Source organism: Pinus tabuliformis, chromosome 9 (genome assembly GCF_031772625.1).
Source record: "Pinus tabuliformis cultivar Carrire ecotype Pingquan chromosome 9, CPIR1, whole genome shotgun sequence".
Classification (NCBI taxonomy): Eukaryota; Viridiplantae; Streptophyta; class Pinopsida; order Pinales; family Pinaceae; genus Pinus; species Pinus tabuliformis.
Window position 1 is genome coordinate 477,272,462 of NC_142307.1, and position 144,179 is coordinate 477,416,640.

Below are 144,179 nucleotides of genomic sequence, written 5' to 3' on the forward strand. Positions count from 1 at the left end.
TACCAACTCGGGTGTGCTCATCCTGTAAGGTTCTTTTGATGTCGGAGCTGGCACTGGTACCAACTCAATAGAAAAGTCTACCTCCCAGTGAGGTGGTAACTCTATAGTGTCCTCAGGAAATACATCCTGAAACTGTTGCAAAACTAAGTACCTGCTTAACACATTGTCATCCTCAACCTCCTTACCCTTGTCACTAGAAATGTGTACTTAAAACATCACACAACCTTTTCTGCAGCTACACTTAGCTTGCATAGCGGTAACCATCCTCATTGATGTAGGCTTCTTCTTCCCCTGCAAGGTCCTCTTTTCCCCACTATCATCTACCCACTTAATAGCCTTGTCGATGAAATCCACTTTGGTTTTGTGAAGGTATAACCAATCCATACACAAAAACATACTATATGATCCTGATGGCAATACATTCAAATGTGTGGTTGTAGGCATACCATTAACTCAAATGCACAAGCTCTTACCCAATGGTAAAATTGCTTCTTTGTACCTTTAGCCAGTTGTACCAGCCAATATTCAACATGCACTTCTTTTCTCAAACCACACTTATCCACCAAGTTAGGATTAATATAACTATAGTTAGATATAGGATCAATCAAAATAGAAACAACTTGATCACAAAGCTTACTGTCCATCTCAATGATCAATGCCTGATGATTCGCCTTCCTGTTGTCCATAACTACATAGATCTGTGGAATGCTATGACCAACATCACAAAATGTATGCACCTCATTAGCATTGTAGATCTGGGGTCTACCACCACTCTGATATTGCGGACAATCCCTCTTACGATGATCCTTACCACATATCCAACACTGCAATGGTTCCATACCACCGCCTCTAGCCTGCTACTCTCCATGTCCATTCTCAGCTGTATTTAATCTCTTGTAAGGAAATGCATTTTCTTTCTCACTTGCATCTTGAGGTCTTTCTCTCTTTGGTGGCCATTTTCCTTTAGCTTTGTCATTTCTATTCAAGTCATGTTTAGGCTCAACTTTGCACTTCGACTACTCATAATAATGCTTCAACTTTCAGATGGCCTCCTCCAACGATCTAGGCTCATTGAATTCAATCCGGTCTTTGTATGCAATTATAATTCCACTAACGAATATTTGAACCTTGGCCTTCTCCTCCCTGAAGTAAGGCACATGTCTCAACAACTCCAAAAATCCACTAGTATACTCCTCATATATCATAGAACCCATCCACAACTCATAAAACGCCTTAGCCATGTCATCATAGCACCTCTCAAACAAGTACTTCTTCTTGAAGAGTCTTTCAAACTTATGCCAAGTCAAATATTCCTCATGTATACCTTTGACATTCTTCATGTCTTCCCACCAAATATATGCTTTACTTTTGAGACTGAAAGTGGCTATCTTTGCTTTCATGTTTTCTCAATAATCATGCAATCAAAATAATTTGTTCATACCAATCAGCCATGCCTCTGCATCTTGTGATTTCTTCATTTCTCCATTAAAGGTAGGTGGATTTGATTTCTTAAACTCATCCAGAAATTATCCCCTATCACTCCTCCTATAAAGATGATGATGATGACGATCACGATGCCTGTCAGAATTAGAACTAGAATAATACCTATGTTTGTCACCTCTCTTATCTGAAGTGTCGAACATCCTGCCATCTCTGATCATGTTAGATCTATCCAACCTGTGTCTAGTAGGAGACCTACTCCCATATGCCCCATTAGTTTTGTCCTCATGTCCATGGCTAATCCAAAGTGATCCCTGTCACTGCAAATCTGACAAACTCTGAAGTAGTATCACTTTCACCTCTGCTTGTTTCTCTTGTGTCTGCATGATTTTGTCATTTTCTATTTTGCAAATCCTTGTTTATTCCTTCAGGCTTCTCAATGTGTCTGCCAAGTCAGAAGAGTGCCCCACACCATGTTGCTCATCTAATGCATAGGGAGATTCTATGTAGTCTACCACCTTGCTAGCCATATGATCTCTTTCTTGCAAGGCATACTATGTAACCTAAACCAAATCACCATAAATCAACGTACCTTAGCATAATTCGGGCAAGATACCTCGTCTGCAAGATCATCAAATCAGTGTGATACATGTATAACATAATCATAATAACATATAGAAATCTATCAAATAAGTGCATCAATGCATAAACATCATTCTAGCTAGGGTCCAGTTATCATTGCAAGGCCATATGACCTCTTGCATGACAATAACTATTACTCCATTGTACACATTAGCACATGCAACTATCAACATGCATAACCAAAGCCTAATCAACTACACATACACATAAACACATGTAGTCGAGCATAATAAATCAATTCTTGTAATCAACCTACAAAATTGATACCTGTAATCATATAACTAGTCATATACTCCTAACGATGCATTCCATAAAATCAACATCAAGTTCCTCATGATAACCTTACTACAAACATGATCAATATGATGCAATGCAACAAGAACATAGAATACAAGTGTAAGAGACACACAAACAACTGACATGCATTCATGGCCAACACATTCACCCATATATGTAGTATCAGATATGAGCCAAAGAGAGTGCAACCACACTTTGATACCAATTTGTAACACCCCCTCCTCCCAGGTCCACCCAAGCAACCACGAGTTGGGATAAACACCCAAAGAGAGAGGTCACTATGAGGGATTCAACTTCCTTGGTGACCTTAAGGAAATGGAACCGATGGAAAATATCAAACAAACTAGTCCACATCAACAACAACACTCTCTAGAGATATTTCAGCCACTTAGAAATCCTGTCGTTGAGTCCCACTGATGATTTAATCCTTTTAACCCCTAGTCACTCTCATGTTGTAGGCAAGACAACATCCAGAAGCCAAAGTCACTCTTGCATGCCTATGTGCTAGCGACCCAAAGATTTGAGCCACTTTTCTTTGCATGCCTATGTGCTTGCATCCCTGGACTCTTTTCAACAGACTTGTGCTAGCGACCCCAATATTTGAGCCACTTTTCTAGCCCATAATCCTGACCTCTACCCATAACTTGTTACAACCTCCAAAATCAATCAAAGACACGATGAAAACATAACCAAATAAAAAATCAACCTCAGGACTAAGCTTGAGCATCCCCAATTGGGACTGACATTATGGAAATTACTTGGCATCATTGCAACCTACAAGTATAGGATACAAGACATAACATAAATGACTGAAAGAACTTGTGAAACATAACCAAAAGGATCACCACCTTCTCCATTGAACTGTTATAGAATTAATTAGGTCTTACATCCATCCATTTAACAATTACAAGTAAATACATGAAATAACCATGACACGAACCAATTATTTAACCATGCTTATAACCAACATTAAACCATGTAAATATCAGAGATATGAAAACCATTTAATCCATATATAAACAAGTGAAAAAGTAAGAGAATTTGGCTTTTATTAATCATAGGCAAATCTGACTAGGTTCAGTACTTCCATGTACCACCTAGTTGTTGGCATGGCTAAACCAAATCTCTCTTTCAGCCAATCACCCCTGTGCCATATTCCAAGCATCAATGCTAGATCTCATAGAACAACCAATCCAAGAACAACCAAGGGAATCCAGAGGCTAAACCACCTCCACCCTCATCAAACCGTGATCACACCAAAACCGGTGCTCCGATCACAATCGAAATGAACTTGGAATTCTATCTAGAATCCATCACTATCCTTGAGGAATTTTTTGTATCCTTATGTCTCAGGCTTTACCGCAATCCAAACCCGGATCACTAGGCCCTAAATCAAGACCATTCTATCAGGCTTTACCACAATCCAAACACAGACCACTAGGCCCTAAACTAAGACTTCTACCTTAGCCTTTACCGTGTATCCCGCCAAAACTGGTCAATGGATTCCTAGGCCTTTGGGAATGAAACTTGAGGCCACCTCCACCCTGGATTCTAAAATCCATCCAGCGAACCAAAGTTCAAAAATAGAAATAAACATCCCAACACCATGGCATCCATAAAAAGGCAAGGCTAGGCTGAAAGCCACTGTCACAACCCAACAAAACCATGCCACCGACAACAAGATAACCATACACCAACATGGAAATCCATGCATGTCCAAACCAGCTAGGAAATCACACATGAAAAAAGGTTACTTGCAAGTATTCTTGTTGAATCTTCCTAGTCCTGCTCTTCTTCCTTGATCCTTTCTTTCCTTCCTTCCCTTGCTTGTTTTTCCTTCCTTGATCCAAAGCTAGAGTGTTCCAAGAAAACTCCAAGTGAACAAGAGTGAGAGATAAAGAAAGAGAATAATGAGAGAGCTCCCAACTTGAACTGAAAAAAGATTAGCAAAATCTTGTCGACTGATCCTCATAAGCCTTTTTATTAATGAGGCCTATAATTTCTTCATTTTTCATTATTTTCCTTCAATTTCCTCCTCACATGAAACCCATGACCTTTCACCCTAATTTTCTTCTAATTTCCTTTATTTGCATAAATAAATGTGCCAAAAATGCCTTTTTGCCTTTTAATTCCTTAGCCTTATCCTTTTCCAATTTCCCCTAAGAAAACACACATTCAGTGATGCCCACTAGGATGTCTTTATGCAACATCCAGCTTGGAATATGTGTCCCTTAATCATGTTCTTATTTTTCCTTTATTAACTTTTATTACATGAACTTTTCACGAGGGCTGTTATAGTTGCACTTATGAGAATTGATGCACTTTCATGATAAAGGTTCAAAATCGAAATCATTGTCCTTTAAAGGTGTATTTAGTTACCTTGGGAGTTCAAAGGCTTGTTTAAATATCCAAAATACTAGAGAGGCATTCTTTGTTTCATCAAAATCTTGTTAGATATGGCTTGAAATTTGTTGTGCAAAGTTTGTAGGGGAGGCACTGTGCTCAAAGACACTCACTACGTTTCTTCAAGACAAAGGGTTATCGCCACTTCAAGGTTCTAATTATTCATTTTATTGGATTTTGTGTCTTGCTTGTAGTCCAATTTGTCCTTAACAATTGAAGAAAACATTCAGATGACCTTGCAAGCTTCAAAATCTTAGCTCGTTGCACTTTCTTTGTTGTGTCTGAATTCACACGGTTGTTGCGTTTTATCTTTCGGATTGTGTAAAAGGTTTAAACTTTGCTTGCCACCTATATCCTAGAGTCTGACAATTCCTTATAAATGGTGTGCAATTTCACAAGCCTTGTTTATCCTTCCTTAGAGTATCAAGAAGCCTTTTTCTTCATGCGTTGTGCTTTCTTGCTATGCTAATGCTGCAAACGTATTTTTTCCATATCTCTTAAACTATATGCCCATGTTCCATGAAATTTTAAAGGAGATGCATGAGGATGAGATGAATAAACTCACTTTATTTTAGGTCAAAATGCTTCACGGTTTTCGAGAATTGAGCCACCGTCATATACAACCATTTTTGGATTTTCTCGAAATTCATGAGTCAAATTTAGCTCAAATTTTGTGGAGAAGAATTATAATGATATTAACTTGCTGAAAAATAATTATCTCAATCTGATTCACCGTTTAGGATATGTTTGAAAAATATCAGTTGTTGCGCTTTTACTGTAGGTGGAGTTTTTGAAAGATGGAAGGCTTGCAGAAGGAAAAGAGGTTTCTCAAAGGTAAGTTTATGATGTCCAGGTTATTTCCCACATGCATCAGTCATTGAGTAGTTCAGAAAGTGATCGTAGCTATATAAACCATCAACTCGTTGGGCATCTGTTGTTGCGTTTCTGCTAAAGGAGGAAGTAACACAGCGTCAGCGCTGCGCTTCACACAATCAACTCTTTGACTCTTAAATTCTTGTCTAAAATTGATGTAATTAATTTTTGTGGTCATAATTAATGTTTTGAGGCATATAAGAACTTTAAAAATTGATTTGGGCATTCTATTTAATATAAATTTGTTTGAAAATTCCTTAGTCAAAACAATTCCTAGTTTTTAGAGAAGTAGTTCTATATTCATTGCAGTAGGCAGAAACATAATTCCTTTTAGGGAATTCAGTTCCTAGATGTGGGAATTGATTTTTTTGTCTATTTATGATGTAAATTTGATGAAGAAATGGGTTAGTGAAGGTTTAGAAGAAGAGACATTGTGTATTACAATTTTTTGATATATTTTTCCAGTGAATGAAAAAACAAATCTCTGGTTTTACAAGGATTCGTGTGTCAGGTACTAATGGTGATGTGCTTCTTTGTATTGAAAGTTTTCTCTTTCTTATTATCATGCTGTAAATGTATATATTCCTATTTATCCAAGCAAGGATTTATCTCAGAATACACTATCAAAGTGCTCTGTTATAGTTCATTAAACAATCAATGTTTTTCCTCTTTAATGACATTTAAAATTCATCCTTCCAGTTAGATGCCTTATATGTGATTTTTCATCATTCTTCTTCTCACCCTTCTACAACGAATTTAAATGAAAACACCAGAAGGACTGCCTACCTTTCCCTTGTAGAAATATCCCTCATCTCTTCATCTTATCACTAGAAAATCATCAACTCAACATGACTCCATTCTCAATGGATCTTTCTTATCCCCTACCAGCAAACTTTTGAAACCTATATGCCTTTAAGCACCATACCAAGCCCAAGATTTAAGTGACAATATTTGAACAGAGAGAGACCTCTCTGAAGCTGGAGGGGATATATTCCAGCTTCTAAGTGATTTTTGGTTACCTTTGGATTCCTCTCCACAACCTAGAGGAATTATGAAGTGTTAACATAGTGGTGTCGTTGTCAGGAAGCGAATGGTTCCATCTTCCTTGGGAAAGAATCCTAAAGATCAGATTTGAATTCCGATGGGGAACAAAAGCCAAACACATGAAGGTTGTACCATTCACCTGACGACTCCAATTAAGTTTCAACTTGATCCAAAGACTCCACTTGAATTAGGATTCAGAAATCAAGGTTTTACTAGAAACTCTACTGGCTCAAGATGAGTTCTATATCTGCAATGTATGCTACTTTAAATCGTACACATATTCCAGGTTTTCCAAATTTCATGCCTCATGTATATTGGAAAACTTATTTTCCAAAATTTAGAGATTAGAAAGGAGATGTTGCTACTCTTCATTTGGTCAAATTTCACATGCATGTACGTAGACTTAAGGTTGAATTTCATGAGGATTGTTTGATGAAGATGTTTATAGAAAACTTAGAAGAAGATGCATGATATTGGTATGAAGGATTACCAACTGCTAGTATATATTCCTTAAATAATTTCCACACAATATTCTTTGAACATTTTAAGGAATCCTATCCATCATTATTGTTGGTTCAAGACTGTTGTCAACATGTTGAAAGTTTCATTCAACATATGGAAAATGTTTATGGGAATGATGAGTTTATGGACGATGATATTATAGAGGCCTTTCATGAGAATCCTTTTCAACATGAGGAGGAAATAGTAGAGGACAGTTGCCATGATATTCAGGTGGATTTCCAAAAGGAAATAGTTTCTCCAAGGGATGAAAATGAAGTAGATCAACATCCTGATGAAGACAATCATGACTCATTTACTAAGTTCAATAATAATGTACATTAGGTTTGTTCTCTTGTGCTTGGTGAACATATTCAATCGTTTTCTGTTGTGTGTGGAGCATGATTATTCAGAAGTCTTTGTTTCAGTCGGATGTATACGCCAGGAAGTTTTGTACACCCCTCCATGCGGGGGGGTGCAGGGGGGGCTTGTCTCCCCCGCGGGGGTCCGGGGGGGGCCATCCCCCTCGGATGGGGGGTCCGGGGGCTACCGGTCCCCCAGCAGGGGCTCGGGGTCAGCGCCCCCGAAGCCAAAAATAAATGTAAAATTGCCTTGTAAAAGTATAGTAATTTCTAGTCAATCTGGGTCGTTCATTAGGCGGATGATCTGACGGTAGAACTTATGTTTGTTTAGGGTTTTTTGCCCTAGAAGGCAACCCCTCTCTTTGTATGAGGGTATTGTATTTGAGGCTGTTCGGGGTGGACGTAGCCCAAACTGGGTGAACCACGTATATCTGTGTCTCTCTTGTTTTGTGCATTCTCTGTGTTTATATTTCTGCAATATTTTATGTGTTCCATTGCTCCGTAATATATAATTTTCTAACATTTTCAAATGACCAAGAAAGAGAGGAGGATAGTAGATCAGTTTGTTCTTCATGCCATTCTTTTTCTTAGTTTTTGTCTCATGAAGAAACTTATGAAAATCAGATCTATGAAATTTCATGCATAAAAAATTTAGGCAGTGAAATCATTCATGGTGATAGCTACCTAGAGTTTCAAGAAAATAATGAAGAAGAGAAGGTTGTTTTAAACCCCTTGGATGGTGTAGAATCTATTCATGATTTTACATCTCTTGAATTGACATATCCAAAAAAAATTAGAAGCCAAGATGACACTCTTGTTAATATACATGAAGGGTCATTTGTAGACATTTTTATTATTCAAGATGTGGTTGCCTCAATTGAATATTTGCAAGAACACACAAACCTTGTCTCTAATCTGGATGATAGGAGAGATGAAAAATTGGATCCTTTCTTATTCAAGGATGGTCTTAAGACTGTTGAGTCAGAAACAAAGTAGCTAGTAGTAAATCATGAGGAACAATCCTTACTCGATGATCAACAAACATATAAGTATTCCCTTCATGACTTCTATGACCCTTTTGGCAGGTTGTTGCAGTCATTAGAAAAAAAGAGGATTGTTCTATTTATAGGTCATAAAGAGGTTTTTAGTGGGAAGTTTGAGTTTCCATTTTTTGAGTCTTTCTTTATGCCTCGTGAAGCTGAATGCAAGCTTTAGTCAAGTAGCCATCTTCTTGATTGGCTACACTGGAAGGGTCATTTCACATGATTGCATAGTTATCTTTATTTGATTAGAGTAGGAAATGGTGTGAAATAATCTATCATGTACAGTTTTGGTCAGTTAGATTGCAGAGCACAGTTTACAGGTGAAGTTTTCATCAGAATTTGAAGCATGGGGAGAAGGCCCTAGGATTTTGATGAGCTACTGCCAATTTTCAGAGTGTCATAAGTCATGAGTCAGGTCAAGAATAAATAAAGCCCAATGGTCAGGCACATGGTCTACAGTGTTCTTGGCACCTCACAAGGAGGATGCCATCTCCGTTGGAGCCAATGTTAGTGTCCTATACTATAGTAGTCAAAAACAAGTTTAGACTTTCAAAATTTTTTTAGCAAATGCGTAAATGTTTTTCTATAATATCTTGGAGATCAAGCTCTTGGTCTTCGTAAAGAATGAAATATTTCATTATTGATGTAATTATGTTAGAGTGTATGAGTGATGATGCCAAGATAGTTATGGATTCCCAAAAGATTGAGTCAAGTAAGTCTAGGGTCTGTCTCATACAAGATCATGAGTAATGTCATAATGAGTCTCGTCTTCTCGTCATTGGAAAAAATTAGTGTGGCCAGGATAGTCAGTTATGTTTTCCAATCACATTATGCCATGACATCATCACCAACACAACATTTACGAGATGCACTACGCTTCTAGCAATTGCTGTGATTTAATGATAAAGGTTCAAAATCGCAATCATTGTCCTTGAAAGGAGAATTTCTCCACCTTAGGAGTTAAAAGGATTGTTTAAACATCCAAATAACCAGAGATCCATTCTTTGTTCCATCGAAATTTTGTTAGACATCGCTTGAAATTCATTGTGCAAAGTCTGTAGGGGAGGCACTGTGCTCAGGGATAGTCATTGTGTTTCTTTAAGACAAAGGGTTATCACCACTTCCAGGTTCTAATTATTCATTTTATTGGAAGTTGTTTCTTCCATGTATTCCAATTTGTCCTTACAAGTTGAAGAAAACATTCAGATGACCTTGCAAGCTTCAAATTCTTAGCTTGCTGCGCTTTCTTTGTTGCGCTTGCACTTTCACACAGTCATTGTGTTTTCTCTTTTGGCTTGTGTAAAATGTTTATACTTTGCTTGGCACCTATATCCTAGAGTCTGAAAATTCCTTATAAATGATCTAGAGTTTCACAAGCCTTGTTGTTGCTGCATTAGAGTATCAAGAAGCCTTTTCCCTCATGCGTTGTGCTAATGCTGCAAACATATTTTCACCATATCTCTTAAACTATTTACCTACTTGTCATGAAATTTGTACAGGATATGCATGGGGATGAGATGAATAAGATAACTTAATTTTAAGTAAAAATTCTTCACGGTTTTCAAGAAATGAGACACCGTCATCTACAAACATTTTTGGATTTTCACAAAATCCTTGAGTCATATTTAGGTCAAATTTTTTGTGGGGAAGAATTATAATGATATTAAACCGCTGAAAAAAAATCAATTCAATTTGATTCACCGTTTAGGAGATATTCGAAAAATATCAGTTGTTTCACTTTTATTATAGGTGGAATTTTCGAAAGATGAAAGGTTTGCAAAAGGAAAAGAGGTTCCTCAAAGGGAATTTGATGATTTCCAGGTTATTTCTAATGAGCCTCATAAATTGGTAATTATATGGGCTCATTTTACCTCCAAACTTAGTCAAATCAACCATTCTCTTAGCTTGTTGTATGATTTTCTAATTATATTTATGCTTATAGAGTGAGTTGAGTTAGTTATGATGCCATGTGGTCTAATGTGTGTTTAATGCAGATTGTTGATGAATTTTGTGGTCAAAGTCAAGGATCCAGTGGACAAATGGCAGAACTCGAAGTGGAAAAAGGAGAGGACTTATAGGAGGGAGTCCCCCTCATTTATTACTCCTCACTTCGAATTCTCCTTCATTTAGCTTGGAGCACAAGCAGCCAAGTCATGTATTAGCAGGCAACCAAGCAAGTGGAAGATAACTGATGACTATCTCGAGTTTTGGGAGCCAAGCCTCCCTGATTTTAAGGAATCTGTTGGCAACTTCATTTGTATAAGTAGAGAGGCCTAGGGCCTCACTAGGGTCGAATTTTTGTTGGAGTTTTGCTGTACTTTTGCTTATGTAAACTCTGCTCAACTTCGAGCTTATTATTTTGATAGTTTCATGTAATCTTATTATTATTTTGGAAATAATGATGGAACCTTTTTTGAGTTAGCACTGAGTTACCTCAGAGCACTGAAGCTCTTGGGTTAGGGCCCAATCCAAGCAGCCAAGCTCCTCTTTACTTGTATTTGTATGTTTTATTTCAGCTGTAGATTGGATTGCTGTTAGATGTATTTCTTTCATGGTTAAGAATAGGTTGCTTTTGACGATTCAGTAGTTTGCTTCCATTTGTGCTTTCTATAGCAAGTTAAGCAGTGGTAAAGAAAATATTTAAAAGGCTAGCAACAGTGCCTTGGCCTCTCTTCCTCCCTTTGGGACCATGATTTGAGGCAAAGACCCTCTTGCTGCCCTAAAAACACAGATTTTCCTCATTCATAGGACTTCTAGCGTTTACAGGTTTCTAGTTGGTTAATAGTTTAGTTTTCTTTGCTTCAGAACTTCTCCATCATATTCACTTCTTTATTTACCATAGTCTTCTTCCATGCTTTCCTTTCTTGCAAAAATTATCAACATTTCCTTTCATAGATCACAATTTAGATTAGTTTCATGCAAAAATCTGTTTTTCTAGATGCAATTATTGCATCGCTTGCTTCATCTCATTGGTTGATTTTCACTTGTCTATGCAGCGTATATATTCCCACAACAGATCATCTTATCAGCCATCCCATCCTCCTTTTGATCCATGCCCTACAGGTCGCCCAAGTCTCCCCTCAATTCTGCCTTAGTTTCCTGCATTTTCCATAGAATTCCTTCCTCTCTCCTTGAGAAAATCCAATCATCTTTCTCTCTCATAATGATTCTTGGTAGACCCTAGGTGCCTTAACACTTAATTCCAACCTTCATCCACCTTTTCCACCCACTCTCACACCTTCAAAACAGCCAAAACTGTTCTCGGCCTCCTCCTGTAGGTCTCCTGTAGAACGTTGTTTTTCCTCCTGTAGATTTCCTGTGTCCTCCTGTAGATTTTCCTGTAGGGTTTCTTTTGAAGGAAAAATGTGGGAAAAGCCTCCAGAATGCCACCTGAGACCTCCTAGAACCCAACCACATCATCCTACATCCTCTCAAGCCCCAAAACTGCCTTTCAACACTGCCTATTCACTGCCACATTCACAAACAATAAATCACATACATGTCAAATTCACATAAAAATACATAAAAATCCAAAAAAGATGATTTTTTCTCATTTACTTCCAGAAATAGCTTAGTTAGATGTTGTTTACTTCTTTGAATAGATAGATGGAATTCTTTTCATGGTTTTCATAGTGCTTTCTGCAAAAGTAGGATTAGTTGGTTAAGTAGGATTTACTTGGTTTTCTTTACATTTCAGTCTTTCTCCTTTTTGCAATTAGAATAGCATCTATCTTTCTTTCCTTTCATCACATTTAGAGCTTCTTCTAAAATCCATAGAAGTTGGCTTGAGCTCCTAGTGATCTTGCACCAGCTGACCAAGTGATAACCTACAGTAATAACTAGTACTTGTGCATATAGCACCGTCGCTTCCAAGTTTGTTACGAACTACTGGGTTGATAAGAGTAAAGAAGGCTGCCCAGGAGTTGTAGCATTATTGCTACAATATTGGTGCTCACCATTCTTTTTGGCGCCGTTTCCAGGGAAACATCAAAGTATTCTGTGATTACTGCTTTCTTCTATTTTCTATTGCAACATTCTGCTAATAGTTTCTTTCAGCAAAAGTATACTAGTCTTTTCTTTTCCTTCAAGTTCTGCATTTCCTTGCTTTCCTTTTCAATTCTGCAAATTTCATTTCAGCAAGAGTAGAATAGTTATTTCCTTTCCTTTCAAGTTCTGCATTTCCTTGCTTTCCTTTTCAATTCTGCAAATTTCATTTAAGCAAGTTCATTTCGGTTAGTTGCAATTTGTTTTGTTCAATCAATTTTAGTTTTGCAGGTACTATCAGTGTGGGAAAAAAGAAACAAAAAGCAACCAAAAATATTTCCTTTCATGCTTCGTAGGAATAGAGATAAGTCAGGAAATTTTTTTCCCAACACCCCCACTACTTCACATAACCAACCTTCTCTCTTCTTCGGTGGCTGCGATAAAGAAGAACCCTTAGGCGAACAACCTGACATATTTGAAGAACCTATAGGGGAAGAAGAAGAAGAAAACATTCCTTTGGAGCCAATGGTTGAACACAGAAATGCTAGGGGGGATGGAGAAAGAATAGAGGGTAACTTTCCCATTCGAGAGACCAATGGGGACACCAAAATGAAGCATATAAGCCCTTCTACCCTACCTCATTTCCATGGTCTAACTACAGAAGATCCTGACACCTTTTTGTTTGAGTTTTCTATTATCTATCAAACTTATGACTATGCAGAAGATGAGCAAAAGTTGAAACTGTTCCCTTCTACTATCAAGGATGCAGCTTGCGCTGGTTTTTGGGATTACCTAGCAATAACATCACAACTTGGGCTCAGATGCAGCAAGCCTTTAAAAACAAGTATTGAGACTATTGTAGGTCAAAAGATACTAAAGAAGAAATATTTCTAATGACCATAGGAAGTGATGAGTCCTTGGAGGACTATGAAGAGAGGTTCCAACTCAGTTACAAAAGGGCCAGGTGCACACTCGACCCTGAGTCTCTGAAGCTGGTCCTGCTCAGGGGAATTCGGGAAGACCTTTTAGACACCCTCCATCTACTAGTCGGGGGAGACATCTACCAACTATCCTATGAGGAAATAAAGATTGTTTTTAGAAACCATTCTAGAGAAGCCAGAAAGAAAGGTAGGGGGAGTCAACCCATAGCTAGTACCTCTTCCTCTAGCTCATCCATTAAAGGAGAAATTGGAAACATGCTGGAAGACTTCAAGAGTGAGATGCTACAGACCCTTGCCATGCAAATGGATACCTTACATATCAAAAGGAAACAAGAGGAAGCAGAGAGGGCTTTGGCCTCTTTTTGTCCTAGATGCACTAGGAGGCATCCTCGGAATGAATGCCCATTGAACTCTATAGAAGTTTTTTCAGTCTGTGAAGAAAATCATTCTACGAAAAAGTGTCCCTCCTTACCCGGACTTAAAGCCATATATCAGGGGGCTGAGGGAGTCACTGAACAACTCTATTACATAAACCAAAGGAGGCCGCATGGACCTAGACCATATCAACAGGGGATGCAAAGGACATCTCAAGCATACTACAACCCCAACCAAGTCACTTCCATACCTTCTTGGGGACCCCTTGCTCATCCTTCTTGGTCCACACCTCCTCCTTGGTCCTTCACATCTCCATATCATGCCCAACCAACCACCCATTCATTTCAATCTTATGCTCCGCTACAGCCTCAGTGGAATGCATCTCATTAGGGGTGGAGGCCCCAATACAACTCTCCTCTCGCTCTTTTGCCTCCACCACCTGTCCAACCACAACCATTACCTCCTGCTCCACCAAAACAACCCCAGATGTCTGTCCAGCCAAATCCAAACCCGAACAACAGACAGGCTCAGCAAGTATATAGTGGGGAACCATCATGCCCGACTTATGCTATGGATATTCAGGAAATTAACTTGCGATCTAGGAAAGTTCTCCCAGATAGCCAGCCTCCACCCAAGGAAGTTGAGGAAGATAGAGAGGAAAGTGAACCTAAAGAAATTCCACCCTTTCCTGAGAGACTATCCGCAACAGTCCAGCCTACCCCAGAAGAAACTGAACTCCTGGGAGAATTGAAACATTTATGTGTGAAGATACCACTTCTCCAAGCCATAAAAGATGTGCCTATCTATAATAGGTTGATCAAAGAGAAGTGCTTTAAGCAAGGCACAAGAGAGATGCCCCAATCATCAATGTCATAGGACAACTGTCCGACCTGATGTTAGGGAAAGTAATCTGTCCAAAATATTTGGACCCTGGAAGCCCAGTAGTTGATGTCCACATCAATGGCACCATGATCCCACACCTTAATTGATCCGGGAGCTACCATTAATGTGATGACAAAGGACACAATGCTCAAACTCAACCTCCAGGGCTCCTTGAGGAAGACCACAATCGTGCTATAGGTTGCAGACTGCTCCACCGTGACCCCTGAGGGGATTACGGAAGATGTGATGGTCTCCATTGATTCTTGGGAGTACCCTACTGATTTCTTAGTTCTCCAGTGAAAGGCAAAGCTCACTGGGTATCCTCTCATTTTGGGAAGACCCTATTTGGCTACCGCCGATGCCTACATCAGTTGTCGAGCTCGGAACATGAACATAAAGAATGAGCATATGTCCAAGCAGTTAATATTGTATCTTCCTGCCCAACCCTTGCTAGAACATGATTTACCTCTCTAGTTAGAGGAGGAAGATGAGGATGAAGTCTATTCTACACCACTTTGTGCATTAGGAATCACCATGGGGAGAAAACAACAAGATGAGGATGATATGATTGAAAATTTGATTCAGAATCCACCTCCCAGTGTATCACCATTAGAGGACATAGTAAGAGAAACCGAAAGAAACCCCTCAACTGATCTTTGTGCAGCTGACTCCACCTCTCTCCATGTTAAGAATATAGAGTTCAGCCCAGAAAGAACCTTGAAAATTAATCCATCCCTATCCACTTCCTAGGATAAGGAACTGTGTAGCTTGTTGAGAAAACACGTAGATGCCTTCCCCTGGAGTTATAAGGAGATGAAGTGAGTGCACCCTTCAGTATGTACTCATTATATATACATCAAGAAGGATTGCAAGCCAGTCAGGCAGCCTCAAAGGAAGATGAATCCAACACTTAAAGATATTGTTAAGGAAGAACTACATAAATTTCTTGATGCAGGATTCATCTATCCCATCTCTAACAATGAATGGGTCTCTCCTTTGGTGCTAGTACCAAAGAAAAATGGTAAATAGAGAATCTATGTCGACTATCAGGAATTGAACAAAGCCACTAAAAAGGACCATTTTCCTTTACCTTTCATAGGTCAAGTGTTAGACGGTTTGGCAGGGAAAAAGTTTTTCTCTTTCCTATATGGGTTTATCGGGTACAATCAGATTCAGATTAGCCCGAAAGACCAAGACAAGACCACTTTCACTTGCCCTTGGGGTACCTTTGCATACCGGGTCCTTCCTTTTGGTTTGTGTAATGCTCCCGCCACTTTCCAAAGAGCGGTATTGAGTATATTCTCTGAATTAGTTCATGATGCAGTAGAGATATACATGCATGACTTTACTCCTTATGGCTCTGACTTTCAGTAAGCCTTATCTAATCTAGGAAAAGTTCTCGACAAATGTATTGAGATGAAATTATCCCTCAGTTTAGAAAAATGTGAGTTTTTGATGACATAAGGGACCATGCTATGTCATGCAATATCTCAATAAGGACTGTAGGTGGACCCAAACAAAATTGCCATTATCCAAAGTGTCCCACCTCCTCAAAAGGTGAGAGATGTCAGAAGTTTCCTAGGCTTAGTAGGGTATTACCCGAGATTCATTAAAGAGTTCAGCAAGCTATTCTCTCCTTTGTTTGGCCTTTTAGGTAAAGATGTCGAGTTTATATGGTCAGAAAACTATCAAGAAGCCCTAAATACCTTGAAAAGCAAGCTCGTGACTGCCCCAATTCTGAGAGGCCCAAACTGGGCCCTACCTTTCCACATTCACACAGATGCCCTGAACAAAGAAATAGGAGCAGCCTTGGGAAAAACTGATGAAAAGTTACCTTATACCATATACTTTATAAGCAAAAACTTGTCAAAGGTAGAGTTAAACTATACGGTGGCTGAGAAGGAGCTCTTAGTTATCGTGCATTCTTTAAACAAATTCAGACATTATATCATAGGCTATCAAACTTTTGTGCACACTGATCATGCTGCAATTAGATATTTAATGAACAAGCCGGATGTGAATGCTCACATTATTAGATGGTTGCTTTTACTGCAATAGTTTGATTTGACTATTGTTGATAAGCCTGGGAAAGAAAATGTTGTTGCTAACTTTTTGTCTAGAGTAAATTTGCCTGCAGGTGAAGAAGGAATGGTGGATAATCAAATGCCAGATGAACACCTATTTGTTATCTCAGTACTCTCTCCATGGTTTGTTGATATAGCAAACTACTTGGTTTCAACACAATTTCCACCACATCTGTCCTCAAAAGAGAAGAGAAAGATAGTGAGGAAAAGCGCACCTTTCACTTGGATTGGGGGTAATCTCTTCAAACTTGGCCCAGAAAAGATCTTGAGAAGATGTGTCAAGGAGGAGGACGTCTTTGACATCCTCCTAACCTGTCATGATGGGCCTTGTGGAGGTCATTTTTCCGCAAAAAGAATCACCTTCAAGATACTGCAAGTAGGCTACTACTGGCCCACTCTTCATCAGGATGTGAGGAGATATACCAGCCAGTGTGATCATTGCAGAGGATGGGGAAACCTACTCCAAAGCATGAGATGCCCATGCAACCTCAAGTGACCTTTGAGCCATTCGAGAAGTGGGGCATGGACTTTGTGGGTCCTATTAGCCCTCCTTTAAAGAAGAAGCAATACATCATTATGTGCACTGATTATCTGACAAAGTGGGCAACAAAAAAAGCAATCAAAGTAGTGAAAGAGGAAAAAATAGCTGAAATTTTTAGAGAGAACTTATTCTACAAGTTTGGGTATCCAAGAGAATTGGTCACAGATCAGGGTAGTCAGTTTACTTCCAATATGATTGAAGACCTGCTCACACATCATAGAATCAAGCACAGGACTTCAACCCCTTACCATCCACAAGCCAATGGGAAGGTGGAAGTCACTAATAGAGCATTGGAAGGGATCCTGACAAAGGTAGTGAGCAGCAGCAAAAAACACTGGGTGGATAGATTAGTTGAGACCACTTGGGCCTACAATACAACATGGAAGACCACTACAGGGTTCACACCCTATGAGTTGGTCTATGGGAAGAAGGCTTTGCTGTAAATAGAATTTGAATTCAATACCTGAGGATGGCAGCTCAGCTGGACCTAGACCTCAGCCATGCACAAAAAGAAAGATTACTACATCTCAATGGATTGGATGAACACAGAATGTAGGCCCTTCTCCATACAGAAGTAGTTCAGATTCAGAGAAAGATATGGCATGATAAAAACATCAAGGAGAAGCAATTCTAAGAGGTATATTGGGCACTACTCTATGATTCAAGATACAAAGATTTCAAGGGCAAGCTAAGGACAAAATGGCTCAGACCCTACACTGGAGAAATGCAATGACAATGGTTCAGTTCTGATCAGAACTATTGATGAGGAAGCCATGCCCATGCTTGTTAATGGACATCAGTTGAAAGTCTACAAGAAACCCCTATCCAAGCGAGAGTTCATTGAAACTTTGAATAAAACAGTGATGGTAGTGGAGCATATCTTGGCCTCCACTTCGTCCACTCATTGAAGAAAAAGAAAAAATAAAAAAATAAGGACCCAAGTGAAAACCTCCATGAGGCGCTTGAGTCCCATCATTGGGTTGAAAACCTCTTCTGAGGCAGCCCAGTGATGTCAAAAAAGAAAAGAGAAAAATAATATCCCGAGGTGAAAACCTCCCTTGGAGGCGCCCAGGGCAAGTAATTAGGGTGAAAACCTCCCCGAGGTGCCCTAGTTGTTTTCAAAAAAAAAAGAGGAAAAGAAAAATGATTTTCCAATTGCATTATAGGTTTGCGGAGCACTACATGAAGCAGCAGAAGGTTCCAAGGGAGCCCTAAAACCAATACCATCACCTATCCTACTTTCCCACATCTTTCTCCATCATTCTTGGCATTCTTTTGACCTCACTGTGCTTCTTTTTCAAAAACTGTGTTTTCTACAGGAGGCTCTGTGTTTTCTATACGAGGCTCCTATAGGAATTACAGAGAGCCAAAAATGGATATAAAAGGTGGTTTGAGGGATAGGGAAGCTTCATAAAAGATCTATAAATCCTCATGCAGTCTTCAAACCCCCTTTCCATCATCTCCAAACCTACATCACATCCCAAGCATCATTCTTCTTCCTGCCCCAGAAAAACTCAGAAAAACAAGTTTTTTAGGAAAAAGAAAAAAAAAAACAAAAATAAGAAAGGAAACAACACCATCCACTTCACCTGAAGCCTACCTATTACCTCTCTATCTCTATCTACATCTTTGGCTTCATCCTCACAGCTCCAAGCACATAAAGAAGCTGAAGTTTCAAAGGGAGAAGCAGTTATAGGAGCTCCTGTAGGAATTCCTGTAGCAGTTGATCCCATTAAAATCCAGCATCAGCAACAAGGGGGTGAAAATATGAAGGTTGAAGAAGACACCTGAAAATAAAATCCAGCCAGAGAGGAACCTGCACAAAGCACAACCACACATCAGCAAGCAGATAGCATGCATCAAAATAAACAAAGGCATGCAATAGAGAAAAAGAGCCACAACCTTCACAGTAAATACATTCGGATCTCAGGTAAGTAACTAACCCGCTCCTCTGTTTGCATTTGTGTAATTAGAAAGCATGCAACAACAACAAGATGGTTGAGGTTGAATGAGGGAAAGGTGGCCAGTTAAATTGGCCACCTTTAGCTAGTTGACTCCACTCATCCGAAGATGTCACCCACACATGCGCACAATCAACTTAGAAAATATGTCAAGGACAAGTAGTGAAGGAAGTGTGAACTCTGATGCAATCATGAGGGATGATTACGAGGAAAGGGACATGATGACAAGGTAGGTGGGGAACAACAGTCCGAATATGGCCAACGTACACTTGGCCATCTCACCCTCCATCACCGGAAATATCCATAAACATCAATAAGTACTCCTCCCTGAGCACTCTCACCAACTTTCCATTCATTCTCTCCTAAAAACTCCGCTCTTGCAATCTCCTCGTGCCCCCACAGCGTCATAACCATCATTCTCTGTTGATCTCTTCCATATTCCTGCTCTCAGCGTTGTCTACAGGAGCACTTACATGTTCTACAGGAGAACCTACAGGAATTCTACAGGAGGGACAACAATGTTCTACAGGAGGGCCAGTGAGTGGTTTTGAAGGGAGAAAACATGGGTTTCAGCACAATTCTCGGGCTGAGGAGGTAGGTTCTATGCATACCCCCATTGAATATCAAAATATGCAAGCAGTGGTTAAATTTTGAAGAGGAAATAAAGCCTTTAGGTGGAGGAAATACATAACAGAATTTCTACTTATTTCTTGAAAAAACACAGTCTCTCTGTTTCTCTATTTTTCTTTAAAAATTGTTGTCTCCTTCTCCTCATTTGGTTTCCCAAAGAAGCATAAACAAAATGACAGGAGGTTTTATGAGGAAGGAGCCCACCAACTCCTCCAGGCTCCATGCACATCCCCAAGTAGTGGACATATTCACAAGAGCAAATTGGATGAACTTTTTTGAGAAATTCCGAGGGTTTGGTGAGGAAATTGCTCAAGAATTTTCCCACTCTTGGGTCCCTCACACTAGAACACATGCCATTGTCACCTTTAGAGGCCTTTCCATGGAGGTAACCCCTGAATTTATCAGTAGGGTCACTACCCTTCCTCTTGGATTGCCTTGGAGCAAGGATGAGAAGCCAATTTGCCAAGCTGCTAAGAAAAAATTCTTCCAAAACAATGAAACCCCTGTAGAAGATAAAAATGGCATAAGAAGGGCTAGCATAGCATATCCTTGGGATGAGGTTAGCTACCATATAATCAAGTATATTTCCTGTGAGGGGAGGTACATCATTGTCTATGGTTACCACTTTAGAATCCTTCATGACTTAAGGTATGGCATGGACATTCCAGCCCCTCAGAAGCTCAACATCCCCTACTTCCTTCTGCAGTCCCTTATTGACTCTAGTACTAAAGTAAAAGCAGGAAATCTAGAGCAGCCAGCTCACCATGGGTTAATCAAAATTTTAGTGGAAGAATCCCTCCATACATTTACACTCCCTATAGCATGGGAAATCTTCAAAAACATGACAGCTGAAGATGACATAAAGACCCCGACCTATGATATCAGTCCTACTGGCAGTGACGAGGAAAAGCAGCAAGGGGGAGAAGGTGAAGCAACTAGTGAGTTAGAAGAGCAAGAAGGGAAGAAGGAAGAAACCAAGATAGAGGAGGAAAAAGCTGAAGAAACAGAGCAAACAGAGATAGAAAAGGAGGCAGAAAAGATAGAAGTGTCCCTTGAGACTCTAGAAAGAGAGGCAACAATTGCCCTCATTGCCCTCAACACACCAATTAAGCCAAAACATAAGAGGAAGAGGCAGACCTCAATGTATTTCAAGGCTAGGAAGAGCACAAGAATCAAATCAGGGAAACCCCAGCCTTCTTCAAAAGTGCCAATTATTATTGAAGATTCACCCTCTACCCAAGGAAAAGAATCCCCTTCCAAGGCACCTATCACATATGAAAGGGGAACTCCTAGATCCCCCACATGGAAAGAAAAGGTAGAACTACAGGACCAAAAAATAGTCCTACAGGAGGCACAAACAGTTCTACAAGAGACCTTGTCAAAACTACAGGAGACCCAAGAGCTTGAGAAAAGGGTAGAAGGACAGCCACAGCGAAAGGAGGAAGAAACAGAGCTACAAGAACCTGACCCCTAGCAAAGTCTTGGCTCCTACTACAGTCTTCTTGAGGGGGGAAGAATAATTCCATAAAAATTTGCAATCCCTCTATTCTTTGAATTAGAGAAGGAAAGGATAAGGGACCATAGATGGATGCAATAGCCAAATCCAAAGGGGTTGAGGATATTGGCCATATGGAGAACAAACTCAGAGAAATGGGCAGAGAGTTAAGTGCTTCCAGACACGAAGAAGAAATCACAAGGAGCCACCTTGAAATTGAAAATAAATTGCTAAGAAGACAGCTACAAGAGAAAGAGACCCAATTGGCATGCATGGCCAGCTGGTCCATGGAGGCATTGCAATGTAGGCAACCAGAAAAATCCTATGCCCTGTATCTCAAGGACCAATGGTTGCAATTTCAAATAAATACTTTAGCACAAAGAGGCACCATGCCTTTCCAAGATTACATGCAGTTTATGGACCTATGTGACCAAAGCACATTAGAGGATAAGGCAAAGATGGCAGAATTCTACCTGCATAACATGGCCCTCACAGACATGAATGTGTGGGACCCCAATGCTAGGCTAGGGGACCTGCAACTAATGGCCATGGCCTCATGGATGAACCATGAAGAGTTAAGGGTAGCTGAAATAAGAAGGTTGATGATAAAGGAGCAGAATGAGCCATTAGTGATTAGAGCTGAGCCGTCAAACCCCATGGCACTCATCAGCACACATAACCTACTTTCCCATAATCCTCAGATTGCCCCTAGATTTATAAGTGATCAAGCACAAGCCATTGCACATTTTGAGGATATGGAAAGGTTACTTGGGGATGACTGTTAGAAAAATTATATATTACGGAGCAATGTAACACATAAAATATTGCAGAAATATAAACACAGAAAACGCACAAAACAAGAGAGACACAGATATACGTGGTTCACCCGGTTTGGGCTACGTCCACCCCGAACAGCCAGTCCTTCCTTTTTATTATCCAGCAAAATGAAGAGACACAACCTACAGCAAATCCGCTGTAATATCCTCTGTTTTCTCTCACAGTCTCTCCTCTCTGTTTCTCACTCACAGAATACACATCTATCACACATCCTCAAATACAATACCCTCATACAAAGAGAGGGGGTTGCCTTCTAGGGAAAAAAACCCTAAACTAAACATAAGTTCTACCGTCAGATCATCCGCCTAATGAACGGCCCAGATTGACTAGAAATTACTATACTTTTACAAGGCAATTTTACAGATGTTTTTTAGCTTCGGGGGCGCTGCCCCCGAAACCCCCCACCAGGGGGGGGCTCCCAAAGGTCGCAGCCGCCCCCCCTGGACCCCCCCTGCAGTGAACATTTTACGGGCGGCGTTGCCACCCCCATTTCGAGCTGGGGTCCTATGTGGCGATACCTTTGAATATAGAAGATAATCAGGCTCCACACCCAACAATGACTATGTACATGCATGTATGAGGAGATGGAATACCTTACCACACAGTCTGCAGATCAGGAAATATCATTACCCACTGAGGATGAGGGAGGCATTAAGGAGAGTGCCCATGTATAAGCTCTCCAAGCAGAGGTTGAAGGTCAATTGGATTGGCCTCAAATTGAGTCCCCCACTGCTGCTAGGCATGCTGGAAAGAAGAAGAGAAGAAGAAGAACATGAACAGTGGGAAGAAATAGAAAAGAAGGTAGGATTCTATGACAAGGAAGAGGAGACCACATCAGAAGCATGGGATTCTAGGGAGGCCACCAGGGCCATAAAAGATGAGGAGATGGACTAGGTTGCTCAGAGGATGAGCAACACTTTCAGTAGGGGGTGATGATGAGCCTCATAAATGGGTAATTATATGGGCTCATTTTACCTCCAAACCTAGTCAAATCAACCATTCTCTTAGCTTATTGTATGATTTTCTAATTATATTTATGCTTATAGAGTGAGTTGAGTTAGTTATGATGCCATGTGGTCTAATGTGTGTTTAATGCAGATTATTGATGAATTTTGTGGTCAAATTCAAGGATTCAGTGGACAAATGGCAGCAATAACTCGAAGTGGACAAAGTAGAGGACTTATAGGAGGGAGTCCCCGTCATTTATTACTCCTCACTTTGAATTCTCCTTCATTCAGTTCAGAGCACAAGCAGCCAAGTCATGTATTAGCAAGCAACCAAGCAAGTGGAGGATAACTGATGACTATCTCGAGTTTTGGGAGCCAAGCCTCCCTCATTTTAAGGAAGTTATTGGCAGCTTCATTTGTATAAGTAGAGAGGCCTAGGGCCTCACTAGGGTCAGATTTTTGTTGGAGTTTTGCTATACTTTTGCTTATGTAAACTCTGCTTAACTTCGAGCTTATTATTTTGACAGTTTCATGTAATCTTGTTATTATTTTGGAAATAAAGATGGAATCCTTTTTGAGTTAGCACTAAGTTACCTCAGAGGGCTGAAGCTCTTAGGTTAGGGCCCAATCCAAGCAGCCAAGCTCCTCTTTACTTTTATTTGTATGTTTTATTTCAGTTGTAGATTAGATTGCTGTTAGATGAATTTCTTTCATGGTTAAGAATAGGTTGCTTTTGATGATTCAATAAGTTTGCTTCCATTTGTGCTTTCTATAGCAGGTAGAAAAAGATTTAAAAGGCTAGAAAAAGTGCCTTGGCCTCTCTTCCTCCCTTTGGGACCATGATTTGAGGCAAAGACCCTCTTGCTGCCCCAAAAACACAGATTTTCCTCATTCATAGGACTTCTAGTGTTTACAACTTTCTAGTTGGTTAATAGTTTAGTTTGCTTTGCTTAAGAACTTCTCCATCATATTCACTTCTTTATTTACCATAGTCTTCTTCCATGCTTTCCTTTCTTGTAGCAATTATCAACATTTCCTTTCATATATCACAGTTTAGATTAGTTTGATGCAAAACTCTGTTTTTCTAGATGCACTTATTTCATCGCTTGCTTCATCTCATTGGTTGACTATCAGTTGTCTATGCAGAAGATAGCTTCCCACAGAAAATCAGGTTATCAGCCATCCCATCCTCCATCTGATCCATGCCCTACAGGTTGCCCAAGTCTCCCCTCAATTCTGCCTTAGTTTCCTGCATTTTCCATAGAATTCCTTCCTCTCTCCTTGAGAAAATCCAATCATATTTCTCTCTCCTAGTGATTCTTGGTAGACCCTAGGTGCCCTAACACTTTATTCCAACCTTCGTCCACCTTTTCCACCCACTCTCACACCTTCAAAACAGCCAAAACTGTTCTCGGCCTCCTCCTGTAGGCCTCCTGTAGACCATTGTTTTTCCTCTTGTAGATTTCTTGTGTCCTCTTGTAGATTTTCCTATAGGCTTTCTTTTCAAGGCTGAGTGTGGGAAAAGCCTCCAGAAGGCCACCTGAGACCTCCTAGGACCCAACCACACCATCCTACATCCTCTCAAGCCCCAAAACCGCCTTTCAACACCGCCTATTCACTGCCACATTCACAAACAATAAATCACATACATGTCAAATTCACATAAAAATACATAAAAATCCAAAAAGATGATTTTTTCTCATTTACTTCCAAAAATAGCTTAGTTAGATGTTGTTTACTTCTTTGAATAGATATATGGCATTCTTTTCATGGTTTTCATAGTGCTTTCTACAAAAGTAGGATTAGTTGGTTAAGTAGGATTTACTTGGTTTGCTTTACATTTCAGTCTTTCTCCTTTCTGCAATTAGAATAGCATCTATCTTTCTTTCATTTCATCACATTTAGAGCTTCTTTTGGAATCCATAGAAGTTGGCTTGAGCTCCTAGTGATCTTGCGCCCCCTGACCAAGTGACAACCTGCAGTAAGAACTAGTACTTGTGCATATAACATCGTCGCTTCCAAGTTTGTTACGAACTACTAGGTTGATAAGAGTAAAGAAGGCAGCCTAGGAGTTGCAGCATTATTGCTGCAATATTGGTGCTCACCAATTTCCCGCATTCATCAATCATTGAGCAATTCAGAAAGTGATTGGAGCTATATAAACCATCAACTCAATGCACTTCCATTGCTGCATTTCTGCTACAATTGGAAGTAGGACAGCGTCGATGCTGCACTTCCACACAGTCAACCCTTTGACTCTAAAATTCGTGTCTAAACTTTATGTAATTAATTTTTATGGTCATAATTAATTTTTTGAGGCGTCTACGAACTTTGAAACTAGATTTGGGCATTGTATTTTATGTACATTTTTTTGAAAAAACCTTAGTCAAAACAGTTCATAGTTTTTAGCTAAGTAGTTCTATATTCGCAGCAGTAGGCAGAAACATAATTTATTTTAGGGAATTCAGTTCCTAGAGGCGGGAAATTTTTATTTTTGGTCTATTTATCATGTAATTTTGATGAAGTAAGGGGTTGGTGAAAGTTTAGAAGAAGAGACACTATGTATTGCACTTTTCTATTATATTTTTCCAGTGAATGAAAAAATACAGGTATGATTTTATAAGGATTCTTTTGTCAACTATCAATGGTGACGTGCTTCTTTGTATTGTGATTTTTCTCTTTTTTACTATCATAATCTAAATGTATGTCTTCCTATTTAGCCAAGGAAGGATTTATCTCAGAATAAGTTGTCAAAGTGCTCTATTATAGTTCGGTAAACAATCAATGTTTTTCCTCTTTAATGAAATTTAAAATTCATCCTTCCAGTTCGATGCTTTATATGTCATTTTTCATCAGTGTTCTATAGCAAATTTAAACAAAAACACCAGAATAACTACCTACCTTTCACCTATAGAAAGATCCCTCATATCTTCATCTTCTCACTGGAAAATCATCAACTTAACATGACTCCATGCCCAATGGATCTTTCTTCTCCTGATCTAGGTCCGGGTGTGACAAAGGACCCTTCCAAGACCTTTTACTTTCGTGATGTGTTAAATTGCATTTTTAAAAGAACATAAAAAAATACATATGCATGTTGTAAAGAAGAGGAACATGACAATCATCAACACATGAAAACATAAGTTGTTGATAATGGAGTTCATCCATGAGGGACTATGTCTCCAGGCCCCACTATCAAGATGGTGTAGGCCATTGCATTAAGTGCTATCAATAGTGATGATGTACGTAAAAGGTGATGTCACTATCATACAAGAAAAATGCTCTCATGCAGGAGTGGCTCCAAGAGATGTTCCGCTATAGGAACTCTCAGTCAAAAAGGACTCCTATTAGTATGACATAAGCTCATGCATGATGATAATGAGCATCCCACCAATATGGCATAAAAGGGATCTCAATGCAAACATACATGGCGACACATGAGTATCCCATCAACATAATGACAAAGGGATCTCAAACATAACATGCAAATCATGACAACAAGTACATCCCACAAATGATTTCACGTCACATCAAGCAGGAATTATGAGACAAGTAAGAAACAGGATCCCACATCAAACATCAAACAGGGATCTGTGCAACACAATGCATATAACAAAAAAAGTACATGAACACACTGCATATACCTCACATCCAGGGGCCATCTGAAGAAGAGGATGTCAAACTTCTGAAGCTGGCCGTAATATCAACCTCGCGACATCGAGTCTCATGGAATGGCTGCTCACACATGAATGCTCACACCTGCACTCCACTTTGAAATGTGGCCAAAAAATAGAATGAGCAAATGGAAAATCTGAATACACCATCAGATTTGTGGCGTTGAATAGTGAAAAATCGACTGTCAAATTTCTGAATTTTGAGAAAGTGAAAATCTGGGGCTTAAGAAATCTTTTAGATTCCCCCTAGATTCCTCAAAGATTCCCTTGTCTGGGTCCTTAATACATATTAAAACAACTCAGAAACATATTGCAGTAAACATAGATACGAAACTATGACAAAAATATAGGCGGTCTCACATTTTCATTCCATTAAAATAATTGAATATAGTGTTACAAATAAATAGATGAGAGATAGTGTTCTCAAGATAGTGCGTGCTATCTTAGACACTTTTGGTTGAGATAATTTCTCACCAGACACACATCAATATAGGAGTTACCTAAACTAACTCCTATCTTAGAGGAACAACCCAAGAGTTAGGCACAAATTCCTAACTTGGAATATTTAATTTATTTATTTATTTTTGGATTTATTATTGTTTTATGAGAGAGGCTAACATTCCCCCCTTCAATGATAAATCCAAAATAAGAACAAGGAACCATCTTCCAAGTTCTCATGTTGATCCTCAAAAATATTTCCTGAAAAAACTGCCAAATTTGGATGCTAAAGAAACTGCAATATGAAGAGACTGAGTCAGCTGCATGACTGATTCATCTCAGAAGGACACTTGACAACTCCATCATGTGCCAAGCCGCAAAAGGATCCAACTGTCCTTTGCTTGAAAACAACATCCGGTGTCCACTGACACAATTTGATGAACGCCCACTGGCGTATTTGCTGATGATGATCGCCCATTGGCTGAAGATGTCGAAAAACAACTCAATGTTGCTTTTGCTATGATGAAAGTTGCTCACTATTTATTTCGATGTCGATCGCCCACTTGTGAATTTGTTGATGCTCACTGCTGATGACAAATGCCCACTGGCTGATGAAGATGCCCACTGGCTGCTTCGCTGATGTTGTCGAGACTTTCAGTCTGACAACCACTTGTCAATTTCATTGACATTTTCCCCCCTTTGTCAGCGGAAAGGAGAGAGAATCTTCTCCAAAATATATCTGAACTCCCCCCATTCAGGTGTAGGAGAGTTTCACTATTTTACTCCCTCGTTCAACTGCATGAGAGTACCATCATCGGTTCACTGCTGGCTGCACTATGTGTGATTGTAGTCGGTTGTAGAACTGAGATAATCTTTTGACTGTGGATGACCATTCCCAAGGATCGATCCATTCATAATGTATCTTCAATCTGGCTGATTTTTGTTGAGTGCGACATTTTTATAAGGAATGATTGGGCTTGCCACAATGGCAACAAGGATGGAGATCAAAACACTGATCTTCCATATGACTGGTTCTTTGACAATGAGAACATTTCGATTGGACATCAACTTCAGGTTGCGTGCAATTCTGTTTGTCTGCAATTTTCTCAGAGCTTGTTGAGGTGTGTTGTGCAAGAAATCCTGCACTCACAAACTTAATTGGCTTGGAATAATCTGGGATATGTAAGTTGGTGTCATCAGTGACATATTCTAAGCCTCGTCGATTCTTGTTATTTTGAATTTCTTCCCAGGGCTTGATGATGGGTTTGGAAGAAATGTTAACTGGAACAACTTCGACACTTGAAGCTGTTGGGATGAATGACTTATCATCTGGATGGTTCAAAGACTTGAAAGTATCACTCTTTTCTTGTAATTCATTCCTTTGAAGTTGCGACTCGAGTTGAAGAAACTCAATGGTTTCATGTGTTTGTTGTAGATGCCATGAAAGATCAACAAGAGTTTCTTTGCTGATGTGCATCATGTCTTCATCACTAGAGATGATCAAACCGTGAAGAATGTTTAACCACTGAATATGTTGCGCCATCTGAACTTGCTCACTTAAAGTCAGGCTCTCTTGTCGTAGATGTCGTGCTTTAAACTGTTTCACTTGATTTTGTTACTTGAATGACAGGCTCGCTTGCTATGGGACTTGAATGGCACGCTCGCTTGATTTGTTGCTTATTGCACTTGCTGGGAACACTTGCTAGAGTTGTAGAACTTTATTACTTAGACTCTGGAATTCACGCTCGCTTGATGACGATCGCATTTGTGTGAACGCTCACTTGCTTTACTTGATGACTTCACGCTCACTTGAATGAATAGCCATGCTCGCTTGATTTCGATCTCAACTTGCTTGATTGGTGTTAGAATTGAACTTGTTTGGTTGCTTTGATGAACTTCACTCTGGCTCGTTTGAAGGCTTGAACTTTGTACTGTCTTAACGCAAATTGTTTGAATGAGTACTCACGCTCGCTTGCAAGAGATGTGAACTTGTTGCTTGTTTGCTTTAGAGTTAAAATTCGTGCATTCACTTGATTCTGCTTAAAGGAAGGGTGTCGAACACTGTCGAAAATGCACCCAAAAAACGCTCAATGATTTAATGACTCACTACAATGAATTCAATTTGACTCAATTCAAGACTTGGGTGTCGGTTTCAACCGAGAATGCACCCCGACAATTCAATGTAATTTGAGTTTGATTACAAGTTCAATAATGTTGATGTAGACTGTGCGCTGAAACGTTGAAGTTTAGAAATTCATTAACTTGATTGTAGTGATGTAGACTTTGCTTTGAAATGCCGGAGTTTGCAGGTTCATGAACTTGATTGTATTTGAGTGAATTTGTTTGTTGAGGTAGAATGCTGATGTTGAAAACTTTGATTATTTTTTGTAGTGTTGATCTTGCAGCTATGTGTTGTGCTTGCTTTATGTATGCGATGAAATTATTGATGTGTCACAACTAGACACAGATCAAAAAGCAAAAACATGAATCCATAAAACACATGCGCCATCAAGCACACATAGTGTACCTTAGATCCCCTTATTCAATTTCGGGCGGATCTAGGACACATCAACACTAAAAAAATGATATCTTTATTAATCACTGAGTACATCTGAAGCAATGATAATGCCAAGCTGACAACCCTTTGAAACAACTCGCCTTCAAAATCTGAATGGATAGTGACACGATCCCTCTCAAAGTAAAACAATACTTTGAATTACAACAACTTTCCCTTATCACTCCAAATACAAAATAATACACTTATATCTCCACAAAATATTCTTCAAATTTACAAAATGTAATGCACCTTATCACTCCAAATACAAATAGAAACACTCCTTATTTCTTCAATTTCAAAGAGCGAAATACCAACCTTTCAACTCACAATCTCACCACTTTCATGCATATAAAAATGCATCTCCAATTTCATGTCAAGTAAATCCACTCTCACTCATTTACCTTTCTTCCATTAAAAAACAATTTTATGGATTTTATAAAATCACTTTATGAAAAAGTGAGTTTACGTTTCAAATGCGAATATAAAAATTATAAAGCACGACTCATGGTATGCTTATGCATGTAAATGATTGAGAGGTCAATTATGCACTCTAAAAATAATTCGTTTACCTTTTTAGAAAGGAGCATTAAGCATATGTAGGTTTTTTACAACATCCAGCTTTATCTTCATCACAGCGGATTTCTTCAGGCAGGTTCAACCATACAGCTCATAGTGCTACTCCCCCACTCACACCAAATGGAACTTTTCCATTGATCATGTGTTGAACGCTAGCTCCTCCACGAGTCTGACTCCTTTCTTGGTCATAGCCTTTGACTCACGGATTAAAATACAGCAGCAATGAGTGAGCAGTAATGACTGAGCAATATTAACTATCCAACAATTCTCAGGATCTAACACGTTATCCTTTGATTACATATTTACCATGCTTCCGCTGCGCTGGAGATAGCTTCATAATGGCGCTTTCTAACTATTCTTTCACCACATACTTCGATGTGACCTACAACTGTAGCTAATCGTTGGCCCAACTCGTTTTATACCAATGACATACAACAAACTAGATCTGAGAGCATCTATTGTTGACAGTCTCCAAACTTTTCACGCAGAGAGCTTCTCTGCTTACAAATATAACAGATATGCTTGCAGGGAACAATTTGTTATGTGATTTATTCAGTGTATTGAAGGCTTCTTCTCTGTATTTGCAATCTAACTTGTCCTTCGGGGATTACCAACAACTTCAGAGAATACAAAACAACTTTCCCAAAAGAAAATGACGGAGGCTTCAGAGACTAATCTGCCTTTTCTTAGAAATAAGGGCGTCTGCAAACAGTTCAGAGAATCTAAAACATACTTCCCCGGATAAAAAAGAATCGACACAGGCTTTAGAAAGCAACCATCAGTTCTTGTCAAAGGTGAAATCAGCTGATCAGACATCTCCAAATGAACATGGCAGTGTCTCAGGTTTCCAATGATGGTGGTTTCACACAGGTTTTACTAGAAACAAATCCCAACAAATGGAGGTCCAATGAAGAAATTGCCATTGCCTCGGCTGTTTTAGATGCTATAAAAATTGGGCAAAATTTTTGCACGCACCGTGACAATGAGAGAAAACGGCTCCAGGCAAGTCAATCCATGGAGTGCAATGGTATTCGGAATACTTACAGTGATCCAGAAATCAGAAATGCAAAACTCAAGGGCAGGTGAAAATGGTCCTCTGGCTCACGCCGGTTTCTGTTGGATCTGGCTTTCGTCTGTTCCACAAGCATCACAACACTTACGCTACACCATCACAACACTGCGTCATATCCATCGGTGCACCAATCGAATCACCATGCCAGTGCTCGATTTCTTCAATTCAGCTCAGATCTACAAGAAAGTAGCATCCGGGAAAAATAACAGTAGCTAATGTAATCCCATCTGATTAAAATTTGATGTAGTACTTTCCTCCTCAGTATATATACTGATTTCGTCCACACGCATGACAAGGATGCCTGCCTTCTTTCATGTGCTCAGCCCTGGGAGCATTGACCGGTGGATCCATTTCACAAGTATATCTTCACATGTATTTACCCGCAATGAATCAATTTTAGGATTCTTATGCTTCTTGGACAACGCACCTATGTCTCGTAGGTTCAAAAAACTGTTTTATTTCTGACCGCTGATGCTCGAGATTTCAATTCCCAAGCAACTTGGGACATAAAAAGAATTCACAGTTATTTCCACAACAGGCTACCGCTCTGATACCACATAATACATATTAAAACAACTCAGAAACATATTGCAGTAAACATAGATACGAAACTATGACAAAAATATAGGCGGTCTCACATTTTCATTCCATTAAAATAATTGAATATAGTGTTACAAATAAATAGATGAGAGATAGTGTTCTCAAGATAGTGCGTGCTATCTTAGACACTTTTGGTTGAGATAATTTCTCACCAAACACACACCAATATAGGAGTTACCTAAACTAACTCCTATCTTAGAGGAACAACCCAAGAGTTAGGCACAAATTCCTAACTTGGAATATTTAATTTATTTATTTATTTTTGGATTTATTATTGTTTTATGAGAGAGGCTAACAGTCCTCTGCAAATCGGCTGCTCAGATTAGGAAACTAACAGTGCCATCGGGTTCATGTCGCTGAGAGGTGTAAGATTGACATAAAATTTGTCCAATTTGGACATTGCAAAACTTTCACCCTCCTGGGAATTTCGCTCAATTAAAAATTCTGCCTCGCTTTCCATGTGCTCTTCTCTGCTCCTCCATGCTGTGGGTGCACTAAAAAATGAGGTTTATATTAAATTTCTGGGCAAATTTACCAATAATATGGTTTGATGTATTGGTCAATATCAGAATCAGTTGAGGAGGGTCGTTGTTTGGTGGTTCATTCATGGGGCTGCCCGATGGCGGGTTCAATCCCCGCTGGTCTCCTCATTAACGTATGTTATATGGAGGGGTGTCGGGTGGTGGGGGTGGTGACCCACCACCTCCGTTATATATATATATATATATATAACCATATGAATTTGAAAATTCTCGAACATTCACCGAAGGAGTCAATTTAACGAGGCGAAAATTTTGCCCAGAATCCGGCCACATTTGGCCAGATTCCATCCGCTAGAAAAACTTCAAATTGTGTCTCCATTAAGCTTGCCCAGTCAACAAAAGTCAACCAAAACTTTCACTGCTTATATCTTCCTCATCCAGACTTGGATTGACGAACCATTTGCACCACCACGATCACGACGACGGATCTTTAACATGAACTTGGTTCAAGCATAATCCAAACACTTTGATTTTTGACCCTTCCTGAGTCCTCCTGGACTTTTGCATGTGTTTGGAGCTATTAGCTCTACTACATAATCCAACATTTGAGGATCAAATGCAGTCCCAATCGGGTTGTTCGCACATAGAAGGATGCCCAAAAATGGATACAAAGTGCCCCAAAAACCTTCAAAATCCTCTTAAGGCCTTCACCGATCAAAACTATCGCAAGAGGAAAGCCCTTGGGAAGGCGGAAATACTCTATCGGGAGGCGAAAATACCCAAAAAACCATGTAAAAATCAAATTACAAGCTTAAGGATCCACATTGATCTCAGCCGTTGGATCTGGCCAATCAACGGTCCAGATCCCGTCGGCATATCGCAGGTCGGGGGAGGCAGTGGCAGCGACAAAGGATACCTTGCCGATGAGCGATCGTCGATATCGCATCGGCGTATCGTATTAGCACTTTTAAAGAAGTGGGATTGGAGATCAGCGATTAAGCGAGGACTGTTGATCGCGTGCACGGATCAATGGCTCGCGCTGCGTCGGCTTTTCGCTATCGGCAAAACCAAAGGAGCGGGCTTTACCATGTGTTATGTTCTGATCCGATGGGCCGGACCCGACAGCCATACAGCACTCCATTGCATAATATTTCAAATCTGCGCCCTTGGCGTTTTTAATGTTTTTTGTGTATTTTCTTTGTATAAAGAAAATACAAAGGAAGCCTTGGCGGGTGCCTATTGTGATGAAGCCCGGACCCGATGGGTTTCCAAAGTTAAATGGTATAATATTTCAGGTCCGCCGGAGCCATTGTTTTATGATTTTGTAGCAATTTTTCATGTATTCTCAAGTATAAAGAAACAAAGGATCAGCCAACTTAAGGTATGCATTGCAGCCCAAATGACGGACCCGATAAATGATTAAGCCATGAATGAACCTTTTGAAGTCCAAGTGAAGCATTAATGGGTGGGAATGAGCAGTTTGACAATATTTCACTGTTTAATAAGCAAAACAGTCATGATGGAGCCATTTTAAATGTTCGGCGACAACATTTAATCAACAGTATGGCCGAGGAGGAAGCAGGACACCGTTTATCAATGCAGAGCATTCAATGGTTATGGTTACTCTGGTATTTCACGCCACCCGCTCAAAGGAGGACTGCAGAGCAACAGAGGGGTCAAATCCATTTACAACACAGCCAAAGTTGTATCAGCAACCCCATTTCTGAATATGAATATGTTTGGTGGCCATTTATGGGCTCTTCATTTCTAGCTAATACAAGCTTCTTTTGTTGTTTATTGCTCACTTTCCACTTCTCTTTCTTGTTTCAGGCTGTGCCTGTTTGCATTTGTTCTATTGCTGTGAATGTTTAGCATCAGAGGGGCTGTCATCCCACCTCTGTGTTAGGATTTAGCATGTATCATAGAACATGTGTGCAAGTTTATGTTTTTTAATGCATAGAGAGTTGTCATCCCGTCTGTGCATTAGAAACTAGATTTACAGACCTCTTAACTGGTTGCAGCCAGCCATCACAAGGTCCTGTGCATCTGCTGGTGTCGTCAGTCTTCTCAATTATCACCTTATCCTCAAACTGTGAGTAATAGGTGGTTAAAAGCCTTGTAGCCTGGGGGTGTTCACCCATGTCTGGGGTCAATCATAGTAGAAGTGGTTATCTGGCTTGAATATGCAGCATTTGTTCCATTCATCCACCATTTATCCAACTATATTTGGTTGAATTTGTAATGTTCCCGAGCATCACCAATATGAAACCTAGGTGATTTTCTTGGGGTGATAAAATTAAATGGCGTCGTTGCCGGTGAGAAGAGAATCGAAGCTCAGCTTCCCTGGGAGACGACACAGCTTCAAGCTTTGATGACATACAAGGTTTGAGCACAGATTTTGGTTGTAATCATATGTCTGGCGACTCCACTGGAGGAAGGCCATCCTTTGGCGACTCCACATTGAAGTTCTGGTCTAGTTCGTGAAGCATGCTCGGAGAAATATTCAGAAATCACTAGCTGGCCAGTGCCTGATCCTGAGAGGATTGATAAGCAGAAGAAACTTTGCAGAATGGAGCATCAGGATCAGGTAAACCTTAAAAATTCCATGTATCCCTGTTAGTGATTGTCACCTTCAGAGATTCATGCAACTCCTTGTTATTCATTTCCCTTTTGGAATTCACTTCACAGAAAGAAGCTCCATGATGTCCGTTATATTCCTCTGTTTCTGCCATTCCATTCATTGATTCATTCTACTAGGTCCACCAGTATCTTTTTATCTTACCTCAGTCATGGCAAGCCAACAAGCTCTTACAAAGATAGAAAGAATAGTTGCTGCTAGGTATGGGCCCTTAGTTTTGCCTACCCCTTTGAATGCCATTCCTGTAGGAGATTATATGGAATATATGCCTAAGTTTACTGGTGCAGAAGGAGTATCAGCTGAAGAGCACCTCAAATCTTTCTATTGTTACGCTGATAACCTAGATATCAATGAAGAGGATGTCTGGATGAGGGTTTTTGTCCAAAGCCTAGATGGGGAAGCTAGAAAATGGCTTAGAGATTTACCCCCTAGGTCCATTGTAGACATTGATGCTTTAGATGATGTATTTTTAAAGCACTGGGGAAATAATAAAGATCTGTTCTTCTATCATGATGAACTTGGCAACTTGCAGAGAGAAGATGGTGAGCTGCTGTTTGATTTCAATATCAGATTCAATCATTTGTACAATAGAATGCCAGCAGAAATAAAACCCACCCCTACTTCTGCCATGATTACTTATTCTAATGCCTTCGATTCTAGTTTCTGCCTACTATTAAGAGAATGAAGATATACTTCTTTGGCTGATATGCAAGCTGCAGCCTTTGAAGTAGAAGCAAATATTATGGCTGCAGAAAGACTTGAAGGTGATGATGAATGCAGAAGTCAGGGAGGTTAATCCTCATCATCCTTAAAGCCTGAGATTGATAAATTAGCTAGGATGATCGAGCTGTTGACCTCTGAAGTTTCTAAATTAAAGGTTGAGCAGTGTTTTGAAGAAGCAGGAGCTCATTGTTCCAGTTCTTTTCCAACTCCAGATCCATGTAGACGAACACATGAGCATGTGCAAATTTTGCAGAGAAACAGAGTTACAAATGAAGATGAAGGGGTAAGGCCCCTTTTATAGGATAGAGTTATGAAAGAAGATTTGTTTGAAGAGGAGGAGGTCCATGTTTTAGAAGGTGTCCCCTTCTTAACCCGAGCTGCTTATGAAGAAGCACTATCCAGAGGCATTGCCTGTCAGTTTGTTGTACCTGCAGTACAACAAGCTTATCAGCAGAAGCAGTCAGCAACAGGTCTCATCCTCAATGAATCTAAGCCCTAAGCCAGCTTAAATTCCCATGATTATGCAGATCTGCCAATTTTACAGCCGACTTTGGTCCCCAGCCCAATAATCAAGAAGGGAGAAGAATGTCCCCCATCATCTTTTGTTTCCTTGTCTGCTCAAAAGGAAAGCCCTCATTGTTGCCCCTTGAACACTGAGGCAGAACATAATTCAGTGCTCAAGGCTGAGACTGATCACCTCAGTTTTGATGTTTTAATACATGCTCAGCGGGTCCCCACACAAATTGAAAGGGCAGCTTGCCAGATGACAGAGGAAGAAAATGCGCAGTCATGGGACTCCTCCTTGGATGAGGATTATTCTAAAGAAGATGTTGGAGCAGGTGATGTCTGTGTGTCCTCCACGTAAGAGTACATTGGTTTTCCATTCATTTTAATGTTTCCGGCCACAGATAGCACAAATAAGTACACAACAACCATTGTTTTCCAGCAGGTTTACAGAGGCTCCAGTAAAGAACATCCAAGGAGGAGCACACATAGAAAGGGAATGAAGTTCAAGCCTCCTCTATTCGATGAGCTCAAATGCCCCAAACATTTTAAGGTGGAGGATCAAATAAATCTAGTCCTGCTAATCTATGATGAACCGGGCTGAGAGCAAGAGAAACAGTTTTGATTGCCTTGCTAATGGGCAATTTTTGAAGTTTATGTTTTCTAGCTTTAATGTTTGTAATTAGTTTCTTTTACAGTTTCTTGTTGTATGCTTAGTTGACTCCATGCCCAATGGACACTAGGCAAGTGTTTTTATAGCTGTTTTTGTATGAAGGCATTGGTCTGCAGGTTCTTAAGACCTCACAGGGAGGATCTCATCCCCAGAAGGAGCCAGTGTTAGCTCTGCTACATAATCCAACATTTGAGGATCAAATGCAGTCCCAATCGGGTTGTTTGTGTTGAGATTGCAACAAGATGATGGAGCTTAGTGAAAAGAGTCGCCTTCACTAAGTGGGCCCGCAGGCTATTTTTGGCGCAAGTCTATTTTTAGACTATGTCTATTTTTAGACATATGGATCATGTCTATGTTTATGGATGATTGATCAAGTTGGGAAAATAGATGGACTTCTATTTTTGATGAAAGTGTGAGTGATCACAGTGTGAGTGATCACAGTGTGAGTGATCAAGTCTATTTTTAGACTGGCTGTCAAAAATAGAAAAGTCAAATATTATTATCTCACAATAATATTTGGACTATAAACTTAATCTTATTCTCTTGGAGCACTTCAGTTTGAGCTACGGAAGTGGCACATGCAGCTGTCAGAAGGAAATTCGTTTTTCTTATGAGTCAGTTGAGTTGTTGCATGCATGACTTCAGTTAGAACTCAAGTGAGTTGAGTTTAGTGGACTGGAGGTACAGTTGATGGAGTTGTGTTCAGTTTAACTTAGTTAAACTGGTTGTAGTTAGTCTAACTGCAGATAGACTAATGATGAGTTGTTAAACTAATTATTAACTCATAATACAACTAAAGAATACATCAGTTAACTCAGTTGCATGTCAGTGCATGTTCAGTTCAACAGGGACAGGTGGTAGAGAATCAGATTGCTATCAGTTGTGACTATAGTTGTGCACCAGATCTTGCACAATCAAAGGATTGAGTATGCCAATGAGTTTGCTCACGTATTTGGCCCGCATTTTAGCCTTTGCTCACGTCCACAAAGAGTGAGTGACTATTTTGCAGGTGAAAATCGAGTTTGGGAAGCAATTCTCATCAGTTCTTGAGCAGGTATTGAGCAGTGGAGGCAGGCAAGCAGTGGAAGAGATTTGGAGATCAGATCTGAGCTGTATTGTGTGTAACAGAGGTGGAGATACTTGTGAGAAGTATTATGTTGTGTAATGTTACATGACTCAATCATTAATATACAGATAGTGTGGGGTTTTTAGCGAGATGATTTCCCCGTGATACATACTGTGTTAATGTGTGAATGCTCTTGATGTTTTATTGTTATTGATGCTGCTATATTCTTGATCAACGTAGAGGAGCTTATGTATTGTGTATGTTTTCCGCATTAGTACATGATCAGGATAATCTCCATTGAATATGTGTTAAATTATTCAAAATTTCTACAGTTTGCGCATAGAAGGATGCCCAAAAATGGATACAAAGTGCCCCAAAAGCCTTCAAAATCCTCTTAAGGCCTTCACCGATCAAAACTATCGCAAGAGGAAAGCCCTTGGGAAGGCAGAAATACTCTATCGGGAGGCGAAAATACCCCAAAAACCATGTATAAATCAAATTACAGGCTTAAGGATCCGCATTGATCTCAGCCGTTGGATCTAGCCGATCAACGGTCCAGATCCCGTCGGCATATCGCAGGTCGTGGGAGGCAGTGGCAGCGACAAAGGAGACCTTGCCGATGAGCGATCGCCAATATCGCATTGGCGTATCGTATTGGCACTTTTAAAGAAGTGGCATTGGAGATCAGCGATTAAGCGAGGACCGTTGATCGCGTGCACGGATCAATGGCTCGCGCTGCATCGGCTTTTCGCTATCGGCAAAACCAAAGGGGCGGGCTTTACCATGTGTTATGTTCCGATCCGATGGGCCGGACCCGACAGCCATACAGCACTCCATTGCATAATATTTCAAATCCGCGCCCTTCGCGTTTTTAATGTTTTTTGTGTATTTTCTTTGTATAAAGAAAATATAAAGGAAGCCTTGGCGGGTGCCTATTGCGATGAAGCCCGGACCCGATGGGTTTCCAAAGTAAAATGGTATAATATTTCAGGTCCGCCGGAGCCATTGTTTTATGATTTTGTAGCAATTTTTCGTGTATTCTCAAGTATAGAAACAAAGGATCGGCCAGCTTAAGGTATGCATTGCAGCCCAAATGACGGACCCGATAAATGATTAAGCCATGAATGAACCTTTTGAAGTCCAAGTGAAGCATTAATGGGCGGGAATGAGCAGTTTGACAGTATTTCACTGTTTAATAAGCAAAACAATCATGATGGAGCCATTTTAAATGTTCGACGACGGCATTTAATCAACAGTATGGCCGAGGAGGAAGCAGGACACCGTTTATCAATGCAGAGCATTCAATGGTTATGGTTACTCTAGTATTTCACGCCACCCGCTCAAAGGAGGACTGCAGAGCAACAGAGGGGTCAAATCCATTTACAACACAGCCAGAGTTGTATCAGCAGCCCCATTTCTAAATATGAATATGGTTGGTGGCCATTTATGGGCTCCTCCACGCATGGTTTGATAGAGATGTTTTGTATTGTAACACTATATATACTCAGAACTCAGATGTAATGGATTGATGAGTGTTAGATGAAGAGAACCCTGTTGTAAGGTTCAACTTCTGGAGACTGTAACTACTTTGTAACCTGCAGTGTCTGGTCTTCATTTCCAGCTAATACAAGCTTCTTTTGTTGTTTATTGCTCACTTTCCACTTCTCTTTCTTGTTCCAGACTATGCCTGTTTGCATTTTTTCTATTGCTGTGAATGTTTAGCATCAGAAGGGCTGTCATCCCACCTCTGTGTTAGGATTTAGCATGTATCATAGAACATGTGTGCAGGTTTCTGTTGTTTAATGCATAGAGAGATGCCATCCTATCTGTGCATTAGAAACTAGATTTACAGACCTCTTAACTGGTTGCAGCCAGCCATCACAGGGTCCTGTGCATCTGATGGTGTCGCCAGTCTTCTCCATTATCACCTTATCCTCAAACTATGAGTAATAGGTGGTTAAAAGCCTTGTAGCCTGGGGGTGTTCACCCATGTCTGGGGTCAATCATAGTAGAAGCGGTTATCTGGCTTGAATATGCAGCATTTGTTCCATTCATCCACCATTTATCCAACTATATTTGGTTGAATTTGTAATGTTCCCGAGCATCACCGATATGCAACCTAGGTGAGTTTCTTGGGGTGATAACAGGAGCCACCTGGATCATCTCCCCTCCCAACAAAATTTTAAAACCTATATCCCTCTGAGCACCATACCTAGCCTAAGATTAAGTAACAATATTTGGACAGAGAGAACCCTCTTTGAAGCTGCAAGAGCTAGATTCCAGCTTCTAAGTGGTTTTTGGTTACCTTTGGATTCCTCTCCTCAGCCTGAAGAAATTACGAAGTACTAACACTTTCTTCCTTGTGAATTTATCTAAGGCGAGCATGCCTCATCTGTCCTCTTGCCTAGCTCCATTAAATTATGTGATCACTCCAATTTAAAGCACACCTGCTAGTTATTCATGACTATCATAAAATAAGTCAAGCTTCCTTCAAATCCCAAGCAACCTTGTTCCTCAAACTCTGGAAGTTGTTTCCCAATTCTTAGGCATTTTTAATTATAATCAAAGCATATTTAATGTCTACAACAAAGGAGAATTAGCCCGGGCTTCTCACATACTTACATAGATTTAGCATTTCAATACACAAGCCCGATGCTACTAAGGACACACACAGATTTGATCTCTTTTGCTCTCTTCTCTCACCTCTCTTGGCTTAAAAGAAATATCGAAATATAAAATGGAGGTTGTAACTTATAGCCCACTTATATCCCTACATCTATCTTTTTTCTAGAAGCCAATGCCACTCCACTAAATATAATATTTACACCTGTCACATATGGACACCTCAACATAACCTTCCAATAAACACAAATTTTCTTAGGTAAATCTCACGATTTACAGTAATTAAAAAAATGAAATTGTTCATGCGGGTAGAATAAAAATGTTTTGTTAGGATGCTTCTTCATTAATTATCAACAAACATGGTCAAACATAGATAAGCATAGTAAAACATCGTCATCCATCTCATCCATAGTCAAGCACAATCAACATGTTCATATATGTTTAACATGGTGAACCATAACCAAACATGATCAAATAAACAATAGTTTAACATACTCAACCATAACCAACCATGGTTAACCATAGGTGACCATGGTCAATCATGTCCAATAACATGTTAACATAGTCAACCATGGTCCACCTTGTTCAGCCATAGACAACCATGATCAACTAAAGGCAACCATAATAAAACATGATCAACCATACCATCCATTATAAATCATAATCAACATAGCTACCCTTGGTCAACCATAGTCAACATTGATCAACCATACTAAATATCATAGATATTTCATTATTAATTATATTGATATTTTAATTCACAAATATATTGATCTTTGCTACACAATTCGATGGTAAACTACCATAATTTCATAAATAAAAATTGACATAATTTCATAAATATAAGTGATTGTTATATGCTATGAATACTACTAATTTTTAGATAAAAAATAGTGTTGATAAAAATACATAAATTGCTTTTACATATATAGTTGAATTAATATTTATATATCATAATATTCTTTTATATTTTTATTTAAATTGAAATAATGAAATAAAATCCTAATAAACCTTAAATTTCAATTTATACAAATCCTAACTTTCATATTTCTCAGATGTGAAGCCTAAATTTTATCAAATAAAGTTTAGCCAAGTAAAAAAAAAGAAGGACCACTGCTTAAAACACTCTCCAATAGTGTTAAATCTAAACCCAGACTAACACATAAAACCCAAACACAAAATGGAAGCTTGTGTATCTCAATACTTTGTGAGAGGTGATACGATAATTATATGCTGAAATACTCACAAATCAATCAGAAGCATGTGTCCACTAATCGATAAGGGTAAAGTATTTAAAATTGAACCATGTGTTTGCTAATTATATGCTCAAATACTCATAAATCAATTAGAAGCTTGCCCACTATATGTTCAATGTTTTCAAATTTTCTTCTAATGACAGGCTGGGAAAAGAAATTGGGGGTCGGCCTCCAAGGCGGCCATGAAAGGAGGTAGTACGCTGATCTCGAGATCGACGCTTCCTCCTCCTTCCCTGGCGGGATATACAAATACTTTCCCATCGAACTTGTTGGCATGACCACCCTTTACCCGCACCAGCGTTCCCCATCCGAAGTCGTTGTCGTACACTGGAAATCTCGTAGAACTGCCAATGAGCACACTGTTATGGGGGATTGTTTTATCCAGTTTTATCACAGTGGGGTGCTCGTTAAATTTTTGCAGCTCTGCCCTGATGCTGCCATCGGTGTGCGATGATATGATGCGGTGCAGCAACGACGCCGTGCGATGATATGATGCGTATTTTGTTTATGGGAAGCGCCGATGCGATGAGACCCCGACTCGAAAAAGTTTGCGAATGAAAATATATATTATTTCAAATCCGGTTAAAGCTATTGTTACAGGATTTTTGCGATATTTTAATGTATTAAAAAAATACAAAGGGGAACTATGGAACGAGCATCCACGACATACGATAAGCGATCTCAGGCGGACCTGATAGGAGAATAGGGCGCATTTATGAATGTTTGAAGTCCGAAACACTGTGTTGTGGCGGATTTTCCCGAGTTTGAAGGCATTTCTTTGTGTAAACAGATAATAGCTATTTCAGGGATTTCAACGGCCAGGTGGACTCTTCCGTTGCAGAATAGGTGGCCTCCTCCCCTAAGAGCGTTAGCAATGATTATTTAACCCCCAGAAGGGGGATTTGAGCGGACAGACGCTGGGAGCCAGAAAGCCCAAGAAGAGGAAATGAACAGACAGTGCAGATTGGCTTTAAAGCCACAGAAGACAGAAGAAAGGGCAGACAGTGCTGAGACAGAGCAAAGATAGAGACAAAGAATGATAGAGAGAGTCTGTGTACCCAGGGGGCTTGAGGGGTTCAAGCAAAAATCTTACTGTTGTATCTATTGTGTGTTGAGACTCAAATTGAGCTCATACTGTTGTAAAACTCTACTTCTGAAGGCATAATAGAGAGGCCACCACCGAAGGTTGGACCAGGAGATGTAGCCCAGGAGTTTTGGGTGAACTCCAGATTAAATTTGTTGTGTCTATGTGTGTTGTCTATTATGTTTCTTTTACTGCTTCATTGTCTATGTATTTCACAATCTTATCAATCCATTGCACAAAGTAATATAGGCATATCCATGCACATGAGTCTGTAATATCTTAATAATTGTTTTAGATCTCATTTTCAGATCACCTGTTTAGCCAAGGAAGGATTTATCTCAGAATACGTTGTCAAAGTGCTCTGTTATAGTTCGCTAAACAATCAATGTTTTTCCTCTTTAATGAAATTTAAAATTCATCCTTCTAGTTAGATGCTTTATATGTTATTTTTCATTAGCGTTCTACAACAAATTTAAACAAAAACACCATAAGAATTACCTACCTTTCCCCTATAGAAAGATCTCTCATCTCTTCATCTTCTCACTGGAAAATCATCAACTTAACATGACTCCATGCCCAATGGATTTTTCTTCTCCCCTCCCAACATACTTTAAAACCCATATCCCTCTGAGCACCATACCTAGCCTAAGATTAAATAACAAGATTTGGACAGAGAGAACCCTCTCTGAAGCTAGAAGGGCTAGATTCCAACTTCTAAGTGGTTTCTGGTTACCTTTGGATTCCTCTCCTCACCCTGGAGGAATTACGAAGTACTAACACTTTTTTCCTTGTGAATTTATCTAAGGCAAACATGCCTTGTCTGTCCTCTTGCCTAGCTCCTTTAACTTATGTGATTAGTCCAATTTAAAGCACACCTGCTAGTTATTCATGACTATCATAAAATAAGTAAAGCTTCCTTCAAATCCCAAGCAACCTTGTTCCTCAATCTCTGGAATATGTGTCTCAATTCTCGGGCATTTTTAATTATAATCAAAACATATTTAATATTTACAATGAAGGAGAATTAGCCTGGGCTTCTCATATACTTACATAGATTTAGCATTTCAATACACAAACCCGATACTACTAAGGACACACACAAATTTTATCTCTTTTGCTCTCCTCTCACTTCTCTTGGCTTAAAAGAACTCTCCAAATATAAAATGAAGGTTGTAACTAATAGCCCACTTATATCCCTACATCTATCTTTTTTCTAGAAGCCAATGCCACTCCACTAAATATAATATTTACCCCTGTCACATATGGACACCTCAACATAACCTTCGAATAAACACAAATTCTCTTAGGTAAACCTCACGATTTACAGTAATTAAAAAAAGGAAATTGTTCATGCGGGTAGAATAAAAATGTTTTGTTAGGATGCTCCTGCATCAATTATCAACAAACATGGTCAAACATAGATAAGCATAGTAAAACATCGTCATCCATCTCATCCATCGTCAAGCCAATCGACATGGTTATATATGTTTAACATGGTGAACCATAACCAAACATGATCAAATAAACAATAGTTTAACATACTCAATCATAACCAACCATGGTTAACAATAGGTGACCATGGTCAATCATAATCAAATATGGTCAACCAAAGTCAATCATGTCCAATAATAGGTTAACATAGTCAACCATGGTCCACCTTGTTCAGCCATAGACAACCAGGATCAATTAAAGACAACCATAATAAATCTATGATGATTTTTCTGTCTGGACAAAAACAACCATAATAAAACATGATCAACCATGCCATCCATTATAAAACGTAGTAAATCCGAAGGGCAGAGCTTGTTATGCTGGAGCTGCGATGGGCGACTCGCGAGATGGGATTATTGTTGATTTTTGGTCCAAGCGGACTACTCTGTTGCTAGGAGGGATTTCAGGTTCGAGAAACATGGCGAAAAGCTTGGAAGCTTGTAATGAAGGGGGAAGGCTGGTTGAAATCGCGAGACCGTTACGCTCTATATATATCCCACGGGAAGGGCAAGGTGCTGGCAAAGATGAACACTAAATTACCCAATCGATTATCACCTTAAAATATCCAAATACAGATATCTTTTATTTCCAGCCATTTGACCCAATAGAAAATGCCCCAATATACTACTAGGTTTCGAGCTGAGGCCCTGGCAGAGTATGACAATTGAAGCTCCTAGTTGATGGTCAGCCCGCCTGTGGGGACGCATCTTGTGCACAATCGGCGACTGCCGGGGGTCGCTCCAGTGCAACGGCAACAACGCAGAGCCCCCTGCGACACTGGCGGAATTCACATTGGGCGAAGGCGTAGCGGACTTCTATTGTAGACAGCTTCAATCTCCCGTGATTTGAGTCGTTTTAGTTTCTATGTTAACAAAATATTTGAGATGTCTTGTGATTTGAGTGAGTTTTGGTTGTGTCAACAAAATAGTAAAATATTAGTAAAATATTTATCATTACTTTTATAATGTATATATTTTTTTAGTATTATTAATTTTATGATGTATGTTTTATTAGCGTTTTTATATTAATTAAATGTAGATGATATATGTGAATAATATTAATTAAATGTAGTTGATATATGCAAATAAGTTTGTTTGTTTGTTTTTGTTTTTGTTTTTGTTTTTTTTTTTTAATTAATGATATTGATTTATATTATGGTAGAAATAGATTTACAAAATGTCAATAAGCAAATGGATTGCTAGATGTCAAAGATTAATAATGATTTTGTAACCATATTTATATTTAATTAATAAGCATATAAAAACTTAATACTTACAATATAACAAGGTTCTTAATCATGGATATTCATCTCCATTTACCATGGATATTATCAACTTGTAAATAGGCTTTGTTACAATACCATGGCTTATCAATACCGCATGCCAAAAAATCATAACTTATTTCACAATCAAAGTATTTTATAAATAATTTATTTTAACTTTATTTTTTAAACAATTTTCCATTAAATCATAAAGGAAAAGGGTTATACTTTTGAGATATGTCTCAACCCTCTACCCTCACTACTACTAAAAATATCTAGTGGATATTCCATAGAAATTATCAAGGTTTTAGTAAAATTAAAAATGAAAATACTTATATATATAGAGCTATGAAATTTATATATACTAGTTTAGATCCATGTTAACTCCAGATCTACCAAGTACCCAAATGGAGTGAAAAGAAATTTAATCCCTCTCGGTGCTTGGTAGATTTGGAGTTAAGACTTCTCCAACGTTAGCCTTGTAGACAACTTCAATCTCCCGTTGATTGTGGCCACAAAGGGCAACACAGTCCCCTGCACCACTATGGGATGTGTCATTGATCTCAAACAGAGCTACCCCAAGGAACTCCAAGTGCACAACAATGTGGCGTGCAAGAGCGCCTATGAGGCTTTTGGTACCCCAGATTACTGCTTCGTCGGGGCCTTCGGAAATCTGAAAACCTGCAAACCCTGCTCCTATTCACAGTTATTCAAGGCTGCCTTTTCCAAGTCCTACACCTACGCTTACGACGACGACACTGACACCTTCATTATTTCCGACTACATCATCACTTTCTGTCCCACCCTCACCAGGGAACCCAAACCCCTTCCCATATTTTTATTATTATATTCCCCTTCACATTTAATGATTATTGAGTTTCCATTAATCTTGGTTGTTAAATATGAACAACATGACATTTGATTCTTGAGTTTCCATTAAATATGGACATGTTCAGCCAGAAGAAATCCAACTACTCCCCTATGCCCATGTTGAACGACAGCAGTAGTGACAGAGTATGGGGCGTATAATATTATTCATTTTGCAAGGGTATAATATTATTCATAGGGTTTATAAATTAATCCTAGGGTTTAATATAAATCCCTTGCATTTATAATCCTGGTCAACCATGATCCAACTTCACATTATGACAAAGATTGTCTCAATACGAAAATGAACCATGTTCAACCCTCTCAACCATCATCATTAATTGTTAACCATCATCTAACGTCTCATTGTGAGAAAGATTCTCTCAATATGAAAATCAACCATGGTCCACCATGTTCAATCATGGTCAACCATGCTCCAATGTGACATTGTGACAAAGATTGTCTCAATATGAAAATGATTCATGGTCAACCATGGTCAATCATAATCAATATGAAAATCAACCATGGTCAATGATGGTCAACCATTGTCCAACATCACATTGTGACAAACATTGTCTCAATATGAAAATCAACCATGGTCAATCATTGTCAAGCATGGTCAATCATTTTCAACCATGGTCAACCATGGTCCAATGTCACATTGTGACAAATATTGTCTCAATATCAAAATAAACCATGGTCAACCATGGTCAGTCATGGTCAATGAACCTCAATAACCATGGTCACATTGTAACAAAGATTGTTTGTTGGTCCTATTGGAAAGAGTAACTATGTTCGGTCTTAAATAATGTACTTGAGTCATTATGTAATGTACTTGTCAAAATAATAAAGAAACTAATTATTATTATTATTATTATTATTGTGACTTATTAAAACATGGGTTTCATGCTTGGGTCACCATGTTTTAGGTCAAATTCCCCGTTGAGGACTTCTAGGACTTATTATGGGTCTTTAGAATTATTGTACATTTAAAGAGACCCTTCTTGGGCTTTTGAATCATGTACAAATGTTTATATTAAGTTAAATATGAATTATGGAACCTCCACACCATGTTGGCCTAAGAGGATTAAGTTGGCCTAAGGACCCATTCTACCCCATAAGAAGCCTATAAAAGGAAGGACTACGAATTCATTTGGAGCATCACTTCTCATTCTCTCTCTTTTGGACAGAAGTGCAAAGTAGGAAGCTGGGAAAGTTTGTTGCTGGGAAGTCGAAGTGAATGCGAGTTTGGGGGAGTCTAAGAAGTCAAGGAAAAAAAAATTTGGTGGTGGTATCTCTCTATTTTGTGCTCTAGATTGGGAGAACGAAGTTTCCCAAGTTGGACTGTTGCCAGAAGCTGTTAGCTGCTGCAAGTTGTTGCATAGTCGAAATTGACTAGTAGAGATCAATCTTCTGGAGGCTGACTTGGTGTGGAGGGAAGCTTTGGTCAAAGTCTAGGGTGAAGAGTCTCAAGGAATACTATTGAAAGGAAGAATTACTTTGACTGGGTTTTCCCCTCGAGGGGGGTTTTCCCTGGCATGTGCCTACATATTGTGTCCGTTGTTTTATGTGCTGTTGCTTTTGGTAATTTCTTGATGAACTAAAGAAAGAAGATATAAATAATTATAATAATAATAAGCATCACAAGTAATTATCAAGATCGAGAAAATCTTTAATGCCTTTCTTATTTTCCAACATCATTTTAAAGCTTTGGTGAAGAAATAAGAAAAAGGTAGATCCATTCAGAGGCACTATCTTAGGGAAGGAATCTATCATATTTAATATGTCTAACTCTATCAAGGGTGAGAACAATCTTGAAGGATCATCTAACTTCAGATCCTGGAAGAAGAGGATTGACCTAATCCTTGATAAGAACAAGGTGTTGGATTTAGTAAAAGGAAATGTAAAGAAGCCTACAGAAGAAAACATTGATGTTGACAAAGCGAAATTCAGGGATCTAGAATTGGTGGCTATGACTCTGATAGTAGAAGGGATAAAACACCATCTTGTCTCATTCATAGCTAACATCAATCATTCTCAGGATATATTATATGAAACCTTCTCGAATCTATTGACTATTAAGAACATCGATCAAGTAGCAAGTTTGAATAATGAGTTGAGGAATACAAATATGACAAAGGAAGATACTGTGGCAACCTTCTTTGTGAAAATAGCTAGACTTAGGGATGATCTTTTGGCCATCAATGAGATTATTCTGAAAAAATAATTGGTGATCACTACTATATTAGGATTTCCACCCTCTTGGAGTGCATTTTCTTGAGGTCTCAACAGTTGGAAAGTAGCTCCCACCTTTGAAGAATTGTGGGTTGCATGTAGTCAAGAAGAATTAAGGATCTCTATGGCTACCAATCCCAAAGAAGTATCAAATGCTTATCTTGCTCATCATAAAGGAAATATATGAAAGGGACCAAGGAAGAAAGTTGACATGTCTAAGATAGAGTGTTATCAATGTCATAAAAAGGGTCACTATAAAAGTGACTATCCCGAGAATCTGAGGAACAAGAAGAGAGGAAGAGATCAATCCAACTTTGCTGAAGAAGGAGACTCAAAGAAATCCAAACTTGAAAAACCTGACATTAGGGACTTACACTATTAATTCCTTTGCTTGTAGTTTTATATATCTTGTTTTATATGTTTTAGAATTTATAGGAAAAATACTTTTTATTATTTCTGTAAGTTTGCAGGTATCCCTCTAGCTTTGGAGGGAGCTTCCAACAACTACCTAAGATAAGTATCCTATGTATTTTTTGTTTTGGGTTCATGTACTCATTTAGTTTTGATTATATTAAAATACTAATCACCTTTCTCCCTTTGTTGTCTTGATTAGGGAAAAAATCTGCAAGGAGGATCTCTCAAGACAAGGTTAGTCAAGAAACAAAGGTATGCTTTGAACTCATTGATTGAAAATATTATTCATTTGATGATCCATTACTAATCTTGTTATGACTAACAGTATTGAAACCTAGCGATTCTTGTTTTGGTGGTTCCTCTCTTGAGAAATCTACCCATTCCACTCTTATATGATTTGGTAGAACCCTAGACAGGTTCTAGAAAGCCTTAACTAAAGGGTACGCTGTTGTGAATGTATGAAACCCTAAACTAATTAGGGATATTGTGAAATGCTAGTTGGAGTCTTTATTGATGATTTCATGTTTGGGATTTTGGTATGATCGGGAAATCCTAACTTGTTAGGATGGAATGATAAGATCTAAAATCCTAGAACCTTTGAATTTTTGGTAATATAGGGTTTGTTATGTTTCCACATTGGAACCCTAGCTCATTGGGGTTTGGTGGAATGTGTGTTCTACATTGGAACCCTAGCTCATTAGGGTTTGGTAGAATGTGTGAGAAAGACCCTTATATTGTCTTAGAATTGATTTATTTGGTATGTGTGTGTTGTCTGATCAAATCCTAGTCTAATCAAAATGATTACATGTCTAACTCTTATTTGAAACTATTGTGAAGTTGGGTTTGACTAACACATGATATGAAATGTATGTTTCATGACGATGAAATCTAAACATATAGAGATATGTCCTTTTGATTGAATCTCTAGCTTGGTCTAGGTTAGATGTATTAATGTTATTGGACATATGATATACTTATGAATTCCTAGATATGTGTGTTGACCTAGTCATTGATGGTCACGAGTCTTAAGATTTAATGAAGTCCTTGTATGAAATTCTAGGATGTTGACGTTTGGAGATCTAGGGTGTTATAGTTAAACCATAGTAGTGACATTGTCTAGTGAGAAATATAACAATATGAAATTTATGTATGTAATGATTGTTGAGATTGGAAATCTAAGGTTTTGGAATTAAACCTTAGTCAAAGTAAAATCTCTAGAATATGATGATTTGAGATTTGTATAAGATTGTTGAATTTGTGAAAATGGAAATCCAGGGTTTGCAAGTAACCTCAATCGTAGTTGATCATGTTAATGACTAATTTATGGTTGATTGAAAATCTAGTAGCTTGGAACTAACCCTAGTGGAGGCTGCTCAGGTTGATGACTAAGCTATGATTGACATTGATTGAATTGTTTATATGAAATCTAGGATTTATATGAATCCCTATCGAGAAATCTAACATATGTATTTTGAAAGGTTGTTAGCTGCTTTGAAGATCTATATTTGTTTTGAATTGTTGCTAGGGTTTCATATATGTTGTAGTAAGGTATGTTATACCTTTGGAAGACACATTGAAACCATAGATGGAATGAATGATCTTATGAAGGAGTCTAGGTTGTATAAAGTCCCTAGAAATATGTTGAAGAGCATATGTCTCTTGTTTATAATTAAGGTTGGGTATTTGAAATGCTTCCGTGATTATGATATGGCTAAAATCATGCTTCTATAGTTTTGGTTGTACTTTCTATTTAATTTGTGCAGGTACACAATCTTCAACTTGGTGAAGATGCTCGATTTGACAAGCAAGCTGTGAAGGTACACAATCTTCAACTTGGTGAAGATGCTCAATGTAACAAGCAAGTTGTGCTGGTACACAATCTTCGACTTGGTGAAGATGTAATGAGCATGATGGGGATGATGATAACTCTGATGAAATGGTTGGAAGCCATGAAAGATTCCCTGATGTTGAAAAGAAGAAGTTGATCTCCTGGAGAAATCATGAATAGAAGAGATTCCATAAGATTAAGAGGGAGTTTGGCTAAAGAGGTGTTTCCTGGTTGAGTGGGAGTGACATATATATTGTTATTTGCTTCATGTGTCATGCACTAGACCAGGACTAACAACCGTAATTCTAAGTGAAGGCCATGAGTAGGAAAATTTTAGAATGCATTTTGTAGTGCTGCTGAAAGAAGGAAAGCAGGATCCCATTGAAGAATATGTTGCCTCATCTGAAGTAGGAAGGAAAACATATGATCAAGGAATATTTTGTCAAAGATTCAGTTGATAGTCCTACTATGAAAATATGAGACGCAACATCTGTTGTTTGTAATACCCCGAAGGTTTGTATTTGATTATGTACATGTGAAAGTATATTATTGATTGGGGTTTTGTTTGTACAGGTGAATCTCTCGAAAGGTAGCATGTTGGTTACCAATCAGGTTGATTGGGATAGATTGGACATTCTTGACCTATTGGATCAAGGAGTGTTGAGGATCTATGATTGAAGCATTTCCTGGGGAGGCATCTAGATGACACTTTGTGTTGATGTTCGAGTCCCCGAAGTTGGAAAGATGGTGTTGATTATTGAGCTTTATTTTGGTTACACACCTGGATTTTTGGGTTGGTCGTTAGCAAGTAAGCCTGATGGTACCTAGAGGGGATGAAAGCTTGAGTCCACCTTAGTCCCACCTGGATAGATTTCCCTGGTGAGGAATCTAGTCCATGGAATTGTGGTGCCTAAATTTCTTCATGGTTCATATAGTTTGAGATCTTCCACTGTATATGTACATTATGAATACCTCCCTAGTTAAGAGGGAGTGTTGGAAAAAGTAACTATGTTCAGTTTTCAGTAATGTACTTGATTCATTATGTAATGTACTTGTCAAAAGAATAAATATTATTATTATTATTATTCTGACTTATTAAATCATTGGTTTCATGCTTCGGTCACTATGTTTTAGGTCAAATTCCTTATTGAGGACTTCTAGGATTTATTCTAGGTCTATAGAATTATTATACATTTAAAGAAACCCTTCTTGGGCTTTTGAATCATGTAAAAAGGTTTAGTATTGAGTCAAATATGAATTATGCAACCTCCACACCATGTTGGCCTAAGAGAAGATCCAGTCTACCTGAGGACCCATTCTACCCCACAAGAATCCTATAAAAGGAAGGACTACGAATTCATTTGGAGCATCACTTTTCATTCTCTCTCATCTGGGAAGAAGTGTGAAAATCTGTTTGCTAGGCAGAAGTGCGAAGTAGGAAGTTGGGAAAGTTTGTCGTTGGGAATCAGAAGTGAATGCGAGTTTGGCGGAGTCTAAGAAGTCAAGGAAATTCAAAATTTTGGTGGTGGTATCTCTCTGTTTCGTGCTCTAGATTGGGAGAACGAAGTTTCCCAAGTTGGACTGCTGCCAGAAGCTGTTAGCTGCTGCAAGTTGTTGCATAGTCGAAATTGATTAGAAGAGATCAATCTTCTGGAGGCTGACTTGGTGTGGAGGGAAGCTTTGGTCAAAGTCTAGGGTGAAGAGTCTCAAGGAATACTATTGAAAGGAAGAATTACTTTGACTGGGTTTTCCCCTCAAGGGGGGTTTTTCCCTGGCATGTGCCTACATCTTGTGTCCATTGTTTTATGTGCTACTTCTTTTAGGAATTACTTGATGAACTAAAGAAAGAAGATATAAAGAATTATAATAATAAGAAACATTGAATTGAGGCTTCTGTGATCCATATCAATTATAAGAAGAGTTTCGGTGAAAATCACATGAAGAAAAACCTTTGTCGACGCGTTTCGAACCAACCAGTGTGGTTCATCTTCAGGACAAGTTGAGGAGTCAGATCATAGCTGCAAAATAAATAGGGAGAGCAGATCTTCAAACGGCTAGGTTTACCATCAACAACTATATAACAACTAGATTATTTAATGTTAAAAAGTCAAAAGTAATTACAACTAATAATAGAATAATATCCTAATTTTGGGGAATAATAACTAATTATAATATATTATATATTAGAATGCTATAATTATTAAAATATTTTCATTAGGATATTAAATTATTTAATTGCTTTTTAATTTTATTTTTTTAAATATATTTTTTCATATAGAAGCTTGAAGGGGATTTTTATTTTTATTCTCATTATATATTGGAGTGATATAATATTAATTCTATTAAGTATTTAATCCAATGTGAAAATAAATAAATAAAGGTTCTATTTATATTAATATGTTAAAATATTAATTTCACACACACACATATATATATATAATAAAAAATAAAATAAAATAAAAATAAAATAAATAAATAAAAATAAAAATAAAATAAATAAATAAAAATAAAAATAAAAATAAAAAATAAATAAAATAGAATAAAATAAATAAATAAAACTTCTATTTATATTATAATGTTATAAAAAAAAAAAAAAGAGGGAGGAGAAGAAGTTTTGGTTATATTTATATGTTCTAATATTAATTTCATTTAAATAATAAATCACTTATTTAAAAAAAAAAAAAAAAAAAAAAGAGGAGGGTTTATAAATCAAAAGTCATACAATTCTTTATTGATATACTAAATCATTAAGCTGCTAGGGAATAAATTATTATTGAGTATCAGTTAAAATTAATTTCTAATTCTTAATTTATCTAAATCATATTCATAAGGTCAAGGAAAACGCTTAATAACAAAGACTAAGAAAAGGAAAAGTAATAAAAATAGAACGAGCGACAGATTTTAAACACTAGAAGGACAAGAACAGGACGATAAAAAAAAAAAAAAAGACCTCGAAAATTAAAAAGGGTGGGAAGGGGGAAAAAAGGAAGGACTAAGAAGAAAGGTCAGGGATCCAGCAACTACTGATCTTCCAACCATCATCTCTATTGAGATTGTTGGGCCTAAGAAGAAAGGGCAGGGATCCAACAACTACTGATCTTCTAGCCATCATCTCTATTGAGATTCTTGTGGGACCCCCTATATCAGAGAAACAAGGCGCTCTATCCATCAAAGGATCAGCGAACATGCAACTGACCTAAGACATGGGAGAACCAAGTCTTCAGCGTTAGCGGAGCATGTAGAAAAGACCAAGCATCAGGTCTGTATTGAGGAAGCCAAGGTTATTACCAAGGTGGCGCAATTCCATCACCGTAAATTCAGGGAGGCGATTGAAATTGAAAAAAGGCCCAACAATCTCAATAGAGATGATGGCTAGAAGATCAATAGTTGCTGGATCCCTGCCCTTTCTTCTTAGTCCTTCCTTTTTCCCCCTTCCCCACTTTTTTATTTTCGAGGTCTTTTTTTTTTTAATCATCATGTTCTTGTCCTTCTAGTGTTTAAAATCTGTCGCTCGTTCTATTTTTATTACTTTTCCTTTTCATAGTTTTTGTTATTAAGCTTTTTCCTTGACCTTATGAATAAAATTTAAATAAATTAAGAATTAGAAATTAATTTTAACCGATACTCAATAGTAATTTATTCCCTAGTAGCTTAATGATTTAGTATATTAATAAAGAATTGTATGACTTTTGATTTATAAAACCCTCCTCTTTTCTTTTCTTCTTCTTCTTCTTCTTCATTTTAAATTAAGTGATTTATTATTTAAATGAAATTAATATTAGAACATATAAATATAACCAAAACTTCTTCTCCTCCCTCCTCTTCTTTTTTTTTTTTTTAACATTATAATATAAATAGAACTTTTATTTATTTATTTATTCTATTTTATTTATTTTTTATTTATTTATTTTTATTTTATATATATATATATATATATATATATATATATATATATATATATTTATTTTTATTTTTTTTAAATTAATATTATAACATATCAATATAAATAGAACCTTTATTTATTTATTTTCACATTGGATTAAATACATAATAAAATTAATATTATATCACTCAAATATATAATGAGAATAAAAATAAAAATCCCCTTCAAGCTTCTATATGAAAAAATATATTTAAAAAATAATAATAATTAAAAAGCAATTAAATAATTTAATATCTTAATGAGAATATTTTAATAATTATAGCATTCTAATATATAATATAATATAATTAGTTATTATTCCCCAAAATTAGAATATTATTCTATTATTAGTTGTAATTACTTTTGACTTTTTAACATTAAATAATCTAGCTATTATATAGTCGTTGATGGTAAACCTAGCCGTTTGAAGATCTGCTCTCCCTATTTATTTTGCAGTTATGATCTGACTCCTCAACTTGTCCTGAAGATGAACCACATTGGTTGGTTCGAAACGCGTCGACAAAGGTTTTTCTTCATGTGATTTTCGCCGAAACTCTTCTTATAATAAGAAACATCACAAGTAATTATCAAGATCGAGAAAATATTTACTTGTGGAGTAGGAAGATTCTCCCTACAGACAAAGACAATCCCTCTAGCCTAGGGGAGAGGGTCTAGCCACAAACAAGGCAATCTAACATAAGTTCCCTTAGATTGAGAATGGATAAGATCCTACCTCTTGTATCACTTATCCTTGTTTGATGATGTCCTTGTGTTTTTTCTCCAGTGATCAGCGCCTTACTGTCAATCAAGCACCTGAAACAAATAAAAAAGAAACCAAAGCACACATGGTATCATACAATAGAGTTCAATCTACTTAAGAGGCTAAGGAGTCTTAAGCTACCAAATGCAGTATTGCAATTGATATAGGAAACAAAATATCAGTTGTATTAATATGACACAAAGGAAAGTACAACCTTCACCTTTGCGTTTCAGGTTTCCTTCGATGGGTCTGGATCCCAAGCATCACTCTAACATCTCCTCGAACACCTCGATCATGGGAGTTTAAGGCTCTTTCTCCTTGTTCACACCAAAACATTCTACAAGCTATTCTTCCTTTAACAAGCTCTTAACAAGTATAAACTAAGAGCTAAATTCAAACTAAATCCAAGATGCATCCAAAGCTAGCAGAGGTTGGAATAATAGGGGATTATATAGGTATGAGAGAGGGGATATGGTTCCTCTTATGATGGGAAGAAGCCTTATCTCTTGGGTTAGTTCCTTTTTAATAGGGGAAAGGAGCCCAAACAGTCTCTCTCAGCTCTATCTCGACTAACCATTTACCAGACCTCCGCCCACGAAGCTTCTAGATCTAGAAGATTTGATTCCATTTTTTAAAAACTTTCCAGAAGAGGATCGACATGAGTAATCAAGGGATAAAACACTGATCGATGTGGGCTCAGTGTTATTCTCAGCAAATCGGTGCGGGGAAGAAACTGAGGGATAGCGCTGGCCTTTAAAACTGGGTTTAAAGGAAGTATCTTTGGAAATGATGTAAAGGGAAAATGCTTTGCAAATGGAAAGTGACTCAGAGAGATGTTCTTCATGATAGGGAAGTACACATGGTTTACTGTAAAGGTCCTCCAGGATCAAGGAACGGGGAGTATAGGGACAGTGACAAGATGCTGTGTAACAGATGCCCCCTAAAGCATGAAGGTCGAACGAGAGTGAAGGGTGAAATGCTTTATAAGTAGATGCAAGGAATCAGATACTGTCATTAGAAAACCTGCATGTCAAACATACGTATACATATCTGAACTCATAGTCATGCCTGATAAATAAGAGAGGCATATAACAATACATGAATCCATGGTATAGGTGCAACTATCCATCAAGAAAAGGATCATGTGCATGAATCCTCGACATGGACGTAGCCATCCGACTGAGGGGATAAAAAATGAGACCCATGGCATGGTCGCAACCATTCATCTAAAGAATCATGTATACAATCATGAATTCATCACTCCTCGCAACCTGGACTTTTGTAATCTGAGCCTAGGGTCTTGCGCTCCAACATGACCCGATCAAAGTACAAATTCTAACATGTGAATAGACGTTCTGAATTCGAACATTCTAGAAAGTCACTTGATTACCGGCCAATGATGTGAACCATTAACAAGCGCGAGAGAAACCACCCATAATGTCAATGGCTCTCAAGGTACTCTTAGTACAATTCATGAAGTGTGAATAAGGAACTGAAGTCGAAGACCTATGAAATAATTCGATCGAAGGCCAATGATGAGAACCTATCATCGAGTGCAAAGAACTTGCCATTGAGGCATGAAAGCTCTAGGGTACTGGAAAGGACTTTCTAGATCAACTTCCTGGATAATGAGCTGAAGTCGATAGGAAGTGATCTATCAAAGGAAAGTCATAATGAATCTTCATCATCGACATGAAACAAAAAACATAATGAATGAGAGTAATTCAATATGGTGACATATGATCAGACAATGTACATGTAAGAAGAATTCTCTTAAACATGTGGATGACATGACTCTGGATTTTGGAAGCATTTGACATCATAGGATCAGAGGTCATGGTGACGTGGAAGAGATCATATGAGAGGTTTAAAATGGATAATCCAAAACCTAGGGAGGCAAGTGACAGAGTGAGGATGTCCCAAAACCCAACACGAACAACAAATGAGTGTCAATGTTCAAAAGTGACATGCTGCCTCAAGTGAAGAATACAATTGATGAAATACTTCCAATTTCCCCCCACCATTTCTGGCGAGTACCCCAATTATTTTTACACAAGCTTGATGGGGATAGCATATGCTTGTAATATAAGTCCATCCTTCAGATGGATCCATCCTAGTAAGTTTTACGAGCCCTAGGAAGGAGTAGCTTGGTCTCGTCATAATGACAAGTCCTATGTCATTTAATCTTTTAACGAGTCCGACAAAGGTGAAACTCAACATCTTTTTCATTTTTTAGAGAGTTTGAAAAAGAAGCGGAAAAGAAAACTCCAAAGGTCCCTTTTCGTAAAGTTGTCCCTCGAACCCGAAAAGGTAGAAAACAATATCCGAGAGAACCTCCTAGTCATGTTCGACTAAGGTATTCCTTTTTTGTAAATAGCTTATCCTAGCCCGAAAAAGGGGTAAACGTATATTGGGTAAACGACGTTTTAGAACTGTTTACAAGGTCAAAATGACAAGAGCTTGGTAATCTTTTCGTGTTTTGAGAGTCGGAAAAGAGCTTAAAGTAGACTCTCCATTTTCATTTACTTTAATGAGTCTAAAAGGGAAAAAATACTCGACAATATTTTCAATTTTTTACGAGTCAGAAAAGAGCTTAAAGGTGACTTGTCCTAGAGGAACGAGTGGTATAAAGGCTAGCAATAGGTTCCAGTTAAGGGGGAGCTGCTCAAAACATTGAAAGGTCAAGAGGCTAGCTAGCAAAACCACTCATTTCCACGATTCCTCGGTAAAGGAAAAACAACCAAGTGAAATCATATGATCGGCCAAAGAGATGGTGGCGATGGAATGAAACAACCAAGGCTCATCTAGAATAAATTAGTTGATAAAAATGGAAATCACGAGATGTAAATTGGGAATGGGTTCATTTTTACACAAGCTTGAACCATGGGGAACTCTGCTTGAATTCGGTTTCATGTTTACACAAGCTTGAAACGAAAAACTATGCTTGAGTTTGGTTTCATTTTTACACAAGCTTGAAACAAAGACAAACTATGCTTGAGTTAAGTTTGCATTTCCCCAGCATAATGACTCAATTCGAGGTACATACCACCCAAGCTTCATTTCATTTAGCTAGGTGGATGGAATGAAGGTTCACTTTCGAGATTTGGGAAAGACTTGACTGGGATTTTACGAGATCTTAATCAAAGACTCTATTTGGAAAAGAGAGTTGTTTCATTTTTTAACAAGGTTGACACAGTAAAAGAACTGTCCTCGGGAATCTGTTTTATTTTTTAACGAGGCTGATACAGGAAGAAACCGTCCTCAGACATATGTTTCATTTTTTGACAAGCTTGACACGAGACAAGGAACTATGCTTACATCCCTTGTTTCATTTTTTAATGAGCTTGACACAAGACAAGGAACTATGCTCTGGCCCCTTGTTTCATTTTTTAACGAGCTTGACACAAGACAAGGAACTATGCTCCAACCCCTTGTTTCATTTTTTAACGAGCTTGACACATGAAAAGGAACTATGTTCCAACCCCTTGTTTAATTTTTTAATGAGCTTGACACAAGACAGAGAACTATGCTCCAACCCCTGCTCATGGACCATACGAGAACATGGCTCCCAAGAGGTCATCACTAGACAGGAGAACCACGCTCTGGGAGGAATACATGTCAACTGATACCAATGAAAAATCAGGTTCAAATGCCCCAAGTACATAATGTACTATACCATATGTGTGATCATTGGCAGATGTCGAGACGGAACAGGTAGCCACATAATTGACCTGTGGCGGGGAGGGTACTGCTTGCAAACAAGAACCAATAGGGGACGATGGTTGTATAGGAGGCACCTGGTGACCAATGAATGACAATTGATCAATGGTCACTATTCTCCCTTCGTGTGGAAAACAAACCACACAAAAAAGCGAAGAAGCAAGAGCTCCCATGACATAAACATAGTCACGTCCAAGGAGAAGATTGAAATGTGAGGGACCTTGGACTACCATCACATCTATATAGATAGTCTTTCCTCCCAAAGTACTAGGGAACTTTAGAAGGATCCCTAAGGGTTGACTGGTTCCTTCATTGAAAGCCAACAGATTCTGGGTGACAGGCACAAGTTGTGGGAACCCAAAGCTTGCCAAGTAGTAGAATACATGATGCTAATAGACGTGCCTTCATCTAATATAGTGTTGTGTACTACCATATTATAGGCTTGTATCATGATCTAGAAAGGAACATAAGATGGAAGGCAGAATGCAGTTAATTGACTCCAATCAAAAGAAACGACAAAACTACTTGATGGGGATATCATAGGATTGCCCCCATGCTTTACAGGAATAGGATGACTCTCCTGAACAACTGGGACAGGAGGGTCACTCTTTGATTGATGAGAATCTGAGGAGACAAGAAGAACATGAGCAATATGATCACCACTCTCTTCGGGAACAGAGTGAACGGTTGAAGGTGGTGTCAAGTCGCCACTCTTTCCGACTAATGGTTGGTCGGGAACAGACAAAAGAGAGTCATTCTTAGGAAGAGCAAGACGAGCAAGAGATGAATCCAATTCAATATCTTTACCAACTAGGAGAGGGTCAAAAGAAAGTCTCTGATAACCAACAGGGAGTTGGGTTCGAGGAGCTGTAAGGTTTTCCAAAATTTTGGAAGCTTTATCCATAAGAGGAAAAAGGTGAAGAAGACGCTTCCCTTCACATAACCTACAGGGGAATCTAATATTTCCCTTCTTCTTACCATCATTAACTGAAGGTGTAGCATCGACATGATATCCAAAGGTCGACGGGGATGGTTGATTCAGGTCTTGAGACCAGACCTCTAAGACTCTGGGAATGCCAGGATAGTCTCAAAGAAGATGGTTACCCATACACAACTTGCAAGGGAATCTGACCTTTTGTGGAGGATCGGAAGGTTTGTCTATGGGAGGTGCATTTGGAGCAATAACTGCACGGTTGGCCTCTCACTTATCCAACTTATTCTTTGTCTTCTTCTTCTTCTTCTTCTTAGCCTCTTGATTTTTGGATTTCAAACATTCACCAGGTGAAGTAGAAGAGGAGGGTGAATAAATAGGGGAAGAAGGTGAGAGGTCATCCTTAGAATCAACGTGATGTGGTTAAAATGAAGGAGATGGTTGCACAGGAGTTGGGACACTCGGGACCACCGAGGTCGAAAATAACCAGATATGTAAACCAATGGTTAACCCAGGGAGGGACAACGTTGCCATATAAGGAGCACCAGCATTTCCAAAAGAAGGAAAAGGACCAGGATTCCCATCTGAGGGGGATCCTTGACTGGTAGACTCTGGAAACGTTGCCATTGGAATCGACCCTAAATAATCACTAAGGAAGATAACTTTAACCAGGAATATTTCGTGGGTAGTTAATTTTAAGACATTGAAACAAAACTTTTCCTTTGCATATTTTAAGGGTTGAGAAAAGAGTGAAAGGTGACTCTAGTCGCCATCGGAGTTAACGAGCTCGAAAGGACAAGTGCTCGATGATCTTTTAAAATCTAAAGAGTCAAAAAGACCAAAATGACTGCTCAGGATAATCTAGGCAAAAGGGATTACCAGATAACCATGAATTGTAGAATACCTCCCGGTGAACCGAAAAGTATGAGCAGGAAATCTCCCAGAATGTTGTGTTCAGCGTATCACGCTTACAAAGCAGCAGACTCAGCTTCCTACGGATAAAGGATTGCAAACCTAGTGGGGCTCCCTTTATATATGCGATGGTATGGGGAGCACAAGTCCGTACTAGCGTTGTCTAAAGTTAATAACAACTGCTAGGTTTAACGACACCAGAACACGTCTCTAGTCTAGACCACTAAGTTTGAGCGTTAAGTTTCAATGCTTTCTTAGGTTAATTCAAAAAAATTTAATGGTTGATCTTGAATTAGGTTTCAATTCCAAGGCCCTACCATTGTCATCTGAAAACTTCTAGATACAGCTGCATGAGAAAAGAAATATTTCTTCGATGAAAGTTAACACTAATTGAGGGATAGAGAGCACACAATCAACACAACAATCAAAGAATGAAATCTTTCACTAATACATGTCCTAAATACAATTAATCTTCCCTTAACAACAAAAGAAGTTTCATTTCATTTCCAATGCTTATGATGATGCAATTATAGCTTCTCAATGATGCTACTAATGCAATATTTTCGCTTAAGTAAACTAGAATGATGTTCTTCTTTTCATAAAATGCAAAATGAATCTTTCACATAGAGCATTTTTGTTGAAAATTTCACAATTCCGAACAAACAAGCATCAATCAAATCAAAAGCATGATAAATGAAACTAAAAGCAACTTCTTCCCTGAATCAAACAAACCAAACACACAAATGCTTCAATTGACAAACCAAGCAATGTAATCTATGCTCGGAAAGAGAAATGAGAGACTCAAAATAAGAGAGAAAACAAGACTCTTCCACTCATTCGATCGAAACTAAAGCAATGAAGATGATATGACTTAAATATGAGCTAAACGAAGCAGAAAATTAGAAACTTGAAACAATGAGTGAATTAACAAATGGATGGAAATTGACCTAGATGTCCTAGGGTCATAAAAACCATCCAAAATCTCAAAAATTCAAGCAATGAAACTTCAAGCCAATCAATCAATCAAACCTAGCAAACAAAGCATCCTAGTCATCTTAGTTCATAGGGAGAATAGATGCAGACAGGCCAAGAAATAGAATCTAAAAGGAAAAGACACGCTGGCATATGGTTTGAAAGAAACCTTGATTTCAACCTATAGGAATTGACGTGACTGTTTAATGGGCAGAAAGCGCCATAAAAGGCTGTGGCGCAACTGTTTAAGAAGAACTACCGCTGGTCGATGCGACTGTCAACAATATAACAATGCCGATCGAGGGATTTAAAGAAAAATATTTTTTTTTCTCAAACCACAAACAGACTGGCCACTCCAAATTCAAAACCAAAGATTGAAAATGGTGTAAAATTTAGAAAACAAAGGAGAAACGGTGGTACGACAAAAGTCGTCACAAACCACGAGATGAAGAACAATCCAAAGAGAGGGATGGGTTCCCTAGTGGAGTCGCCAATTTTTGGAGTAGGAAGATTCTCTTTGCGGACAAAGACAATCCCTCTAGCCCAAGGGAGAGGGTCTAGCCACAAACAAGACAATCTAACATAAGTTCCCTTAGATTGAGAATGGATAAGATCCTACCTCTTGTATCGCTTATCCTTGTTCGATGATGTCCTTGTGTTTTTTCTCTAGCGATCAGCTCCTTACTGTCAATCAAGCACCTGAAACAAATAGACAAGAAACCAAAGCACACATGATAGCATACAATAGAGTTCAATCTACTTAAGAGGCTAAGGAGTCTTAAGCTACCAAATACAGTATTTCAATTGATATAGGAAACAAAATATCAATTGTATTAATATGACAAAAAGGAAAGTACAACCTTCTCCTTAGCGTTGTAGGTTTCCTTCGATGGGTCCAGATCCCAAGCATCACTCTAACATATCCTCAAACACCTCGATCATGGGAGTTTAAGGTCTCTTTCTCCTTGTTCACACCAAAACATTCTATAAGGTATTCTCCCTTTAACAAGCTCTTAACAAGTATAAACTAAGAGCTAAATTCAAACTAAATCCAAGTTGCATCCAAAGCTAGTAGAGGTTGGAATAATAGGGGATTATATAGGTATGAGAGAGGGGATATGGTTCCTCTTATGATGGGAAGAAGCCTTATCTCTTGGGTTAGTTCCCTTTTAATAGTGGAAAGGAGCCCAAACAGTCTCTCTCTTTTGTATCTCGACTAACTATTTACCAGACCTTTGCCCACGAAGCTTCTAGATCTAGAAGCTTCGATTCCATTTTTTTTTTAAATTTTAGAAGAGTATTGATGCAGGTAATCAAGGGATAAAAAATCCGATCGTCGCAGGGCTCAGTGTTATTCTCAGAAAATTGGCGCAGGGAAGAAACTGAGGGATATCGTCGGCCTTTAAAACTGGGTTTAAAGGAAGTATCTCTAGAAATGATGTAAAGGGAAAATGATTTGCAGATGGAAAGTGACTCATAGAGATGTTCTTCATGATAGGGAAGTACATAGGGTTTACTGTAGAGGTCCTCCAGGATCGAGGAACGAGGAGTGTAGGGACAGTGACAAAATGCTATGTAACATTACTGCCTTTGTGATTTTCCAACATGTCCAACGTCACATTGTGACAAGCATGGTTATTCATGGTCAACCATGGTCCAATATCACATTATGACAAAGATTGTCAATATGAAAATCAACCATGGTCAACCATGGTCCAACATCACATTGTGACAAAGATGCATCACTATGAAAATCAACCATGCCTAACCATGGTTAATCATGGTCAACCATGGTTAATAATCATGGTCACATTGTGACAAAGATTGTCTCTTGGTCCAATGCCACATTATGACAACCATGATCATCCATGGTCAACCATGGTCCAAAATTGCATTGTGACAAATATTATCTCAATATGAAAATAAACCATGGTTCAATGTCGCATGGTGACAAAAATTGTCTCAATATGAAAATCTATCATGGTCAACCATGTACAAAGTCGCATTGTCTCAACGATTGTGTCAATATGAAAAATAACCATGGTCAACAATGGTGAACCATTTATATTTCAAGGCTTATCATATTTTTTGGTAGGCTATGATTAACCATGGTCAATCATGGTAAACCATGGTCAACCATGGTCCAATGTTGCATTGTGACAAATATTCTCTCAATATGAAAATAAATCATGGTCAACCATGGTCTAATGTCGTATGGTGACAAATATTGTCTCAATATGAAAATCAATCATGACCAACCATGCTTGTTTTAGGGTTTATAATATGTATCTTAGAGTTTATATACCTTGGGTTTATAATATTAATCCTTTGGGTTTTTAGTATTAATCCATTGCGTTGATTAGTGCATTGAGTTTATAATATCAATCCCTCGTGTTTATTAATCAAAGAGTTCATATTCCTAGGGTATAATATTATTGATAGGTTTATAATATTAATCCTAGGTTTATAACCCCTTGGGTTTATAATATTAATTATAGTGTTTATATTCCTAGGATTTAATATTAAGCCTAGGGTTTACAATATTAATCCATATGGTTTGGACCATCAGACATTGTTTGTCACCTTGTATCAAAGACTGCCTGATGGTCCAATGTCACATTGTGATAAACATGGTCATCCATGGTCAATCATGGTCCAACGTCACATTGTGACAAAGATTGTCAATATGAAAATCAACCATGGTCCAACATCGCATTGTGACAAAGATTGCATCAATATCAAACATCACATTATGAGAAGCATTGTCGCAATATCACAATCAATTTGACAATCATTGTCGCATTCCTATATTATAATGCAATTTAGTTAACATCACATAACAATATTACAAAATTAGGGGTTATTATATTAATATTAGGGTTTATAATTTTTTTCCTAGGGTTCTTAATCCTAGGGTCTATAATATTGATCCTTTAGTTTAATATTATTTCTAGAGTTTAAAATATTAATAAATAGATAAACCCTAGGAATAATATTAATCTAAGGTTTCAATCATGGCTAAGCATGGTCAAGCATGGTCCAGCATCACATTGTGACAAGGATTGTTTCAATATGAAAATAAACCATGGTCAACCATGTTTATTTTAATGTTTATAATATTTATCTTAGAGTTTATATACCTTGGATTTATAATATTAATCCCTTGGGTTTAATATTAGTCCCTTGGGGTTTTAGTATTAATCCCTTGAGTTTACTATTCTCTTGGGTTTATAATATCAATCATGGTCAACCATTGTTCATTGTCGCATTGTGACAAATATGGTCTCAATATGAAAATTATCCATGGTCAACCATGGTCCAACATCACATTGTGATAAAGTTTGTCTCAATATGAAAATCAATAATGGTCAACCATGGTCCTATGTCGCATTATGAAAATGATTGTCTCAATATGAAAATAAACCTTGGTCAACCATGTTTATTTTATGTTTTATAATATTTATCTTAGGGTTTATATGCCTTGGGTTTATAGTATAAATCCCTTGGGCTTAATATTATTCCCTTGGGGTTTCAGTATTAATCCCGTGGGTTTATTAATCTAAGGGTTCAACCATAGTCGATCATGGTCCGATGTTGCACTGTGACAAACATTGTCTCAATATGAAAATGAACCATGGTTAACCATGTTTATTGAAGGGTTTATATACCTGCGGTTTATATTATTCCCTTCGGGTCCTAATCCCTTCGGTTTATTATTCCCTTGGGTTTATAATATTGATCATGGTCAACTATGGTCAATAAAGCTCATCCATGGTCAATCATGGTAAACCATATTATATCAAATGAAACATGGTCAACCATGATCCAACATCACATTGTGACAAATATTATCAATATGAAAATAAAGCATGGTCAACCATGGTTAACCATGGTCTAACATTGCATTGTGAAAAACATTCTCTTAATATGAAAATCAATCATGGCCAACCATGCTCCAACATTGCATTATGACAAAGATTGCATCACTTTTGAATGTCGCATTGTGAGATGCATTCACTACAAGAAAAAAGGTCATTGGTGAGGGTCATTCCTGTGACGGACCTTTAAGGTCCGTCACCAATGTGACATATGGTGATGGTCTTTAAAAAAGGGTTGTTGTAAATGTATATAGTGATGGTCCTTTAAGGTTTGTCACCAAAGCCATTTTCAATGACACTTTTGGTGAGGGTCATTAAATGCTCGTCACTAATTCTCTCTTTGGTGACACTTTTGGTGAGGGTCGTTAAATGTCCATCACTAATTCTCTCTTTGGTGACACTTCTAGTGACGATATTTTATTGACCGTCACCTATGATATTTTTGGTTACTTTTGGTGACGATCAATAAATGTTCGTCATCATTGACCATTCCAATGAGTTTTTTATGATGCTTCATCCCTGTGACGGAGCTTTAATGTTCGTCACCAACGTCGCATATGGTGATGGTCTTTAAAAAATCGTTGTTGTAAGTGTATATAGTGATGGTCCTTTAAGGTTTGTCACCAAATCCATTTTCAATGACACTTTTGGTGAGGGTCGTTAAAGACCCGTCACTAATTTTCTCTTTGGTGACACTTTTGGTGAGGGTCGTTAAAGGCCCATCACTAATTCTCTTTTTTCTGACACTTCTAGTGACGATATTTTATTGAACCTCACCAATGCTCTTTTTGGTTGCTTTTTGTGATGGTCAAAAAATGTTCGTCATCATTGATCATTCCATTGAGTTTTTGATGAAGCTATGTACTTGTTACTATATTTTTTGTCAAAATATAGCAATTTAATACCATTGTTGTGGAGTCTTTTTTATTATGTGTCCAAGGTCATAGCGGTTATAATAGTTAGTCAATTTGTTAAGAATTAATTAGTGTGTATCATTTCCCTCAAGTCATAAGAATATAGTTTCCCTATGAGTCAACACATGATTCATCTCTATTAGGTTTATTATCTAGAAAATTTCCTTTAAATAAAGTTCCACTAGTGTGTGTAGGAACTATCTTATTTAATATATAATCAAGCTCTATCAATTCTATTAATGAGAGAGACCTAGCACTCCTCAACACTCATGGCACACCTTAACATGCTTTGGAACAGTACACTAACATTCCTTGGCACCTCGCATGTCTTGGAACATCTTTGTACCTAGAAAATCTTGCCATGAGTAGGATGCCCAAGCACATGTTGGCATGCCCTATCATAGCATAGCACTCCCCTATCATGTGTTGGCATGCCCTGGAACACCTTGGAAAAATATTGCATTGAAAAACATTAGAAATTGGCACACATTGGCACTTGGCATGTATTGGAACATATTACAAGTGTGCCTAGCATGCCCCTTTTGAAAAATATAAAGTTCCGACTTATTAACCCTCTTATTTTTTCATTTCCTTGCATTTTAGCTTGTTTTTTCCTTTTGTTGCCTTGAAACTCCTTAACGCATATTGGCATACTATGGCACCATGCACATCCTAGCATGTCTTAGCACCTGGAATGTCTTGGAACTATTTGGCACATGCTATCACACCTCGAAAATACCTAGCACACTATAGCACTTCTTGACATTCCTTGATATTACTTGGCTTGTCTTACCCGTGCTTAGCATACCTTGTCACTCCCTCCTTGGCATGGCAACTAGCACTCATTAGCACTCCCTGACGCACCCTTATATTCATTCACTTCCATGCATTTTGACATAGTGCTCCCTTGTGTTATCCTAGTACTCCCTAACACTCCTCAACATGCATTGGCACTCTCTAGCACACCTTAGCACTCTTCGATATGCTCTTCCACTTCATAGTATGCATCACACTCCCTGACACACATTGGCACTTGGCATCTGTTGGCACTTGGCAAGTATCAGCATGTTTGGCATGCGTTGAGATGACTTGGTATGATTTGGCATGGTTTAATATTAAAGTTATTTGAGATCAATTATTGGAAACTAGATGAGAAGAAATGGAGGAAGATTTGGCACTTAGAATGCATTGTCACTTGGCACTTGGCACCTATTGGCACCTAGTGTTGGTTTTCCTAGCAGGATCCTCATGGAAAAGGTAAATTGATAACTTATTAACCCTATTATGTGCTCATTTAATTGTATTTTAACTTGTTCCTCCCTTTTGTTCCCTTGACGGTCCATGGCATGCATTGTCACACCCTTGTACATCTTGGCATGCCTTCGCACTTGGCATGTCTTATCTTGTTTGACATGTCTTTGTACTATCTGGCACATGTTAGCATGCCCTAACATTCCCTAACACACCTTGGCAGTCATGACCTTACAACTAGAATTACATTTTTCCATGACTTGGGAACATTACATTCACTAGAACACCTTGGCACTCCCTAGTTTTCATGCCCTCTATTATCCTCCACAATGTCCTAGGCTGATGAGGAGATCGACGGAGGTAATCACAGACCAAGCTTTTAGTTTGGTAGCTAGTCCTACCAAACCAAAGAGGGCTCTCTCTATGAAATCAAAACAAAGAGATGACTGGAATGTAAAGGATTTTAGTCTAGATAGCTAGGTTCAAGTGGGTTTTGGAAAATTTAGGGTTTTGTTGCTGGATAAGGGAGAAAAACTAGGTATCTAAATCAGAGGATCAAAGGGTTACAACAAAAAATACAAAAAGGAGAAAGGTAGCATTACTTTTGTGATGGATCTTGGGGTTTTTCGGTGTAGTGTAGTGTTTATAAGAAGCGAAAGGCATTAATGAGCATGAAACATGAATTCATTAAGCAAGAAACAAAGTAACACATAATGATTTTTACATAAAATAGAGCTTTATACAAAGAGTTTTGTTTATAAAATGTAAGGAAAACCATTGAATAATTGATAAATGGAAAGAGAAGATTAATATCTTTCATATAAAGCTATAACAGAGAAAAATAACATCACAAACTTACTGCACATGAATTCCTACATAATAGTTGCAAATTGTGTCCTTTGATTTCCAGAAAATGTCAAAGTACAAGCTACAATAGTTCTCTCCTCTGAAATCCAACCCATTCTATAATTGAGAAACTGATGCATAAACACCAAAACAACATCTCCCCACTCTTAGGGGTTGAATCAATGACTCTAGGAACTGTTCCATGAGGTGTTCTAACCAAACCCTAATGTCTAGGGAAGTTAAAATCGACTTCTACAATTAACTTTGACTCCAACCTCTCTCATAAATGAGGTCAAATTTACATCAAAACAACTTATAAATACTAACCACCCATTATTTACTTTTACTTTTACCCCTCACATTCATCTACTTCACCCTTTTGACTTTTACCAGAGTCAAACTAGGAATTACAAAGAATTACACAGTGAAAATTTTACAAAAATCTCAGAAATTTCCAAGTGTACATCAAGCTATTGGAGGCCATTTTTGGGTGTCTTTGTAAAGTCTAAATCTAGATAGGAAGCCTTTTCTGGAAATCTAGGAGAGTGTAGATGTCTTTAGAGTATTCTTTCACTCAAAATGACCAATTTTTGGCTGAGATATGGCCATTCTCCCAAGGTGTCTCCAGGTGTGCAATGAAATGGAAAGAGAGGGGCAAAAAGGTGATTTTTGGCCTCTTTTTTGAAAATTTCTCAAAACCTGAGCCCCAGACCAGGAAAGTGGGCAAATGGGGTTTGAGATGGGGTCATAAGATTTCCAAAAATGCTGATTTTACATTATTTTGAGCCCCGAGGAAGAATCAAAGCGTGAGCTCACTGTGCTGCTAGACAAAAAATTGCTAGTCTACACCAAAACACAAAATTTTCTCCAAACCCTGCCAAAATTTGTTCAGAGATGCCTCATTAGCACACCCAAAACTCGCTAACACTCCCTATCATACACTATTATTCATTCATTTCCATGCAATTGAAACTAGTCCTTCCTTGTGTTTCCTTGACACTACCTTACATACCTAATCAATGCCTCCTTAGCACACCTAGAACTTGCTAACACTCCCTATCACACTCTCTTATTCATTCATTTACATGTAATTGAAAGTAGTCCTCCTTTTTGTTTCCCTAACACTCCCTAGCATGCATTGGCGCCACACCCTAGCAACTGACATCTCTTGGCATGCCTTAGCACTTGGCATGTCTTGGAATGACTAACATGCCTTAGAACTTTCTAACATGTGTCATCAATTCCTGACATTCCTTGCACACCTTGGCACTCCCTAGTTGTCATGCCCTCATAGATAGCCTTACTTCTTTTGTGACTTTGGAACCCAACCAAGTCATTGAAAAAATAGTGTTTTCCCTAGACAAAAGTCTCCCTTTGTCTAAAATTTATTTTTCCATCCCCTTATCGTAATCGTAGGCTTACCTATTGCAAGTCCTATTATGAAATTATCCTAATACACTTCGTCCTTGGGACACCTGGAAGACACTCTTATTTGTTTGTTTCCATGCACTTTGACCTAGTTCTCCCTTGTGATGCCCTCACACTCCCCAACACTCCTCGACATGCATTGACATTGTCTGGCATGTGTTATCATGCCTTTTCATTCCTTGGCATGCCCTGGCACTCCTTAGCTATCATGCCCTCATAACTACCCTTATTGGTTTTAAGACTTGGGAACCAACCAAGTCCTACCTCGACTACAACATCTTGACCAAGTTACAGTTACTACAACTATACTATCCCCTTGTTCACCTAAGAATGGCTATAACTCGTCTTAGGCTACTCATGCCCAATCTTAGCTCATCTCACTTAAGAAGTTACCAAGTCAAGGCTCACGTCTAACCATGGCTATAAACAACTAAGCAACATAGTTTACATCTTGACATGGCATAGCACCTGGCATGTCTAACAATCCCTTGGCACTATGTGGCACATGTTGGCATTCACTGCATGCCATGGCATGCTTTAGCACTCCCTATCATACCGTACCACTCCTTGACATGTCATGGCATTCTTGCATACCTTGGAACTACCTAGCATATAACTTTGTCACTCCCTCCTGAGCACACTTGGGATTCACTGACACTCCCTATCATACACTCTTATTCGTTCATTTCCATGCATTTTGAACTAGTTTTCCTTTCTGGTTATGTCACACTCCCTAACATGTAGTGGCACACCTTGACACACATTGGCACACCCTGACACGCATTGGCATACCCTGGCATGTCACCCTAACACTCTATCATTTCTTGGCACTACCTAACATACCTTGTCGTCCCCTCCTTAGCACACCTAGAACTCACTGACACTCCTTGTCACACACTCTTAGTCATTCATTTCCATGCATTTGAAACTAGTGCTCCCTTATGTTTCCATAACACTCCATAACACTCTGTGGCATGCATTGGCACACCTTAGCACCTGACACATCTTGGCATGTTTCCTAGGCTTCTAATATGCCTTACCACTGCCTAGCATACCTTATCACTCCCTCCTTAGCACACTTGGAACTCACTAACACTTCCTGTCACAAAATCTTAATCGTTCATTTGCATGAATTATTTTCACCTATTTCTCCCTTGTGTTCCCATAGCACTCCTTAAAACTTCCTAGCACATGTTTTTGATGGAAAAAACACTACATATAGGGTAGCTCATCCTCCATTTGTGGACAAGAAAATTTGGTTAAGTCTGTAATAAGAAGTGCGAAGAAAACCAACCAAGAGAAGGAAACAAAGAGAGAAGATTTTGGTGTTGTTTATGGGTATGTTTTAGGGCTAATAGATCCACACGTGTGAAGGAAGGAAGAACTACCTACTACAGAAAAGGTCGAAGATCTTGTTGTTGTCCAAGAAGTTGAATCAAGGAAGAAGATAAGAAAGGTTACACGATGAATTATAATAAGAGTTCATACCATCCAAGCGAAGAAGATCAAGGTTCAAAAGGTTGGTCAACCACACGTTCTAGGGTTTATGCAAGAGGGCCAAGAACTACAGATCTAATCCATGGAACTGGAATTTGAAGGATAGTCGAGTTATTGAAGGAAGAAGCCTGATCATTGTTGACTCAAGGAAAAATAAGGAAGTTGAATCAAGGATGCTTGTGACTTGGTCTTGGAGAGGTCATTGAGTCAAGGGTCTAGGCCATGGTCTTGGTATTTGTCAATTGAAGTCTATATAAGAAGAAGACCTCATTTGGGTTTTCCTCTCATGTTGGAGAGGTTTTGGCCTTGGTTGATCGCATATTCTATGTGTCTCTTGTCTCCTCATTATTTATGCATTGGTAGATGTTTGATGAAGAATATTGTTTTGAGCATTGTTTTTTATTGTGGATTAGTCTTGAATGTGTTTTTGTATGAAAAATTGGTTGGGTTTGTAAAATATGAGTAGAGCAGTGTTTGATTGATGCATGCTTCCTACAACAGAATGTGTCTCTTACTTAAACAATTAATTTAGTGGAAACATGGGTATTTGGACAATTATTTTGGAATTTATGCACCTTACAAGTACATCAACTCATATAATGCATAAATATAATGGAAAGTTGTAATGTATTGCATCATAGAAAGGATGTTGATAAAATATGATAGCTTAAATGTACATGATAGTTTGGCAATGTGGGGAATAACTCTTATTTAGTCATAGGTAGCCTAATCAATTCCTTTTTTAATATTTAAATGTCCATGATGATTTTGAAAGTAGGTCGGTAGCAATTCTTATTCATGTCATAGATAGCCTAACGAGTACTTTTCTCTGTCTAGAATGATACTAGATACAATTTTTTTTTGTATTGTGTGCTTCAAATTTTTTTATAATATATCATGTTATAAAAACTTTAAAATAAGATTCTCACTTTGGTTCTTGCATTTGTGGTAAAATCTGAACCCAGCTTCTGAAAGTAGTGTTATTCTGGAGGATACCAACAATATTTTTCACTCCACAAAGGTTTTAACCTATCTTTAATCTTTGATGAGTTTTTTTGGATGATTGTACTTTAAAAATAAAGATGCATCTGCAGTTTTCTCACTTGCTAATTTAGAATCAATGAAAAAATCAAAATAATTACTTACATTTATTTGTAGAGTTTACCTAAAATTGATAGAACATGGTGATTACATCAAATGAGTGTGAAATTGAATTTTGAAATTTTATTAATGTTCTCAATGCTTGGAAAATGTAATGGGATCAAATGATAAGTTAACATGTAAGGTATTTAGTGAGACATTCGTTCTCTTCTAAGAAAAGTATATCTAAACCAAGTGCAATCCCAGGGACAGAGAGGATTCTGTAGTGTGCAAAGCTTAGTTGTGTGGGTTTGGGGCTAAGGCATAGTTGCTCCATTTAACCGAAGTAAAATGAGAGGAAATGGGGCAATGCATACTTTGTAAATCTTAGCTATGAGGATTTGGGTTCAATGCTTAGTCACTTCACAATTGAAATAAAAAGAGATCAAATGAGACAAGGACTTGCAAATTATTAGTTATATGTAATGACATTAAAGTGAGTAAACACAAAGTATCAAAATTCGAAGTAGAATCAACCCTTGCGTATGAAAATTCAGTCAACCATTTTTTATGGCTAAATTCCCCCTCAAATATACATTTGATTAATGCAAAAGCTTAGAAAACCACATCTATGTAATCGAGGTATCCCTCTTAGATGCACAAACCTTTCCCCTTGGCTTCCCATTGACTTTGAGGTTGTGTTCCCCTACACTCCTATATTCTTACTAGGGATACTACACTCCAACATGATGGATTCTAAGATATATTGTGATAGGGGGATGAGGGTTTCGGAAATTCTTATTGCCACAGGAAAGTCTTGCCATGTTTAGTTCAACAATACGAAAGCAAAATGCTCATGTAGAAGGATTTACGGTGCTTTTTCAATATTGGGAAATAGAAATTCCATACATTATGGTGCTTCTTGGTACAATATTACCGATTCATGGAGAAAGATCAATGGTTCCTTGGGTGGAACTATACCAATGTGTGGATGGGACCAGGCTCATGAGATTCATTTTTTACTACCATCACAATGAACTAAAACAAAATTGACTCATGAGATTCATTTTTTACTGCCATAACAATGAACTACATCCAAATTGGCTAAAAAAGATTTCATTGTTAAAAGTTAATTTTTAGCTTTAAAGTTTGACATAATAATTATAAAACCAAATCTCATTTGTTTAGATAACACGGAAACCCATAATATTAGTATTAGATAATTAGACATTAATAAAAAATATTTATAGTTTTTTTGTTTAATTATATAAAATCCAAATCTGAATTTGTTTAAAATTACAACTTACAACATGGTTAATTATTTTGTAATTTTGAAAAATAAAAAATATAATTTTTTGAAATGAGTATACAATAAGATAAGAAAATATACATTCCATACATTTTGATATATTCATAAAATATAATGTTTTTAAAATTTTCAAATAAATAAATAATTATAATTAAAAAATTTAATGATCATCCAAATTAAAAATTTAATTTCTGTCGGGTTTTCTTTCCCACCTTAGTGTATTCGAATGAATGTTGAGTAGTTGAAAAAAAAGGAAAGACCATTTTGCGGCGTTTTATTCCCTGCCTTAATGTATTTGAATAAATGTTGAGTAGTTGAAAAAGAGGAAAGACCATTATGTGTTGTTTTCTTCCCTGCCTTAGTGTATTCGAATGAATATTGAGTAGTTGAAAAAAAAAAGGAACGACCAGAACAAGTTTTCTTCCCCGCCTTAGTGTATTCAAATGAATGATGAGTAGTTGAAAAAAAAAAAGGAAAGACCATGGGCACAGTACAATATGATCTGTGGCTATATGGAAACAAGTACAGGTCGTTAGATCAATCTTTAGGGTTTCTAGATCGATGGCCATTCTTAGATATGATTTGCAAATTTGTTTTATATTTTCACATGAAATGTATGTTGAGTAGTTGAAAAAAAAAGGAAAGACCATGGGCATAGTACAATCTAATCTGTGGCTATATGGAAACAAGTACAGATCATTGGATCAATTTATAGGGTTTCTAAATCGATGGCCATTCTTAGAAACGATTTGCAAATTTGTTTTATATTTTCACATGAAATGTTGCAGTAATTTGCTGGCAGTTATTGTTTCATGGTTGAATTTGGATGCGTTGAGAAATAAGATTGAGTAGGATCTCTTCAATCGCTTGCTCAAAAAACATGGATCTATTATTGTTTCATGGTTGAATTTGGATGCGTTGAGAAATAATATTGAGGAGGATCTCTTCAATGGCTTGCTCACAAAACATGGATCTATTATTGTTTCATGGTTGAATTTGGATGCATTGAGAAATAATATTGAAGAGGATCTCTTCAATGGCTTGCTCACAAAACATGGATCTATTTTCACTAGGCAAATTTGGACCATGATGGAAGGATAAGAAGCCTTGGTCTTCTTTCAAGAGCCCAAGAAAATACTTGCACAGGTACCCTTTCTCTCCTTTAATTCCTTCCTCAATTTCAATTGCTTCAAATAATCTACCAACTTTTTCACTAGGTTATTTGGGTTTTGTTTTTTAATAATTTAGCTTCAAATGAACTAGCCCCACAATTACTATATTGACAATGAAATTTATATTAAATATACGCTAAACTCTTATAGCAGTTTGGTAGTATACCACACCAGAAATTACAAAAATAGTAGTTTGGTAGTATACCACATCAGGAAAACAGTGGAAAAAACAACGTAGACTTCTCAGGGTAACTCCATACCCTCCCTCATTTCAATGCAACATGAAAAGATTTTCTTTCTCTCTTTCCATTTCACGGCAGTTCTTAATCAAAAATCTCAATTTCAAGCTCTGTTACCAAAAACGGAATGGAAGTCTTCGTTTTTGAAAAAAACCATATAAAAAATGGAACGGTATGGAAAACGATGTTTTATACGGTAGTTTTCATTTTTTAATGCAAGAAACTGGGTTTTCCAAAAACGGTTCGTTTCTTGAAACTGTTTTATGGAAAATGTTAATCTAGTTCATTTGCAATATGGATCTCTTCCCAATTGGACCTCGACATGAATCATAAAAATAATTGGTTTTTTGGATAGTTTTTTAAAGCATTTTCATAGTCTATGGTTAGAAGTCAACCATATATATCTTAGGTGCTAACGCAACAGGTTTGTTGCAAATAGTTTGGGTGTTCTCCCTAGTGACAACACCTTGCAATAGTGACTATTTAGGGATTTTATTAGTTAAAGTTATGTTATTTTTTTAATTGTAGCCATTGATGTGTAGCAGTGTATGGTTAAGTTTTTACAATTTTTTTTTGTTATTTTTGTGTTGCTTTTATTTAAAAGTGGATTTAGTGATTGTATCTAATATTTAAAATGTGTATTTTTATATAAAATTATAAATTTAAATTTATAAGGTTTTTTTTATATATATTTTATAAATTAGTAATGTATATAGATATTTTAAATATATATTTTATAAATTAGTAGTTAAATAATTTAGTTAATTTTTCTAGTTAATTAATTATTTTATATAAACATTGGGACACAATATTTTTTTTTGCCATTGGTCTGGTTTATAACCTCTCAAATGATTGGAAAATAATTTTGATAAAACCATCCTATAGAAACTTTTATCAACTATTAGACTATCTATAATATTAAATATCCCCAACCAAAGACATTAATTTAATATATAAAAAATAATAATTATCTATTATCCATCCCATTAATAGTTTTATCCCATAAATACTTTTTTCATCGGTGATAAGAGAGATTATGTTAGGTAATTTGCAATAATAAAGCTTAAGAGCAACAAGCTATTGATTAATATGTCTATAATACAAACATAATTTCAACTATGATAAATATGGAAAGTTTCATAATTACATAAAAATAGTGATAGAAATAATTGTAAATTTATAAAAATAAACAAGTTTCAAAAATCAAAATACAAAATAGAAATCCATCATTTAATAAATTTTAAATACAAAACAAATAGGAGTACTACTACAAGAAAATACTCCTCTTCATTTATAAATAACTAGCGTAGATCTATCTCTCTCAAGCATCAATAGAGATCAAATCTCTCTCTCTCTCTCCCTCCCTCTCTCTCCCTCTCTCTCTCTACAAACTTCGATCCAGGTTGCTTTAGTTATTAGCCTTTGAATAGGCTACATTGCAGAAAAATAACATGGACAAAAACCATGGGTTAGGAATACCATGGGCAAGAAAAAACTATGCACTGGAGAATTTTATGTTTTTTTAATTTTTTTTATTTGATTTGATTTTGTTTTATTTTGACTAAGTTAAAATGCCAAATATTATAACATATTCCCCAAGTGGAAAGGGTCTCTTGGCACAAAAATATAACAACCAAAAATATATTAAGAGGGGCCTAGAATAAAATACCTAGATTATGACATTTCTTTTCAAGACTTCAAGCTCTCTCTCACTTGTTTTAATTTATGAAAGAAAATTGATGAGAAAAAACTAATAAATTAGATAAATATTAAATACAGAACCATGGAATCTAACAAAACCATGTGCAGAAACTAGCAAACTAAATGAATATAAAGTACAAAACCATGGAATATAACAAAAATATTGGCCATAGGAGTTTCCAGCTGCGCGCGCCGCCTAATCGCGCCCCTGGAGATCGGCTTCAACCAGCAACGCAGCGGCCTGGGCCTTGGCCCCAGCCATGGCCCCCCCGGATTCGCCTCAAGAGGACCTCGATCCTCAAAAAGCCTTCTCAGATCTGGTGAAATCTCTTCCTCCCCAACGCCCCAGACTTGCAATCTCAAAATTTGTCAAGAAGCTAGATGTTCTTCAGGAAGTTCAGCTGCCTCCAACCCTACCTCGCATGGCAGCGCTATCCCTTGCCAAGAAAGGGCTAATAGGGAAATTTACAGGCTTTTGGCCATCGCCAAGAACAATTCAAAGATGGGTCAAACGAAACTGGTCAGACAAGATCCAAGGGAAAATATCCATTAGGTTCTGCGGAAAAGGGTATTACACTTTCCACTTCGAATCCAAAGAGGACAAGGATTTGATCTTCAGGAACGGGCCGTACTTCATGGATTCCAGGGGTCTCTATCTCAATAAATGGACCCCAGATTTCGATCCAGAACTGGATATCCCTAGTGCCGTACCAGTCTGGGTCCGTCTCCCTCACCTCCCTCTTCACTGCTAAGGAGATGAGTCTGTTCAGGCCATAGGGATCGTTGTTGGCAAATACATTGACTGTAGCGAGCCCAAGGACAACATGCAAGCCTACGCAAGGATCTGTGTCGAAGTGGATCTAGGTAGAGGACTGCCTAAAGGAATAAATTTGAAAGTGGACGACTAGAGCCATATCCAGCAACTAGATTATGAGCAGATACCATTTAAATGCAAGGTATGTCACGAATACGGACACTTTGCTAATAGATGCACTAAAATTGTTAATGCAGAGAATGATGAGCAAGATGGTCATTGGGAAACAGTCAAAAATAAGAAATAAGCTCCCCCTCCCAAGCCTTCCATGGATTCTGATAACCTTGGACCCCCTAATCTGCGACCCTCCTCTTCCTCTCCCTCCCCATCTACCTCTCTTCCCCCTGAACTGCCCCTCCCTTCCTCCTCCAACCCCTTCCTAATCCTCTCCACAGTCGATTCTACCCCTGAAAATCCCTCCTTTGAGCCCCCAGACTCCCATCTACCCCAGACCATCTCTTCTCAGACCCCCCTTGAGCCCCTTTCATCAAGGATTACCAGAAGCTCTTCAAAAGAACATGGGGCAACCAGCGATACATATAAAAAACCGGGACCTGGAAGAAAATCAGCTAAGCAACACAGGGATGAGAATGCCCAGAAGGACATAGCCATGGGCACGCAAACTCCAATAGAGTCCTTCATCCTTGGGCACCAAGAGAAAGAGACAAGTGGCAAAGACCAAGAGAGGCGAGCACCTCTCCGCATGCCCAATGCATCATGATGAAAATCTTTCTTGGAACAGCTGGGGTTTAGGGCACCCCTCTAAAATAGCTGCCCTCAGAGATCTAATCCACAATGAAAAGCCAGAAATCATGCTGATACAGGGGATAAAACAAGATCAGAACGAAATGAGAAAAATTATAGATCAGCAGAAACAATATTTAGGAAGCATTAGTGAATCTAGAGGAGCCTCCGGAGGAATTGTCACCATTTGGGACAACAACAAATGGGTCTGCACCTCAAAAAATCTCCACCAAAACTGAATCAGAACCACTCTTGAAAACATTACAGGCAATCAAACAGTAATTATATATAATGTTTATGTTCCCAACCATTACAGAGAAAAGGAAATCTGTTGGGATGATTTGAAGACAAGCATTGATGGGGAACGAAATACAAATATTATAGTCGCACGTGACTTCAACCTGATTTTACATGCTAATGAAAAAAGGGGAGGAACCTTCGCTCCAGATCCCTTCAGAGGCCGTCTGGAGACCGTCATACAGGAGCACGAATTAGTTAATGTTATCCCCAAAAACCGCAGATATACCTGGAGTAATCGTAGGATTGGCATCAGCAACATAATGGAAAGAGAAGATATATTTCTAGTCAATATCTCATTCCTCTCTTCCTTCTCTGTAGGATATGCCAACATCCTCAATACCTCTTCCTCTGACCACTACCCCATCACTCTGACTTTGGAAACCCACTGTCCCCTTGGCCCTATTCCTTTTAAATATAGTCCTCTTTGGAATCGGATTCCTACAACCAGAGAAATTGTTCAGAAGACCTGGAGACAGCATGTGGAAGGTTCGCCATGCTTTATTTGGGAAACCAAATTAAAAAGAACCAAGCAAGTACTAAAAGATTGGGCCAAAGATAGTTATCAGGAGCCAGAGGAGATCAAAAAGAAAGTCAAAAGCGAACTAGAAGATGTGCAGTCAAGGATTGAAGAGCATGGATTATCGCAGCAAAATAAAGAGCAAGAAAGTGCATTATACGCACAGTTGAGCCACATTAATAGGGAGGAAGAAACCAAGTGGCGTTTAAAATCTAGACAATTATGGCTTCAAGGGGGAGACAAAAATACAGCCTACTTCCACAAACAGGCCACTGTTCGAAAGCTCAGGAACAATGTAAGCACAATCTTGGACAGCGAAGGAAATCGGCACAACACTCAAGAAACCATAAGGAATGCTGCCTCCAAGCACTACAGGGACCTCCTAACTGAAATCAAAGGGGCAGAAGACTATTCCGACTTGCTCCAGCATCTGCCCAAAGGAGTCACTAAGGAGATGAACGACAACCTTAGCAAAGAAATTGAAGAAGAGGAAATTAAAAGAGCAATCTGGAGCTTGCACCCTGATAAGGCGCCAGGGCCTGACGGATTCCCCATCTGTTTCTTTAGGGAGTTCTGGACTCTGATGAAAAATGACCTGACAAAGATGATACGATGGGTGCAAAGAAAAGGGAAATTAGGAGGATACACCAATTCCACCTTTCTTGCCCTCATACCCAAGGAAAATCGGCCCTCTTCTTTTTCCAGATTCTGACCCATTTCCCTCTGCAATTCTTCCTACAAAATTCTATCCAAAATTTTAGCTACCAGACTCAAACCCCTTCTTCCCTCCTTGATATCTGAAAATCAAGGAGGTTTCCTGTCCAACAGACACATCACTGACTCCATCCTTCTTGTCCAAGAAGCCATCCACTCGAGTTTATCCAGGAAAGACAAAGGATTTGTCCTAAAGCTCGATCTGGTGAATGCCTTCGATAGAGTAAGGCACTCCTTCCTTATTGCTGTCCTAAAAAAGATGGGCTTCGAGACCCCCTTCATTAACATTATTGTTGCTTGTATCTCTGGGCCCTGGGTCTCCCCCCTGATCAACGGTAGGCCAGGTGAAGCATTCCAATCCTCCCGGGGTCTCAGATAAGGTTGTCCCCTCTCTTCTACCTCTTCATCCTCATGGCAGAATCCTTCAGTCAAGCTTTGGACCACAATCGGAGAGTGGGCCTTATAACCGGTATCAAATTTGGGAATGGAGCAAAAAACATTAATCACTCACAGTTTGTTGATGATACCTTATTAATTGGGGGAGCCTCCACCATAATAGCAAGGCGATTCAAGAAACTTCTTGACCAATTTATGGGGTACTCTGAAGGCTTGGTCAATCAGCTCAAAAGTTGTAATTACAGATGGAACACTTCAAATCAGGTTATCCATAGCATTGCAAACATATTTGGTGTCACTTGCAATCTAGAATGGACCCACTTTTCCTATCTGGGCATGCCAGTGAGCTTGGGCCCTTTGAAGGTCTAAACTTGGAACGGAATCATCGACAAGGTAAAGAGGAAAGTGTAGCAATGGGGAACACTGTGACTCAACCCAGCAGGCAGGCTCATTCTCGTTAAAACAGGTATCACTTCCCTTCCCCTTTACCGCTTTTCTTTATATCAAGCACCTGCCATTTTTCACCATAAATTGGAAGTTGCTCTTCGCCACTTCCTTTGGCAAGGGGGGAAGAAGAATAAAAGCAAGTTTAACTTAGTCAGCTGGAAGCATGTCATCCAAACCCAAGATAGAGGAGGTCTTGGTATTAGATCACCAAAGTTCTTAAATCTGGCCTTTGGTGCGAAAATTGTATGGAGGTTAATAACAGGACCTTCATCGTGGTGGAAAAAGGTGTTGGAGATCAAATATCTAAACTTCCCCAGGCAGCAACTCCTTGACTCCAATATCCCCAACAGAGACTCCACTAAAATCTGGAGGTTATGCAAGAATGCCCTTCCTCTTATGGTTCAAAATATTTCGAAAGTTCCAGGGGGGGAGCTAGCATCAATTTTGGAACTGACAAAATCCTGGGCCAACAACCCTTGATTATGCATAAAGAGGCCATTCCTGTCATCAAATTTCTCAAAAATAGAGGTATCCATCATCTGGCTCAAATTTCCAGTTGGGACCCTCACTCCCATGTCTGGACTGGTTGGTCCTTCCCTGAAATCCCCAATGCATTGCAACCTAGTCTCAGCTACCTGAAGATGCTCCTCCACAGTAAGGCTCCCATCAAGGAAGATGAAACTGATGGTTTTTGCTGGGACTCAATAGGAACAAACTATACAGTCAAAGCAGGCCACCAACATCTTTGCAACAGCACCTTTCAGATGAGTTTGTGGAACCATTGGAAAATTGTTTGGTGAACAGAGGCTCCCCCAAAAATAAAATTTTTTATATGGCTTTTGCTGAAAGGAAAAATCTTAACAGCAGAGAACCTAAAAAGAAGAGGCATTAACGGCCCATCCAGATGCCCCAACTGTTGCAAGGCCGAAGAAACGATGCATCATTTATTCATAGAATGCCCCTTTGCTGTTGATTGTTGGGAAAAGATGTCCTCCACAGGTAATTTAAACTGGGAACCTCAGCATACCATAGCTGAGACAATCTACAAATGGAGAAAATGTTGCCCCTGGAAAGAAAAAAGAAGCAACTTGGTGAAGAGAGTATGGAACACTCTCCCCCACACCTTGCTATGGCGAATCTGGCTAGCTAGAAATCGAAAAATTTTCCAAGACAAGAGCTCAACTACACGAATAATCTGCAGCAAAGCCAAAATCCTTGCTCTGGAAACTATCTCAATCAACACCACTGGAAAGATCGATGCAACAAAATATAGTGTGGAGGAGTGAGATTTCATAAGTTACATTCTGGAAAAAATCACAATGTTCAGGAAGGTAGCAGGAGGGAGGCATAGAGCAAAGTAGAAGCTAGCCCATGGAAGTTAGATTAAAAGAAGAGGAGTTCGCCAATTGGATACAAAACTGCAACTGCTTCTATCTATTCTTCGACGGGGGATCTAAATCAAATCCTGGTACAGCTGGAGCAGGGGGGTTGATTATTAACGCCAATGGGGAGTGCATCCTCCATTATGAGTGGGGCCTAGGGAAGCTTTCGAATAATAGAGCTAAAGCTCTAGCTTTGTTCCAGGGTCTAACTCAGTTAGGTAAACTGGGAATAAAGAAGGCAAAGGTATTTGGGGACTCCTCTGTTGTCATCTGCTTAATGGTCCATCAGCAAAACTCTCCCAACACTCTTCTTCAGCAAATAAACAAACGCAAGCAAATTTTTCACCAGGCAATGGATGACATTCAATACTACCATATTCTTCGTAACCTTAACAAGAGGGCTGATGACCGCGCCAATAGTGCGTGTGGAAGGCCAGCTGACATCCTAAGGTACAACTCCAAGGAGACTTACTGATCCGAATGGAAAATGGCATCAACCCATGGTACTCATCCACCCATATTATTCATCAACCCATGCTATTTACAAACAATACCATGGGTAAATTCCATGGATTGATGAATAATATGGGTGGTTGAGTACCATGGGTTGATGCCATTTTCCATTCGGATCACTTACCAACATTTGCCATGAACCCAAATAATCTCACTAGCGTCAAACCCAAAAGCAGTGATAGAATCGATGTGAATCATGTTCCTCGGGCTGTCTACAGGATTGCTTACTGCAGCAGGATATTGAAAAGATATGAACTCCACAAAACACTCATTAACCTTGAAAATCGCACCAACTCCGCCGGCAGACGTCTCCTCAGATCCGATTCATGAATCCTCCAGGACATTTATCTGGTATTCCTGCAGGTTCCCCTCCTTCATCCCGTGACTGCCTGGCCGCTCTCCCGCCTCACCTCTCTTCAGCTTCCTCTTATATTTCTTCCCCTTCCTTCTTTCATCAGCGCTAAGTATTCTCTTTGTTGCTTGATCTTTGTCATTGCCTCCAAGCGATTTTGTTCTTAGGTGATTTCTCGTGTGCTGATTTTTTATTGAATCTTCGCTTCTGCCTCAGAGATAGTCTCTGCTCTTTGTGTAGCGATCTGATCCTCTGGACAGCCCTTATCTGTTCTATCCTTCGCGCCTCCAGGCGGTTTCAGGCCTTCAAGAGCCCAGCTGCGTGGTTTGTTGCTCCCATCTCCTCTATCCCTTGCGCTGTGAGTTATACTCCAATTTTCGTGCGCTCCCGATTCTTATCTCTTTCACCCCCTGCAGCAAATATGGCACGCAATGAAGACTGTCAGCATTGTGTAGCCCTGCAAGTCGAGTTAGAAGAAGTCAAGGCTCAACAGCGCCTCTTGGAGAATCAGCAGAGGATCTTGGAGACAAGAATTGAAGACCAGAATCGCATCATCAATGATAAATACCGAGCTGAAATTGACCTCTTCCTGCATAGGGTCGCTTCTCTCCATGAACAGTTCAGCCACTTGTCAAACCGATGCAGTCATGCGGAAGATTCGATTTCGATCCTGCAGTATATGATGGACAAGCGAAACCAGGCAGCTCCTAGTTCCTCAAGTGCCAAGCAGGCAGAACTGGATCAAAATCCGGAGGAATCCACCGCAAGGCAAATTAGTCACATAGAAATAGATTAAAAAATGTTCTGCAAATGTCAATTTTGTTGTTCCAATATGTAAGAAGTTATAGTAGCTCAGGTAATTTTAGAAGTAGAACAAGCAGGAAAAGGATCAAGGAGAGATCTCTATTTTGTAACTCTTTCGATCCAAGATGCTAGCGGTATCTAATGTATCTCAGGAGCTCTGACTCCTCTCTCTTTTTCAGCCATTAATATAGCAACCGACTTTGTTAAAAAACAAAACAAACAAACAAAACTATTGGCCATAACATTTTTTCAAAAGTTATTTTAACATAAACAAATCTAGGGACTAAAAAAGAATGGTTTGGTATGTTATAACCACAAGTGATATTTATATATAATATTTAACTAAGTAGAAATTAAAAAAATAAATAAATAAATAAATCACAATTTAATAATTTATTTCACTTATTTATATTGATCAACCACACTTGTTAATTGGAAACATTGACTCAGATAACAAATTTTATAAAATGAAAATTAATAAAAAATAACTAATATCAAGAAAGAATATCTAAATTTAACTATTAAAATTTAACATAAAAATAAATTTACTATACAAAACCATATATATGATGCATTAAAATAATTAATATAAAACATGACTACATATAATAATCATTTAATCAATGCAAATACAAATATGAGATAGCCATTATACACTTTAACAATAATTATGGTAAATAATATATGCTAGCCTAGATCCATCTTAATTTCGGATATACCAACACCCTAAAGGGATCAAATCTCTTTTATAAATTAGTAATGTGTATAGATATTTTATATATATTTTTATAAATTAGTAGTTAAATAATTTAGTTAATTTTTTTTTTCTCACAAACTAGCAATTTAATATCTAGTTCAACTATACTTTTAAAATATATCATTTTTATTATTATAAAGATTAGTTTTCTATTGTAATGGATTAAAGATAATTTTTTGGAAGTTTTCTCTTTAGATTTTGTCTTCAAGCACATGTTATAGTATTTATGGTTCTGCAATTGGCAATAGTTCAAGACAACCCTCTATTTTTGGCTCTATATCCAATGGAGATCAACTCAATCTCCACCATCTTGTTACCCAACCATGAAAACAATAACCTAATAACTGTGTGGAAAATGATACAATAGATCCCAAATTTGAGGTCCACTCATGTCATATCCAAGAATATATACAATGTATGTGGGATCATGTACTCATTTGTAAAATGAAAAGACTAAATCAAACTTGAATTTGGTGCCAAATGTTTCTTCACTATTGTATTTGCTAGCCTAGAGGATCAAACATAGGTATTCAAGAATGGCTTATGTGAGAAATGGAAGCTTTGTTGATCACTATAAGTATTAAGGAATGGCCAAAGTGAGCAACTAAAGCCTATGAGCAACTACCTATGAACCATAGTATTTGAGAATGTTAATGATGAATGCTTGGTTTTATGTTTCATATTTTTCTTGTTTTTTCTCTCTCCTCGTTCCTCGTTCCTCGTCTCATTGTCATTTCTTGTTTCATTTCCCCTTTTTGGTTTCTAGTAACATAGAATTCAAGCCCTTCCTTCTAGCTTTGGTTGAATTTCTGCATTACTCTCAACTCGAAAAGCAGGTGATATAAGGGATGGGTAGAAAGCTTGGTACCTGAGATAGAGTTAAAGAGGAAGAAACATTGAGTTAGACACTGCAATATTCCTCTCGTGGGGTAAAAGGATCACAACAAGGCCACAGTAAGCCCCCAAGAGAGAACGAGGATGCTACCGCATGCAGTGGTAACAATCAGAGTATGGTGCAACACCCACCAATGAAATCATATTAGCAAAAATCTAAGCATGAAAATAGATCGAAGCAAAAACAAAAGGGAAACCCTCACTAACTCGTCAGGCCCTTGCTCAATAATCGGGCAACATTTGGGTATGAAAAATTAGGGATCCCTTCTTCAAAGTCCCCGTTTGCTTTTATAGATATATTCATATTGATGGATGGCTTCGACCCTCCTCGAATGGCCATTGGATGAGTGCCGGGCAGTTGCATTCGTTAAAATTCCTGGCAATTGTTTGAAAGTTTTTTAATTTAAAACTTTTATACAGAACTTTGACTTTCACATTTTGTAATTTGGTGCATAAGTTTTCCACTCATGCCACATTTGTTTAAATGAACTACATATTTATTTTATTTTGATTACATTTCTCAACTATCACTGTGGATTTATCCTGGACAAGTAATGAAAATAAGATATATTCCAGGGAATTGAACATATGTTTTTTCATCACTTGTATCGATATACTTTGACAGCACGGGCACGGAAACCTGAACCCATCGCTTCATCGCACTATGACCGATAGAGACTTTCCTAGTTGTTGAGCACAACACATAGCCCATATCATTCGAAGATATACTAGTGTTATTCTTTCACCTTGAGATGGATATATATTTGTTTTATTGCAGCAGGGAAACAACCGCTACATTATGATACATCAACTATACTCAAAGGCAAAAACTATTTTTCCTGTACAACCACATTGAGAGTAATAAGTATCTTCCCATGTGTCATCATAGTAACAGATTCCATTTTGCTAATTCATTGTGTTTCTCATTCTAGTGGCTGTCATTATTGTGAAAGTTTCTCCTGTCACTTTTTGCCTCCATGAAAGTTGATAAGAAAATGCTAAGACAATGCTAAATGTCAAATTTTAGCAGACATTCTGAAAACCTTTTTGATCCATTTTCTAACATGGTCCACAATCTACTTTGATAATACTACGATGTATCTCTTCCAAAACTTGATTGTCTTTCATAGCTAGACAACTAATTTGATAAATGATCTCTTTAAATCTGCCATGGACTCGAACATTATTGGATGTTCTTGAAGATGGGCCAAGTGTTCACCCAAAACGTCCAAACATATCAATAACAACACATAGTGTAACAGAAATATTCATCCTCATCCAATTATTAAATGCAGAAATATTCCTCTAAAAGCCTGGATTTCCCATACACTGGGGCTATTACTTATATAACCCCTGGTTTTAGTTTCTCTTGCATGTTTGGCGATTTAACTGGAATATGTCAAAATATAGATTTCCTTGATGTCTTCACTCCAACTTCTTGGATGCCATCTCAAAGAAAGGCTCAAAGGATATTCCAAATATTATCTTTAGAGGTGGCCATTTCGACCCGAAAGGCCGAGTATCCATGCCATCAGTCACACTCTTCTATGCATGTGTACATTACCAAGCAATTTATCATCAATAAACATTGTTGCAAGACAATAATTGTTCAAATAAATTTCTGAGACGTTCTAGATATCTAAAGAGATTTCCTTATAAAGCTCAAGTTCAGCAAAGCATCCAACATATGGATCATGAAATAGTGGATCCTCACACTAATATATTCACCATGGGATTGAGACAAATATATACAAATTTTAAACTCCCTCATGTAGATGAGAAAGTGGTGTTGGAAACTCTCTACATTAGAATTGACATTCTTACCATATTCAAATGGTGTCCTTCCTTAATGTAAACAATTCTTCAATAATATGGCCACTCTCCCACATGTGTCACTTCTCCCAATCCTCACGCTTAATTGGCACACTGCACCTACGCATTTCATTCGACAATGTGTATGTCTTGGGAATTTAATATCCACTGTAGTGGTCCTTCATCCTTCTTCTATTACAAAGCAGAATTATCAGGGTAGGGGAAATCACAACTCCTTGCCCTCCCTCATTTCAATGCAACACGAAAATATTTTCTTGCTCTCTTTCCATTTCACGGCAGTTATTCAATCAGAAATCTCAATTTCAAGCCCTTCCTTCCAGCTTTGGTTGAATATTTTCATTTCTATCAACTCCAAAAGCAGGTGATAGGAAGGATGGGTAAAAGGCTTGGTACCCAAGCTAGAGTTAAAGAGGAGAAAACATTGAGTCAAACACTGGAAGATTCCTCTCGTGGGGTAAAAGGATCACAATGAGGCCACAGTAAGCCCTTGAGAGAGAAAGAAGATGATACTGCATGCAGTGGTAACAATCAGAGTATGGTGCAACACTATATATTAAGGTACCATTATCATCCCCTTAAGACTTCAATTGTTGAGGAGAAAGAAAATATTTTAAAAGCAGAATTTGACAAATTTGAGGCTATAATTAGCAAAGTGGAAAGCTTGCACAATTTTGTTTAGAGACCTCGTGAGCAAGTTACAGATGTTGATAGACTCTTTGATCTCACATCCACACTCCTCTCTACTGTTAACAGATCACAAAACAATGATGGTGATACTCTAGTTGATTTTATTAGTAGTGATATTCTAAGAAACTATAGTGACCTGGCATATCGAAGCAGGTCTTTGGAAGGAAATGATGATCAAACCCAAATATCATGGAGAAATATTGGGCTTTTAACTGATTTTATTTTCCAGCATGTGGCGGGAATTTGCACTATGCTTGGACCAATGGATAATGAACCCAAGCAAAGGAAAGTTATAGTATAGAGAAAACAGACTAAGTCGACATAAAGCACTTGACCTAAAGCAATGAAAGAGTCCCCAAAGGATGAAAAATTAGAAATAGACAAGAATATGGCAAGCATATTTAACATTTTGCGAAAATAGAAGCAAGCCAGATTAGATAATTTGGTTCTAAATAGAATATCATTTTTCCCAGATAGTAGAAAACATCTTTGCGTTATCATTTCTAGAATGGTAGAGTTGAAATAAATGTCGATGAAAATGGAAAACATTTTGTTGTCCCCAAAAATGCTCCCAGAGCTACAGAAATGGCATCTGGAGAAGTTTCTTACAACCAAATTGTTTTTCGGTTTGATTTTAAAGAATGGAAGTTGATGATGGAAGCTGTTGAAAGTGGTGAGCAGTTGATGCCTCACAGAACCAATCCACTTATGATTCCTTGTTCTGAGAAGGCTGCAGAAACTCTTATTAGAGAGATTTCAAGAAACAGGGGCAGAGTGGTACCTGTAACTCTTGAGGTGCAGGAGGATGAATGTGGAAGCGATGATGGTGGTGGAGGTCTTCAAAGACTAGCACCGAAGAAGCAAAATAAGTGTCTCCTATGACTTTTGCTACCCTTTTGGGTGCTTTTTGTTGGAAACTATCTCTGCTTCTATTAGTGCACTGTAATTCATACAGGAAGATAATATTTAATTTAAGCAATATGGTATATAAACAATGTTATCTTGTTCTCATAATTAGTTATAATTAAGTTTACTGGTAGTGCAAACCCTCAGTCATGTAGTACACCCCTTTAGGCATGGTTCCAAGGCATGGGCAGAAGACTGACATCACGTAAAAGGAAATTGTTAATGTAAGATGTCAAGTTTGATCTGTTAAACCATGATTAGTCTCCTTGTGACAGTATGTTGTAATTTTATGTTTGAAAAGTATTTTGAGATACCACACAAGAACAAATTTTCCGATTATGTAGTTGGTTTAATTTGAGAATACATAGAGATAAGAGTAGGGTAAGGCCAAGCGAAAATAGATGTAAATACAAAGGTTCAAAAAACTAGCTAGAAGCCCTTACCATACCCAAACCCTTTTAATGGCACTACAGGCATAGAGAGATCCACCCAGAGGTGTGTGGAGAATAAGTAGGGATATGCATGCTCTAGATGGAGTAATTTCTTGAGCCTAGCTCAAGCAGGCGCAACTAGTAGATGGTAAGAGTTTGGGAATATATATCTATTAAGTATGTGTATATGAAATTCATTATGTCCCATTTTGATTTTCAAGGTGGGAGGAATGCAATGGAGAAAGGGAGATCGTATTTTTCCTCTATATCCCACCTATCAAGACACTAGGATAAGTCCCAATAATAAGAGTTGGGTTCAGTCATAAGTATATGATTGTAAAAGGCCATCATGAACTTTATTGAGCTAAGTCATCCTTTAGTTGAGTTTCATCCTTTAGTTGAAGCTTCAAGCAAGATACTCGACCTCTTTTCAACCCTTCAGTCTTCCTGGAATAGCTATTGAACAACCTTATTTAACCCATCTTGAATGCCTCTTCTTGCTGTGACCTTAAAGTTCAAACTTCGGCCCTTCTCCCTACAAGAGCACCCAAGAACAACACTCAAAACAACCTCTCTTTCACACATTGTACCTATGGCAAAACATAAGACTTCCACGTTGCTTCTAGGGCTTCTTTCTTGTTGTCTTATGGATCCTTCTTGTAGTGGCTAGGGCCTCCCTTTGACTACGTCTAGGGCCTCTCTGAGTGCTGCTTTAGACCTTCCTTGACTGCGGCTATATGATTCTTCTTGATGGCTGATAAGGGCCTCCCTCTTGCTACAGATTAAGGCCTCCTTTGTTGTGGATAAGAGGCTTCCTTTTGCTATGTATCTGGCCTCTCTTGACCGGGTATTTATGCCTCTCTTGACTGCCTCTTAGGCCTCTCTCTAGACTGCATATTAGGCCTCTCTCTTGTTGTGGCTAAGCCTCCTTTTGACTGCGGTTAGGGCTTCCTTTTACTGTAGCTAGGGCTTCCTTTTCGACTATGGCTAGATCTCCTTCAAGACTGCGTCTAGGTCTCCCTTCATGACTGTAGCTAGGGCTCCTTTGTGACCGTAACTAGGGCTCACACTATTGCAGCCTACTAGCCTCATGCTGCCCGGGGACTCCTGCACTGTAGCACTCTCTGCTGCTTCATCCGCATCCGTCTCTACCCACATCCGCCAATCTTGCTACTCTCTCTTCGAGGCTTCCGTAGTAAGGTATAATCCAAGAGGTTGGGTACCTCAAGTATCTGCCCCTCATCGCTTGTAGTCCTCCTAACTACAACTCGATGTCTCCTCACCTCTTCTCTAGATGTACATGAGCACTCCATGTAGTCCCTAGCATGCCCTGGGACACTACAACATGAGCACTAATGCATTAACTATGCTAAAAGGTCACTTTCTTGTTAATTTGACCATGAATATCTCTTCTACAAAGCAATATTTATTAGCTTTGTTTACGTTAGTGGTTTGATAAGAACATTTCTATAGTCTCTTCACTGAATTTCTTGAAGTTTTTACATTTATGCTTTTTGACAAAAAAGGGCTAACATTTTATCCTAGCTAAGTAAGGATTCTTTAAATAACCTTCTAGCTTGGTTCCTTTTTGTTCCATATAAGCTTGGAAAAGTGTCATGAATTTACATTGAACAATGTAAGAATCTAGTCTTCTCCAGAAACAATCAAGCCAACTCTTTCATTTTGCAAATTACCTACCAGTTCTGAACATATTCTTTGAAATGTCTATGTTGAAGGTGTTGGATTTAGGTAGGTGATACATAATGCACACCTACAGTTCTATTGTTCACCTATTAGACCAGTGAAAATTATAGGAAAAATTGGAAGGGTTGGACATGAATGTTCCAACCATACTCTTATTGGCATGCAATACATATATTCATAACACATACCTACAATACTATTGTTCACCTATTCTGCTAGTGCATATTGTAGGCAAACTGTTAATGTTGGACTTCGTTGTCTCAAGTTCACACACCAGTGCTAAAGATGCAATGTATTGTGTATATCCTTAGATATGTTTGACATTGCAAGCTAACTGTTTAAATAAATTCATGTATAAAACTTCTATATTAGAAAAATAACCATCAATATTTTTCTCTAGCATTTTGGGCTGAATTCACAATAGTATGCTAAAAAGTGTCATTTCAATGTCTGGAAATTAGGATATATAAATGTGAGATATATACTCTACATCTTTGGGTTATCTCCTTTTCAAATCAAAGTTTTTTTAGGCTACATGTTTATTGTTTGAACGTTGAACTTTGAATAAATTCCTGAATGGACTTCGTAAATACTCGAATGAATGGAATTCATAAGGCAGTGGTACCATAAATTGTGTTATTTCAAATATTTGACTTCCATATTTTCACAAAATAAAATGTCCTTAATAAATACTTATATGTATAGATACTTATGTTTAGGATTATATATGTGTTGGAGTGGTTCCTTTATGTTTTATTATAATCCTGACGCTGACAAGCTTTAGCTGACTTTTTTCATCAATTGTTCATAGAATATGCAAAAGATTTCATTGTCAAAATGTGGCAAAAATTACATTTTTCTTGATTTATTTTTTTATTGTTCATGACAAGATAATCATGTTGCAGGAATGAGGTATCCTACAATCTGTTTCAATTTGTGGATATTTTTTTTCCTCCCATTTTTTTACAAGGATGTAGATTTGATTTTCATGTTGATAGTTTTTGCATGTATCTTATCTAGCCCCAAATGCTGGTAATGGAGTGGATCTTAAGAAGTAGTCGTGGAAATGGACTATCAGAGGTTAATGTTACAATACCACCTCTACCTGGTATCAAAAAAAGTTTAATGGTAAGTGACATAAAGAAGAGTTATTTAACGATAGGGTTGAAAGGGAAACCTCATGTCTTAGTTCTAAGTCATTTATTTGCGTTTCTTAGCTCTAAGTCATCTGTTTTTGAGCTTTCCTAGATCAATTATTTCACTAATCCAATATGCATGGATTGTATTGCTCACCCGATGTTAGTTACTTGACATGGTTGATATAACATTCAATTCTAGGCCACTTTTATTCTAAGTCAGAGATTTTATTGATTAAAAGGATGTTCAAATTTTGATTGGTTTACTTGGAGCTTGATTTAAAAAAAAATCTAAATTCCATGTGGATGTTATTTTTTCAGGGTGAGCTCTTTGCACCAGTAAGGTCAGATGAATCCTAGAACATAGGTATACAACAAGAACATCTTTCGCCCATTTTCCAATTATCTTGAAAAAACAAAATAAAATGGAGTGGTAGAATTTTGTTTTAAAGGGTGAGCCAAAAATTAGTACTTGAAAGGTAGAACTTGAGAATGGAAAGCTATTTGAACTGGATCTAGAGACACAACAGACCATGGAAAAAAAATGATGGTATTGACGAGTCTTCCCAGAAAATAAGCTCTAATTGTTAGACCACTGCACAAATTTCAGTTATCTACAATGGAAATAGTGACTCTAGCTTTATTTGTATGAATAATGGCTTTGGCCATTGTCTTATTCGTTTCCTATGAATGATTTTGATTTTCAAACTACAACTAGTTTGTTGTTAAATTAAGTAAAGATTTGATGACAAACTTATAGTTTTCAAATCTCTTTTCTAAATCTATTTTCTTGAGAAAATTTGTCTTTTTACATTAGGTACTGTAGATTGCTATTGTATGACATATGCTATGATATAATTGCTTGGATAAATAGATAGAAGTGTTGTACAACGTAGTATTTTTCAAATCTAAAGAAAAAATATTTCCAAATACAAAGTTTATTAATTAAGAACATCTTTTAGACTTATTTTCTAAGTTAGGATTATATTTCGGTAGGGGATTTTGTGTACGTTGATATTGTGTTGTCTCTTTGGTTTTTGTCAGGACAATGGTTAATAAGGAATGTGTTCTTGAGCAGCAGGCATGCATCTTATTCTACTGTCAACAGGAAACTCCATGGACACAGATGTTAGTGGGATATCCAAAGTCCGTGTTGGATGAATTTAATACTAGTGATGATTTTGACTCCTTGTCAGATAAAGAATGTCATGAGTCAAATTCAAATAAACAGAAGCAACTCAAGAATGAAGGTGAAGCTATTGCTTTCTGTCCAAGTCAATTTCTTTTATTTGTTGGTTGTTGTCATGTTTTGAGTGTGGACTTGTGAAATTCCAAATTTCATGTTGGTTTATATATATATATATATATATATATCTATATATATATATATATATATATATATATATATATATATATATATATATATATATATATATATATTGTTCATGGTTTCCGGAGATCTGTGTTACATTTGCACAGAAGTTTAGATATCATTCAAATATCTAAACACCAAACAACAACAACATTGAGATTTTTCTTTCACTCAACCTATAACATATTGCATCTGTCTTCATCAATGTTCTTCTTCCATATGTTATCAACTTATGACATTTCCTTTGCAATATTTGGTGCATTTTCTAGTTATAGGTCATTTATAGATTATAAATGTCTTTAAACTTTCACTTCTAATTGAGTATTCAACTGAACATATTGATTCTCTTATACATAATTATTTTTCCCTCCACCCACTTTTCATAACTTCCATAACCATTAGGTAGGGACCTGCAGCTTCGATGTTGCTTTGCTTGTTTAGTAAAATATTGTCGAGACTTTAATTTATTGAAAGTTGTAGAATTTACAATTTATGAAGTTTCAAGGTCTAATTTTAAAAGTCTAATTCTTTAAAGGGTGCTAGCTCAATGGAAGAGCACCTACTTTACAAGCAGGAGGTTGGTGGTTCGATTCCATCGTGCCCTGACATGATCCATATGGAATGAGCTTTTGACCATCACCAATGAGCTTTGGTGACATTTTTCAACCATCACCAAAATATGAAATGGTGACAGTCAACGAACGCCACCATATATATGCATCAATAGTGACGAACCTCAAAGGTCTGTAACCATAAATCGTTGTTGTTGATATGAAATGGTGACGGTCGATGTCCATCATTATAGTCATTATTTGTGATGGACCTTGAATGTCACCACAACACCTATACTTATTGCAATGCGACTTTTGGTGAGGGTCAACGAACGTCACCATATATATGCACCAATAGTGACGGTCATGAAAGATCCATCACAATAAATCGTTGTTGTTAATATGAAATGGTGACGGTCATTATCCGTCATTATAATCAATATTCGTGACAGACCTTTAATGTCACCATAACACCTATACTTTTGGTGATGCCACCTTTGGTGACGTTCAGTTTTTTGTGACAGAGGCTATGGTCCATCACCATTGCTCATATGAAATGGTGATAGTCGCTATCTGTCATTATAAATCATTATTGGTGATGGACTTTGAATGTCACTACAACACCTATACTTTTGGCGACGCCACCTTTGGTGACGTTCCGTTTTTTGTGACGGAGGTTATGGTCCATCACCATTGCTCATATGAAATGATGACGGTCACTATCCATCATTATAAATCATTATTGGTGACAGACTTTGAATGTCACTAAAACACCTATACTTTGGGCGATGCCACTTTTGGTGACGTTCAGTTTTTTGTGACGAAGGCTCTTTTGACCGTCACCAATGAGCTTATGGTGACATTTTTCACCCCTCACCAATGTCCTTTTTTCTTGTAGTGATTGTCACAATCTGACAATCAATTTGACAATCATTGTCACATTGTCACATTACAATGCAATTTAGTTAACATAGCATAACAATATTACAAAATAAGGGTTTATAATATTAATCTTAGGGTTTATAATTTTTTTTCCTAAGGTTCATAATCCTACGGCCTATAATATTAATCCTTCAGTTTAATATTAACTCTAGGGTTTAGAATATTAATAAATAGATAAAACCTACGTATAATATTAATATAAGGGTTCAATCATGGTCAACCATGATCCAACATCACATTGTGACGATGATTGTTTCATTATGAAAATCAACCATGGTCAACCATGTTTATTTTAATGTTTATAATATTTATATTAGGGTTTATATACCTTGGATTTACAATATTAATCCCTTGGGTTTAATATTATTCCCTTGGGGTTTTAATAGTAATCCCCTGGGTTTACTATTCTCTTGGGTTTATAATATCAATCATGGTCAACCATTGTTCATTGTCACATTGTGACAAAGATGGTCTCAATATGAAAATTAGTCATGGTCAACCATGGTCCAATCTCACATTGTGATAAAATTTGTCTTGATATGAAAATAAATCATGGTCAACCATGATCCACCGTCGCATTGTGACAAGGATTGTCTCAATATGAAAATAAACCATGGTCAACCATGTTTATTTTAGGTTTTTTAATATTTATCTTAGGGTTTATATGCCTTGTGTTTATAATATAAATCCCTTGGGTTTAATATTATTCCCTTGGGTTCATAATCCCTTGGGGTTTTAGTATTAATCCCTTGGGTTTATTAATCTAAGGGTTCAACCATAGTCGATCATGGTCCAACGTCACGTTGTGACAGACATTGTCTCAACATGAAAATGAACCATGGTCAACCGTGGTTAACCATGTTTATTGAAGGGTTTATAATATTAATCGTAGGGTTTATATACCTTTGGTTTATATTATTCCCTTGGGTTTATAATTATTCCCTGCAGTTCCTAATCCCTTCGATTTATTATTCCCTTGGGATTATAATATTGATCATGGTCAACCATGGTCAATCATGGTCAACCATGATCCAACGTCACATTGTGACCAATATTGTCAATATGAAAATCAACCATGGTCACACATCTCATTGTGACAAAAATTCTCTTAATATGAAAATCAATCATGGTCAACCACGGTCCAATGTCGCATTATGACATAGATTTCATCACTATTGAACGTCGCATTATGAGAAGCATTGTCACAATATGACAATCATTGTCACATTGTTACATTACAATGCAATTTTGTTAATGTCGCATAACAATATTACAAAATTAGGGTTTATTATTTTAATATTAGGGTTATAATATTAAGCTTAGGGTTTATAATTTTTTTCCTAGGGTTCATAATCCTAGGGTCTATAATATTAATTCTAGGGTTTAAAATATTAATAAATAGATAAACCCTAGGTATAATATTAATCTAAGGGTTCAATCATGGTCAAGCATTCTCAACCATGGTCCAACATCACATTGTGACAAGGATTGTTTCAATATTAAAATCAACCATGGTCAACCATGTTTATTTTAATGTTTATAATATTTATCTTAGCGTTTATATACCTTGGATTTATAACATCAATCCCTTGCATTTAATATTATTCCCTTGGGTTCATAATCCCTTGGGGTTTTAGTATTAATCCCTTGGGTTTACTATTCTCTTTGGTTTATAATATCAATCCGTTGGGTTTATTATTCCCTTGAGTTTTTAATATCTATCCCTTGGGTTTATTAATCTAAATGTTCATATTCCTAGGGTTTAATATTATGCCCTTAGGTTTATAATACATTGGGTTTTTAGTATTAGTCCTTTAGGTTTATTATTCCATTGGGTTTTTAATATCAATCATGGTCAACCATGGTCCAACGTCGCATTGTGACAAGGATTGTCTCAATATGAAAATAAACCATGGTCAACCATGTTTATTTTAGGTTTTCTAATATTTATCTTAGGGTTTATGTGCCTTGGGTTTATAATATAAATACCTTGGGTTTAATATTATTCCATTGGGTTCATAATTCCTTGGGGTTTTAGTATTAATCCCTTGGGTTTATTAATTTAAGGGTTCAACCATAGTCGATCATGGTCCAATGTCGCATTGTGACAGACATTGTCTCAACATGAAAATGAATCATGGTCAACCGTGGTCAACTATGTTTATTGAAGGGTTTATAATATTTATCGTAGGGTTTACATACCTTTGGTTTATATTATTCCCTTTGGTTTATAATTATTCACTTCAGTTCCTAATCCCTTCAGTTTATTATTCCATTGGGTTTATAATATTGATCATGGTCAACCATGTTATATAAAATGAATCATGGTCAACCATGGTCCAACGTCACATGTGACAAATATTGTCTCAACGAAAATCAACCATGGTCAATGATGGTCCAACGTTGAATTGTGACAAAGATTGGCTCAATATGAAAGTTAATCATGGTCAACCATGATCCAACATCACGTTATGACAAGGATTGCCTCAATATGAAAAAAATCATGGTCGACCATGTTTATTTAAGGTCCAATGTCGCATTGTGAGGAATATTCTCTCAATATGAAAATGGATTATGGTAAACCATGGTCAACCATGATTGAACAACGCATTGTGACAAAGATTGTCTCAATATGAAAATCATCCATGGTCAACTGTGGTGAACCATGTTTGTTTAAGGGTTTTTAATATTTATCTTAGGGTTTATATAGATTGGGATTACACTATTTATCCATATGGTTTATTAGTGCCTTGGGTTTATAATATCAATATGTTGGGTTTATTAATATAAGGTTTCATATTCCTAGGGTATAATAATATTGATAGGGTTTACAATATTATTCCTAGGGTTTAAAATAAAAACATTGGATTTATAATCCATTGGGTTTATAAAATAGTTTCATTCGGTTTATTAATCCCTTAGGTTTATAATAATGCCAATATCAATTGTGACAAATTTTCTCTATATGCAAAGTAATCATGGTTAACCATGGTCAACCATAGTCAATCATGGTCCACAATGCTCAAGCATGGTTGACCATGGTCAATTATGGTCTACCATGGTCCTACACCACATTGTGACAAAAATTGTCTCAATATGAATATCTTCCATGGTCAAACATGGTCAACCAAGGTCCAACATCGTATTGTGGGAGAGATTTTCTCAATATGAAAATCAATCATGGTAAACCATGGTCAATCATGGTTAGCCATGGTTAATAAGCATGGTCACATCGTGACAAAGATAGTATCATGGTCCAACATCACATTTTGACAATCATGGTCAACTATGGTCAACCATGGTCCAACGTCACATTGAGTTGATAATCCCTTGGTTTTTTAGTCTTAATCCCTTGGGTTTGTATTATTTATCTCAGGGTTTATATAACTTAGGCTTATAATAATAATCCCTTGTGTTTAATATTATTCCTTGGGCTTATAATACATTGAGGTTTTAGAATTAATCCCTTGGGTTTATAATATCAATTCCTTGAGTTTATCAATCTAAGGGTTCATATTCGTTCGGTTTATCAATCCCTTGGTCCAACATCACATTCTGACAACCATGGTCCAACGTTGCATTATGACAAAGATTGTCTTAATATGAAAATCAATCATGGTCAGCCATTGTCCAATGTCACATTGTGATAAAGATTGTGTCAATATGAAAATAACCCATGGTCAACCATGTATATTTTTGGGTTTATAGTATTTATGTTTGGGTTTATATACCTTGGGTTTATAATATTTTTCCATTGGGTTTAATATTATTTCGTTGGGTTTTTAGTGTTAATCCGTTGGGTTTTTAGTATTAAATAATTATTAATTATTTAATTAATAATTAAATGAATTATTTAAATAGTTAACAATATTTATATTAATAAATATAATTAACAATATTTAATATATTAATTTAATATTAATATATTAATTTAGTATATTAGATTTATAATATAGCATATATCAAGTTGTCACCTACGGTGTATATCAACCACATTTATTAATGTGGTTGTGCTAATTATAAAAATGAGCTTCTTCTCAATGTGTTTCTTATCTCCCTTCGACACCATTGCTAAACTCGAATCATACAAACCACGAAGCTTCTTCTTCTCCAAACTAGAATGCAAAAAAAATGTTGCAAGACAAAGGAGGGGACGAGTGCATGGAGGTGGCGACATGCATTAGTCAAACAAAGAGACAGAGAGATGAAGCTACATGACAACGGACATGAGCAAAGACGGAGAGGGAGGCGACCGGTAGAGGGGGCCAAGGAGGTGGTCCATGTGCTGCTCAAGAATCTAAAAACTTTGTAGCTAGTGAAGTCAAAACTGAAAGTGAATGAGTAGGTTACACCTATAATTTTTAATACCAGCCAAGATCCATTTTAACTCTGGATCTACCAAGCACCTAGAGGGATGAAATCTTTATTCACTCTAAAAAGAGTTTCGCATATCAAAAATATTTGATCCCTCTCGGCACTTGGTAGATCCAGAGTTAAGATGGATCTAGGCTGGTTTAATTTCTCCCTTTAAGTAGGCTACATTCCACATGAATACCATTGGTCAATACTATGGGTTCTCAATACCATGCATCAATACCATGTGTCATTTTTATTTTTATTTTTGTTTTATTTTTATAAGATTATTTTAATTTTCTTATTTATATTTTATTTTGGCCAATTTAAAATCTTTACATTACATTAATCTTTTAATTTAATTTAAATTTTATGTTTATGTAATTTGACTTAGTCAAAATGTTAAACATTAGATTACAACATTGCTACCATACTGGACTAGAGCACCTCTCCAGGCAATAATGGTGATTTTATGTTATTTATTAAAAATACTATAAAGATTCAAACCTATAAAAAAACTCCATAATTATATAAATTACATAATTTAAATTCAAAATTTCAATAAATACTCATGAATTTTACAACCAAATTTAACCAACAAATATACCAAAAAAAAACCTAAAAACAATAATATAAATTATTATTAAATCACATTTTAATACATCAATGCAAGAAAAGTCACATGTTTGATTGGGAGTTGCCTTTCTATTTCTTATCTTCATTAGTTTTATTGTCACATGTTTTAATGGAAATTGCCTTTATACTATTTATCTCGATTATATTAAAATTTTCTTAATTAAAAAAAAAAAAAAAAACAACAACAACAACAACTTTTACTATTTAATGGTTCAAATAAGTTTTATACCACTTAAACGAAAAAGTTGGAAAAAAAAATTCAAACCACTGCATTTTTAGGATATTGTTGTTTATTGACGACGATATCTGCTTATAGGATACCTGGATACCGTTGTTTATTGACGAGGTACTTTATTTTGACATCTCTTGTGATATACATTTTATAATCAAATGAATTGAGTATGCTTATGAGTTTTTTAATTAACTTTTATTATTTAGATTGTTATTTACTCTCACACTACTCTGATTGTTATTTACAATTTTTATTTAATATAATGCTATTTTAATTTTATATCTAGATAATCGTGGAGAAAGATTGAGCTAATCCAAAAACAATTTATAACCTACAACATCAAGATTAAAGGAAATACTCCCTCTTGTATCTTGATTGAAGCTAGTCTTTCCCCCATTGAAAGGTATCTGATGCATAAGAAGAAGATTTACATCATGGAAACCAAGTGGTTCCCCAAAATTTCTTCTAACTCTAGCCAAAACCCCACCTCTCACTAGAGGATGGCATAGGGATGCTCAGTCTTGGGTCGACCATTAGGGGATAAAGGAGGATAAGGATACTCTTACCTCCAAATTTAAGGATAAGTTGTGGAGGATAAGGAACTAGCAGGAAAAAGGAAGCTAAGGTATTATAAGGAGGTGATCAACGCCACTCTACTGACAAGTGTTAAGAAGAAAATGAACATTGCAAAGATAAGAACTAATTCTCATGAGCTTCGAAGTGATACCAAGCATTGGTCTATTACTAAAATACCTCGGGACTAAAGAATCTACCACAATTAACATACTAAGAGGGTTGAAGATGAAAAACACGTAATTCTCATGAGCTTCAAAGTGATACCAAGCATTGGTCTATTCCCAACATACTTTGGGACTAAATAATCTATCTCATTTACCATACTAAGAGGGTTTAAGATGAAAAATACTTTCTCTTCAATTTCTTAGCTCTTATTCACATCTATTCTCATTTCCAAAACATTTGTCATGCTACCAACCTTCTTTACTTGTTAAGTCAACCAAAACTATAGAGGTCTAGGAGCTTTCCTTTCCCTTCCTTTTGATCATAAAAATAAACTATTAAAGAGTCACAATTAATCTCTTACTTTATTAAGGTCTGATATATCACATTGGTCTTAGTGGACATTAATCATCATCATCATCATCATTTTTTTAAGTTATTGCACAAGAGGCACTCTCCAACCCAGTATGGAAGAGAGGTTGTAATGTCATGTCTAGTCTTTTCTTGTCCTATCTTGTTAAAAATTTTGACTCGGTCAAATTACATAAAATTAAAAAATAAATTAATAATTAAAATAAAATTGAGGTAAATTAGCCCAATTTATTGTACTTAACTTTTTGGCTCTAGGTTGTGACAACCCATGGTTTTTCCCGTGGTATTATTAACACACGATTTTCTTCTCTAATGTAACATATTTAAATGCATAAAATTCATGTTGTAAAATAAGATTTTGACTTGGTCAAATTACATCCCTCTAGTTTGGTAGATTAGTAGTTCAGATTGATGGTTTTCACTGTGAAGCACTCGCTCCATTCTTCCTTTATCCCGGGAATGCTTTCGTGGGATTTGGGAGTGTAAGAAGAGTGGAACTTGTGCTCGATGGTTAAAACTGTTAGACTCCGTCTCATGTCAGCGATTGATTCTTCTTCAAAACCCTGTTTTGAAGAAGAAATCATTAATGTGTTGTTTTAGCTTATGTGATTTATCTCCAGCTCTTCAAAAAGCAGCAGCAAACTTCAACGCTCCTATCCTTGCACAAGCACAATTTGAAACATCATCAGCAATCAGAGGCAAAAATCTATTTGGAGGGCGCCATCTGCATTTTTGGAATAGGATACCAATCTTCATCTGGATTGAATGTTTTTTTTTCAACAGTTTTTATGTTCAGTGACTAAAGTCGATTACTTCACATTGCGCCATGGCTTCATCTCTGCACACTTAGCTCCAGGAAGCAGATTTAAATATATTGAGAGATCCCTGGATGATGACTTCAAGACAGTTGTTGGGATTAGCCTTCCATTATGGGTTTTTGCTGTGATATACTTACTTCTCAACGTGCATGGTTGTCAGGCATACTTCTGGTTAATTTTTTCTCCTTTGATTATAATTCTATTGGTTGGAACTAAACTGCAAGTAATCATAAGAAAGATGGCACTAGAAATCCAATCCAAACATGCTGTAGTTCAAGGAATTCCATTGGTGCGGCTCAGTGATGAATATTTTTGGTTCGGTCGCCCTCAATTGATTCTGTTTCTGATACATTTTACTCTGTTCCAGAATACTTTCGAAGTTGCCTTTTTCCGTTTCATATGGTTTCAATTATCATGGTACAGAGGTTTTCTACAGTGGGACATCCAGTCATTCGTTTCGAAGCTTTGCAGGCCCTTAGAGCAGCAATACACAATTATCCATCCATTATGTCTTTATGTTGGCATCAAATTTCTTCAACTGTATTGGGACTACTTGAGTCATCTTATCTTGACATTGGCACACATGCAACATCGACAAAATTCTGCAAGGGAACCTCCAGGCAAAACCTGAGACCAGTTGATGACAAAACAATGCTGAGTGCTGTAAAGGTATTGGATGAATTTCTTCGAGCTGTGTCTGGTTTTAAAGGGACAGATGATTTGTTGGATGATGGACCACTCAATCCTTTTCTTATATCAGTATTGCCAGGACCAATCAGGTCTTTGCCAACTCTTTCCACATACGAAGTGAAAGGTAGAGAAGGCTGTCAGAAAGATGATCCTGGTAAAGCATCTGGGACCAGTCAGTGGGTAGAAGCGCTGGATAGATATCTATCTCCCATCCTTGTGCATTATGCTCCCATGGTTCGAGCAGCTGCACTTACATGTTTTGCTGGTTTAACATCATCTGTTTTCTTTTCTCTTCCTGATAGCAAACAGAATTTCATTATTTCCTCTATTGTAACTGCTGCATCAAAAGATGAGGTACCCTCTGTTAGATCGGCCGCATGCCGAGCAATTGGTGTGATAGCAAGTTTCCCACGGATTTCTGCAAGAAAGAATAATTTGGAAGAACTTGTGAACGTCATTCTATCCAACACACTTGATACTTCAGTATCGGTGAGAATCACAGCGTCATGGGCATTGGCAAATATTTGTGATTCATTGCGACGAAATGTGGGAACTGTGGATGCAGAAAAATGTCCAACAATTGATGTGTCCCCTTTATCCTTGTTAGCTGATTGTGCTTTGCGACTTACAAAGGAATGGTGACAAGATCAAGGCGAATGCTTGAGGTCTCCTTGAAATCTGAGTTGAAGCGTGAGACAAAGAGAGAAGAAAAACCTTCTGCAAGTTCACCCTGGTTGGAGAGGATGGTGCAATCTTTTGTTTCCTGTGTGACTACCGGAAATGTTAAGGTTCAGTGGAATGTGTGTCATGCTTTGCGAAATCTCTTCTTAAACGAGTCTATTAGGTTGCAGTATATGACATGGGCTCCTTCGGTTTATAATATTCTTCTTCTACTGCTTCGTGATTCATCAAATTTTAAGATCCGAATCCATGCAACCTCAGCATTGGCTGTACCATCAACACGGGAAGATTATGGTGATTCATTCGCTGATATTGTGCAAGCACTGGGGCATACATTGGAAGTATTGGAACTCAGATCAGGATATAGCACCTTCAAGTTTCAAATATAGAAAAACTCTTGCGGAACAGTTGACATCAACCACTGTTCATATTTTTGGTCTTGCTTTTCCAGAAGATTACGAAAATTTTAATGGCTTTCTTACTAAGAGGGCATCATTTTTAGAAGAGTGGTTAAGATTAACTTGTGATAACATTGTCAAGTTCGCGTCATCTGCTGACATAAAGGACATCTTCAGAGAGGAGAATGAGGGTGATTCCCTTTATACCAAGGATTGCTTGGGTAGCTACGCTGTGAATGGAGAATGGATTTCATCCCAAGATAATCTTGCTGCCTATTATATCAAACCTGCAGGTACCGCCTCTGTGAAAGATGAGTTAATGCAAAGCAAATCAAACATTTTGAGGGCAGTAAGAGCATTGATTGAAATGTATCGTTATGGAATCGGGTGATGTCAACCACGCCAGGGCACTAAATCCGGTCCTCATTCACGCCACAAAGACATCAACCGCAACAGAAAAATAGGAACGAATTTCCTATTTCAAGACCTCAGAAATCAAAAAGATATGCGCTCCAGTATTTGTCTTTAAATTAGCCAATGATCAGAGGATTTTTAGGGACAGGGTTCTGTTTTAGGATAGAATGTAACGCTCCTTTCTTTTATTGTAAATTGTTCAAACAGCGCCCAGATTGTGGGTCGATCTGTTGTTTTTGTTTTAGGATAGTTTATAAAATTTGATTTGTAGAGAGAGAGAGGGGAGTTTTTCTGAGCGCTGGGAGCTGCTGAAGAAGCAGAGAGCTTTGTATTGTACAGTTTTCTGCAGAGAATTTAATGGAATTTCATAGCTCTGTTTGTTGAGATTCATGTGGTATGTTGATTTAGCATAAGTTTTTCCCTTTGTCTCATATGTAAACGGTTTTGTTTCATTCACCTCATGATCATATCTATTTGAGCAAATGAAGTGATTAGGTAGGAATTCATAGTATTATATGCTCCTCCTATAAGTTTGTTCAATTCAATGTTTTCTTCTGTTTAAGGAGGATTCGAAGTATTATTTGCCCTCCTTAGCTCCTCACCAGTCTTGCCATCCCATTTGAAACCAGATTTGGTGTTAAATTGCATGCCTACCTTGCCTCAGTTGATAACCTGTGTAGTCATTATATTTCTCTGTTTGAAGCTGTGATTTTGCCCATGCAACCCAGAAAAGCCCCGTCATTCCATTAAAAAACCCCAAGCAAACCTTCCTATATCAATTTACTAGCCTAAGATCTTTATCCCTAATTGGTCAGCTTATCCTATTGAAAGATCTATCAAATCTGACCCGAGAGAGCCTTCTCATACCTCGTAGGGCTAGTTACGAGGTGAAATGGTTTGATGTAGCCTTGATGATTTACCTTTTCAGCCTGAGGTGAAATCTCAAGCGCTAACAAAAACCATGAATCTTAATTCTAGATTTACCAAACACCTATAGGGATGTAATTTGACCAAGTCAAAATGTTTAACAGAACAGGAAATGACATTACAACATGAATTTTATGCCTTAATAAGGTACATTAGAGAAGAATATTGTGGGAAAACCATGGGTTAAGATTACCATAAGAAAAACCATGGGCTGACACAACTTGGAGTTAAAAAATTATGAACAATAAATTGACTCCATTACATCAATTTTATTTTTTAATTTTATTGTGCTTATAGAAGAGAGGTTGTAATGTCTTGTCCAGTCCTATCCATTCCCATCATGTTAAACTTCTTGACTCAGTCAAATTGCCTAAAATAAATTAATAATTAAAATAAAATTAAGGTAAATTAGTTAATTTACCATTCCTAATTTTTTGGCTCGAGGTGTTAACCCATGGTTTTTCCCATTATATTATTCTATAATGTACCCTATTTAAAGGCATAAAATTCATGTTGTAATGGCCTTTCCTATTCTGTTTTTTGGCTCCAAGTGTTAGCCCATGGTTTCTACCATTATATTATTCGATAATGTACCTTATTTAAAGGCATAAAATTCATGTTGCAATGCCCTTTCCTATTCCGTTAAACTTTTTGACTCGGTCAAATTACATCCCTCTCAACATTATGTAGTGTTGATGGTGCTGGACCTGCCAACATTCAGGGGATCACCCCGATATGAAGTCCCAACTAGACCTCACACCATTCGATGTGGGAGTCTCATCTGGTATGATGGCTCAGTTGCCATTTTCTTAAGGATTTGCCTCAACTCTTGCTTGTCAGCACATGAGAATGGTCTGCGTTGCCTTCGAGAAGTGAGGTTCACATGCTTGATGAATGCTAGTGTACTTGTGTCAATGGTTCTTTCACTGTAAGGGGAGAGGGTGAGAGTGAGTCCCAATTTGGTTGGGATGAAGTCCCAACTCGGCTAGGAACACACAACATCCCAACTCGGCTAGGAACACACAACACAACAGGACGTGCAAAGCTTCCGAAGGAGCAATCCACATGGATGCAGCAATCACAACACACAAGGTAAGATAACACGTACACCACTCAATGGATGAGTCTGAATGAGTGCAATGATTGTTAGAGCAAGCTTTATGTGAAAGGTTTGTTTGATGTCCGAGGAGATAGCCACCATGAGTGAGACAACGTTAACATCATATACAACACATTTCCATTAATAGATTGTGTATTACAACAAGTGAAATTGTTCAAGTGTTCAACACAGGTTAAAGCAACATGCATTACAAGTGCTCAAGATTAGTCTTACAACAATTACAATACATGTGAAAACGTGTTGGCCTGTTAGCAGGCTTCTGAATTAAGCGAAAATTCCAAGACACATTGTTACACCATACATCACTAACCCCGAGCACGAGGAGTTGGAGCCACTACTTACTCCTGAAAGAAAATATTACAGACTCTCTTGGCTATGTGGGAGGAGATGAGGTGAAAAGTCCTTTTTTCATGTACAAATGAGGGGGTATTTATAGCCAAGGGTGAAACTGACCCTTGTGGATGTTCAACTACCCTCATGACTGTTTGACTTCCATGACTTTTTGACTTTGCATGATTTTTTGTACCATAAGTGGGTCTCTTGGACTTCCATGTTACATTACATTGATTGACAAGATAGCCCATAGTAGAGATGAGGGTGACACGACTCGACATGGCAGTGCTGCTACATTCGTTTTGCTGCTGGAGTGTATGTGGAGCTACAGTGCTACTAGGTGATGGATGTCTTCATGGTGTAGCACAGCTTCACCTCTGCATGGAAAAGTGCACAGAGTCTTCGCTGGTCTTTGGTTTGCTTGATGATGCTTTGGAACGTTTTTCCTTGCTTGCATGTTGGAAGTCTTAACAGGCCCATCCATTCGCAAAAGGTGCATGTTCATATGTTCATCCATCCGTGAGCACACCTTGCATGTCTGCTCATCCATCCGTTTGCGACCACATCTTTGCATGAACATCAGTTCATGAGCACATCTCTTCGCATGCATCATTCGTTTATTCGTTGGTGAACCTATCATTCTGCATGTGCTCCCTTCATTCATCCCTTTTATTGTCGCGCCATGTTTATTAGTGTACCTATGCTTGCAGTCACCTATGACGAGATGACATCAAATCCAAAAACCTCCTAGTCTACCATGACACATGATCATTTTCAATGCAGGTGACTGGGAGAGGCAGCAAGGTTGTGAAGTGGGATGATGGCTCCGGGAACTGTCGAGGAAAACCACACAAGATTCATTGAGTGATGAAGATGGGCAATACAAGTCGACAGTGACTATCTACGACGTCCGACTTGGCTAGAAGGAAAAATTGCGCAAATTTTGGGAGGGATAGTCTGGGCTGCAGGAAGGCAAGGTAGGCAAAATCTATGTAGTTTCTAGAACAAGCAGGCAACAGGGGCTGGAAGAAAAAAATTTGTGCAATTTTCCGGAGGAACAGGCTGGGTTGCAAGGAGGATCAACAGGTATAAATTACGCAATTTTTGGGAGGAACTGGCTGGGAGCCTAGAAATTAAAATTGCTTAATTCCTAGAGGGACCTGGTAGTTGGTTGTTGGGTCACTGGAAGTAGAAATTGCACAATTCCCAAGGGGAATAGGCAGTTAGTTGCTGGGAGCTTGGTAGCAAAAAATACGAAATTCCTGGAATGAACTGGCAATCTGTTGTTAGGGGCTATTGGTGAGGAAAACTACACTGAGGCTGATAGGTTGGCCTGATGATCATCTCTGTGTAGTTTCTGAGTTGAGCAGACTATTGTCTAGCAGAAGGCCTACTCATGAAAACTGTGTAATTTCCTGGATGAGCAGTTAGTCGACTGTCAAGAGGACTGACTAGGAAAACTGTGCAATTTTCTGAGGGAGACAGGGATGGGCACTTGGTGTCTGTCCAACCTATCTGCACAATTTCCTCAGTCAGCAGAGTGGGAAAGCTCAGAAGCCTCTGCGCAATTTTTGAGGGGAGTCAGCCTCGGGATGGTTGTCGGGTCCAACTGTCTGGGTGGTCAACATGAAAGCTAATTGGATTGCTTGCGATCAAAGCAGGTTGGAAAGACTTGCTAGGTGCTTCCGCATTGTTCTGGGTAACAATCGATCGAGTCAATGGCAGGGTGATGGTCCGGGTGTCAGAGGGGAGTTCGGTCATCAAAACTTCAACAAAATGACTAAGTGTGTGAATGATCGAAAGATGCACAGGTGATCACGCAAACACACACTACATGACTAGACGATGAAACGACTCAAAACATCTAGACACACATGTTCAACATGACTGACCAACAATGCAAGTGACAAAGGCAACACTAGTGATTGATCGTTGATCGATCGTGACGACACTTGTGCGACAGTGAATGTGACTCTGTGTGTGAGTGCGACAAATGCTTTCATAGTGAACACAACAAGTACACATGAAGTGAAGGCCTTGAGCATAACCAGAACATGGTCGCAAACATGGCTTAGAAATCAACATTTAGAAACTTGGGTGAAATGAACAAGCAAGGTAGATGCAAAGACTACCACAGGCTCACGAAGTGAACCTCAGGATGTGTAGTCATCATGTGAAATTCCCAAGGGAGGCTCCGAAATTATGTGCAGGCCAAAATTTTGGAGGGTGGTTGTAGCCGCTACAATAGTTGGCAACAAACTGGTAGAACTTCAGCTTCTCTGTTTTGGTTCATTGCTAGCGCAGGACCTTGGTCTTTCGGGGAGTATTGAATCATTGCATGGGTTACTTCAGCTTCCCACTTACCCCATGGACATACATGGTTCACCCTTTGCCAACTCAGTCAAACACAATCAAAAGTTTAGCTTAGATCTTAGTGTTTCGAATCAGGAAAGGGTAGTTTAGCTCATGAGTTGAAGATTTTCAGAGTATAAGTTTTCATCTCTGGTGTTGCTTTGCTGCTATTAGGGTTGGACAGTACCCTGGCAGAGTCACGCAGGAACACACACATTGCTCCACTGCTAGCAAGCCTGGTCAGTACCCCAGTGGAGTTGCATGCTTCACCTCTCTGTGCAAAATCCTTTCTCTTCTTTCTCCTTTGTATTTTTCAAGAGGGCTATGCATAGGCACTTCTTTATTTTTGGGGCGGAAGAGGGATCCTGCCTTATTGAGAGAAAAATAGGTTGTTCCTTTAGAGAAGCATGTAAGACCTCTGACATAGGTTTGCTCATTTGGATTTTCCCCTCTCTGTTTCTACTAGTTGGATGAGCTTGAACACACAAAGCAGAAGGCCGAATACAGGCATGGGGCTTCCCAGTGTGGACACAGGTTCATGGTTGGACCAAAAATTCCCTTGTAGATGACTCATATTTTCCGTCAAGACTTCATCAACTAAAGTTTATAACCAAGCACAGAGAAGACGAACACAAGACTGGCCAAGTGTTGCAGTGTCACAAGTCTCTTCAAATTTTAGCCACATACTCTATTCAAAAGCCAGAACATAGTAGTTGGCAACACTTATTTCCAGAAACAAAAATAGTAATATACCAAGCAAACAAAACAAACATAAACAAAAATAGTAAGTAGAATCAAACAAAGTAAAAACAAAGATAATAAGCAAAGAAAACAAGATGAAAACAATAAGCAGCAAGCAGACTATGTACATGGCATGGGTGCGGCCCGACCTACTAAAAGTAATGCTTGAGATCTTGGTCGTTGACAGGAAGGTTGTCAATCCTTCTGTCAAGTGATTGCAGATGATATGTGTGTGGGCCAACCTTCTCGTGGACCAGTGTAAGTCCATCGGGCTCTGCTACCAGAACCTGGTGGCATTCGAAAAAACCTTTAAGTGAAGACAACACCACTGCTTCAGGTACTGTGTGCAACATAGGCTCGGATGATGGCACGGGGTAGTTGTTTTTATTCCGGGAATGGTTCAAGTTCCTGAAATCAATGCATAAGCAGATTTTCCCATATTTCTTATGTGTGGAATTTAAATTAGAAACCCAAGTATGATAACGAAATTTGCAAGTAACCCGAACATCCAGCAATTTAGTCGATTCTTTCTATATAAGGAGTTCAAACAATATATGTGTTCTACCTTACTTTTGCTGCAATGGTTTGGCTCCTCCTTTACCTGGAATCCTGTGTTGGGTTATTTGCGTGTCGTATTTACTCTGGTCGTCATCTACCCTCATGGACACATCTTGGTATTGTTTGATCAGGTAGTCAAAAGCCGACCATTGTTGCGGTGCAGAGTTTGTACCAAGATTGATCACCTTCAGATTGTGATTGGTCCCCAAGTTTCTTTGTTCATTTGTAGCGGGGGGCTTGTGGGTCCTGCTGTTTCTTGGTCCTTGATCAAAGTTCTGCAAATCATAGAGCTTTTTGCCCCTCGGGGACGAGGTTGCCTTTCTTGCCCTCAGATGCAGTTTTCAGAGATTGCTCGTGCTTACCTTTATCAATTGTTATGTGCCTGAAAGTATCAACACTATTCGCGGAGTGTAGTATCACTTTGAGTATGATGATGTTGAGGCTGAGGGTTCTTGGGAATCCCAACTTGAGTGTTTGTGCTCAACAATGTTGTTTGTGCATTTGAACTTCAAGCATCTTGAAATCATGCATTTTCTGTTTTTTTGGGCGACTGAGCTATACTCGGTCCTTGAGCCATCATGCATTGCTAGCGCATGGCCTTGTTCTTTCGGGGAGTATTGAATCATTGCACAGGTTACTTCAGCTTCCCCACTTACCCCATTGACATACATGGTTCACCCTTTTCCAACTCAGTCAAACACAATCAAAATTTCAGCTTAGATCTCAGTGTTTCAAATCCGGGAAGGGTAGTTTAGCTCGTGAGTTGAAGATTTTCAGAGTATAATTTTTCATCTCTGGTGTTTCTCCATTGCCAGTAAGGCTGGACAGTACCCCGATGGAGTCACACAGGAACACACACATTGCTCCACTTCCAGCGAGCCTGGTCAGTACCCCAGTGGAGTTACATGCTTCACCTCTCTACATAGGAAGCCTTTCTCTTCTTTCGCCTTTGTATTTTTCAAGAGGGATGTGCATAGGCACTTATTTATTTTTCGAGCGGAAGAGGGATCCCGACTTATTGAGAGCATAATAGGTTGTTCCTTTAGAGTAGCATGTAATACCTCTGACATAGGTTTGCTTGTTTGGATTTTCCCCTTCTCTATTTCTACTAGTTGGATGAGCTTGAACACACAAAGTAGAAGGCCGAATACAGGCATGGGGCTTCCCAGTGTGGACACAGGTTCATGGTTGGAACAAAACTTCCCTTGTAGACGGCTTGTATTTTCCGTCAAGACTTCATCGAATGAAGGTTATAACCAAGCACAGAGAAGACAAACACAAGACTGGCCAAGTGTTGTAGTGTCACAAGTATCTTCAAATTTCAGCCACATACTCTATTCAAAAGCCAGAACGTAGTAGTTGGCAACACTTATTTCCAGAAACAAAAATAGTAATATACCAAGCAAACAAAACAAACGTAAACAAAAATAGTAAGCAGAATCAAACAAAGTAAAAACAAAGATAATAAGCAAAGCAAACAAGATGAAAACAACAAGCAGCAAGCAGACTATGTACATGGAATGGGCGCGGCCTGACCTACTGAAAGTAATGCTTGAGATCTTGGTCATTGATAGGAAGGCTTTCAATCCTTCTGTCAAGTGATTGCATATGATATGTGTGTGGGCCAACCTTCTCGTGGACTAGTGTAAGTCCACTGGGCTCTACTACCGGAACCTGGTGGCATTGGAAAAAACCTTTAAGTGAAGACAAGACCACTGCTTCAGGTACTATGTGCAACATAGGCTCAGATGATGGCATGGGGTATTTATTTTTATTCCAAGAATGGTTCAAGTTCCTGAAATCAATGCATAAGTAGATTTTCCCAGATTTCTTATGTGCGTAATTTAAATTAGAAACACAAGTATGATAACGAAATTTGAAAGTAACCTGAACATCCAACAATTTAGTCAATTCTTTCTATATAAGGAGTTCAAACGACATATGTGTTCTACCTTACTGTTGCTGCAATGGTTTGGCTCCTCCTTTACCTGGAATCCTGTGTTGGGTTATTCGCGTGTCGTATTTACTCATGTCATCATCCACCCTCATGGACACATCCTAGTACTATTTGATCAGGCGGTCAAAATCTGACCATTGTTGTGGCACAGAGTTTGTACCAAGACTGATCATCTTTGGATTGTGATTAGTCCCCAGGTTGCACGTTCATTCATAGTGGTGGGCTTGTGGGTCCTGTTGTTTCTTGGTCCTTGATCAAAGTTCTACAAATCATAGAGCTTGTTGATAGAACCCAACCCCTCGGGGACATGGTTTCCTTTCTTGCCCTCAGCTGCAGTTTTCAGAGATTGCTCGTGCTTACCTTCATCAATTGTTATGTTCCTGAAAGTATCAACACTTTTCACGGAGTGTAGTATCACTTTGAGTATGACCATGTTGAGGCCGAGGGTTCTTGGGAATCCCAACACGAGTGCTTCATGCTCAGTGATGTTGTTTGCGCATTTGAACTTCAAGTCGCTTGAAATCATGCATTTCTATTTTTTGGGCCACTGAGCCTACTCGGTCCTTGAGCCATCATGCATTGCTAGCGTAGGGCCTTGTTCTTTCAGGGAGTATTGAATTGTTGCACGGGTTACTTTAGCTTCCCCACTTACCCCATGGACATACATGGTTCACCCTTTGCCAACTCAGTCAAACACAATCAAAAGTTCAGCTTAGATCTTAGTGTTTTGAATCCTGGAAGGGTAGTTTAGCTCACAAGTTGAAGATTTTCAGAGTATAAGTTTTCATCTCTTGTGTTTCTCTGCTGCCAGCAGGGTTGGACAGTACCTTGGTGGAGTCACATAGGAACACACACATTTCTCCACTACCAGCGAGCCTGGTTAGTACCCTGGTGGAGTTGCATGCTTCACCTCTCTGCGTAGGAAGCATTTCTCTTCTTTCGCCTTTGTATTTTTCAAGAGGGTTGTGCATAGGCACTTATTTATTTTTGGGGCGAAAGAGGGATCCCGACTTATTGAGAGTAGAAGAAGTTGTTCCTTCAGAGAAGCATGTAAGACCTCTAACATAGGTTTGCTCGTTTGGATTTTCCCCTTCTCCGTTTCTACTAGTTGGATGAGCTTGAACACATAGAGCAGAAGGTCGAATACAGACATGGGGCTTCCCAGTGTGGACAGAGGTTCATGGTTGGACCAAAACTTCCCTTGCAGACGGCTCGTATTTTCCATCAAGACTTTATCGACTGAAGGTTATAGCCAAGCACAGAGAAGATGAACACATGACTGGCCAAATGTTGCAGTGTCACAAATCTCTTCAAATTTCAACCACATACTCTATTCAAAAGCCAGAACGTAATAGTTGGCAACACCTATTTCCGGAAACAAAAATAGTAATATATCGAGCAAAAAAAACAAACGTAAACAAAAATAGTAAGCTGAATCAAACAAAGTAAAAACAAAGATAATAAGAAAAGCAAACAAGATGAAAACAACAAGCAACAAGCAGACTATGTACATGGCACGGGCGTGGCTTGACCTACAGAAAGTAATGCTTGAGATCTTGGTCGTTGATAGGAAGGTTGTCAATCCTTCCGTCAAGTGATTACAGATGATACGTGTGTGTGCCAAACTTCTCGTGGACCAGTGTAAGTCCACCGGGCTCTGCTATCGGAACTTGGTGGCATTCGAAAAAACCTTTAAGTGAAGACAAAACCACTGCTTCAGGTACAGTGTGCAACATAGGCTCAGATGGTGGCACGGGGTAGTTGTTTTTATTTCGAGAACGGTTCAAGTTCCTGAAATTAATGCATAAGCAGATTTTCTCAGATTTCTTATGTGTAGAATTTAAATTAGAAACCCAAGTATGATAACGAAATTTGCAAGTAACCCGAACATTCAAGAATTTAGTCAATTCTTTCTATATAAGGAGTTCAAATGAAATATGTGTTCTACCTTACTTTTGTTGCAATGGTTTGGCTCTTCGTTTACCTAGAATCCTGTGTTGGGTTATTCGCGTGTCATATTTACTCAAGTCGTCATCTACCCTCATGGACACATCCTGGTACTGTTTGATTAGGCGGTCAAAAGCCGACCATTGTTGTGGCGTAGAGTTTGTACCAAGACTGATCATCTTCGGATTGTGATTGGTCCCCAGGTTGCTTTGTTCGTTCGTAGTGGTGGGCTTGTGGGTTCTGCTGTTTCTTGGTCCTTGATCAAAGTTCTGCAAATCATAGAGCTTGTTGATAGAACCCAACCCCTCGGGGACGAGGTTGCCTTTCTTGCCCCCAGTTGTAGTTTTCAGAGATTTCTCGTGCTTACCTTCATCAATTTTTATGTGCCTGAGTGTATCAACATTGTTCATGGAGTGTAGTATCACTTTGAGTATGACCATGTTGAGGCTGAGGGTTCTTGGGAATCCCAACATGAGTGCTTCGTGCTCAGTGATGTTGTTTGTGCATTTGAACTTCAAGCAAATTGAAATCATGCATTTTCTTTTTTTTTGGGCAACTGAGCTATACCCGGTCCTTAAGCCATCATATGTATTTGATTCATCAAAATTCATGGCCCATAGGTTGTTTATACACGGACCATTTGGCATGCTTGTACTGTTGCTACTACTGGTACTATTGGTACAATGAACTCTACGGGTTTCATTACCATCAGTTGGGAAAGGAAGGAGTCCCAACTGTGTGCCTGATGAGGTTGGATCTGGCCGTACAGGATAATACTCCAATGTTGTTTCTAGAAGGTAGTTCCCAAACACGAGTTCTGCGAAGGCCAACAGTTCGTTCTCACCATTAAGGGGAGTGACATTGTGTTTCATATACCTCTTGGATGATACCCAGATTTGGTTCCATTTGCCCTTGTACGGAAGCCACATGTGATACCAGTTTGTAGCAAGATATCCATCTAGCTTGCTGGACCAGTCTCTACTAAGTAATAGACCGTATGCTTCCGGTATGTCCACAACAACTATGTTGATGCATTGGTGGACTTGAATGTCATGAGATATTCAGATGATCACGTCTTGTAGCTCTCCAATGGATGGTATTGATGTTCGATCAAGTTGGATGATTTGCATAGATGTCACACTCCATTGCACATTGATCTTCCTAGTAATGGAGAGCAGCACGACATTGGCTACCGCGCCAGAATCAACCAAGAAGTTGTGAACATTGTAGTTAAAATATTCAAATGAAAGTAGGAATGGGGGGCAACCTAAGTTTTCTTCTTCCATCCAGAGTGTATTGAGAACAATGGAAAGTGATCCAGGAGGTGTTCTTATTCCCTTGCTGGTAGAGGTTGTGCTATCCATTGTTGTCTGTCCCAATGCATGCAACAGGATATCTTGCTGACTCTGGACCTTGGCTAACTTGAACAAACTGATGTTTTCTCAAGTTTTCTTCATGTCATCAACAATGTTATAGTCCAGAGGTGGTAGACTCACTGAGGTGTCCAGGATGGAACGAATGTTCGTGTTGTCCAGTAGAGTGTTTTGCAACTTGCTGCTCATGGATGTACTCTTATCTGCCATTGTCTTCCCAGACTTGCTTTGTGTCTTCTACTTTAGGGTGGCTGGTGGATTGACCTTCTTCAACAATAGTATCACTTTCTATTTCATTTCCCCAAGTGTAGGGGGAGCCCCTTTACTCCTAAAATTGTAATGATCATTTTTCTTTGGGGGTTGCTTCTCGGTGTTCGTCTTCGAAATTTCTTGTGAGCACTGATATGCATTCACCACATGCCCAAAACTTGATGTTTCATCAAGTGCAACTTCTTCGTCATCGTCATTGTCTTTTGGCTGCTCTTGCATATTTATTTCCACATCGAGTGTATGACTGTAGACATAGCTAACGACTCGCTTCCAATTCGAACAATAGTTCTAGGGGTGGTGTTCTTCATGGAAGAAGCAGAACTTAGGATCTGTGCATTGTTCAAGTTGGAACACATGCTTCTGCATAGTGTTTGAAGTAAATAGGTTGTTGCTTGATGAACCGCTCGATGAGTTGTTTTCCTATCTCTATTTGGGCAGATGGCTGGTTCCAAATGTGTCTGTTTTCCATTGTTTGAGCTTGGACACTTTCGTGGTCAAGTTCTTGACAAGGTGAGTGAGGGTCTCAATATCGGTTGCTTCCTTGTCTCTACCCTTGCTTGCCATTGCTTGGGGCTTCCTACTCGCATCATTGGAGTCCTTCGTTGATTCATCATCCTTGATGACTCTGATTGTGCGCAGGTCTTTCTCAACAACAATAGCCTCTTCGAAACTTTCCAAGAGTGTTGGTTTCGTAGCTCGCTTGAAGAACTACGCAATGTTGGTTGGAAGTGAAAACGTGTAGTAATCAACAATGTTGGAGTCATGAGGTTTAGTGTCCATTTCAAACTTGTTCAGAATATGTGTAAACCTCTAATTGAAGTCTTTTAAGTTTTCTTTTCCCTCCATCTTGAGGCTTCCCAACTCTTTGAGTAGCATGGCTGGGGTTTTGTTGTCAGCAAACTTCTCAAGGAACATGCATTTGAATGCACCCCAGTTTTGTATAGATTTCGGTGGAAGGCTGTGATACCATGCAGCTGCGCGACTTTCCAAGGTACATGGGAAAAATCTACATGCTATGTCATCAAACCGTACCTCAAGGGTCTGCAACTGTAGGTAGAAGTTGTCTAAGTGGTCTTCCGCCTTCACCGTACTATCAGGGTTGAAATTGATGTTCATTCACTCTGCTCGCTTTGGCATCTTGTTTAGAACAGCTGGGAGAGCCAATGGTCCCTGAGTCATCCATTAAGATTTGGGTCAGCCATATCTTCTTCCTTTATGCCCTCTTCCTCTCTTTCAGAGTCTGATGGTTTTAGCTCTGAGTCTATCGGTTCGTCTCTACCTCCGCCTCCTCCAATACCTTCCCCCTCGCCTCCTATACCAGAGTCTGATCCCAAGATCACAAGAGTGTCTTGTTTGTTTTGCCGGAAGAGGGAGGTTCCTCTCTATCTTCAATAGCTTCTGCCAGATCTTCAAGTGTGGCAAGGACTGTTTCTTCCATTGATGATACAACAATTCCCGTGGGAGTGCCTTTTGACTTCCTTGATGCGTATGGAAGATGTTGTATGTTTGGGATCCATCCAACTGCTTTCGTGAACTAGCGAGTGATGGGACAAACAAAGCGAAGTTGATGATACAAAATATCATGTTCAATCTTGGGAGGTGAGGACTAACCAACTGTAGAGTCGTGTGTAGGTGAGACCGAGTGCGAGTTACTGCCTTGAATAGATGGTTGATGAATGATTGTGAGGGGATTTTCAACCATATACAACTTGCGACCCTCCTTCTAGTGCCAGAAATGTTGACGGTGCTGGACCCACCAACATTCAGGGGATCACCCCAGTATGAAGTTCCAACTAGACCTCACACCATTTGGTGTGGGAGTCCCATCTGGTATGATGGCCCGATTTCCATTGTCTTAAGGATTTGCCTCAACTCTTGCTTGTCAGCACAAGAGAGTGGTCTGCTTTGCCTTTGAGAAGTGAGGTTCGCGTCCCTCGTGAATGCTAGTGTACTTGTGTCAATGGTTCTTTCACTGTAAGGGGAGAAGGTGAGAGTGAGTCCCAAGTTGGTTGAGATGAAGTCCCAACTCGGCTAGGAACACACAACACAACATGATGTGCACAACTTCTGGAGGAGCAGTCCACACGGATGTGGCAGTCACAACACACAAGGTAAGATAACACATACAACACTCAATGGATGAGTCCGAACAAGTGCAACAATTGTTAGAGAAAGCTTTATGCGAAAGGTTTTTCCGATGTCTGGGGAGATAGCCACCATGGGCAAGACAATGTTAACAGCATATACAACACATTTCCATTAATAGATTATGTATTAAAACAAGTGAAATAGTTCAAGTGTTCAACACAGGTGAAAGAAACATGCTTTACAAGTGTTCAAGATTAGTCTTACAACAGTTACAATACATGCATGAAAGCATTCTGGCCTGTTAGCAAGCTTCTGAATTAAGCGAAATTTCCAAGACACATCATTACACCATACATCACTACCCCGAGTGTGGGGCGTTTGATCCAAAATGGATTTTGGATAGACTCTTAAGTCTAAGTGTTCCTCACAGAGGAAAATGAAAGTCCAAGGAAGTTCCTAGAAATAGCCCCATGGCAAAGATCTTTTCATTCTGAATCTACTGCAAGTTGAATGGGCTAAAATGGACCTAGGATGCAGAAGTTATCGCAGAAAGAAGATGCCCTTTGTTCTTTGGAAAAAGAGGCAAAACCCCTAAAATAGGCAAAAAAACCCTTATAAATGGAAATCGCATCGGAAAAAGGCAATAGGTCGAACTTAAGCCGAGGCAGAAGAAACCTCGATCGGCCGATCTGATCAATCGGATTGGAGGCAGACATGTATGTGATATCGGGACCCTGGACTCGACGATTTGTTATAGCTCTGGTACCGCTTGTTATAGATCTAATCTAGAAATATTATAGATCTGATATGAAAATATAAGATAATGCAAAGAAACCCAGAAATAATATGAAATGATTCTTTATTAATCAAACCCTTAAGGTAGGGCAACACCATATATTCACTCCTTAAGGAAGGAGAACACTCCACAAGCCATATGCCTGTTCATACAATAATCCTTGACAATATCCATGTGGAGTCTCTAGCCTCTATATAGGCCTCATACATACAATACCATGGGTCATTACCATGGTTCCCTCATACCATCAAAATAATACCATGAGCCCATTACCTTATTACTAACTACTTGTGGTCCCTTACATGCTTGGGTTAACCACCTTATTTATTACTATGGCCCATCCCATTATTACATTACTACCTTGGGTACCTCCCTTGGTACCCCATATTATCCCCCCTAGGTATATAACATTCCACCCCCCTTAGCATGTTTCGTCCCCGAAACATGGGAAGAACACAAATAATAAGATCTACTCAAAAGTGTAGTCCACTGGTACCATGCACGTGCATCTAGCCATCCAAGAGAAAGGTGAACCCTTGATCTCGTTGGTGCCTCGCTCGCTTGAGATGGAAGTTGACCATGGTAGCTCTTCTATGTTGATATGTAGCAGGTGGATCTTCGCTCCTCGCTATCCTTCATACGGGGGTTGTTGTCCTTGTGGCTAATTGGTTGCCATCTTGTTGGTTGTTTTCTTGTGGGGTGATGTGGGTGATGATATGTTGAAGTTTTAACCCACGGTGTCTTTTTCTTTAATTCACCCTGTTGTGGTGCCTGTTGTGGTGTCTTCTTTTCCAATATGACTTCAACCACTGAGCCCTCATCTGAGGTACCTGTAACCTTGTCTGCTTCAGCCTCTGTTTGTGTTTGATTGTCGATCATCAAAGGCTCATCATCTGATATGTCAGTCCCTGGAACATCTTCTGCTTCAACGTTCGTGGACTCTACCTGTTTATTGATGGAAATATCCTGTAATGTAATTTTCTTCTTTTTATACCAGAGCTTCAGGAATTTCTTCTGCACATTAATATTGATAGTACCCGCAGATTCCATCCAAGGATATCCCAAAACAACATCCATATTATCCATCTCTGAAGTATAAAAATCACCATGCAACACATACTTATCCATAGAAAGCTTCAAATCCTTATAAATTTGAACATCCTCATCATCAACCTGTGTATTTTCAATTTGTTTTGTTGGAACTTGCAATTTGTTTGCCAAATTAACATTGATGAAATTATGCTTGCAACTAGGATTTATAGAAACAATGATCTTCTCTTTCTGAATCAATCCATGAACCTGCAATAAGGATATACCAGTAGGAAATAACCCCATATGTTTCTCCTTATCTTGTTTTCTAGTATGAGACCATCGGTCTAAAAGGAATTTTTCAAATTCTTCATTAGGCAGGTTGTAACACTTCTTTTGGTTAAGTAATCCCCACCATGTGGCTGCATCATCTCTAAATAGTTGCACTACAGGCCATTTCCAATTGTTTTTCCATAACCTCTTGTATTCTTTTATGTATTCTTCAATAGTAGGACCATTATCTTTTCCTGTAAAATATAGAACCGCCATGAAGAAGGTTTTGAAAAAAGTCACTTACTTGGCGAAAATTTGAAATGGCCACAATTCTGTCAATATTGCTCAGAATCCTTATTATGACCTATTTTCGGAAATAGAACAAGAATTCTGCATCTACCCATGTGATAGAAATCTTGATCCAGGCACTGAAATTTCAGATTTGTGCTACAAGTCTCCTGCCGTCACCAAAATTTTTGCAAAAAGAGTTGATTTTAAATCAGCTATATCTCCCTCATCCGGACTCCGATTCGACCGATTTATTTTTTGAAATCAGCTATTTTTTCACATAGAATCTAGATCTACAATTATATTTTGCAGATCTTGCACCAAGACGTCCAGATCTACGCTGCAAACTCGCTGCCTGAAAAATTGTTTGCAACCCCACTGATTTTTAGATCAGCGATATCTCCTTCATCCGGACTCCAATTCGACCGATTTTTTTATGAAATCGGGTATTTTTTCACATAGAATCTAGATCTGCAATTATATTTTGTAGATATTTCACCAAAACATATAGATCTGATCTGCAAACTCGCCGCCCCCGAAATCCTGCAAAAAAAAAAAAAAAAAAAATCTCCATTGTTTGCCCAAGAAAGTGCTCTGATATCAATTGTTATAGCTATGGTACCACTTGTTATAGATCTAATCCAGAAATATTATAGATCCGATATGAAAATATAAGATAATGCAAAGAAACCCAGAAATAATATGAAATGATTCTTTATTAATCAAACCCTTAAGGTAGGGCAACACCATATATTCACTCCTTAAGGAAGGAGAACACTCCACAAGCCATATGCCTGTTCATACAATAATCCTTGACAATATCCATGTGGAGTCTCTAGCCTCTATATAGGCCTCATACATACAATACCATGGGTCATTACCATGGTTCCTTCATACCATCAAACTAATACCATGGGCCCATTACCTTATTACTAACTACTTGTGGTCCCTTACATGATATGGGTTAACCACCTTATTTATTACTATGGCCCATCCCATTATTACATTATTACCTTGGGTACCTCCCTTGGTACCCCATATTATCCCCCCTAGGTATATAACAAATGATATCCATAAAGTGCCATAAATGGGGTCATTTTTGTTGCAGTATGGAAGGAAGTGTTATACCACCATTCAACCAGAGGCAACCATTTGATCCATTGTGTCTGCTTATCATATACAAAGCAACGAAGATATCCTTCCAAACATTTGTTTACTATATCAGTTTGCCCATCAGATGGAGGATGATAAGATGAACTATGAGCTAACTAAGTACCAAGACAAGAAAATAATTCTGTCCAAAAATTTCCAGTGAAAATGGGATCTCTGTCACTTACAATAATCTTTGGGTTTCCATGTAGCTTTTGAATTGTTTCCATAAATGCAGTAGAAATTGTACTTGCTTTAAATGGATGAGATAATGCACAAAAGTGTGCATACTTGGTAAGTCTATCAACTACCACCATGATAACACTCTTTCCTTCGGACTTGGGTAAACTTGTGATAAAATCCATTGAAACCTCCTCCCAACATTGGCTTGGAATGGATAAAAGTTGTAATAGTCCTGAGGTCTTAATTGTTTCAACTTTATTTTGTTGGCAATCCAAACATTCCACCACAAACTTTTGAATATCTGATTTAAGGCCATCCCAAAAAAAAATCCTTCTTAACCCTGTGGTAGGTTTCTAGAAATCCTGAGTGCCCTCCTAAGGGAGAGGTGTGCAATTCTGTAAGAATCTTTTGTATGAGTTGGGAATTCTTACATAGATATAACTGATCCTTGTACCATAACGAATCATTTTTCTAGCTAAATGTATCAGATGTACTAGGATCTTGTTGTATCTTTTGAATGAGTGCCCACACTTCCTCGTCATTCTTCATGCTTTGCTTTGTTTATCCAATATGGTTGGATAATAGAAATGGCGCAAAGAAATGCTTCCACATCCTCATCATTTCTTGAGAGTGCATTTGCCACAACATTTTGCTTTCCTTTTTTGTAGATGATTTCAAAGTCATAACCCAACATCTTTGTGACCCATTTTTGTTGCTCTTCTGAAGATAATATTTTTAAGACTATCATGATCTGTTTTTACCTTGAAGTGTCTTCCCATTAGGTAGGGTCGCCATTTCTTAAGTGCATGTAGTATTGCCAGCATTTCCTTCTCATAAATAGCTTTGTGTAAATACTTTCCTTTGATTAGACAACTTTCGAAAGCAATGGGTCTTTCTTCTTGCATTAAAACAACACCAATTCCATTTCCCGAGGCATCACATTCCACAATAAAGGTTTTTGTGAAGTCTAGTGTAGCTAAGACTGGTGCTTGGCACATTGCCTCTTTAAAATGTTCAAAGGCCTTCGTTGCTTCTGGAGTCCATGAAAATGCGTCTTTCTTCAATAACGTTGTTAGAGGTGTTGCTATTCTCCCATAATTCTTAACAAACTTGCAATAATACCCTATCAACCCGAGAAATCCTCGTAGATGTTTTATGGATGTGGGGATTTTCCATTCCTTAATGGTTTTAATTTTGCTAGGGTCTACCTTAACACCTTCATGAGATACAATATGACCCAGATATTCCACCTCTTGTACTCCAAAGAAACATTTGGAGATTTTTGCATATAATTGTTTCTCCTCCAATAGTTTGAGCACCATGTCAACATGTTGGACATGATCCTTCCAAGACTTGTTGTAGATTAGTATATTATCAAAAAATACTAACACAAATTTTCTAAGGAAGGGTTTGAAAATGGAATTCATCAAACCTTGAAATGTAGAAGGTGCATTAGTAAGTCCAAAAGGCATGATAAAAAATTCATAATGACCCTCATGAGTTCTAAATGTTGTTTTTGGAATGTCTTCAGTCTTCATTCTGATTTGATGATATCTTGAATGAAGATTCAACTTGGTGAAGTAAATTGATCCATGCAATTCATCAATGACATGAATGGGAAATTTATCTTTAATGGTGAGCTTGTTGAGCTCCCTATAATCTGGACACATGCACCATGATCCATCCTTCTTGTGAACCAATACTACTATAGCAAAGAAAGAACTTTGAATAGGTTGAATTATACTAGCCTCTAGCATTTTTGCAACCATACATTCAATTTCACTCTTTTGGACATAGGGATATCTGTAAGGCCTAATGTTTGGAGGAACACTTCCTGGAATCAAATTAATAGCATGATCATGATCACGAATAGGTGGGAGGCCTTTGGGAGTCTCCAATACCTTGGAATGATTGTCCAAGACTTTTTGGAGATCTAGAGAAATGGATGATTTCAATTTGGGAACCTCTAGTGAACATAATTGTGAAATTATGCCTCATTCTTCTTTCTTTAGAAGCTTTGCCATTCCGTTAGAGCTGATTATCTTTCCTGGTTTCCCTGCAATACCCCTTAATTCAATTTCCTTTCCTTCTAAAGACAATTTCATGAAAAGTTATAGAAAATTAAAAGCAATTGTACCCAAGTATTGTAGCCATTGGACTCCTAGTACAACATCAACACCACCCATTGGAATGGAAAGCATTGGGCTATTCAATACATATTCTCCCATGGATAGCTTGATATTATGGCACTTTCCTGAGAAATTTATGGTTCCTCCACTTGCAACCATTACTTGACACTCTAGTGCTAGATATAGGAAGCAATTCAATTCCCTGGCTATCTTACAATGAATAAAATTATGGGTACTTCCCGAATCAATCAACACTATTACCTTTCTCTTCTTGGTATGCCCTTCTATCTTGATAGTTTGAGGAGTGGTAATTCCAGCCAATGCATTACAAGATATGGTCGGATTCATTTCTTCTTTTTCGAAAAAAAATTCTTGGTGTATATCCTATTCTTTTGATGTTTCTTGTTCCTTTTCTTCCTCTTCACAATCTATGTAAAATAATTTCTTCTCGGCACACTTATGACCTTTAGTGTATTTGCTATCATAACTGTAACAAAGCCCTTCTGCTCTTTCTTCTTCCAATTGTTGTGGTGTCAACCTTGTAGGTTGTGGATGGCCAGGAGCAGTAACACTTCCATCTTTATGATTGTGAGTGGTAGGCTTCCTTGTTGCCATAATTTTTCTTTCCATTTTTCTTGCCAACCTGAATGCCTTCTCCAATGAATCTGGTTCCCAAAGGCAAACCTCATGTTGGATGTTATCTTTTAAAGTCCCTATGAACATATCAATTCTATGCTCCTCTGGAATATATTTTACCCTTATATTCAATTTTTGGAAGTCCTCAATGTGCTCCATCGTTGAACCCTTTTGTTTGAGATTTATCAATTGGCTAAAAAACGTGTTTCTTTTTGTTCCTCATAATGTGCTATCATTTCATCCGTGAAAATAGCCCAAGTGACAATTTTTTTACGAGAGCAAAGCCATCGATACCATACAAATTTATTTGGTTCCGAATATAAAGTTGCAATGTGTACCTTTTGTGTGTTTTGCACATTATGGAGATCGAAAAATTGCTCCATCTGTAGTATCCATGTTCTGGGATCCTTGCCATCAAACTTCCTCATATCGATCTTTGGAACATGGTGGTTCTTTGATCCAACGTTAGAGTCTATGAAATCATGATTAACATTTATTTTGTTCTCATCATGAGTTTCTTTTACTACCCTTTCGCCATTAGTAAGCATTTCTTGTAGAAACTTTGTCAAATCTATCTTCAAATCTTCCATGCCTATCTTCAAATCTTCCATGTCTGTTTTCAAATCTGTCTTCAAATTGTCCATCTTAGCTTCCACGCCTTCCATCTTAGCTTCCACACCATTCATCTTAGCTTCTACGCCTTTCTTTAAACCATCCATCTTAGCTTCCATGCCTTTCTTTAAACCATCCATCTTAGCTTCTACATCTTTCTTTAAATCATCCATCTTAGATTTTGTTACTTTTTGTACGAGTGACATTTGTTGCACTTGGTCTTGTAATTTTGATATATCATGTTGCATTTCTTCCTCTTCTTCATGAGTCATGCTAGAGCTTTTAGGTTGCTTACTAGGTGTTTCCATTTTCTTTCTTTGGGGCATCAATTACTGATAATAACGCTTCACTATGCCCTTGGAATTCCTTCAAACTAATTTTTCAAATCAAGCTTATGCAAAAAAATAAAAAATAAAAAACTACACACCCTTTTTTTTCACTTTGTAGGAGCTTGATATTGAATTTGATATATTTTTGTAATTTTAGATCTCTAAGGCCTGAAACTTCTTCCTGTTGTAACCCTCTAAGTATTATTTCTAACTCCGCAAGTCTGATCAAGATTGGATTCTCCAATGAAGAGTTATGCAAAATCTCCCACGATGACCTGAGTATAGACTTATTCAGTAGAGCGAACTTGTACGATGTGCTACGGGTCATTGTTTCAACATTAGGATCTGAAAATGGTACCCAAAAAACTACAGTCTGTCCTCTTTCTGTAACTTCTTACAAAAATTCAATCTGATTCTCAAAGAGAAAGTTATGATGATTTTCCCAAGGTGACCTGTTTGGAATGTAATTCAGGGGTCTCCAAAAACCCTAACTTCCTCAGATTATATCTCCGAAAATGTAGCGAGACAGGATTTGTAATTTGGAACCACAGTTCAGACCAATTTCTTCTCAAATGGGCTTTTTTTTTAGCTTCTGAAACTTTGTAGTGAAATAGTAATAGTGCAAATTCTATGATGACCTGTTTTAGATGAAATTTTGGATCTTGCAAAAGACCTAACTTCCTCAGATCATATCTCCAAAAATATAGCGAGACAAGATATGACATTTGGATCTGAGGTTCAGCAAGATTTCTTCTCAAATGGGTTTTTTTTTAGCTTCTGAAACGTCACAGAAAAAAAGTTATATCGAAAATGCCACAATGGCCTGTTTGGAGCAATGAAACCCTAGAATCCAAAGCTCTGATACCAAATGTTATGAAACCAGCTCACAAAAAGATAGAAAAGATAGATCAATGCCTTAGAAATAAGCCTCTTCGAGGGGGAAACCTCCTTTACATTATATAAATGAACAATTCTTGGATGATTCAAATGACAAAACCTCCCTTCTATATATAGGAGTATAAGGGGTCACAATATAACCAAGCCGACCTAACAATAATAATATAAGGCACAAAAATAATAATAGAGGGATTCTATGGGGCACAATAATAACAATATGGGGATAATAGGGGCACAACAATAACAATAAGGGATACAACGGCAATAGTAATGGGGGAATCACTAGTATTATAGGGACCTAACATTCGTAGAGAAATGGATCCATTGGGTTATTTCTCTTATCTCAAAAGCTTTCTTCTCAATCCTAATTAAAGGAATTCCTTCAACCATTCTCATCTCTTCTAAAGGTATAAGATAAGGGGATCCCATCTATCCCTTTTAATCAACAAGTCATATTTAACAAAGCCTAAAAATTGATTCCGTGATTCATTTTATGGGAGACTTGGAGAGATTGTAGCAGGATAATTTTAAAAACAACTCACAGTTTGAAGAAAATTCTTGGGTAAATTTATCAAAGACATTAGGAAAACTATTTTATCTTTCAATTGGCCCCCCCAAGATTTAATCTACAACTACCAGGAAGTCATAATTATTTAATCATTAAATATTACTCCCTCTTTGCAATTGTCCTCTTGAGTTCCCTCTTCCAAAATGCAACATTCCTTCTAAATGGGGCCCCCCTCTTCTTGGGGCAATAAAACTAATCGTTGATGGTGCCTCTAAGGCAACCTTAGTTTCCCTATCTAAGTATGAGATTTCACATATGTTATAGGAGTTATGCTAAATATTTTTGCATGATTGATAGGCATAGGCAACAAGAATTTGCATAGCATGGAATGGGTTGAAGGTGGATATGTTGATTTTTCGCAGCACTTGATAATTAGGTTTGGGTCTTAGAATATCTAACACAAACTCACTCATATGCCACAAAAAAATCTACACACATAAGTGAATCAGCTAGTGCATATGACAATTTTTAACTTTTAAGACCATTCTTTGGTATATTACAATTTAGAATACAACAATCTTAGGGCTCTCGTACCAGGAATCTTTGTCCTTACGTACAACCCTAATACAAGGACACAACTAGGGCTTGTTGTCAGTCACTTTGACAACCAATCTGCCCTGAACGAGACAACACTTGACCTACTTGTTGATGGTGGCCACACATAACCCTTTCAGTCCACGTGCCTTGAACACAATTGTTGGGTCCTCTTGCCTCCCAATATATAACACCTCAATCTGCCTCTATCAACGTACATAGCTCCTTTAGGTCATTGATCTTAGGCTAAACACAATCTACCCTCCAATTTTTCCTTAGTCCATCAAGGATCTAGTTGTCATCATTATGTTGATTTTTCCCATTATCCTTCATATCAGGACAACCCACCACACAATCCTAATTCTTGTTGTTCTTTCATCAATCTGAACAAGGTCTCGCCACCTATTTCTATTTTAAATTTCTGTGTACAATTGCAACCATTATGCCTTAAGCATGCTATGCATGGATGTCTCATTGTAAGGGTTTTGAACTTCATATTGTGCATAGAACCAAGCCACTTTAGGACTGAACCTTCATCACGATCTAGGAATCAAGGATATCCCTCACCCAATCAATGCTTGACTGGCCTAGGGCTTGTAGATTTTCTACTACGAGACAACCCATCAGTGAGGCCATTCTCTCCTTGTTTCTTCTCATTCATTGTCCCTATTCGTCATGCCACATTTTCATTCACTTCTGCCATAAATTCGCACTCCCATACAGAAGAATAATAAATTATCATCCAAGTACTATGGTCCTTACAAGGTGTTGTAAAATATTGGTACTATGGCATAAAAATTGGAGTTTCATGCTTAAATAAGGTTATTGGTTACAAGCTCCCAGCGCAAACACTGTTTCCAGAACTTAATAAAGAAGGAAAAATCACATTTGAGCCTGAAGAAGTCACAGAAACAAGAACCCAATAGCTACGGAATTGATTACTTTTAGAGTGTCTCATTAAGTGGAATAACTTACCTGTTGAAGATACCACATGGGAGGATGAGAATTTTATACAGAAGCATCCGGAACTACTCAAGCATTGAGGACAACACTTTTTTGAAGGAGAGGGGCATGTTAGGTCCCTATAATACTAGTGTAGCCCCCTTATTGTTATTATTAGTGTAGCCCCCTATTGTTATTATTGTGCCCATGTAGCCCCATATTATTATTGTTGTGTCCTTACATTATTATTGTTATGTGGCTTTGATAATATTGTGACCCCTTAGACTCTTATATATACCAAGGAGGTCTTATCATTTGTATCATCCAAGAATTGTTCAATCATGTGATGTAAAGGAGGTTTCCCCCTTGAAGAGGCTACTTTTCAATTCATTGATCTATCTTTTCTTCTCTTTTGTGATATGGTTTCATAACAAATTGACAGTATTAGAAAGGGCGTGTGATCAATGCTTAGAATTCTTTCACGTGAAATGAGTTAAAGCCCACGATGTAGGCATGTATTATGCAAATAACTACAATAATGACATGACGTGCTCATAAACATTAAACTAAATTTTATTGCTTTATTCTAGTAAAGTAGTAAACTCTAATCTAATGAAGGTAAAGACAAGTACGCTAAGAAAACATTAAAATGTATTCTATCCAAATAAATACAAGTATTTAAATTTTAATCTAATGAAAATAGGATAATTTAAGCTAGAAAGTAGTAATATCTTCTAATGGAAACAAAACTGTTATCTATGGAAGCAATAATGATTGTTTGTGAAAACAATAGCAATTAATCGATGAAAGCGGTGAACCTATGCTTTGAAATGACCATATTAGAAAGGGTGTATGATCAGTGCTTAGAATCATTTCATGTGAAATGAGTTAAAACCCACGATGTAGGAATGTATTATGCAAATAACTACAAGAATGAAATGAATTTCTCATAAACCTTAAATTAAGACTGCAATACTAAAGAATGAATGGGAGGTGAAAGAATGGAAATGAATGTGATATAGAGGGTTGTAAATGATTTTTTTTTATGTTTTGAATATAATTCATCTTGGGTGTGTGTTATATTCTTTCCATGACTAGCAAACACATGCATGATGGTTTTCTGCCCATGGTATATTGTAGATTTGGTCAAGGAAAATTTGGTGATATTCTAATCCAGGATTAATGGATTGGGGTTTATGAATTCTTCGGCGTTTATATATATGTATTATAACATTGAAAGGAACATAATGAAAAATCAATATGGTAGTCCCGGTTTTGGGATCCATGGGAAAATATCTGCGTATTTGTTTTGTGTTTCTCGCCATTGTATATTTTATGTTTTTTAATAATTTGTTTGGAGGTAATTTGTGTATAGGGTTAAAACCTACATTTGGTATCCGAGTTGTTTCGGCTTCAAGGGGACGTCTTTGTTGTTGAGGGTGATTATAGTTGTCTTCTCATCATTCCAAGGTGTCGAGATCACTTTGTCCATAACGATGCTAGCACCATCAAGGACATCATGCACACAACCTATCTATGCTTTGTCCACATCTCTTGGTCCTATGGTATCTAGTAATATTTCATATCCTTGCATGTATACTAGTACTTCCATGCACCAACATAAATGCCCATTGTGAAGGGAAATAACATATATGACACACTCTCAAATTTGGAAGAGAACCAAGTTAATAATGAAGGAGGGAAAGTGGGGGAGCATGAAAACTAAAATCACAATTTATGAAGCAATCAAGAAACATTGACTCAAAATAGTGGATGGAATGGCCAAGAAAAAAAAACAACTCATAGGATGTGGAAATGCTATATGAGTGTGAAGAACCTATAAATTTCGAAGAGGCAAAGGAAACAAAGCTAGAAAAATTATATCTACAATCATTAGTACCGACCTAGGAAAATTACAACCCATTAAAAATTCCAGACAAGGAGGTGGAATTGATCTCGAAAGCATACATTCAATCCTAGAAAGAATTTCCCTAACACTATAAAGGATATAAAATCCATAGATATTCTTCTTTAGGGGTTAAAAATGAAAACAACAAGGAAAACATAAAGGAAAATAGAGAAGAGAAAAAAAGAGCCAAAAAATCTAACAAATAATTGATATAGGAGATGTGAGAAAAATTAGTGAACTTTTGTATGATTATTCCAATAACAAATTCCTACCATCCTATCCCCAAAATTTGACAATAAAAGTGATATCATAGAATATAGGGGGTCAAAATGGTAATTCCAAGCACAAACTCCTCAAAGATAAAATTAGGATAGACACGCCAATAATTACATATGCTTCAAGAAACTTAATGCATGGATGAACAAATCTCCAAAATTTCATTTGTCTAAAAAGTTTGTCAACATATTGCAGTGGATGCTAAGGTAGCATTAGGGGGACTAGCAATCCTATGGGGACCCCCAAGGACATTACTCTTCCATATTTTATAGGTATTCAAAGAACATTTACATGTAAGTTTCAGAAGGTTAGGTCATAAAATTTTGGAAATATTACTAATGTTTATGGCCTCAAATTTTAGGGGGGCAAATATCTTTTTTTAGAATCTTGAAAAATATGTATGATCAATTGAGGAAGGTTTTCTAGATAATCAAGAGGGACATTAATTTAATAAAATATTTGTCAAAAAAAGAAGGGATATGTATGCATATTAGAGGAAGATTCCTCCAATTTTAAGGATTTTATTTAAAACCTCAAGCTGGTAGATATGGATACCAACAATGTAGTTTATACCTAAAATAATAAAATAGGAGGAAATGCTTGGGTGGCTTCTTGCCTAGATTGCTTTTTATTGTCAAAATCCGTAGTCATCACATGCATGTCAATTAAAGCTTCAATTTTTCCAATTTTTAGATGAGAGCATTTGCTTATATGTCTAAGTATTAATTGAAAAGATAGTTGAAACAACATACCATTTAGATTTGAAGCTTTCTAGGTAAGACATCATTCATTTAAAAACCATATAGAGAAATTGTGGAATGGAGATTCAATAACTAGAGGAATGATCATGCAAAACTTCTAGGAGTGTCTGGAGTATGTTAAAAATAGTTTGAAAAAATGTAATAAACAAAAATTTTGTAATATCCACGAAACAAAGGAATAAATATCCAAAGAAATGGAAAAATATCGAGAACAAATAATGGTGGAAGGGAAATCATAAGAGATGGAAAAAAATATATATATTCAAACACTACTAGAAGAAAGACACAACCAAGAGAAAATATTATGCAAACAAAATTACAGATTCTAATGGTTACAAGAAATTTCTAAAATGGTTAATAAGCATAATAGGATTCATCAAAGATACACAAAGGAACATGTTATAAAATCATCAAGATACAAAAGAAGAACTCATTCCTTCACAAGAAATTACTCATAGAGCCATTCTTGAATCAAAGACCAATGATAAGGAAAATCACTCGAAACATTCTTTCTCTAGTCACTCATGAACAAATTTTTGTTTGTCTTGGTGAAATATCTCCAGTGGACATTGAGAAAATAGTGATGGGGATGCAGAGGGACAAGTCTCCAACATTGGATGGATTCGCAAGATATTTTTTTCAAACATGCTAGCCAATCATAGGAAAGGATGTGTGGAAATTAGTTGAGAATTCAAGAAGAACACACTCATTCTATTTGTCTTTGGGTATTTCTTCCTTAACTCTTCTTGTTCCTAAATATATCAAATGTGAAACCTATCTTCTTATATACCCATTGCATTATGCATGTCATTTACAAAATATTCTAAAATTCATTGAAAATAAGCTTAAGCCAATGCTTCCTAAGCTCATATCTTTTAAGCAAACATGCCATGTTGAAGAAACATAGATCTTATATATTATTTCAATAGCTCATGAACTTATTATATCTTTAAATGCTACCAAAAAAACTTGACTGCTTATTAAGATAGATTTTCTAAAGGCATTTGACCACATAAGCTACCAATATATGTATCATATTCTCACTACCTTTGGCTTCATAGAGAAATGGATCCATTGGGTTCTTTCTCTTATCTCAAAATATTTCTTCTCAATCCTAATTAATGGAATCCCTTCAACCATTTTTCATCTCTTCTAGAGGTATAGGGGATCCTATCTTTCCCTTTTTATTAACAAGTCATAATTAACAAAGCTTGACAATCGCTTCCATGATTCATTTTATGGGAGACTTGGAGAGAATGTAGCAGGAGAATCTAAGAAAAAACTCACAATTTAAAGAAGATGTTTGGGGTAAATTTATCAAAAACATTAGGGAAACTATTTTATCCTATAATTGACCCCCCCAAGATTCAATCTGCAACTACCAGGAAGTCAGAATTCTTCAATCAATAGATATTGCTCCCTCCTTGAAAATCTCCTCTTGAGTTCCCTTTTCCAAAATGCAACATTCATTCTAATTAGAGTCCCCCTCTTCTTGGAGCAATAAACCTAAACTTTGATGGTACCTCTAAAGGCAACCTTAGTTTGCCTATCTAAGTATGAGCATTCATAGATGCTACAGAAGTTATACTAAATATCTTTGCAGGATTGATAGGCATAGGCAACAAAAAATTTGTAGAGCTATATGTGTTGGAATGGGTTGAAAGTGGATATGTTGATTTTCTGTGGCACTTGATAATTAGGTTTGGGTCTTAGAGTCTCTAACAAAATCACTCAAATACCACAACAAACTACTTTGCACAACAAAATATACACACATAAGTGAATAAGCTAGTGCACATGACAATTTTTAACTTTTAAAACCCTTATTCGTTATATTACAATCTAGAATACAACAATCATTGGGCTCTCTTACCAGGGATATCAACCCTTACATACGACCCTAATACAAGGACACAACTAGGGATTTTTGTCAGTCACTTTGACAACCAATCTACCCTAAACAAGACAACACTTGACCTACTTGCTAATGGTGGCCACACACAACCCTTTCAGTCAACGTGCCTTGAACACAATTGTTGGGTTCTCTTGCCTCCCAATCTATAACACCTGAATCTGCCTCTATCAGCGTACATAGCTCCTTTAGGTCACTAATATGAGGATCAACTCCATCAAGGATCTAGTTGTCGTCATTACGTTGATTTTGCTTGCTATCCTTCATCTCAGGACAACCCACCACACAATCCTAATTCTTATTGTTCTTTCATAAATCTGAACTAGGTCTTGCCATCTATTTCTATTTGAAATTTCTGGGTGCAATTGCAACCCTTAGTCCTAAATCATGCCACACATAGATGTCTCATTATAAGGGTTTTGAAATTCATATTTTGAATAGAACCAAGCTGCTTTAGGACTGAACCTTCATCATGATCTAGGAATAAAGGATATACCTCACCCAATCAATGCTTGACTGATTTAGGGCTTGTATATTTTCTGCTATGGGACAATCCATTAGTTAGGCCATTCTCTCATTGTTTCTTCTCATTCGTTGGCCCTATTCCTCACACCACATTCTCATTCACTTCTACCCTAAATTTGTGCTCCCATACACATCTTTGGATGCCATAATATCATATCACAACCATGGAAAATTGGCCTTAGATCTATTGCCTTATCATTAGGTCATGATCTGATTTCTAAGATTCTCGACCCTTCTTCCATCACAATCTGAGCACATCAAAAACTAGACCTTAGGGAAATGACTTGAGTTCTGTAGCACCACAAAATTATCCCTTCCCAGGCCTTAGCCTTTACATAGAAAGAGCCTCCTATTCTTGCATAGATCTACCTTCCTTGAGGACATAATGACATGGAGAAACTTCCCCACAACTATGAGAACCCTTGACCTTCCTTCCAGTCTTGGATCTACCCTTTTATGCTCTCAATCATCCTCCATTAGATCTCTATGACTCCTAAGGTACTCAGACCTCTTCCTAGGGCATGATTACATGAGATAAGCCATCCTTTTGATGTGTCTTGTAGTGATCTACCACTTTCTTCGTTATAGTTTCTCTTTGGCAACGTTTAGCCCTATCTAGGCTCTTCTTCAAGCCTTGAAGACTTGTCCTTTAACAATAATAACCCCAACTAAATTAAGGTAAGGGTTTCTTGCAATTAATTAAAACCCCATCATGGTTGGATTAGATTAGCATAACTCCTTTTAGGGTTCTCCACTTGCTACGATCAATAAATAATAATTATTTTGCTAGATTTCACACCCACACCTTGCGTACAAAACCCTACACTTTGGGTTCTTCGCCTACAAACCCTTTTTTGGTGAAAACTCACACAAACCCAACTCCTATTGTTGTGGAGTACCTCCCAATCTACACAATTCAAGAGGATATTCAAAATGGATACAACAATTTATTGATAGAAGGGGATTAAAAAATGATCATAAACATGGTTTAAAAAATTCAAAATTGATTCCTCCCTTCCAAGTTGTTGAAGTGTTGGATATTGGAGGGAGGACTGGAAAGGATTTACACCACCCTTACAAAAATACTAGCCTCTATATTATCTCTTGTGAGAATATTGGAGAGTATATTCTCTTATAGATAAGAAAAATAGGGAGGTTTGTTGGATGATGGCTCACTTGATTCACTATGGAACAAAGTCAATCAGTAACCTCTCAAGACGTAGTGTTTGGAATTTGGTACATTGGGTTATATCTTTGAATGGCTATGATAAGTGGACATTCCTCGCTAAGAACTAGTGATAGTTTTCCTCACAACAAGGAAAAGAAAAATAAGTCAATTATCAACCAATAAGAAGGAAAACCATTAGTTGTTTCTATTTTTGAATGCAATCTCACTCGTTACCATTACTTGAGGAAAAACATACCACCTAAGGCCAAATTTTCATTATTACCAATGTATCTAGGTCGTGGACTATAAATTTGTGTCCTTACATTCTCGGAAGGGGAGCGAAACATTCTTCGAAGGTGAGCTTTCAAGGTTTTGGACTATAAATACATTTCCTTACATTCTCTAAAGGTGAGCTTTCACTAAGTCGGAAACAGTATTAGGTCTTACACTAATCCCAAAAGGTATTTTCAACCTAAGTAGTATTATAAGAAAGTTAATATCATGTATTTCCACCATCATCAAAGTTCAAAGTAGTGGGATGATATACTTTTAAACAACATTTAACCTCAACCCCATAAAGAAAGTAAATATTATCCTTGATTATATTTGACTTTTTATCCATCAAACTTTATGAATTTGTACCATCTTCATCAAAGCTAGAGTAGGTGGATAATGTGCTTTAACAACATCTAAGCTAGAGTAAGTGGATAACATGCTTTTAACAACATCTAATCTTGATCATATAAATAGAATAAAATAGATACCATTTTTTATAATTTTCTTTTATAAAATATTTTTGCAAATCTAATTTTAGAATTAATTTAAAAATTAACTAAAAATAATTTAAACTAATAAATTATTTAAAAACTTAACTTGAAATTGAAATTATTAATAAAATTAAATTTAATCTTAAAAATACATAATAAAAAAGCATTATTTTATACCATTAAATGGTTATACCATGAATAATGGTCATTTTCGAAAAAAATTCAAAAAGAAATCATCCTACTTTGCCAACCTGTTTTCGTGCTTAACGATACTAGGCCAGCCTGTTGCAGAATGGATTTCAAAATTTTTGAAAATCGCGAAGTAACAGATGTATTTAAAATTTTCACTAAAACAACATATAATGGTTGTGATTCTGTTAAATTGGAATGTAGGTAGAGAAGTGGCCTCTCCCAAGTGAGCATGCGATTGTGGACCACAAGCAAGGAAAAACATTTCAACTTGAGGGGAAAATTCCATTTCCAGGTCCTAGCCAACCAGGGTGCAGTAGATTCGGGTAGGGAGGCCGAGTAATGAGGGAGTAAGCCTCGTTAACAATGACTGTGTCTAATTCTTATCCACCAGCGCATACATGGCAGTCTTCGACATTCGAAAGAATAATCCCATAGAGCTTTTAATTATTGATATAATCTATTCATTCCAGTATTAGATGGTCCGACAGACATATTACAGCTGCATCTTTCCAATGTGTGTAGAAAGGAGTAGACTTCTTTGCATACGTGATGTCCCAAATCACTTGGAAGCCACTAAAATGAAGAGTAGTAATGAGGGTCAGGGATAAAAGGTGAGAACCTGTCATACTGACCATGGAATCCAATCCGATCTTAGGGGAAGATTCGTAGCCAATATACCAGCGCAGGTATCCAAAGTACTAATGCTTGGAAGTAAGAAGACTGTGCCATGAACAAGAGATTTGGGAGGGAACAAAAGTTCCATTTTAAAGCCAGGAGTTGAAGCTCAGGTGTTGTAAATATTTTGCAGTGATGACACACTACCAAAAGGCCCTTATGGTGAACTTCCCTCCATAAATTTTTTAATAGCAATGTCGAGTTGAAGGTGTCAGTGTCCTTCAGTTTCCATCCACCCAGTTTGATAGGGGGAGAGATCAATTCCATTCTAGCCAGGTGGAATTTTCGAGAGGAATTCGAGCTAGCCCATAGGAATTTGTTCAATATGGTGTTGATTTTCCGAGTGACAGCCTTCGGAAGTTTATAGATGTGCATCCAGTAAATCGGTATGCCGTTGAGGATTGATTTAATGAGAATCAATCATCCACCCCATGAAATCCACTTGTATGACCAATGTGATAATTTTGATTCAATTTTTCTAAGGAACTAGTCCCAATCCATAATATTATAGCTCATAAACTTCAAAATGAATCGAAGGTATGTGAATCCCCTGTCTAAGTGTACAACAATGACACCAAATAGATTTTTTATGTTCATGGATGAAACTGCCTCCAGGTCACTGGAAATGAGTAGAGATTTAGACTGATTCATGAGAAGCCTGGATGCAGTCCCAAATTCTTGTAGTATCTCGAAAAGGTGGTGCCATTCAAGTGGGTCTTTCTTCCCCAAAGTGATAATATCGTCCACGAAGTGTAAATGGGTGACGTGGGCTGAGGGAACGATCATACACCTAGTGATTAGCCCGTTGTTGTGAGTAGCAATGAATCTTCTGCTAAGACCATCCATTATGGTGATGAAAATGAGAGGAGGCAGGGCACATCCCCGACGAAGGCCACTGGAGACCGAAAAGAAGTCAGTGGGAAGGCCATTGGTCAATATCGAAAATGAGGCAGATTTTATGCAGGATTGGATCCAGGCAGTCATGGTGGAGCCAAAGGCAATCTTCAGCAGGGTCATCCAAACCAGTTCCCAATCTACGTAGTCAAAGTCTTTGATCAGATCGATTTTCATGAGGCAGGCATCTAAGTTGTGGGATTTGATGGAGTGGAGACATTCTTATGATATAGAAACTGTGTCATGGATTTGATGATGTTTGAGGAAGCCAAATTGTTCAGCTATGATATATGAAGACAAGAAGGGTTTGAGGTGGTTGGAAATAATTTTGGATATAAGTTTGTACGTGGTGTTGCACAATGATATAGGGCAGAAATCAAAAAATGAGACAGACTTATCTATCTTCGGGATTAGTGTGATGAAGGTGGCATTGGTGGCAGTAGAAACCCGTCCATAGATTCTAGACTCTTCCACCATATTTGTGAGCTCATCTATCATGAAGTCTTGAAAGTGTAGGAATATCTCTGTTGTCCATCCATCAGGCCCGTGACTTTTCCCTCTGCCCAAAATTTTTAGAACAATGATGAATTTGTCCTTTGTGACCGGGTGTTCCATCTGTCCTAAAGCTTCCCTGTCAGTGGTTGTGGGATAGAAATTACATTGTTCTAGTTGTTTGTTGAAGGGAACCTCATCTCTTGCCTGGTAGATTTTTCTTGAAGGGAACCTCATCTACCTTGAACAAGACAACACTTGAACTACTTGCTGATGTGGCCACACACAACCCTTTCAGTCCACGTGCCCTGAACACATATGTTGGGTCCTCTTGCCTCCCAATATACAACACCTCAATCTGCCTCTATCAATGTACGTAGCTCCTTTGGGTCACTAATTTTAGTCTCAACATAATATTCCCTCTAGTTGTTACTTAGTCCATCAAGGATCTAGTTGTCATCATTAAGTTGATTTTGTCTATCATCCTTCATCTCAGGACAACCCATCACACAGTCTTAATTCTTATTTTTCTTTCATCAATTTGCACAAGTTCTCGCCACCTATTTCTCTTTGAATTTTATGTGTAGAATTGCAACCCTTATGCCTAAAGCATGTATCATCTTCTGTGTACAATTGCAACCCTTATGCCTTAAGCATTCCATAAGCTGCCAATATATGTATCGTCTTTTCACTACCTTTGGGTTCATAGAGAAATGGATCCACTCGGTTCTTCTCTTTTCTCAAAAGCTTTCTTCTCAATCCTTATTAATGGATATCGTTCAACTATTTTCATCCCTTCTAGAGGTATAATACAAGGGAATCATATATCTCCCTTTTTATTAACAAGTCATAATTAACAAATCTTGACAATCGCTTCCATGATTCATTTTATGGGAGACTTGGAGAGAATGTAGTAGAAGAATTTGAAAAATAACTCATAATTTAAAGAAGATGCTTGGGGTAAATTTATCAAAAACATTAGGAAAACTATTTTATCCTGCAATTGGCCCCCCCAAGATTCAATCTGCAACCCCCAGGAAGTCATAATTATTCAATCATTAGATATTGTTCCCTCTTTCCAAATCTCCTCTTGAGTTCCCTCTTCCAAAATGCAACATTCCTTCTAAATGGAGTCCCCCTCTTCTTGGAGCAATAAAACTAAACTTTGATGATGCCTCTAAATGCAACCCTAGTCTGCCTATCTAAGTATGAACTTTAAAAGATGCTATAGAATTTATGCTAAATATTTTTGCAGGATTGACAGGCATAGACAACAACATCTTTGCAGATCTATATGTGTTGGAATGGGTTGAAGGTGGATATGTTGATTTTCTGCAACACTTGATAATTAGGTTTAGGTCTTATAATCTCTAATACAAACTCACTCAAATTCCACAAAAAACTACTTTGCACAACAAAATCTACACACATAGGTGAATCAACTAGTGCACATGACAATTTTTAACTTTTTAAACCCTTCATCATGATCTAGGATTAAAGGATATCCCTTACCCAATCAATGCTTGACTGATCTAGGGCTTGTAGATTTCATGCTATGAGATAACCCATTAGTTAGGCCATTCTCTACTTGTTTCTTCTCATTCGTTGGCCCTATTCCTTACACTACATTCTCATTCACTTCTGCCCTAAATTCACACTCCCATACAAATCTTTGGCTGCCCTAATCTCATATCGCAACCATGGAAAAATGGCCTTAGATCTATGGCCTTATCACTAGGTATGATCTGATCTGTAGGATTCTCGACCCTTTCTTCCATCGCAATTTTAGCACATCCAAAACCAGATCTTAGGGAAATGACTTGAGGTTTGTAGCACCACAAAATTAGCCCTTCCTAGGCCTTAGCCTTTACATAGAAAGAGCCTCCTCTTCTTGCGTAGATCTGCCTTCCTTGAGGAAATAATGAAATGGAGAACCTTCCCCACAACTATGAGCAACCTCGACCTTTTTCCAGTCTTGGATCTGCCCTTTTATGCTCTCACTCATCCTTCATTAGGTCTCTGCGACTCCTGAGGTACTCAGACCTCTTCTTAGGGCATGATTACACGAGATAATCCATCTTTTTTATGTGTCTTCTAGTGATCTATGACTTGCTTTCTTATAGTTTCTCTTGGGCAACGTTTAGCCCTGTCTAGGGTCTTCTTCAAGCCTTGCAGACTTTTCCTTTTACAATAATATCCCCAACTAAATTAAGGTAAGGGTTTCTTCCAGTTAATTAAAACACCATCATGGTTGGCTTAGGTTACGATAAATCCTTTTAGGTTCTCCACTTGCTACGATCAATAAATAATAATTATTTTGCTAGATTTCACACCCACACCTTGGGTACAAAACCATAATGCTTGGGGTTCTTTGCCCACAAACCCTTTTGTGGTGCAAACTCACATAAACCCACTGGGGCTTCATTCAATGAACCTTTGTCCTATCACGTGCATTCACGACATATTAAACAATACCCTTAATTTGACTAAATATTGGAAAATACCCATAAAATCACATTATTTAACCCCCTACCGATACGAACCCAATACACCTTCCCAATGTAAAAAACCCCTACTTCTACTAGATATCGTAGGTATCCATTTTTCATTAATATTTTTTATACCCCTTTATATTTTTTCATTAACTTTCAACTCCATTTTTTATACCTTCCAATATAAAAACCATTTAGCCCCCATATATCCCCCAATATATTATGCCATTTTTTCCTCAATATATATCCCCCAATATGAACCCACGTGGTATGGTATTGCTCCCCCAGTGGAGTCCCCGTGCTCAAGTGTTGTAAATATTTTGCAGCCATGAAACATTGCCAAAAGGCCCTTATGGTGAACTACCCTCCATGAATTTTTTAATAGCAATGTCAAGTTGAAGGTGTCAGCATCCTTCAATTTCCATCCACCCAGTTTGACAGGGGGAGAGATCAATTCCATTCTAGCCAGGTGGAATTTTTGAGAGGAATTCGGGCTAGTCCATAGGAATTTGGTCAAAATGGTGTTGATTTTCCGAGTGACAGCCTTCGGAAGTTTATAGATATGCATCCCATAAATCGGTATGCCACTGAGGACTGATTTAATGAGAATCAATCGTCCACCCAATGAAATCCACTTGTGTGACCAATGTGATAGTTTTGATTCAATTTTTCTAAGGAGCCAATCTCAATCCATGATCTTGTAGCTCATCAGCTTGAAATTGAATCCAAGGTATGTGAATCCCCTATCCAAGTGTACAACAGTGACACCAAATCGGTTTTCTATGTCCATGCACGAAACTACCTCCAGGTCACTGGAAATGAGTAGAGATTTAGACTGATTCATGAGAAGCCCAGATGCAGGCCCAAATTCGTGTAGTATCTCGAAAAGGTGGTGCCATTCCAGTGGGTATGTTTTCCCCGAAGTTAGAAGATCATCCATGAAGTGTAAATGGGTCGCATGGTTCGAGGCAATGATCATACACCTGGTGATTAGCCCGTTGTTGCGAGAAACAATGAATCTTCTATTATGACCATCCATGATGGTGATGAAAATGAGAGGAGATATGGCACATCCCCAGCGAAGGCCATGAGAGACCGAAAAGAAGTCAACGGGAAGGCCATTGATTAATATGGAAAATGAGGCAGATTTTATGCAGGATTGGATCTAGGCAGCAATGGTGGAACCAAAGCCAATCTTCCACAGGGTCATCCAAATTAGTTCCCAATCTACGCAGTCAAATTCTTTGATCAGGTCGATTTTCATGAGGCGGGCATCTAAATTGTAGGATTTGATGGAGTGGAGACATTCTTGTGCTATAGAAACTGCGTCATGGATTTGGCGGTGTTTGAGGAAGCCAAATTGTTCAGTTGTGACATATGAAGACAAGAAGGGTTTGAGGCAGTTGGCAATAATTTTGGATATAATTTTGTAGGTGGTGTTGCACAATGATATAGGGCAGAAATCAGAAAATGAGACAGGCTTATCTATCTTCGGGATTAGTGTGATGAAGGTGGAATAACTACAACAAAACGGGAAATTTACCCCAGATTTAGCACCAAATTTTAGTGTATTTTTCTCTCCATTGGGATGATCAGCCTGGCGCTAAATCTGGCTCTATTGTACAATTTTTAAAGCGTCCTTTTTTGCGCCAAATTTTGCATCTTTTTTTTACGCCAAATGTTTCATTTTTTGCATCATATTTTGCACCAAGATTTTCATTTGGTTTTACAACAAGTTTTGCTTCTAGTTTTGTGCCATTGTTTGCATCTATTTTTGCATCATTTTTTGCTTCCTGTTTTGTGTCATTCTTTGCTTGTATTTTTGTGTCGTAATTTGCATCGAGTTTTACACCATATTTTGCATCTGATTTAGTTCCTTTTTTGCATCGAGTTTGTGCCATTTTTTGCATTTAGTCTTATGCCATTTTTTGCTTCTAATTTTGTACTTATTTTTACATCTATTTTTGCACCAATTTTTATGCCTTTTTTTACACCATTTTTTGCATCTATTTTTGTAGCATATGTTGAATCCGATTAGTGCCAAAATTTTCATTCATTTTTGCACCATTTTTTTCAGCCACTTTTTCGTTTCATTTGTCTCCCCTTTTTGCATCCTATTTTGCACCTAATTTTGCATCATTTGTTGCATCCAATTTAACATCATTTTTAACAACATTTCTTGCATCCAATTTTGCATCCTTTTGAGCATCGAAATTTTCACCCTATGTTGGGCCATGTGTTACATCCACTTTTGAATCCCATTTTGTGTCTAATGTTACGTTCAATTTTGAGCCATTTTTTCATCTACATTTTCATTTTTTTTTGCACCAAGTTTTGAATCATTTGTTGCACCTCATTTTGCATCCAAATTTGATCCATTTTTATGCCCATTTTCGCACCAATTTTTATGTCCAATTTTTCATCCTTTTTGGTATCTAATTTTGCATCCTTTTTAGCATCCAAATTTGCATCTTTTTTTTTCTGCCACATTTTGTGTCCACATTTGCATCTCATTTTGCACCTAGATTTTAGTCTGAATTTTCATCTTGTTATGCATCATTTTTGGCATCCTTAGTTTCACCCTTTTTTAGTCCCATTTTGCTTCTTGTTTTGTGTTTTTTCTTACGTCCTTTTTGCACCCAATTTTGCATCCTAATTTTACACCATTATTTGCATCCTCATTTT

General features: G+C 37.9%; 1 protein-coding gene across 1 annotated transcript; it reads left to right on the forward strand.

Moving 5' to 3' along the window:
• The first annotated feature begins 31,352 nt into the window (after positions 1–31,352).
• Positions 31,353–80,959, forward strand: LOC149149290 (uncharacterized). The gene is made up of 2 exons (XM_089442443.1): positions 31,353–31,606; positions 79,747–80,959. Exons 1-2 carry the CDS (start codon positions 31,353–31,355, stop codon positions 80,957–80,959), a joined length of 1,467 nt encoding a protein of 488 aa, XP_089298569.1.
• The last annotated feature ends 63,220 nt before the right edge of the window (positions 80,960–144,179 follow it).

What these genes read in the sequence shown, in the direction of transcription:
- LOC149149290 (XM_089442443.1), top strand. Translation starts at nt 31,353, where the DNA reads ATGGCAGTGTCTCAGGTTTCCAATGATGGTGGTTTCACACAGGTTTTA. An exon ending in AATGCAAAACTCAAGGGCAG is followed by an intron (nt 31,607 to 79,746) that starts GTGAAAATGGTC and finishes CAACCATTACAG; the next exon opens with AGAAAAGGAAATCTGTTGGG.